Source organism: Podarcis muralis, chromosome 7 (genome assembly GCF_964188315.1).
Source record: "Podarcis muralis chromosome 7, rPodMur119.hap1.1, whole genome shotgun sequence".
Lineage (NCBI taxonomy): Eukaryota > Metazoa > Chordata > Lepidosauria > Squamata > Lacertidae > Podarcis > Podarcis muralis.
Genome location: NC_135661.1, coordinates 29,741,179 through 29,856,228, shown reverse-complemented (window position 1 = coordinate 29,856,228; position 115,050 = coordinate 29,741,179). Strand labels below are relative to the sequence as shown.

Sequence of the window (115,050 nt, the reverse complement as noted above, 5' to 3'; positions counted from 1 at the left end):
GATGGCTTGGGGGGTCAGGTAATGCCATACCCTCCAACATTTCCCCAAAGAAAATAGGGACATCCTAAGGAAAAGCAGGACATTCCGGGATCAAATCAGAATCTGAGACAGCTTCTGTAAATCTGGGACTGTCCCTGGAAGATAGGGACACTTGGAGAGTCTGAAACCCCTTCTTTCCCTACAGACTCTCTTTGGTGTTGTTACAGGAAAAATCCGAGGGCTCCCTTGGACAAAACAAAGACACCAACCAGGATAACTTGGAGCAAAACAGCAGCCTGTAGGCTTGGCCTTTATTGAACTGATGCATCAGGGTGTTCCCCTCACTTGCAGGAGAGAGGAAAGACCCAGAAAAATAGTGTGCAAGGTCTTATAAAAACTTTTCAAATTCCCTCCTCTAGGTCAAGCCCACCCCCAGAAACATCATGCATATATTACAGAAAGGAGGGGTTGAGGGAGGAGTTGGTGGTAACCTGAGTATCTTGTCACCTGGCTGGTTCCTCCTCTCCCCCCTCCCCATGAGTCACTTCCAGGAGACAAAGGGGAGTTTGCAGTTTCCTGCCCCCTGAGGGAAGATCTGATCATTGTCCTTTGTTTCAGTCCATGCTGAATCCACTCCCATATGCAAGTTCTTTGTGATTTTGATTGTCTTCTGTCTGGGATCATCTGGGCAGGGCTCCTGCAGATGTGCTGGGATGTGCTGAGATGGTGGAGGGATTATGGCTGACCAGGAATAAGTCACCCCCCTTTGTTAGTTCTTGTCATATGGAGTAAAATAAAAATGGAACAGTGCAAATCCGATGTATGGTTGATTTTCTATGAATTTATAACAGAGATGTGGCGTATGTAGTGTGTGAGTGTGTGTGTGTGTGTGAAGTTTGTACAAGCAGAATGATTGGGGTGGGGGGGTTCCTGCTACAGTGTCAAGATTAGCAGAGGGGGCTTTCCTGGTAATTCCTCCTCAAGGGTTGGCAGCCTGGGAGAGAGCCTTCTCTGTGGTAGCCCCCAAGTTGTGGAGCTTCTTTCCTGCAGAGCTGAGTCTGGTGCCTTCACCACACAGAATGCTGAAGACATTACCCTGGCTTTCGACACTGGAGGTATGTGTTTTTAGGACCCATCCTTCTAGATTCAGGTAGGTAGCCGACACAGTCAAAATAAATAAAAAAATTGTCCAGTAGCACCTTAGAGACCAACTAAGTTTGTTCTGGGTACTGTATACGCTTTCATGTATCTGAAGAGGTGTGCATGCAAATGAAAGCTTATTAGGATCCATCCTGTTTGTTCTAACTGTTTCTGAATTTTAAATAGTTGGAACCCATCCTGGCACATGCTGCTGAAGGGCAGGTAATGAATTTAATACTAATAATACTGTCCCAGCTGGATACTGTAAGAATGATATAGCAATAAGAAGCTGGTGTTCGAGTTTGCTTGTTTTCCTCTTCCCTCCTTGTCCCTTTTCCTTTTGTGTTGTGTCTCTTCAGATTGTAACCCTGAGGGCAGAGAAGGTGCTATTTTTTGTTATGTAAGTCACTCTGGGAGCCTTTCTGGCTGAAGAGCAGCATATAAATCCTTTGAATAAATACACATTCACTGGGTGGGGTTTTTTGGGTGGTGGTGGTGAGTCAATTACTCTTGGTGCAAGATGCCAATGTGCCCTACTTTCTGAAGGACAGTCCTCTATTTGAAATGCTGTCAGTGGGCCACCCTCTGCCTATAGAGCGAGATGCGCGTTGCAACCCCAGAGTCGTCTGCGACTGGACCTAACGGTCAGGGGTCCCTTTACCCTTTACCTTTTTATGTCCTCTTTTAACGATGCATTCCTCCTTAGGAGCAAGCAGCCAGCCTACCTCACAGGGCTGTTGTGAGGACAGGATGCAAAACCAGGAGAACTCCCTCCCCCCCACCATCTCCTTGGCGGAAAGGAAACTGTAATAATGAGTATTAAATGTGGGTAGCGGATTTGAATTTCCAGTGTGCCAGGAGCAATTAACGAAAACAATGGATAGCTTGGAATTTCAAGGCATGTGCCAATAATTAGGACCACTCGTCTGCTTTGAAAGCTAGGGCAACTGTATTCTATACCCAATCCTAAATCTTCAGCCACCTCCAAACTAGACATCCCGCCCCTCTTCTTTCCCTTTTTTTAACCCAGACATCACATCTTGTGATTGCTGCATGCGTGCGTTTTAAATATATTTGCATTTCAAATACTGGCTAAATAGAGGAGGGTGGGCTGACTGCATCATCCCCCCCCCCATTTACTCTCTCCACCAAGAGGTGGAAATTGGGGGGGGGGGGGAATCCAAGGCCACGTGATCCACAGGGTGGGGTTTCCCCTCCCCAGTTGCTATGGCAACTGTCTGGGACATGCATTCCCCCCCCCCCGCTTCGCTGGGTTTCATGGTGTGAGTCCAGGGAGGGGCGGGGACAAAAAGGCCCGGAGCTACCATTGGCGGGGGCGCGCACGTGACGCATGCAGGAATGCTAATGAATCCTGTCCCCCCCCTCCCATCTTGCGCGCGCTGTCTGGGTTTTTTTTTTTTTTTGCATTCGCGGCTCGTGGCGCGCGCGCGGAGGGGGGCCAGGCTGGCTGGTCGCTGCGCATGCACGTGGAGGTCAGGTAAGGGGGCAGGGCAGCCTGTCAGGGTGCTGGTGGGGGACGTTGGGTGCGGAGGGGGTGTCTCCCCTTCCTCCTGCTGCTTATTTTCCAAGGCCTGAGCATTGCAATGGTGTTTTTTCTCCCTTTTTGGTGGTGGTCGGGAATGTGTCATTTGCGATGCTCTGTTGCAATAGGAACATGGCAAGCTGCATTCTTCCCGAGGCAGGTCATCGGTCCAGCTAGCTCAATACTGTCCGCACTGGCCGGCAGCGGCTCTCCAGGGTTTCACACTCGGGACATTCGCAACCCCTACCTGGAGATGCCATTGGGGTTTGAACCTTTGACCAAGGCAGCTGCTCCACCTCTGAGCTGTTGTCTTTCACCTAAATGCAAAGCGAGGTTCTGAATTAAACTGGAACACGGGAACCTGCCTTGTGCTGAAATCATTGGCCTATCCATCCCAGTATTGTCTACACCAGGCATGTCCAACAGGTAGATCGTGATCTACCGGTAGATCACTGGACGTCTGTGGTACATCACTGGTAGATCATTGGCTCCCCCCAAAGAAGCTGAACAACTGTGGCTCCCCTAAAAAAAGCTCAACATTTTACCTCCTTCCTAAAAAAAGCTTTGACCTGAACCCCAAAAAAGGGGGTAGATCACTGCCAGTTTTTAACTCTGAGAAGATCACAGTCTCTTGGGAGTTGGCCACCCCTGGTCTACACTGACTGGCAGCAGCAGGGTGTCTCTCCTTACCTGGAGACGCCATTGGGGATTGAACCTGCATGCAAGGCAGATGCTCTACCCATTTGAGCTACAGCCCAATGCAGCCCATGCAACACTGCATAGGGAAGGGTGATGTGCTCAGCTGGACTCCTGGGTTCTTGGGAGAGGGGGACCGATGGTTTTCAGACTTTTCCAATATCTCTTATCAAGCATAGGTACGGCATGGTCATGGTGACACTCCTAACTCTTGAGTGCTTTTTTGGGGTATCTGTTTTAGATTGTAAGGCCCTCAGGGCAGAGAATGGAGCTTTTACTGACCTCTATGCAGAATTATGCATGGGGATGAGTCCTGTAGAAATAAATATTCAGAAACCGTGAGTGGCTTTTCTGGATCAGGCCACACGATTTAGGGATAGCCAAAGTAACACCCTGTCCCAGGGGTGGGCAACCTAAGGCCCAGGGGCCGGGTGCAGCCCAATCGCCTTCTCAATCCGGCCTGCGGACGGTCTGGGAATCAGCATGTTTTTACATGATTAGAATGTGTCCTTTTATTTAAAATGCATCTCTGGGTTATTTGTGGGGCCTGCCTGGTGTTTTTACATGAGTAGAATGTGTGCTTTTATTTAAAATGCATCTCTGGGTTATTTGTGGGGCATAGGAATTCGTTCATTCCCCCCCCCCCCAATATAGTCCGGCTCACCACATGGCCTGAGGGACGGTGGACCGGCCCATGGCTGAAAAAGGTTGCTGACCCCTGCCCTATCCAGATGTTACTGGACTGTAGCACTTAACCCCCGTGACCATTGGCTGCTGTAGCAGGGGCTGATGGTAAATGGAGTCCAGTAACATTGGGAGGGCAGGACATTGACTAGCGCTTTGTGGCAAACATGGCCAGATGGATGCCTTCAGGGTGCCCTTCAGACTGTTGCCTTACTACATCTGTTACCCTTATCTGTTAGTCATGAAGGCTATCTAATAGACAAGGCCATGGTCATCACCACATCTTACTTAGAAGCGGCTTAGTCATGCTGACCACATGACCCAGAAGCTGTACACTGGCTCCCTCGGCCAATAAAGCGAGATGAGCGCTGCAACCCCAGAGTCGGCCACGACTGGACCTAATGGTCAGGGGCCCCTTTACCTTTAGCTTTATTAAAGGGAGACCTGAGTTCACATCCTGTGCTTGGCTGCAAGGCTTCCTGGGCATTCCAGAAGAACAGCCCGTTCATTACCTCCAACCACCCTGTACCTTGCAGGATTACGGTATTGTGCGGATGGGAGGCAGGAGACACTGTGTACATTGTGGTGGGGGTTGAGCGGGGAACAGAAGGAAGGTCTGCTGTAATCGGCCTTGAAAAGCCGCTCTCTCTCTATTAAAGGCCTTATTACGGAATAGATCCAATGTCCCTTGTGGGAGGAATTGCCTTGAAATGGAGATGAGATGAGTAAGCTGCATTGGGGAGGGGGGGGGGTGTTGAGCGCAGGGGGAAGGTTGAATTCTTAATTTTTGCTTGATGTCTTTTTTCCTCCCTCCACTCCCCCCGCCCCCATATGGCAGGCTGATTAATTTGTGACTCCTTAATGGCAAACAATGAGCTGAAGGGTTTCTGACTCCTTGTCTGGAAGCGTCTGGTAGCTCCCAAGTCCAGGGTTTGTGAGGGTGGCATAATAGGGTTCCTGGTTTCCCATTCCTTATTTATTCGTTTACAAAAAAACATTTATATACCGCTGCAGTTTACGCCACTATCAAAGTGGTTTGCAGCAATAGAAGCATCATAATCATCATTAATATTCATTTCATTTCTATACTGCTTTATATTTTCAATAACCTTCCCCCCTACAATAAATCTATTCAAACGTTATAATCAGAATTTGGCTAAATGTTGCGGAAAGATGTATTTCTAATAGGAATAGGAAACTTTTCAGCAGGCATTTAAAAGTTGGCCCATAAGGTGCCCTTGTTTTACTCTGGTGTTCCACCCTAAACCAAATCCTGGGCTGCCATCCTGTACCCGACTAGGTGAGAGGAAGCCCCATGGCACACAAAGAGACTTACAGTGGTACCTCGGTTTACGAACTTAATCCGTTCCGGAAGTCCGTTTTTAAACCAAAGCCATTCTTAAACCGAGGTAAATTTCGCTAACCGGGACACTACTTCCAGTTTTGCGGAGTTCGTATACCAAATAGTTTGTAAACAGGGCTGTTCTTAAATTGAGGTACCACTGTACAGTGGTACCTCAGGTTAAGAACTTAATTCGTTCTGGAGGTCCGTTCTTAACCTGAAACTGTTCTTAACCTGAGGTACCACTTTAGCTAATGGGGCCTCCCACTGCCACTGTGTCAGCAGCACACGATTTCTGTTCTCATCCTGAGGTAAAGTTCTTAACCCGAGGTACTACTTCCGGGTTAGCGGAGTCTGTAACCTGAAGCATCTGTAATCTGAAGCGTCTGTAACCCAAGGTACCATTGTACTTCTGTGTGGACTCGTGTTAGGTAGTGTTAGGTAGCTCTATGGCCCATTCTTGACAAGCGCCTGGTCTTTAGCCCATGCACAACAGCAGGAGACTGTTCCTAAGCCTCTTTGCAAAGTTTCTCCCCTTGAGTTTTGCAGGGAGGACTCACACGCTTATTGTAAAGTAGTAATTGCAGAAAACGGCTTCTTGTGAGTACCAAAGTCCCGCAGGAAAGATGCATCCTGGCGGCTAGGAACAAAAGGAAGAGCAAACTAGAGAGATTTCAAGGACTATGAAAAAAATGAGATGGAGAGATGGAAAGGAAGAAAAGGAGATTCTTGCTACAGTCCCTAACTTCACCCACTGGCTAAAAAGACTGGGCAGCCAGGGTGGCTCACTTCACAACAATCACTTCAAGACTTGCATTTTATTTATTGTTTAATGAAAGCTCAGCGCTGGCTGGGACCCCTGGTCAGGGGCTCCAGTTAAGGCCTTCATGGGCACTGTGTTGGTGCCCCCGATTTCTATGGGGCCCAAGTTCCCTACTCCTGCCATAGAGGGATGCCCCATCCTCTCCAACCCACAGAGGAGGGGGATGTTAGCCTTGCTGTTGCTAACCAGCTGTTCAGAAGTGAACTTGTGGAAGGAACTTGAGAAAGCCTTGCCACCGTAGTTCATGCACAGGTTACTTCAAGATTGGATTGCTGCAATGCGCTTCATGTGGGGCTTCCCTTGCTGACAGGAGTGAGGCTTTGGCAGTGGGAAACTCCTATAGCTCAGAGATCTGCGCTGGTCGCTGATTTGCTACAGGGCCAAGTTCAATGTATTACTATTAGTATCTAAAGCTCTTAACAACTTGGGAGCAGTTTACCTATGAGATCACCTTACCTATAAGATGCACTCACTTGACCCCTTTGATCTGCAGAACTGTCCCTGCTCTAGGTATCACCCTGCCTTTGTAAGGCATGGATCTTTTACTGTGGTGGCATCTACACTGTGGAACTCCCTGCCTATTGATATCAGGCAGGCTCCTTCACTGTACTCCTTTCAGCGCCTGCCAAAAACATTTTTGTGTAGGCATGCAGACCCAAACATGTAGAATGTTGGTGTATGTTTTAATTTGTTTTTAGTTTATTATTGATTTTATCTTTCAAATGTTTTAACAAGTTGCTTTTTACATATATATATATATATATATATATATATATATATATGCAGGTTTTGGTGTCCTCGGGTGTCTTCCCGTGTAAAAGTTGGGGTGTCTAGGCGACGTTTCGACGAGGTCTCACTCGTCATCTTCAGGCTGGTGCTTTCGGCTTCTGACACCATCCAGTAGCCAAACCATGATGGCACCTCCGGATGCTGCACCCCCCTGCAATCCCTACACAGATCTGGCTGGCACAGGCCACAAAACCACAGCTCGCCCCTATACACGAAGCCAAGCCAGAGCACAACTACAGCCATCTTCTCAGAAAAACTCTTCACAAAGTTCAAGAGGTCAAGACACAAAGGCTTTAGCAACTAATCCACACCTAATGACCCACCTAAGTGGTACTCAGGATATCACTCAAGAAATCACTCAAGATATCCCTCAAGCAACTAAGGAACAAAAGAAGAAAAGGCACACTAGCCTGGGAACTTCCTCTCGGCCCAGAACATTGGAGGCTATACACCACACCCCTCAACAGTATTTATAGGAACTCAAACACTGAGATCCTGCTCTGTTCCAGTAACAAGAAGCCGAAAGCACCAGCCTGAAGATGACGAGTGAGACCTCGTCGAAACGTCGCCTAGACACCCCAACTTTTACACGGGAAGACACCCGAGGACACCAAAACCTGCATACCTATACCCGTGAAAATCTACGAAAGCATATATATATATATATATATATATATATATATATATATATATATATATAGTTTTGTTCTCTTTGTAAACCACTTGGAGGTTTTTTTGTTTTTGTTTTTTTTAAAGACCAATCAAGCTGTGTATAAATTTTATGAAATGAAGGAAGGAAGGAAGGAAGGAAGAAGGGGCCCTCTCCTCTTTTGATTTCTTTCCTTGCCTCCTTAGAACCTTGTGGCTGCAATGGCCTTCGGGTGGGTTTGATGGATGGCAGGCGTCAATCGACGGATTGCTCCAAAGATGTTTTACTGGAGAGCTGGGCTGACCTTGGGTGTGAGGGGAAATACATCAGCCCCCTCCAACCCCATGCACTCCCCTCTTATACCTCTCTGTGTTTCCTGCCGGAAATAGACGCTTCCGTAACCCTAATACATTTTTAAATGCTCCATGTTTATCAGACGGCGTCTTCCAGGCAATTAGTCCTGGTTGGAGGATAGGGAGAAGGCAAGGAGGCGAGTGGGCAGCCCTTAGCCTTTCATGCATGTGGAATTCTGTGAAGGTTTGGGGAGCGTTTAGCTGAAGGAACGGAAAGCTGAGCTTCTTTGGGATTCAATTAAGACAAAGGGCCAAGGGTCTAGCCCTCATGGGTACACAGAACAGTGATCAATATTCAGTGGATGTGTGTTGTGTAGGCCTTGGAAGAGTTCTGGATAAATCCTTCATGATCTGGAGTAATATTTCCTTTCTCTTCCCATCACCCATGCCCCAATTTCTGCTTTTCTACTTTCTCTACCCATACTTTGTTCTTGCTATTTTTTTTTTGAACGGTCCTCATCTCTTTATTTGCAGTCCACAAAAATGCCCATTGCTACAACTGGAAAACAAATAATCACAGATCACTTTCAAAAGCTCTCTTGTTTGTTCTGCTACTTATTAAGCTTCCCCTAATCAAGCCTGTCTTTTTCATCATATTTTGGTGATTTTCAGATATAACTGGACTAAGGAAACAACAATAACCGTTGAAGTTCTGAGGCATGGCTAACATGTTCATTTATTTCAATGGGTCTCATTCTAAATAGGGCTAGCATTGGGTGTAGCCCATGGTCTGGAATACAGCAGATCTCTACACACCTAAAATGTGGCTAAAAGAATCCTAGAAATTGCAGTTTCTCAGAAACTAGCTAGACTATAACAGTAAGGATTGGCTGTCTTCTAAGGAACCCATACACAACCTGTTTTTAATTATTTGTTTTGAATTGCTGTTCTGGGTGTGCTTCCAGACTGGAAAGAGGCAAGCCCAGAATTGCATCTCTGCATGAGTTGCTGAAAGAAGCCCCCTTTTTCCCCTTCAAAGAAGGGCTTTGTACCTGCAGCAGGAGTGATCTAATCGTACTTGATGGGAAGGAAGTGTTTAGCAGCATTTGAGCTCAGCAGAGGCTGCTTGAAGGAGACAGGGTGGCAGTGATTCATACAGAGATACAGCAGGAAGCCTCCACCTTTGGGGATTTTCTGCACTTAAGTTGCATTAAGCAGTTCGTGCACTGTGGGAGTGTATCAGCAAGTTAAGCCAACATTACAGCCTTTTCTGAGCATGCTGAATGTGAAACAGAGCCTCTGTTTGGTTATTTTTAAATAGTGTCTTCCAGTCAGTCCCTTCCTACCAAACAGAGTGCATTGCAGTTAGCTGAACCACAGCAATGTGTGCTGAAGGGCATTGCAACACCATTACGTTTGCTGGCGGCAGATGGCCTCACGGCTTTGCTTCCAGAGAGAGGAAGGAGTTGCTGCTCTTGTGAGAGTAAAGGGCAAGTGTAATTGTGGAGAAGAGAGGCAGTTACTTCTGCTGGCCCTGCTAACTGTGCACCTTGTTTAAAGTCCCATATGACATAATGCCAGCCAAGGAAAGTCAAGAGCAGCCGTTGGCCTGCCAGGTCTTTTTGTAAAAGATAAAATAAATGGCAGCCAGCTCAGATCAGGGAGCAGCCATAAATTTCCGTGTTTTTAATCATCATTAAGTTGCAAACGTTGCAGCAGCAGCAGCTGGGAATGCCTAAATGGGAGGGGGACCCCGGCTGCGGATGCACCAGGCTGAGTGGGCTGCCACGATTCCGGCACTATTTCCGGAAGATTTACAGCTACGGAGCTTGTAAGCAGACAGAGGCCATTTGTGACGGCTAATGGAAAGCTCCATAATAGCACTTTATAGAAGCTTATATATATTTGACTCCTAAATTTTTATATATATAGAGAGAGAGAGAATGAGTAAGCTTCCGGTCCATATGGAGGCAAAGGTAAAAATGTGGAAGGGTTAATGGGGGCATCATTGCCTGGTAAAAGCTCACAAGGTGCAGAGGGTCAAGTCATCTCAGGAGGCAGGAATAAGGGGAGGAGGCAGGCGAGCGAAAGGGAAGACGCCTGCTCCATTTAGCTCAATATCATCCGCACTGACTGGCAGCAGCTCACCAGAGCTTCAGACGGGGTCTTTCCCATCCATACCTGGAGACGCTGACGGCTGGACTTGGGAGCTTCGAAGTGCAAAGCCAAGTGGAGAGCGGTGGTCCTCCTTCCAAAGTTTAGCTAAGGTTCTAGTCATCATGGTTCTGAACCAAAGCTGGTTTTAAAGAGGAAGTTGCCTTGTAGTGAGCCAGACCATTGGTCCTGCCAGTTCAGCTTTGTCTACACTGACTGGCCAGGACTAGTCAGGGTTTTGGGAGGGCATCTCTCCGCCCTACCTGGAGTTGCTGGGGATTGTATCGACACCTTCTGCATATAAAGGAGGGGCTCAGCACTGAGCTGGGTGAGTAAGAGGTGCCATGATAGAATTGTACAAAACAATGCATGGACATCCAATGAAACTGGATGTTGGGAGATTCAGGGCAGATATAAGAAATCCCTTCTTCGTGCAGTACATAGTTTAACTGTGGAACTCCCTCCCACTGGAGGTAGTGAGGCCGATCAACCTGGGTGGCTTTAAAAGAGGATGGGGGCAAATTTGTGGAGGATAATGCTATTGATGGCTACTAGCCAGGGTGGCTGTGCTCTGCCCTGAAGGATAGCTTAGTTGGTAGTGCATGAGACTCTTAATCTCAGGGTCGTGGGTTTGAGTCCCAGGTTGGGTGAAAAATTCCTGCATTGCAGGGGGTTGGACTAGATGACCCCGACACTGGTCCCTTCCAACTCTACAAGGTTGCGATTCCGCCTTTGCGGTGCAGAGGCAGTTATGCTTCTGAATACTTGTTACTGGAAGCTGCAGGGGGGGAGAGGGCTCTTGCAATGGGTGTCTGGTTGGTCAGTGTGAGAACAGGATGCTGAACTAGATGGGTCCCCTTAGGCCTGGTCTTCTGGAGGTCCTGCCCACCACTTAGCCTTGGTGGTCCTCTTACTTCAGTGAGGAAAGGTAGAAGTGCTGGTTTGTTAAACTAGTGAGAAAGCGGAGGAAGATCTATTAAGAGCTGATCAGGTGTATTTTCCTGGGAGTGAAGGGAGTGAAACCCTTTCCTCCCTCACTCTGGATAACCAGAACTCCAGCACACCATGCAAGCAATAGATTCAGGGCAGACTTCTTCGCATGGCAGGAAATTAACCTGTGGAACTCACTGTCCTAAGCCGTGGTGATGTCAGGTTTCTAAAGATGACATGAAAATGGGATCTAGCTACTTTATAGGAGATGGGCTTTTCCACGGCTACCAGCCCACACTTTGTTGTTGTTGTTTAGTCGTTTAGTCGTGTCCGACTCTTCGTGACCCCATGGACCAGAGCACGCCAGGCACTCCTGTCTTCCACTGCCTCCCACAGTTTGGTCAAACTCATGCTGGTAGCTTCGAGAACACTGTCCAACCATCTCGTCCTCTGTCGTCCCCTTCTCCTTGTGCTCTCCATCTTTCCCAGCATCAGGGTCTTTTCCAGGAAGTCTTCTCTTCTCACGAGGTGGCCAAAGTATTGGAGCCTCAGCTTCAGGATCTGTCCTTCCAGTGAGCACTCAGGGCTGATTTCCTTAAGAATGGATCGGTTTGATCTTCTTGCAGTCCATGGGACTCTCAAAAGTCTCCTCCAGCACCATAATTCAAAAGCATCGATTCTTTGGCGATCAGTCTTCTTTATGGTCCAGTTCTCACTTCCATACATCACTACTCCAGCCCACACTAGCTAAGCTGAACTTCCAGGTTTCTGACCATTCTGCTCTTGGGGTACCAGTGGTTGGAGGGCAGAGAGTTCTCATAGAATCATAGAGTGGGAATTATCTAGTTGCAAGGCGAGAATATGCCCTCGTCCCTTACGGGGATCGAACCTGCAACCTTGACATTGTCAGCACCATGCTCTAGCCCAGTGAGCTCTTGCTTTCGTGCTGTGTTTGTGAGCTTCTCAGGACAGGAACGTTCGGTTGGAAACACAGTGGGACTTGGGATATTGGACTAGATGGGCCTTGGATCTGACCCCGAAAGGTGGGGAATCTCTAGCCCTCCAGGTGCCATTGGACTATAGTTCCCATTATCCCTGACTTCCTCCCCACCACATGTGTTTTATGATGCTTTTGCAGATGGGCTTCGTTTTTATTTTTTTTAAGGGCTACCAAACTCAAATTAATTTGTGCTGAATACTTTCTTCTCGCCCGTCCCCGCCCTCACAGAAATGGCTAATTTATATGCTAAGTAGCCTGATGGAAATCGATGGCGCCTGCCGATCAATAGGGGATCCTACGGGCACCATTGACCAGGGCCGGCTAATGGAAGTCCTTTCGAGGCGGCGCCAGCAATGAAAACGGAACAATTAGGGGACGATAAATGGGCCCACTGGAGGGGGGCAGGGGGAACGCTTGAGTGCCTCATATTTGAGTGATATGAGTTCATTGCCCCTTCCCCTCCCCTTGTGTAGGAGGGTTCCTCCTCCTCCGTGGTGATTGCCTTTATTTTCTCCTGGGGGTTTCAAGAAGGCACGACCAAGTGTGTGGTTTGGAGAAACCTCCCCAGTAGCCAAGGCTTGGGTGGCTTCAGAAGAAGATCAGACAAATTCATGGAGGAGAGAGCAACCAAGGGCTCCTTGATAGCTATGCTCTGCCTCAGTGGCGTAGCGTGGGGGGTGCAGGGGACGCCGGCTGCACCGGGCGCAACATCTGGGGTTAGGGCAAATCCACAGGTTAGGGGGCGCAAATTACTTGCCTTGTCCCGGGTGCTGACAACCCATGCTACGCCACTGCTCTGCCTCCATGGTCAGAGGCAGCCATGCTTCTCTTGTTGGAAACCACAGGAGGGGAGAGCGGTCTTGTGTTCGGGTCCTGCTTCCAGGTTTCCCCCTGGAGCATCTGGTTGGCCACTGTGAGAACGATCTGGATTAGATGGGCCAATGGCCTATTCCATCAGACTCTTCTTACTTTCTTAAGGCTGCAGTGCGGACACACAAACACTAAATATAGTGGCAAGCACAGAATTCAGTTTTCTGATAGGTAGTATTTTTTCCACTTTTTTAAAAGAGCCACTCAAGTTTCTAGACCTTAAGGTTCTACTCAAGGCAGTCTGGGTTCAGGACCCAGTGAAAACTCCAATGCAAAAGAGGTTGCTGAATGAGACTTGTTTTCAGTGTCCAGAGAGTTTGGGGTTCAGTTTGATCAAGCTGCTGCTTATTTTTGCGAAATCAAATACAGGTTGCAGAATTTCGTAGAATCATAGAATGTAGAGTGGGTCACCTAGTCCAACCCTCCGCAATGCAGGAATCACAGCTCAATAATCCTGGACAGGTGGCCATCAAACCTCTGATTAAAACCTCTACCTTCCAACACAGTCCATTGGTCAGCTCTTACCCTCAGAAAGTTCTTCCTAACATCTAGTCGGAATCTCCTCTCTCGTAATCTGAATCGACTCACTCGGGTCCTGTCCTTTGTGAGCAGCAGAAAAGAAGCTTCCTCCATCTTCCATGGGACAGCCCTTTAGATATCGGAAGACGGCTATCTCCCAACTCCCTCCGCTGTTCCTCATAAAGCTTGGCTTCATTTTTTCTGAGTTATGGTTTTAGTTTGCATTGGCAAAGCCTGTGTGTATGAATACTTTAACATCTTAATTTCTTGCTCAGGGAGGCTCTTGGAACTTGGAAAGGTCCCTTCCCTTTATTGGCAGAGGTGGGTTTCTGCGCCCATTCCCCAAGATGCCAGCTGGACCAGGATAGATTGCGGCCTCTGCGGGGACATCCCTTTCCTTTCCACCTTTCCACGGTGCGGTTGTGCCTACCTTGAGCTTGGTCCTTGGTCCTCCCTTGCGCTGGGAAGCTCCTGGGCGAGGTGGGCACTCTGTCTTTCCGCGCACACCCCAGGCTCGTATCAGTCTCTTAACGTGTCCCTTGGGAGTCGTGCTAAGCCGCTTGGCTGACCCTTTGAGATTAAAAGGAACGTGCGCATGCCACCAGCCCCCAGAAACTATTTGCATGAAATACTGCAGGCAAAACGGCAAGGCCCTGATTGGTGGTTGCTAAGCGACATCATAATCATCAGGAAATTAGGCTCTCTTCTTTATCTCTCCCCCCCCCCCTTCTCTCCCAACCCTGGAGTATCTGTGGGATTGCTGGGCTGTGCAAAGGGGGGGGGGGGAGGTAGCGGAACAAAGGCAGATCGGCAGGAGGAGATCTCAGGCACTCGGTTCCCCAAAATGACATCCACTGACAGCAGAGCGGGTGGCGCTTCTCCTGCCACCAGGAGCTGCGCATTGATTTGCGCCTCTTAGCTTCAGGCTGTGCCCCACTACCAGGGCGCCTAAAACGGTCCTTTTCCAAGCCTGCTCTGGAGGTTCAGATCTGTGGAGAGGATGCTCTTGTCTGTTTCAGGGGATGTGGAGGATTGAAGGAGCAGAGCGTGGAGCTGAGGCTGGGGACTCCTGCGCAGGGGTCCTGCCGTCCCTTTGAAGACTGTGCATGCCTTCCGACTTGCGCCACAAATCCCGGTAGCCTGGAGGTAGGTGCAGAGCGTCTGTGGAGGTGGGCTGTGAACTGGGGGAAGAGGTTGTGCTGTTGGCTTTGAAGGCTTTTTTTTGGTGCGCATGACAGCAAGCTGTTGTGGACCAGAACTGTGCTTACGGTACTTGGTGCGCTCGCCCTGAAACAGTTAGCTTCCTGGTGGGTTTCCTCATTGGGCAGTGCAAGTTTCTAGACCTCAAGGTCGCAGAGTAGAATTTTGCAGGCAGCGGGATTCCAGTGGTCTCCTAGGCTTTCACGTGCTAGATAATTGTGTTATTTCCACCCACGTGGATATCTGGGATGGAGTAAAGTGATCGCAGGAGGTCTTAAACAAGGCTTGTGGATGGCAAGTCAAGAGGCTTGGAGATGGAGATTTGCAACGACTAGATTTAGAAGTAAAGGCAGGGGGAGGGAGAGAATTAAGAAGTGTAATAAACTTGTGGAACTCACTGCTGCTAGAAGTAGCTGTGGCAGCTGTGAAAGGAAAGGCTAGACCAGGCATAGGCAAACTCGCCCCTCCAGATGTTTTTTTGGGACTACAACTCCCATGATCCCTAGCTAACAGGACCAGTGGTCAGGGATGATGGGAATTGTAGTCCCAAAGATATCTGGAGGGCCGAGTTTGCCTATGCCTGGGATAGACTCACAGAGGAGGCATCTGTCAGTGACTGAGAGCAATGATGCGTAAGCAAGACCCTCCCCCCCATGTTCACCTGCAGTCTACCTCAGAGTAACAGATGCTGAAGATAAATAACAGGGTCTTATTTTTTCATTTACAATTTCACTACATTTATATCCCACCCCAAGGAGCTCTAGGATTCCTCATAGAATCCCAGAATAGTAGAGTTGGAAGGGACCCCAAGGGCCATGCAGTCCAGCCCCCTGCAATGCAGGGAACTCAGCTCTTCTCCCTCACCTCACATTTTCTCTTCACAACAGTCCTGTGAGGTAGGGCTTCCATATGTCCGGAATTTTCCAGACATAGCCGGAATATGGCAATCGGAAAAAATGTCCAGGCATATGGCAACCCATGTTGGAGGTTTGGGTAAATTTCCTTAAAAATAGCTCAAAACCTTTTTTCTTTTTCTTTTTTGAGATTTTGCAAAACAACTTTGCAAAAAAGAAAAAAGAGCTCAACTTTTGGGTCCGGATTTTCACATTTTGAAATATGGCAACCCTAGTGAGGTAGCTTAAGCTGAGAGCGAATGATTGGCCCAAGGACACCCACTGAGTGTGGATTTGAAGCCTGGCCTCCCAGGTCCTAGTCCAACCCTCTCACCACTATGCAACACTGCCTCAAAGCTTTTGGAGGGCACGAGGCTGGGGAAGGCTAGAACAGCTAGGTCGGCTGAAGGGACGATGAGGCAGCTTCTTGTGCATCATATCTTACAGTTTGCCAGAGTTTTCCTGCTCCACTATATCTTCACTCCAGTTTCGGGCAAAGACCTTATTAATCTCTGCTTTTTCTTCCTTATAAAAGACTTTTAAAAAAACAAAAAAACTTCCAGGTGTTAAAGGTCATAGCTAAGCCCTCCCCACAAGGGGCAGGTGAGATTATACCATTTCATTCATTTTTTCCTACAATTGTTTCTTCGATTGCCTTCCTCATTGTCATATTCCATTGGTCTGTGCTGTGCTTTGTGTGAATCTTAAGGTCTAACTAACAGGCTTTTAGGGACGTTTTGACTCTAAGTAAAAAGTGAAGCAAAGCAAAGCAAACGCAAGCATTGGACAGATTAAGATGAGTTTCTGAATTCTGCATTTTGCTGCTGGATTCATTTTGCTGTTTATTGGGTCTTTTTTTTGGATTTTGGTTTTTTATTATTTTTAAATGTCATGTGTTTTTCTTTTTTCTTTTGGTTTTATGCTTTTTTAAAGTTTTTTTTATTGCTTAGGGACATTTTACTTGTGCCCAGAATATTAGATGTGTCAGGCTGCGATCCTAAACAGACTTACTATTAAACAGATATTGTATGTGTTAGGGTTGCCATATTTCAAAAAGTGAAAACCTGGACACAGTTTTTTTTGCCCCAAATTTGAAGTTTTTGAGCTGCTTTTAAGAAAATTCACCAAAATTTACACTTCTGACATGTGTTGCCATATGTCCGGAGCCTAGTGTGTGTGCATGCCGAAGGCTTCAGTGATACAGTTTATTTTTAAAAAAATATTTATTATTATGAAGCACTTCCGGATGCATACACTAATGGCTCACCTAGCACCAAGAGCCTTCCCACCCCCCGCAACTTTTTAAAGAAACTACCTAGCCTGATAAAGAATTCTTCCTGCTCTATTTCACAGCATTTTATTTGGCCTGACAAAGATTTTGTCCTAATTTGGGTGCTAAAACATGTATTATTTAAATATTTTGAAAATTTCGAAACTCTGTACATATATTAAGAAATAAGGCAGTCCCTGTCTGCAGGCTCATAGTCGAGTACCAGAGGGGTTGGGGCAAGATGCATGATGAAAAAGAAAAAAGGAATTATGGAGTAGCCTGTTTTTCGTTGGCAGATGGATTTGCCATGATGGTCTTCCTGGCAGCCCTAGGGCAGCTGGCAGTTGGAGCAGAGTCTTTTTGCGGAAAGAAAATCGGTTACCTCATTGCAAACCCTTTCCCCACCTTACCTGTTTTCCAAACTACTGTTGCATCTGTGTATTTTCTAAAGTATTTTACCACTGGAAGCGCATCAAAACCCAAAGCCTTATGAGAAACAGTTGAGGGAGTTGAAGAAGAAGAGGGGACTGAGATGTGATATGATAGGTAAAGGGACCCCTGACCATTAGGTCCAGTCGTGGCCGACTGTGGGGTTGCGGCGCTCATCTCGCTGCATTGGCCAAGGGAGCCGGCGTACAGCTTCCGGGTCATGGGGCCAGCATGACTAAGCTGCTTCCCGCGAACATCATTTACCTTCCTGCTGGAGCGGTACCTATTTATCTACTTGCACTTCGTGCTTTCGAACTGCTAGGTTGGCAGGAGCTGGGACCGAGCAATGGGAGCTCACCCCGTGGTGGGGATTCAAACTGCTGACCTTCTGATCGGCAAGCCCTAGGCTCTGTGGTTTAACCCACAGGATATGATAGCCATCTTCAAATATCTGAAGGGCTGTCTCATGGAAGGAGGAGCAAGCTGGTTTTCTGCTTCTCCCAAAGGGCAGGACCCAAACAAGTCAGTTCAAATTGCAGGAAATTAAACACTCGGAAGAACTTTCTGAGGGTAAAAGCTGTTCAATGGTGGAACGGACTCCCTCAGAAGGCGGTGGTTGGAGGTATTAAAACAGAGGCTGGATGGCCACCTGTCAGGAATTCTTTAGCTGGGATTGCAGTGAGTTGGACTGGATAACCTTTGGGGGATCCCTTCCAACTCTATGATTCTATGAATTTATCCATCGTCCTTCCGGAGCCTCCCTTATGGCTGTGTGCCCTACACTGCTCAACCAGCTTCGTAAATGGTTGGGACCAGAAGCTCCCTTCTTTAGTCCAGTGGTGCGGGGAAACTCTGTAGCCTGAGGGCCGGATTGCCTTCTGGTCAGCCTTCCAGGGTCCACGTGCCGGGGAACGGGGGGCAGAGGCAAAAATAGGCAGAGCAGCAAGTGTGAATTTTTACCTTTGTGTAGCCGGCTAGTTCTCAGGACTCCCACATCTGTGTCCCATCCAGGCAAGCAAGAAGAATTTGTCTAAGTGCAAGGACATATTCCAGTCAGGCAAAACAACTCCAGGAGGGTGCAAGGCTTGGCTATGGAGGGGTTTGGGGAGAGCTCTGAGGGGCAAGCCAGGAGCTCTGGAGGGCTGGTCCGTGACTGCTGTGCCTTGGAGAACAAATCTTCTGTCAATACCATCGCTGAGGTAGTAGATAGCCCAGCGAATATGTTGGCCTACTGTGTGGCTGCCGGGGAAAAGGCTAATTCCATGCTAGGGCTTATCAGGAAAGGAATTGAAAACTGAAGTGCCAATATCACAACGCCATTACACAAATCTACAGTGAGACCGTATTTGGAATAATACTGTGTACGGTTCTGGCTGCCTCACCTCAGAATTATTGTAGAGTTGGAAAAGGTTCAGAAAAGGGCCATGGACTTTTCAAGTGGATGGAGAGTGACTCCCCTATGAGGAAAGGTTGTGGCATTTGGGGCTTTTTAGTTTAGAGAAAAGGCGGCACCATCGCAAAGCTTTAAAAATGATACATGGCATGGAGCAAACAGACAGGCAAACATTTATTTCCCTCACTCATAACACTAAAATTCAGATATCCAACGAAGGTGAATGTTGGAAGATTTGGGACTGATAATGGAAAGGACTTCGTCACTCGGCACATAAGCTGTGGAACTCACTGCCACAAGGACAGTCACCAACCTCTTTAAAAGAGGATTGGGCAAATGCATAGAGGGAGAGGGCTGTCGATGGCTATTAGCCATAATGCCCTTCACAGTCAAAGGCATCCATGCTTCTGAATCCCAGTTGCTCCTCTGACGTTCTTATGAGGTGAGCTTTGCTCTCAGGGTGGATCCTCTGGTAACCTGCTTTTTCATCTCCTCACAGCTGTAGCCGGCTGGCCACACGCACCCCGCCATCTTGGCCTCCGCCCGTCCTCTGCCGCCTCTCGGGTGCCCTGGATGGTTACCATGGAGAACGAGCAGCTGCCAGCCCCCCCTCCGACCAGCAGCGCCACGGCAGCCACGGCCACCAGCAATGGACGCCAGGCAGGGCCACAAATCTCTGTGTACGGAGGGATCCCTGATCGCCAGACCGTTCAGGTAAGTGGAAGAGGGCGGAAAGGCCCTCCTGTTCGGAGGAGCTAAGGCAGACGGGGAGAAGACGCCCCAGGCTTGAACCAGGATAATCCACTCCCTGCTTGCCTTTGTGTCTGATCCAGCTGAGGAGTTGTGCATATTGTATTGTTGTTTTATTACATTGACAGTATACCCCACCTTTTCTCCGCCGTCTCCGTTTTGTCCTTGGCATACAAGGCGCTCCCTTTCTTCATTCAATCCTCACAACAACCCTGTGAGGTAGGTTAGCCTGAGAGGTCAGCAACTGGCCCCCGAGGTTGCACCCAGGGAGATTCACAGCCTATGAGTGGGGATTTGAACCCTTCTCTCCCTGGTCCAACTCACTAGCCACAACATTGACTCTCACTTATAGTAGATTAATACGCTGCCTTTCCCCCCATGTATCTCAAGGCAAAGTACTTGGTTGTCCTGCCCCTTGTTAATTTCTTTTCATCTTGACAACAGCCCTATGAGGTAGGTTAGACTGAGAGATAGTAACTTACCCAAGGTCCCCCAGCGAACCTTGTGGATGAGAAGGGATCTGAACCCCGGTCTCTCCTGGGTCCTAGCCCAGTGCTCTAACCACTACAACCATGCTGCCTCTTGCAGAAGTGGGAGTGTGTGCAAGCATAGGCAGCCTGGGCCATTTGGGGATACTCGAATGCAAGAATATCCCTGATGGGTCAGGCCAATGGAGTCCTTGCAGCATGGCAACCTGACTCCCATTCGGGAGGCCTATGCAATGCCTACTTACTTTCCCAAGCACACACACAATATCAAGGAAAATCTGGACTATTGACTCCTGTTGTTGTTCTTGTCCTCCGTATTATTCTATTTATTAAATCATTTTCTAAACCACTGTCTCAAGGCAATTTACCTATAAGATATTTAAGAACAGTTAGAGACACACAAAAACAACATAATCCATTTAAAACAAGACTGGTGGTAAAGACCCCGTTTTTCTAGCTGGGAAAGCCGGTCAGAACAAAAACTGCTTCAGCTGTTTCCAGAAAGTGGAGCTAGTGGGCGCCTAGGGATGCTATTCCACAGGGCAGGGGCAGCCACACTAAAAGCCCTGCTCTGAGTTACTGCAGAGCGGACTGCGGAGATCTTTGGAACTTGCAGGAGAAACTCTCCCGCAGACTGCAGAGAGCTACTGGGTGTCTAAGGAATAATAAGGCGAGTTTGAACTCATCGAGCCTTTCTACAAATGAACCAACAAGAACTGCAGAATTGGCTGCGCTGTAATGTATGGAATCTGAACTGAATATTTTATTTAAAAAATATTGTGCATATTGGTGTGTTCTCTCTGGTCCTCTCGCATCAATTTTATCTGGTATCGGTGAGGCAGCATCGCCCCCTAGTGGGTCTCGGAGAGCAGTTGCATGTAACCTCTTTAGTGTGTGTGTGTGTGTGTGTGTGTGTGTGTTTGTCTCTGACTTGAGAGAACAGCTGATGCTCCATGCAAAATTAATGACCAAAGGGGACTTGTGCCTTGATGACTGTCAAATGTTGGACATTTGGGAGATAACCCATCCTAAGAGGAGCCTGCTGTGGTTTTCTCCTTCATGAGCTGCTGATCTTAGCATGCCTCCTGGCTGGGAGATGGCCACCTTGGAGCAGGGACTTGTTCAGGAGTGTAATGAGCAGCCTCCTCTGAGGGCAAGTCGTTCTGCCATGTCTCTGGCTGAACCATCTAAAAACCAGCCGATGGGCCAAACCATTCTGCCCTGGAAGGAGGGTCACCTGCTGCCTCTCTCTCTCTCTCTCTCTCTCTCTCTCTCTCTCTCTCTCTCTCTCTCTTGTTTGCTTTGTTCTCCCAGTTTTAATTTAGTTATTTGGAAGTTTTGGTTGGTTGGCAACAGCTGTGGATTTTATTTGTTTTATTTATTTTTTATTTGCCAACTGGAGGGATGCGAGTGGCGCTGTGGTCTAAACCACAGAGCCTAGGGCTTGCCAATCAGAAGGTCGGTGGTTCGAATCCCTGTGACGGGGTGAGCTCGGTCCCTGCTCCTGCCCACCTAGCAGTTCAAAAGCACATCAAAGTGCAAGTACAGTGGTACCTTGGGTTACTACGCTTCAGGTTACAGACTCTGCTAACCCAGAAATAGTACCTCGGGTTAAGAACTTTGCTTCAGGATGAGAACAGAAATCGTGTGGCGGCGGCGCAACAGCAGTGGGAGGTCCCATTAGTTAAAGTGGTACCTCAGGTTAAGAACAGTTTCAGGTTAAGAACAGACCTCTGGAACGAATTAAGTATTAACCCGAGGTACCACTGTTGATAAATAGGTACCGCTCTGGCGGGAAGGTAAACAGCGTTTCCGTGAGCTGCTCTGGTTCGCCAGAAGTGGTTTAGTCATGCTGGCCACATAACCTGGAATCTGTACGCCGGCTCCCTCGGCCAATAAAGCGAGATGAGTGTCGCAACCCCATAGTCGGCCACGACTGGACCTAATGGTCAGGGGTCCCTTTACCTTTACCTAAAGCACTTCCTAGCCCAAATCTACCAAGGCAGTTTGCAGTAAGATGCAATAGTAGAATCATAGACTTGGAAGGTACCCACTAGGGTCATCTAGTCCAACCCCCTGCAATGCAGGAGTCACAGCTAAAGAATCCCTGACAGATGGCCACCCAAACTCTGCTTAAAAACCTCCAGTGAAGTAGAGTTGGTCACCTTCCAAGGCTTTTAAGTCCTCCACCCCTTTTTAAAATAACAATAGTGGGGGTTTTTTCTTCATTTTCCGATACACAACGAGAGCCTGCTTTTTCCTTAGCTTTGAAGTTTTGGATTAAAAATCCGTTTGAGATGGTTCGTTTACAAATGAAACAACTTGGTCTTCCTGTGTGCAGCTGGGAGCAAGCAATGCCTGTCTCTCAGCCAGGATGCTGGGGAAAAGGCTTTGGTTCTATGTTTAATAATGAGATTGGCCTGTAGGTGTCCATTTGTTCAACATCTTTGTTTGGGTTGGGTAGAACCATAATGATAGGGGGTCCCTCCAAGAACCCAGGGTGGGTCCATCTTGCCTAATACCGTTAAACAAAATACCTGGAAAAGGGTAGAAACTCGGCATAGATAGATAGATAGATAGATAGATATAGATATATAGAGATTATATATATGAGAGACAGCTATAAAGAAGTGTGTGTGTGTGTGTGTGTAAATAAATAAACAAACCTTCTATATAGCTGTCCCAGCCAGGAGCCTTCCTAGGTTTCAAACTATTTATTTCTCTGGTGTTTTTTTTTTTTGTGTGTGTAAAGGATCTGATTAAATACTGTATACAATTTCATCCTTCTCCAGTTTGTGCAGTCCCAGTTTGTCTAGATACACACCTGTGTTGTTAAAGGAAAACAAATTGCAGTCTCTCTTTAAAATGCCCCCGTTTTTTTGCTCCTGAGCAGAGATCTTCTTTGTTTCCATGCTGTGTGGGTCTGATTTCCCCCCCCCTTGTTTTTGCTTTCATCTAAAAATGGGAATTTCCTTTGGGCAAGGCTGCTTCTGAAGGTGGGTGGGAAGAGAGCTGCGCTTCGGATTCTCCTGCATCCTTGCGAGGAGGTGCTGAATGGAAACTTTATCCTGGGCCGCCTCTCCAGCTCCCCGCCCCCCTTGCTCGTGGGGATAAGAGGCCAAAGGCCAAGGGTCACCTTTGTCTTCATCCAGGGAGGCGGGGATTTCCTGGAGACAGCCTCTGGAAAGCGGGGAAAATCTGGGGCCAGAGGAATTGGGGGCGTGGATGGCAGCAAGGGGGCTGGGCAGGAGAACTCCCTTCGTCCTTTTGAGTATCATGTCCCCCAAAGCTGTGTGTTAGGATCTCCTTGTGCAAAGAGGCTCTTAGCTTTTGCTGCTGGGTCTGCCTGCCTCTTCACCCTCCTGGGCCACCCATCGTCCGAGGCCTCTCATCCCGGAGTCCTTGAAGAGGCCCAGCTGTCCTGGGTCTTCCCCGCGGGGCGTAAGTACCCTCATTTTCTGCAAGAGCTTTCGACAGCTTCTCTGCCCAGAAGACTGCATTATTCTGGGGGTGGAAAGGGTGGAATGGGGTCCCCTCCCTTGGCTTGGAAACTGCCAGAGTCCTCCATCTCCCAGTTTGGGAGTGGCGAGCTTTGGAAGCACAAATGTGATTCCCTGCCTGCTCCAAGAGAGTTCGTTTATTTCTTTTATTGCATTTATAGGCCATTTGTTTTTGCTCAAGGTGGCATATGTGGTGGTTTTTGCTGAAAGAGGCGGTGACTGGCACCTGAGTGAGCTTCATGGCAAAGTGGGGATTTGAACCTTGGTCTCTTTGCTCCAAATTCTCAATTAAACCCCACAACAATGTTGTGAGGTAGGTTAGGCTAAGAGCGAGTGATTGGCCCAAGGTCATCCAGTGAGCTTCATGACCAAGTGGAGATTTGAACCCTAGTCTCTCCCAGGTCCTAGGAACAAAAGGAGTGTGTGTGTGTGTGTGTGTGTGTGTGTGTTGTGTGTTTCTATGCCAGGCCACACCATCCTATGGAACTCTCTGCCACAAGATGGTGGAGATGCTGGGAAAAGGTTCTCCCCTCAACCCTTTCCTTGCTTTTGTTGCCTTCCCAGGCTTGCAACTGGTGCAGGGAAGTACCGGTAGCTCTGTGCCCTAAGATTGAGGGCGGGGGGGAATTGGCCTTCCTATTTTAAGCTCCATGGTATCTTGCAAATGGGGAAGGGATGGAGCCCAGTGATTGAGCCTCTACTTTGCATGCAGAAGGTCCCAGGTTCCATCCCCAGCAGCATCTCCAGGTAAAGGTGGGAAAGGTTCCCTACCTGAAATCCCGGACAGCCTCTGCCAGTCCGTGTAGACAGTACTGAGCTAGATGGACCCAACAGTTTGGCTCAGTGGAAGGCAGTGTTGTAAACAAAATCTGCCCTTTTTCCCTTATGGGGTATCCAAGAGCCCAGTAGGTTCCCTATTGGTAGGAGAAAATAACAGAGGCCAACCAGAGAATATTGAGAAGCAAAGCGGCTAGTAAGCCTGATCTTTATTGATCTGTTGCAACAGGGTGCTCCCCTCACACGCAGGAAAGGAGGAGGAACTCAGAACAATGGCGTGCAAGGCCTTATAAAGGCATTTTAAATTCCCTGCCCTGGAGCTCAAGAACACCCCTCCATACATCATACATACATCACAGAAGGGGTGTAACCCAAGACCACCCCCCACATACCTACATCAAAGAAAAGGTGGTCTTAAATAGAAATCTGAGTGACTTGTTTATCTCGTCTTACAGGTTACCTGTTTAATGGTCACTTGATTGGATTGCCTGCTTACTTGATTGGATACCCTGGGGAGCCTGGCCAGACTTTTGTAATGATAAATACTTAGTTCCTGAGTCAGGTCACAGGCTCACACAGTTCAAACACAGAGATATCCTTAAGACAGGATTTGTGAAGGAAAAGACCATGGGGAGGCTTTTCCATTTTCATTTGACCTTGCAGAAAAAACATTTGGTCAGTTTGGGACAGTTTGGGAATCAAAAATGGTTCCAGGTCAGTCTTCTTGTGCTGATCTATGTACGTGCTTGGTTGGTACACTTATGAACATTTAACATATATCTTAAGACCTCAAAATTCCTATCACAGCAGTTTCCTATGTACTCTGCCCACCAAATCATTGTTGTATCTTGTCAGGAGAGATTGTGTTTGTGGGAATTGTAGCATTGTAGAGTTGGAAGGGACCCAAAGGGGTGACCCCAGTGTGATTCTTTCCTTGATGGGGGGGTTATAAGGGTGGGAAAAGATCATGGTCCCCCAAGCCATTTATGTTGATGCTTCCAGTGGAGGAAGGTTTATTACTGTTATTGTTGCAGAGCTAAAGATCCAGGTTGTTTGTGTAGCTGTGTCTACGGCTTTCTTGCCTGCTTGCTTGTGCCTGTGTTTTGTGGGGGGGGGGTCATTTGTGAAGTATATCACACCCCCCGGGGTAGGGTGGGGGTGGGAGGAGGCTGGGAAAGTCTGTCCTCAGCTTTGGCTGTGTTTCTGGGTTGAAGTATGTCCCATTCGCACCTTTGGCTCTCTAGTTAAGTTGCTGCTTGGTGCTTGTATTTTGCATTGAAAAAGCACAGAGACTGCTGCTTGGCTCAGAATTCAGCATAGCGGGGGTCTTTGTTTTCGTTCTGGTTTAATTTTTGAGGCAAGTTTCTAGTCCTCTTTATGTCTGCAAAGGCTGGTTTGTAGGCAGCAGCTGCAGATATGGAGTTGAAATTGCAAAAAGCCGGAAAGAGGTTTGCGATGGGATGAAGTAGCCTGTTTTATTTGCTTAGTTCTGCGCCTCCTCTTATCCCAGGGGTCTGCAACCTTTAAGACAAAAAGAGCCACTTGGACCCGTTTCCGAAGAAAAAACAACAACCTGGGAGCCGCAAAACCATTGCGACATTTAAAACAAATATATCTCTGGAGCTGCGATCTGACAGCGGGCGGGAAGGTGACGTCGGGACGGTGCGTGACTAACGCACGCACCGCCCCCATGCGACGTCACAGCAAGTACAGCGCCCACCACAGTGGGGAGTGTCGGGGCGCACAATGCACCTCCTCCCCTCGCTAGTATCCGCCCCGGAGCCACGGCAAAGGTGTAAAAGAGCCACATGTGGCTCCGGAGCCGCGGGTTGCAGACCCCTGCCTTATCCCATAGTGATGCCCCACCTCAGGCAGCCTCTGTAAATAGATGGAGAAGCATCCTGTTATCACAGTGGCCAGCCAGATGCCCCAATTGGGAAGCCCACAAACAGGACCTGAGTACAACAGTGCCCACCCCCCTCCTGTGATTCACAGCATCTGGGATTCAAAAGCATTGCTGCCTCTGACCGTGGAGGCAGAGCAGAGCCATCGTGGCTATAGCCAAGGACAACCTTCTCCATGAATTTATCTCATCCTCTCTTAAAGCCATCCAAGTTGGTGACCCTCACTGCCGCCAATGGGAGGGAGTTTCCTAGTTTAACTACATGCTGCATAGAGAAGTCCTGTCTTTTTACCTGTCCTGAAACTTCCGACATTCAGCTTCATTGGATGTCCACGAATTCTGGTGTGATGGGAGAGGAGAGGGAGAAAACCTTTTCCCTCTCCACTTTCTCGGTGCCCTGCATCCTTTTACACACCTCTAGCATGTCCCTTCTTCCTTGGCTTTAAAGGCAAAACCTCCAAATATTGTCACCCTTTAGGGCATTGCGCCCTGTGATAAGAATTTTAAGGTCTTAGATATATATTAAATGTTCATAAATGTACCAACCAAGCACATACATAGATCAGCACAGGAAGATCGACCGGAAACCATTTTTGATTCCCCAACTGACCAAATGTTTTCCCTGCGAGGAGGGAAGGGGGGTCAGGGAGCCTTCACATTGTCTCAGGAATTGAATAAGCAGCATTTTAATGGGTGACAGACTTTCAGGAAAGACAATCAGGAAAGGCAATCAGATAACATGGCAAAGAGGAAAAACAGCATTCAAATTTCTGTTTTAGACCACCTTTTCCGTGATGTAGGTATGTGGGGGTGGTCTTGGGTTACACCCCTTCTGTGATGTATGTATGATGTTTCTGGGGATGGTCTTGGACTCCAGGGCAGGCAATTTAAAATGTCTATGTAAGGACGGGCACACCTTGGTTCTGGGTTCCTCCTCTATACCTGCGTGTGAGGGGAGCACCCTGTTGCAACAGCTTTAATAGAGATCAGGCTTACTAGCTGCTTTGCATCTCAATATTCTCTGGTTGGCCTCTGTTATTTTCTCCTACCAATAGAGAACGTACGTAAGGACTCTGTATGGGCTCTTGGATACCCCATAAGGGGAAAAGGGCAGATTTATGTTTACAACAACTCCAGAACTGTCTGCCATGCCCCTAGGGCTCCTTGGGGTGCTTGTTTTGTTGTTGTTGTTGTTTAGTCGTTTAGTCGTGTCCGACTCTTCGTGACCCCATGGACCAGAGCACGCCAGGCACTCCTGTCTTCCACTGCCTCCCGCAGTTTGGTCAGACTCATGCTGGTAGCTTCGAGAACACTATCCAACCATCTCGTCCTCTGTCGTCCCCTTCTCCTCCTGCCCTCCATCTTTCCCAGCATCAGGGTCTTTTCCAGAGAGTCTTCTCTTCTCATGAGGTGGCCAAAGTACTGGAGCCTCAGCTTCACGATCTATCCTTCCAGTGAGCACTTAGGGCTGATTTCCTTAAGAATAGATACGTTTGATCTTCTTGCAGTCCATGGGACTCTCAAGAGTCTCCTCCAGCACCATAATTCAAAAGCATCAATTCTTCGGCGATCAGCCTTCTTTATGGACCAGCTCTCATTTCAATACATCACTACTGGGAAAACCATAGCTTTTACTATACGGACCTTTGTTGGTAAGGTGATGTCTCTACTTTTTAAAATGTTGTCTATATTTGCCATCGCCTTTCTCCCAAGGAGCAGGCGTCTTTTAATTTCGTGACTGCTGTCACCATGTGCTTGTTTTGGGTGCACTTAAGTCTTTCTTTTTAAAAAAGGAAGCTTCTGAGGAACTGTTTTTTTATTCTATTGCTTTAGCACTATAGACCCCCCCCCCCAGCAAGGAAGGGGCTATGGGGAGTGCCCAAAAGATTTGCTTAAGACTCCCTGGGGTATCCATGAATGCTGGCAGAGGGCAGAAGTGATGGATGGAGGATTTCGTTCCTTGCAGGCAGCTTGGAAATTCTCAGCAAGGTCAAAGTTCTCAAGACCCTTGCTGATGCCGGTTAACCTTTGACCCCCCCCCCCCCAAAAAAAAACTGCTCCTTTTGGTAGAAGCTTGGCAAGTACTATGAGGTATTTAAACTCCCATCCAAACCTTTATTCTGTCTTTCTCAAGATGATAGATTGATAGATAGATAGATAGATAGATGATAGATGAAAATATATTGGATCTGCATTATTATGACAAAATATAAACTGTTAAGAAGTATAAAAGGAAATAATAAAAATAATTAATAACGTGAGTCTTGCTTATACAGGTTCAAGCCATTCCTTATATAGATATCTATATACACAGTATATTGGCTTCATATTTTCATAGCTGTAACAAACTTTTCTTTAGGTTGGTGGTACTCTTAATTTTATTAACAGGAGGGAATATCCCACCCTTTCTATTTTATAGAGCAAGTGTGAGGAATCCAGTCTCTTTGCAAATTTTGTAGTTTCAAGTGTCTCGGTTTATTTATCAGCTCAGTAAATAGGTCTCCCTCCAGTGTGAATATCCATGTTTTTATATTCTGCATTGTGTGTCAGTGAGAAGGCTGCTGTTTTCTGTTGCACTCAAATCGTCGTTGATTACCCTTTAAATGTGAATTTCAAACATGCTTAGGTTTTGTTGTTGTTTTGCAGTTTTAATGTTTTGATGATTTGCATTTCTGGGTGAGATCCTACTGTGCTGTCTTGCATGTGGAGCAAACTTCCTGCTTGTGCAAACAGGGTGTGTCCTACTCCTTCTGCCCCCCCAACCCCCTGGAGGGTTTTGGAACCCATCAGATTTATGGGCTCAATGCTGGAGCTCACCTTAAATGTTCTAATGCCCTCCTGAATCAATGATCTTGGTGGTTTTTTAGTATGTGTGTGTGTAGTTTTTCATTAATGTAACATCAACATTGCAAAAAAAAAAACAAAACACCCCACCAAACCCCAAATGTTTCGAAACGTAATACAGGAGCAATACAGAGGTTGCGTTTTCCAAATAAAGGTAGAGCTGATAATGGAGATAGATAAAAGCAGAAAAACACACCAGGAAAGCCAAATTTCGCAATTTGGTTGTATTTGGCACCTAAGAAATGGAATTCCACAAAACAGTGCAGAGATTTCTGAGGTTTTCCTCACTCTTATAACTTGACAGTTCTTTTCTCTGCAGTAGTCTGAGTCCACATATTATTGGGCAGCAACTTGAGGTCTAAGTTTTCTTTCTGGGGCAAATTTTGTTTTCATACTTTTTGTTTTGTAGTTTTATACTGAATGAATGTCTGTGTGTGCATGCATAATAATTCTTAAACATCCTCCGCAGAAATCCTTTCTGAGCATAAAAGTGCCTCCAGCTTTTAGCTTGCAGGGCCCGGGGGTGGGATTTGTGCCCCCCCCAACCCAATGTGTGACAGTGAGAAGAGCCATGGAAAGATGGGATGCATCTCTCCTCTCCTTCCACCATGTGGCAAATTGCTTTGAATGTAGATTACATGCTGCTTTCACGCCTGGTGTGGTAATGCTTTCCCGGGGCTTGAATTTCCCAGACTCTATTCACCCCCCTTATTTTTTCTGTGGGGGTGGGAAACAGTGTTGCCCACAGCTGCGTTTGCACTTAACTCCCCCATCCCACATGGCTTGCACATAGCCTTTTGGGGAGGGTCCCTTAGCTCAGTGGAGTTGCACACTTTCCCCACCCTGGAGTCATTTCCAGTTCTGAAAGGATCTTGGGTTGCTAGGCTGGGAAAGGTTTCTGTCTGTCTCTCTGCCTGGGACCCTGGAGAGAGCAGCTGTCACTCAGGGTGGCCACAATGCTCAGATAGACCAATGGTGTGACTCAATATGCCATGGTTATTATGATATTTAGAACCCGCCTCTTGCCAGCTGCAGGAACCCCCTCCCAAACACATTTAAAAGGCTGTAGATCAGCATGCAGAACCAGCGAGATTAACAGCAAAAGATTATAGAGACCAAAATGAGGAAAAATTAATCGAGGACGGGAAACCTTTTATTGAATATTCAAAGAGTTACTACAGCAAGATGAAAACATGAGCAGGACTCGAAATACGAGTGACGGCATTCATTATTAAGATACATAGGTTAAAACGGATGTATGGAATAGCGTATGTGAAATATACAGCATTCAAGGGTGATATGAAAACAATGGAAGGGGAGGACAGGAAGTCAATGGATAAAGTAAATTTAGGTCCATGTTTAAAATTTGCAAAGCTTTTTTTTGGGTGAAAAATAAGATTATAAATAAATAAATATAAGGCCAAAATCAGCCAAAAATCCTTCTTCCTAGGGAACTCTGGGAATTGTAGCTGTGCAAGTGGGTTTCCTAACAACGCTCAGCACCCTTAACAAACTCCAGCTCCCAGAATCCTCTGGGGGAAGAAGCCGTGACTTTTGAAGTTTCTTCATAGTTCTTTAATCTTAAGGTGTGAATGTGACCTGTTTCCCCTCCACACACACCCAGAGGGGGCCGGGCGGTGGTTAACCCTTTCCCTTCTCAGCTGCAGCTCTGATAAAGAATTTCATTCTGCCCCGCTCCCCAGCTGCCTCTTGTTTGGGTCTTTGCCTCTCAGCCTGTTCACGGCCTGCTGTCCTTCTCCCTTCTCCCGGCAGGTGATCCAGCAGGCCTTGCACCGCCAGCCCAACACAGCCGCACAATACCTGCAGCAGATGTATGCCGCCCAGCAGCAGCACCTCATGCTCCAGACGGCAGCCCTGCAGCAGCAGCACCTCAGCAGCACCCAGCTCCAGAGCTTGGCTGCCGTCCAGCAGGTAGGCCTTTGGGGCCAGTGGGAGAGGGCTGGAGGGAGTCCTGCTCCAAGTGGAATCCTCTGGGCAAGGAAGGTGGTGGGTGTTTTTTTTTTAAGGGAGGTCTATGCCAGGATGTTGTTTATTGATTATAGCTCGGCTTTTAATGCCATCCTTCCAGACATCCTCATTAAAAAGCTGACATGAACCTTTCTCCTACCATCTGTGACTGGATTAAAGACTTTCTGATAGATCGGACACAAGCAGTGACGATTGGACATGTGACATCTAATTCCTTAAAAATCAGCACTGGGCACACCACAGGGATGTGTGCTAAGTCCCTAGCTGTATTCATTGTATACATACGATTGTGTATCATCTGACCCGTCTACTGCAGTTATTAAGTTTGCAGATGACACCACCATAACGGGTTTAATAACAGGTGGAGATGAATCAGCGTATACAGGGGAGGTCCAAAAAAATATCTACATGGTGCCTAGGGAACAACTTGCACCTAAATATCAGCAAGACAAAGGAGATGGTGTTGGACTTTCGGAGGAAGAGAGGAGAACTAGCCCCGCTGTACATCGGGGAGGGCTATGTGGAGAGAGTCTCTTCCTTTAAATTTCTAGGAGTTTATCTCAGTGAAGACCTTATTTGGAAAATCAATACAACCCAGGTGGTTAAGAAAGCCCAACAGAGAATCCATCTCCTCAGAGTATTGTGAAAGAATGATGTCAATCATCATTTGATGATCTCCTTCTACCAGTCCATAATAGAAAGTGACCTTTCATAATGCATCGCGGTGTGGTACGCTGGTTTGACATCAACTGATAGGCAGTGCCTACAGAGGGTGGTGAATACAGCACAAGATATTATGGGCTGTCCCGTGAATCCACTGGATGACATTGCGGAAGAATGTTGGCTCAGGAGAGTGAGGAAAATTCTCAGGGATGATTCACACCCCGCCGGCAATTTCTTGATCTCCTGCCCTCGGGCAGAAGATACAGTATAGAAGCATGATTAGTCACACCAACAGGGAAAGATAACAACAGAGCAACTGACTTTTGGGTTTGGTGGGTGTGCGTCAGTAAACGCGGGGAATTAAGACTAAGAAAGCTGAGTGGGGGGTGCTCGGGTAATCTCACTGTATACAAGTTGTACAAGTGACAATAAAGTATTTCACCTGTTAAATGCATAATAATTAAATTAACCAGGCGTTGGGCTAGATGACCCTTGGGGTCCAATTCCAACTCTACAATTCTATGATTAATTGCATAATAGCAAAGGGTCCCTCCAGACTGGCAAGTTGTTTTTCTTTCAGCATGGATTTGATGCATGTAATGGACATCAGGGCTGGGAAAGATGGAGGGCACAAGGAGAAGGGGGCGACAGAGGACAAGATGGTTGGATAGTGTTTTCGAGGTTACCAGCATGAGTTTGACCAAACTGCGGGAAGTAGTGGAGGACAGAGGTGCCTGGCGTGCTCTGGTCCATGGGGTCACGAAGAGTCGGACACGACTAAACGACTAAACAACAACAACAACAATGGACATCAGGAAGTCGCCTTTGTTTGTTTTTTTATCTTCATGAGATTTTTAAAAATTGTTATCTTATCAACTGGCACTGTTACAGGTGCCACATAGGGTTCTGCATTTGTAAGAAATCTATCTCTTAGTGTGTACATATCTGTGTGTACATAGTGTACATATCTGTTTTTGTTTATAATTTTATTGTTTCATACTTTCTGTGAACTGCTTTGTGGTTCTTACGGTTGAGCAGCATATATGAAATGGAAATAACTTTTTTAAATGCAAGAATAGTACATGAGCAGTGGATCATTTATACTGGGTCGTTCACACATCCGCATTGCCATTCTTATTAATATTATTAATTATAAGAATAGCAATTTCATTTGTCAGTTCCTTTGTGCAACAAAAGGTCTCAAGGTGCATTGGCAAAATAAGGTATAACATGTCATTTAGGTTCATTAAGATTTTTTTAAAATTTCCTTTTATAATGTCTCCAAAACGGACACAAACAGGAGGGGAGAGGGCTCTTGCACTTGTGGTCCTGCTTGCAGATTTCAGATTGGGGCGTCTGTTGGTTCAGGATCCTGGACTAGATGTGCCCCCTTTGGTCTGATCCAGCAAGCTCTCTTCTTACATTCTGACCCTGGGAAGATCCCGGGTTCAAGCCTTGGTATAGGACTGGGAACGCCCCACACCAGAAAGCCTGGAGAGCCTCTGACTACCGGTGAAGTCAATAGGCAAATGTTCTTATCATAGTCATCTAGTCCAACCCCCCAAATTACAGGATTCACAGCTATATGGATTCAGTATTTCTGATTTCTGCTTAATTCCCCCTCTGCTTGCCCTTCCAGGCAAGTCTGGCAGCCAACAGGCAGAATACCTCGTCCAGCAATAATGGGCCCACACAGACCCCGCCTCAGCAGTCCACGGTAAGCCTTGAATCTGCCCCTCTCTCTGCAGGGCTGCTGTGGGGTTTCCGTTGCCCCACAGAGCTGGGGCCTGATGCGCTCCACTTTTGCTGGTGCAGATGGGTCTGTCCCCATCTCCTCCTCCATGCCGTCATCCAGATTCACTGCACCACTTTCTGTCTTTCCTCTCCTCCTCCATCCCAGATAAACCTGGCGACGTCCCCAGCTGCCGCCCAGCTGATCAACCGGGCCCAGGGCGTGAACTCGGCGGCTGCCTCTGGCATAGCCCAGCAAGCCGTACTCCTGGGCAACGCCAGCAGCCCCACCCTGACCGCCAGCCAGGCCCAGATGTACCTGCGGGCTCAGATGGTAAGTTGGCAAAGCACCTTGAATCCCCTGTTTGTGCCAGCTGGGTACCTCCAGGGGAGCTGACAGCCTATTGGGAGATGGTGTGTGCCTTACTGGTACATCTGGGGAGGCTCTGTGAAGGGAACAGCATTCTGGTGGTGCTGAAACAAGCTTGCTATTTTGGGTACCACCCCGGCGGTTCTTCTGCCCATTCTACACCAGCCCGAGCATTTTATTTTTTTATTTAATAGAATTACACACCACCTGTCGGTTGAAAAAAAGAAATACCCTCAAAAGTGATTTACAATGAGAATTAAAAAGAAAAGAAAATGATCAATAGAAAACAGTTCTTTAAAACATTCAAAAGATAAAAGCAACAATAAACTAAAAACAGATTAAACCTCGCATCCACATTTCTGGGGAGGATTGCCGAAACAAAATTGTTTTTAGTAGACGCCAGATAGAGTACAACGAAGGTGCCTGGCTGACATCAATAGGCAGGGAGTTCCAGAGGGTAGGGTCTGCCTCTCTAAAATATGACTTCCTCACAAATGTGGGTATTACGGGGTACATGTACCAGTGCCAGCACCGCTGATTGAAGCAGGAGTAAGGCAACCTCACAGGTAAACTGGTCCCAGGTTAAGGGCTTTATATACTAATACAGTGGTACCTCGGGTTACAAACACCTCAGGTTACAAAAACTTCGGGTTACAGACACTGCTAACCTGGAAGTAGTACCTTGGGTTAAGAATTTACCTCAGGATGAGAACAGAAATCGTGCGCTGGTGGTGCGGCGGCAGTGGGAGGCCCCATTAGCTAAAGTGTTACCTCAGGTTAAGAACAGTTTCAGGTTAAGAACGGACCTCCGGAATGAATTAAGTTCATAACCAGAGGTACCACTGTAGTAATACCTTGAACTTTGCCTGGTAGCAAATTGGCAACCAGTGTAGATTTCTGAGTGTGGTTGTTATATGCTGAGAAGGCCTCACTCCTGTCAGCAACCGTGCTGCAGCATTCTGCGCTAAATGCCGCTTCTAGATCTAGCGCAACAGAAGGCCCACATGGTGTGCAATGCAGTAATTCAGGTTTTCCTGCGGTTTTGATGTGGTGGTGGTATGGAGAAGGTGGTGGAGGGTGCCGGAATTGGTTACGAGTCTCTCAAGAGCATGGTTTTGCAGTGAGGCCCATTCAGAAGTTTCCATGCACAGACTGTGGCTCCCTTCACGTGGCAGTTTATTCCATTTTCCCAACTTTCCCCTAACAGTTAATTTCTGTGATGCATAAGAGCTTTCACATAAGGGCAAGTTTAGCTCTTATTTCAGTGTAATTTGCTTCTTGGGGGGGGGGGGGGGACACAATTTGCAAATAACACAAAAATGAGTGCTAAGCTTGCATTGTATTCCACCATATTTCTTGAAGTGGTTCAGATATAACGCAGAAATTAACAGTTGGGAAAATGCTCTTAAAATGTAATAAACTGTGGTTTGAATTTGGACAGTGAGCCTCTATTTTTGGATGCGGAACATGCACACACTAGGGTTTTTTTGAACCTAGTGAGTACACTCCAATTCCGCCATTTTATATTTTAAAAAAATATGGTCACACTTTGGTAATGGACAAAACTGTGACCTCTCTAGTTACCCTTGCAAATGTGTTGCCTTGTGAACTGTTGCAGTATATGCTTTCCTCTTCCCCTTACAGTCTGCTCCAGGAGAAATTTCCCCCTCCTGTGTCTTACTGAAGCAGCTAATAGTCTTTTGCTGTTTTTGCTTCCTTTCCTGGGTGAGGTGGCATCTTGGTTTGTAAACTTAAGAAACACTGCGCATACCAAATGCACAACTAAGATGGTCCGTGAAAAATCTGTTTCTGATTTTAAATGGGCTCCAGTGCATCACCTTCCTGGAAAAATATAATAAATAAGCATATGCGTTTTGAATCCCTATTCTTCATTTCTGTTGATGCGTTTGGCGTAACTTTGGAAAGAGTGTTCCAAAGTTCAGAGGCAACCACTTTATTTATACAGAATATGAAAGTATATACAAAAAATATTACAGGAGTTTACAATAGTAGTACCTAAAAACCATACAGTAAGAGCCATATTAAAAAGTTTAAATCGGAAATCAGCTGTTATGGAAAGATGTATTCTTAACTGCCTGCATAGACCTGATGGAATAGAAAAGTATTCAGTAGGTGTTTACAAGTTGAAGCAGAAGGCGCTTGCTGAATCTCCAGTGGCAGGCAGTTCCATAGGACTGGGCTGGCGACACTAAAGGCTCGGTTTCTCATGGTTGTCAAACGAGCTTCGCGAAATCAGGAAATGGCCAACAATGCTCCAGCAGATGATCTCGGTGATCTAGCTGGGATAGAAGGTTTTGGGTGATCCCTGAAGTACCCTGGACCTTAAAGGCTTTGTAAATTAAGACAAGGACCTTGAACCTGGCTCAGAAGTGGACAGGCAGCCAGTGCAGATGCTTCAACAATGGTGCCATGTGTTGCTGGCTAGATGCCCCCATCAGCAATCTCCACCAGCTGGAGCTTCTGAACCCAAGCCCAAGGGCAGCCCCACATAGAGTGCATTGCAGTAATCCAGCCTCAAAGCCCCCAACGCATGGAGTCCTTGAGCATGCTCCTTGGTGCATCCCTCCCCTCCGTCCCGCATGGTTGTTGTTTCCTGGGGCTGCTCCACCCCCCCCCAGCCCCCCACGCTGTGATCTCTCTGCTGGGACGGCAACGGGTGATGTATAAGGGGACCCGTTTCCTGTGATTTCCAGGCTCAGCAGAGTAACCTTGTGCAAGTAGCTAGGAGCCTAGGCCGTGCTCTCCCTCTCTCCCCGCAGCTCATCTTCACGCCCACGGCCACGGTTGCTGCGGTGCAGCCCGAGGGGGCCACCACCACCCAGCCATCCACCACCACAGCTCAGGTAAGAACCAGGAGGGCGAGGGTCTGGGTGTGTCTCTGCGGTTTTAGCGGGGAGAAAGAAGGGCAGGGAAGCCACAGCTCACTGTTTTAAGGCGCATGATTTGCACGCACAAGGTCTCAGGTTCAACCCCCAGCTTCTGGGAGAGACCCCCTCCAGGTGTAAAACCTTGGGGCGCTGCTGCCAGTTGGTGTAGACAGTACTGTAGGCTCTGTGGGTGTACCAGCCTTCTGCAGCTGAGCTCTTTTCGTCTCCCATCTTGTTGCAGGTACAAAACTCATCTCTCCGCACCCAGCAGGCAGCCGCTCAGGGGCTGGCTCCCTCCCTGAGCCAGCAGCTCCCCACATTGGCCATGAAGCCCACCCCGAGCAACAGCAGCCACTCCACCTCCTCTCCGGCTTCTCAGGGCAAGACGGCTGGGCAGGCTCCCGGCGGCAAGGCGGGCGTCTCCGAACACGCCCCGGAGCATCTTCGGAAAGGAGAGGGGGGTGGCGGAGGTGGCAGCAGCAGCAGCGGGGGAGCTGGGAATCTGGACGGGCGGGGCGGCTCCACAAACCGGACGGTGACCTCCTCCACGACTCACCCGCTCATTGCCCCAGGTGAGGCACTGGCCCTGTCTCCGTTGGACTGGGCCACGGGGGGGGGGTGCAGAGCAAAGTTGGGGGTGTGGAGTAGCAGAAGGGGGTTGTCAGCTGCCCCCTTGCCCTGCTTCTGGGGCTGGGGGTTTCTTTTTGAGAACCACACCCGAATGAGGGGTGAGTGAGAAATCATCTAGAGTTGATTCTTTTTTTTAAAAAAAAGCAACAACAATTTCATAAATTCCAAAACATAGTAAATTTTTCTTTGTTTTTCCCCTGACTCCCCCTCCCATTTTCCATTGTGTTTTTAATTTCTCCTCCTTGCTGCAAGGTTATGTCATAATCACCATACAATAATCTCTTAATTCCTACTGTGGTTCATAGTTCGAATCCTGCTCACGAATTCATCATACAGTGGTACCTCGGGTTACATATGCTTCAGGTTACAGACTCCGCTAACCCAGAAATAGTACCTCAGGTTAAGAACAATTTCAGGTTAAGTATGGACCTCCGGAACGAATTAAGTACTTAACCCGAGGTACCACTGTACTGTAATATTTCTTAAGCCGACTCTTTAAGGCAGCCTTTGCCAGCCCGGATACCTTCCAGATGTTTTGGGTGGCAACGGATGGGAGTCGTCGCCCAGAACGCCTGGATGGGATGCGGGTTGCAAAGGCTGTTCCAAGGAACCTGGTGATTACTTCTTGCGCTTATTAGTAACTGGCTGGTGATTATATTACTATATTTTTCAGAATTCCATGTGAGATGGCTCAGTTGGTAGAGCATGAGACTCACAATGTCAGGGTCACACGTTTGAGCCCCATGTTGAACTAAGGATATCTGCATTTCAGGGGCTTGGACCAGGTGACCCTTGTCATCCCTTCCAACTCTATTAGTCTAAGAGGGATTGATTGTTAAACCGCTCCGGGAATTGTCACTTCTGTAGGGGTCCCCTAGCAGCTCTCGGCAACTCTGGGGCAAAGAGCTTCTCTCCACTTTTTCTGTTGTTTATGGGCAGCTCCTGACTCACTTTATAGCTCACTGATTTTGCTTTGCTTCCTCCTGGAGTGTTTTCTCCTGGCTGGGCTGCCTTTTTAAACTCTGATATAATGCTCCTTGCTCATCTAGATGCTAGCTAGAGAGGGGTCTATGAGGATGTATATCTGCAGGAATTTTCAGCTCTCGGGAACTCTAGGCATAGACACTGGCATGAACCTCAGTTGCCTCCACATGGAAAAGCTTACAGGGCTTGCAGCTTTCCCTTTAGCATACAAATTTGTGGAGTTTCGCATTTGCTGAACTCGCATGCTGCCAGAGACAGGAGGGACCTTGAAAACTTTTATGATGTTTGGTGGGATTTTATCTTGTATACCACAAATGCAGAAACACAGGACTCCCCTAACCACAGGACAATGAGAAATCAAGGTTTCCAAACAGTCTTAAGTACTTTACTAACTTAATATTAAGTGTATATATCACACTTTTTAAAATTCGGTTATTTTTATTAATTCATTTTTATCTCACAGAAGCAAATCAAACAGATTGATACTAATGTTTTTTTATACCAGTTTGTTTGATTTCCTCCAGGAAAAATAAAACTGATGGCTTGAGAAAATTGGGTCCACAGTAACTCTGACAAACCTATTAAAAAAACAACAACATATGGATCAGGTTTATGGGGAAACTGGCATTTTATTGTAATGACAAGTTCCGTTACAATGTCCAACCTTATGCTGCTTTCAACCTGCTGATACAGTATTTCTTTGTGTTATTTATCTTTGGCTTATTTTGATGATGATGATGATTTAAAGGGCATCTGGAGTGGCATTAGTTAACTGGCTCCTTTCTCCCCTCCAGCGTATTCCCAGCTACAGACCCACCAGCTGTTGCAACAGCAGAAGCCAATCCAGCACCAATTTGTGATCCAGCAGCAGCACCCGCATCAACCCCTCCAGCCCAGGCCTCCGCAGCTACAGGTCCCCCCTCCGCCGACCCCCAGCCTTGGGGCGCCCCCCAGCCTGCAAGCCCAAGGGCCCTCGCAGAACCAGGCCCCCGCTACCAGCCTGCCAGCCTGCCAGGCCCCCAGCCAGCACAAGCCCGCTGCCAGCCAGCCCTCGCAGCAGCATACCCCGCATCCCCCTGGGCCCCCAGCGCTGGGGGCCCAGAGGCTGGAAGCTGGCTCCCCAGCCAGACCCACCGGCTGCCCCAACCACGCCGGCCAGCGCAAGTTCCAGCACGCCTCGGCCGTCATCCTGCAACTGCAGCCAGCTGTTGGAACAGTGAGTTGGGCCTCTGGGGGGGGCATTCATTTTGGGGTGAGGACTGGGGGATAGGGGTGGAACTGGATCCTTTCCCCCCTCCCCCGGCCTATCCTCCCAAGGCAGGCTACCTTGGGCAGGTGGGCAGGGCCACGTACCTGTCCATCACCTATCTGTCACCCTTATGAAGCCAGGTGACGACTCAAAAGGGGCTTGTCTTTTGGGAACCCACTTGCAAGTGGTTTTGATATAAGCTGCTCGCAAACAGGCTTCGGAGCGATGGCGAGCTGCTTTGCATGTGGGACGGGTGGCCGGGGTTTGGGCAACGGCCCCATGGGCCAAATTCAGAACTCTTGTTGGGCCTGAGCAAGCCTCTGGGCTGGGAGTGCCCCACCCTCGCATCAGCGCATTGCAAATCCCACAAAAACATCCCAGAACAAGGGGAATGTCTTCGGTGTGTTGGGCAAACCCTGACTCCCTTTTTTGCTTTGGGTTTCCACCCTGACCTCAGAAAGCCTCAGGCTGCTCTTCCCCTGATCCAACAGAGCTCTTCTCATGGATGTTTGTTGTGATAGCGGAGCCTCCACATCTGCGGGCAGTCTACCTCTGAATAACAGATGATGGGGAACAACAACTGGAAGCTTGTGGGCTTCCCCCTTTAGGCATCTGGTTGGCCAGTGTGAAAACAGGATGCAGGACTTAGATAGGCCCTTTTTTTACATCTTAGGAAACCATGAGGCCATGAAAGCAGTGTGTAGCATACAAATACAATACAGTACCCCCCCAAAAAAAGCAAGTTGTAAAAACAATTAAAGCATTCCTACAGTTACAATTCTCATTTCATAAATGACTGGATCATGCCTCAGGGAAGGCTATGATGCTGAGACGCCTGTCTAATTTCAGCTGGGCATGGATTCCAGAGGGCTTGAGATGTGGCACTAAAAGCCCGGTTTTTAGTACAAATGAAGTGCACCTCTGTTCTGATGTCCTTGCTTTGATGACGTATGGGTCTTTGATCCTGCTCTGGGTGAGGCCACCCACTTGCTCAAGGAAACCAGCTATTTGGGGAGAGCTGCTTGCCCTGTTGCCTCTGAAGGAGTTGCTGCTTCCACAGGGGCTCCCCTCCACACCTGATGTTCTGCCTTTGGCAGGCTCGTGTGAACTCTGTCCCAGAAGCCAGGCAAGCTGGGGGGGGGGGTGCCCCCTGAGTTCCTCCCCACTTCAGATCTCCTGTCTGCTTGTCTCCCATTATGGTTAGGGAGTGACACTTCTCTGCAAAGTACTAAACACTCTGACGGGCAAAATGCCTGCAAAACAACAGTGCATCTAAGCCTGCAGTTTCAGGGGGTTGAGGTTGTGCTCTGCCCGTGGCAGGTCCCGGGTTCAGTTCCCATCAACTCCAGCAGATAGATCTCTGCAGCAGGGCAAGCAGGGGCCTCTTATTTCCCCCTGCTGTTGATGTTTTCCTCCCTCGCTTCTCTCGTCCTTCCTATGCAGCCGCCACTCAGCAACCAGGAGAATTCCAGGAAAGACCCGTTTCCTGCAGAGAAGCCCCCGGCAGAGTCACGGGTCGCCCAGCCCCTACTCCCACCCCAGGGCGCCTTGACGACGCCACCCCTGGCAGCCCCTCCTGAGCAGCAGGCCTCTGAAGGCACTGGGACCACCCCGCCTCACGGTAAGGGGTCTTTTTTGGGGGAGGAAAATGTGCTGCCTGTGTGTGTGTGTGTGTGTGTGTGTATCTTTGCAGCCCTTCCTCTGCTGCAGGGTTGCTTTAAAAGGAACCGGAGAGGTGTGTTTTTCTTATTTCAATCTGCAGTGGGAGGAAGGAGAAGGTTGTCAAACTCTACTTGCCTCTGCCTGCAGCAATGCTTCTGAATCCCAAAGAGAGCTTCTGCATAGGCACTCAGGGGCAGTGTGGCGCTGTACGTTCCTATCTGTTGTTGTGGGGTTATGAGTGCTGCCCCAAATCATGGGCAGTTTGCGATGATGGCTCCAAGGGAGCCTCTGTGTTCAGGAGCAGTCTATCTCTGAGTACCAGTTGCAGAGAATCAAGCAGTGGGGGAGCACGCTATTTGTTGACTGCTGTAGAAAGTGGTATCCTGGATGAGACAAAGCCCTCTTTGTCGGATCTTCTTGTTTTAAAAGACAGGTGAATTCTACAAGCTGAATTCATTGATATGTATTCTGTATGTGGTTTGGCTTAACGTCGTTCTTATGATTTCGTTGGTTGGGAAAGGGGCACAGTGCTAGAGAGCACCCCAAACCCTCGTATCTTCTCCCTGTGCCAGAAAGTGTTGGAAACCCTACTTGCCCCCAGCTACTAAATTTCCCCCCTCTGAGTTTTATCATTGCTGATCTCAGGGACTAGAAACTTGCCTCTTGATGAACGTAAAAGATAATCAGAGTATTCTTTGAGATTAACCCCCCCCCCCCATAAAAAAAATCTGGAAGTGCACGGAATGGATGTTGATCCTGGACTGTATGGAATCCTTAGGGAGATGCCACCTAGTTCAGAAACATCTATGCCTTCTTCCCTGTGGATGATGGCAGCTGTGGTCCAAAACACCAGGAAGGCAACAGGTTGATTTACACAGAGATGGCTGGAGCTCTTTTCTCAGACGATCTTGAAATTCAGCTTCCCTCTTGAAAGATCAAGTTTCTAGTCCCCTGGCTATGGAAATGTGCGGGTGGCATTTTGTGCATTCTTGGAAGATGGTTGTTGTTGTTGAGGAAAGAGGAGCTGAGCTGATGATCCAGGGGCTGTTTTTTTAGTGTTCTGAGAGACACGTTTCCCATTCCCCCACCCCACCCGAACAGGCACATTCATGAAAAATAAGCCGTAAAAACTGAAATTTCCTTAGCTTGCCCCACCTGGTTCTACCAGGAGAACTGGTTTAGGCTTCCCGAGGGGACCTGGAGACCCAAGTCTCATGAGAAGTTGAGTGTGTTTAGCCTGGAGAAGAGAACTTTGAAATGTGACATGATGGAGCCATATTTAAATATCTGAAGGGCCACCTGTCAGGGTGTGATTCCTGCATTGCAGGGGGTTGCACTAGATGACCCTTGGGATTCCTTCCTACTCTGAGATTCTAAGGCTATTGTCTTCCAACCCTGGCAGGGCTGCTTTTATGTCCCCCTCCGCATGGGCTTGTTTTGGAGAAGGGAAAATGTTTGTTCCCTCCCCGCCTCCCTCCATCATCTTTGCATAGTAGTACTTGATCCCGCCTGCTTTTTGTCCCAGTTCCATGGGGTGGGGAGGGTTCGATCGCCCCCTCCTTTTTTTGTTTGCACTCTTGGGAAGCTGGAGGGAGGCCCTTGCCGCCTGCCTGCTGCAGAGACAAAAGGCTCTGCAGCTGGATCTTTGACCTGGCTGCACATTCCCTTCAATCAAGTTAAATGGAGCAAACCTTTTCTCCTTTGGGGAAGGGGAGCCCCACATCTGCATTTGGGCCAAGGGAGAGGAGGGGGTGCTTGGATATTCGGGCCCCCCCCAGGGAACAATGGCCAGCTCCTGCTGCTCCCCTCTCCTCCGCAGACCCTTTGTGGGGTGGGGTGGGGGGCCACACAAGCACACACCTGCTTTCTCCCCCCCCCCAGCCGCTCAAAAATCACTCTCACTCTCAGTCCCTCTCACTGCTTCCTTTTTTGTGTGTCCAGTGCTGAAAAAATAATGGAAAGTGGAAACTATATATATATATATAGAGAGAGAGAGAGAGAGAGAGAGAGAGAGTTTCCACTTTCCATTATTTTTTCAACACTGGACAAAAAAAAGGGGGGGGGGAAGGAAGCAGTGAGTGACTGAGAGTGAGAGTGATTTTTGCATAAACAACAACAACAAAAAGCCAGCACGATGTCAGTGGCATCCTGTTAGTTGAATGAGGAGCTGAATTTTCATGGCTGCCGGGACTCCCCCTCCCCCAATATCTAGAGAGCAAGTGTAGTGGTTAGTGTGGTGGATTCTAAGACCAGGGAGAGCAAGGGTTTGGATCCCCACTCAGCCACAAGGCTCACCGAGTCACCTTGCGGCAACCAGTATATCAATCTTGCCTACCTTACAGGCTTGTTGTGAGGAGAAAAGGGGGAGGGAGCTGATATAATCAGATATCTAATATTCTTTGCTCAGACTTTGTTATTTTAACCCATGTGTGGCTGTACTCCTCCTCTGTGCCTACTTTATAGTTTTGTTGTTCATCTTTTAAATTTTCATTTGTTGTTATAACGGTTCCATGTTATACACATTATAAAATGGAAATTTCAAAAACGACATTTTTCCTTTACTAATATCACAATATCTGTGATCCCATAAAATGTATACACTGCTAGATTGCTGTTTTAAAAACAACAACCCAAAGTGGTATTCAAATACATTATGAAGAGAAATGAAATCTTTCCGCCCCCAAAAGAGGGCAAGTTGGCACACCACCTTGCAGGAAAAATGATCTATATATGTAATGAATAAAATTTTAAAATCTGGAGAGCCCCCCAGTCCCCGCTCTCTGGGGCATCTTGCCATCCGTTGCTGGGAACTGGAGACTGGGTTGCTCCTCCCGCGGTTGCCACTCAGCCCTCCTTTCCCCGCCCCCCACTCCGGAGGCTGCGGCCTCAGCCCTTCCCTGCCGCCGAGGCGCGCTCGGGGAGGCGGAGGCTCTTGGCGCAGCCAATCCTGGGAAACAGGAGGCGGCGGAGGAGAAGAAGGAGGCGGAGGCTGGCCGGCAGCTGCTGCCTCTGCTGCCCCCGCTCCCCCCTCTCCACCCTCGGCGGGCGGCATTGTTTGCGCTTCCCCTTCCCCGGCCAGCCCGGGCGCGGCGAGAGCGCGGCCCGAGCCAGCGAGCCAGGAAGGAAGGCCCGGCGGGCGCAGCGGCGCGCGTTTTGGCACGCGCCCAGGGCGCACGGAGCAGGGGACCCTTTTGGCACCGCCGCGCGCGCCTCCCTCTCCCGGGGCGAACAGGTGCTCAGCGCGGCCGAGGCGGAGCGCGACTCTGCCCGCTTTGTTCCGGCCTCTTCCCCCCCCCCCCCACTCCCGATGCTGCGTGGCGGGAGCCCGGAGGCTGCCTCGGCCTGCCGCCGTGCCCGGCTGCCCTCGCCACGGTAAGGGCTCCGGCGGGGACGCGGGGCCTTTGTTCCTTCGCCCTCCGATGGGACTTGGAGTTGCTGCTGTTGCGCTTGAGACTCAGGTTAGCGGCGGGCGGGTGGGGGTGGGGGTGGAGACTTCTCTGTTTGTTTGTTATTAACGATTTTTCTCCCATCCACGGTTGCCAAGTCCAAGAAAGTGGGACTGGTCCCCAAAGGGAAACACTGAGCGGGAGCGATTGGAGGTTTCCTTTTTTGGATAGGTGTTTGTGTGTGTCAAAAATAGATAATAGACCTTTGTGCCCGGGTTGGTGGTGGAGAGGGGCTGTTGTCAAAGTGACGGGTAAGTAGGGTGTTGTTTGGAATTGCTTGGCTGTGCACGGTTTAGAGGCAAAGAAAGAGGAGTTCCCCCAACTCCCTTCTAAATATTATGGGGGTAATTTTTATTTATCGTAAGAGTTGTTTTTCTGGAGTGTAAGGCTTGGGGGGTCAGCCCCATTGTTCAGTTGATAGCATTTATACCCGACCTTCTCCTCCAAAGAGTTCAAGGTGGCGTGCAGGGTGCTCCTTCTTCATTTTAACCTCACAACAACCCTATGAGGCAGGTTAGGCTGAGCGGCAGTGACTGGCCCAAGGCTATCCAGTCAGCTTCATGGCTGAGTGGGGATTTGAACCCTGGTCCAGGTCAGGTCCTAGTCTGACTCTCTGACCTCTGCCCCACGCTACTCATGGGCCTCCTAGTAAAGCTGTCTAGAATTGTGCAATTAACTGTTACAGCTCAGTAGAACCTCCATATCCAGGGGCAGTCTATTTGACAGCCCGTGGGGTGTGTGACCTTCTTCTCTTGTTGCCTTGGATGACTTCCAGGATCATCCAGTGTGGTTGAAAAGGTGAACTCAGGCCTCTATGAGCCTTGGATCCAGTGGGGCTCTTTCCTACCTTACTTTCCCCTTTAGGAGGGGCTGTTCTGGGATTACAGCTCTCCACCCCCCCTAGTAGGAGTCCCCCTGGGGTTGAGGTTGGGCACTGGAATAATCCAGAGGCAGGAAGGCATGGTAGAAAATAAAGCCTGATGCCATCATGTTGGGAAAGTACCGGTAAGTCTGGCCAAATCTTTTCTCCCCTTCTGAAATTCAGCTCTCAAATGATGGAAAATGAATTCAATCTATATTGCTTCGCCATCAACCTGTAAGTGTGTTGCACCTCTGTTTTTAAATAAAAGTGGGCTAAGCATGGGTTTAAGGAATCTTTGCAGCCGCCGCCACCCTGCCCTCCCCCAGGCTTGCAGCTTGCGGCATGATTACTCAGGGGTAAGCCCCACTGAACTTCTTGAATCAGATCTGGCTGTATGGCTAAGCCACGGGGTACTTAAACTGCACATTAATCCCACTGATTCCCAAGGGGACTGAGGGCTGGCCTGTCAAGTTAGAAGAAGCATGCATGAGCTCCTGTTTTGCGGTTGAGGGAGCTGATTTCAGCCAGTTGGGGATGGGTCCTGATTTTGGGGAGAGGTAGACTGAGGGCAGCAGCAGAGCCAAAGCTAGGCGCAAGCTGCCCAGGAAACATGTGCAGGGGGTGGGCTCTCAGCTCAGCTCTCCTGAGTTGTGGAGTCTAGCGCTACCTCCGCCAATCCACAAGACATTAACAGTGCAGTCCTTCCTGTGTTTTCTTGGAAGCAAGTACTGTAGAGCTTAGTGGGGTTTGCTCCCATGATTCCTGACTTGGAATGCCTTGTGGAGGGCACTCGGGGTCTCTCCTGTGTCTTACAATGAGTGTCGAGAGAGTTTAATCCCCTAAATTTAATTCTCCATTGCAGGGCTGGGAGACTTGTAGAAAACTGCCTTGGTCCATCTAGCTCAATATTGTCTGCCCTGATTGACAGCAGTGGCTCTCCATGGTTTCAGGCAGGAGTCTCTCCCAGTTCTACCTGGAGGTGCCATTGAATTGGGACCTTCTGCATACAAGGCAATGTTCTACCACTAAGCTACATGCATTTACTTGTGCTGGACACACACCCAACCCCCACCATCCCTGACTATTGAGCATGCTGGTCAGGAGCCTAGAGGCAACATCTGCTGGGCCACAGGTTCCCTTCCCTTGCTGGGCTGAATGTTTAATGCGATATTAGCTGCTTTGGAGTACAAGTAGGCCTTTGGTGGTTCATTGTTTGTTTGTTTGTTTTGAAGAAGCTCAAAGCGGTTTGCAAAGAGAAAAAGTTTCGGTCAGTTGACTTGTTAAATGCTACCAAACAACAGTTGCGTTCTCTGAAGCACAGTTGGATCGCAAAAAAGAATATTGCTTTATAAATATTTCAGTCGAACTATTCTTTCTCTCACTGCAGCCATAAAATTGATTAGCTGCTGTTGTGAAACCAAGCAACTTTTTTAAAAATAAAAAAATGAAATGAATTATTGCACTTTCCAGAAATGTTTGATTACGTAGATTTATGTAATTTGGCTGAATAGCTCTTCCCATTGACTTCTATCAACAGTCATTTAGCTGTTTGTTTGTCTTTTAAAAAGCAGAAGTAAGGCAGAGAGGTGGCAAATCTTTGAAAACAAAAGGCGCTTTTGCTGACAAGGCAGCAAGCTGATTGGGAAGGGCGCAGTTGCTCAATGGTTAGAGCACCTGCTCTCCATGCAGAAGGTCCCAGGTTCAGTCCCCAATGGCGATGTCTTCAGTTAGGACTGGGAAAGATTTAATGCCTGAAATCCCAGAGAGCTGCTGTTAGTCCATGCCTGCAATACTGAGCTAGATGGACCGGTGGTCTGGCTCAGTTTCCTAAGTCCAGTTATCATTTGCACCAGTGTTTTGCGGAAACTTTTGCAGTAGCTGACCTCATTCATTCTGGAGCGGATTGTTGGCCTTGCCGCTGTTGCTTTAGGGGACTTGTAGGTCTAAATGCATATTGAAAAAATAAGAAGGCCGTTAATAATAAAGTTGGTCCAATCACAGGTCCCTCTAGCCCACAAGTGAATGATGTGCAGTCCTCCAGAGGTTGTTTTTGTTAAGCTTCCAGCCAGCTTGCCCACACCTGATTCTATAGCCTGTGGGGTTTTAGTTTCATTTTAAATGTATTGTTTTTATATTCTTAACTCTCTTTGGCTATTTTATGCATAAACTTCCTTGAGATAGAGGTTTGGAAGGCGATTTATAAATTAATGGTATTAATGATGAGCCTTGACTTTTTTGCCTTGCTGGGCAAGCCTGATAGGAGTCAGCCCAACATGTGGTGGAAGACCACAGGTTAGGCAGAAGAAACCTGGCTGCCTAATGATGTTTGCACCTCTGTTTTGTTTTTGTTTTTAAATAATGTTTTAATAGGCACAGCTTGGCTCACTTCCTTGAGCCATACAAGTGGGCTATGTGTACAATGGGGCCACAGAGAAACCAGGGGCGGGGATATGGCATGCCCTCCATCATCCTAAAGTACAAAAATAAACGAAACTTGCTTACTCCTCTGCAAAAGCCCAGTTGTGACCGAACATGCTCAGTAGCTGCAGAATGTTGGGAAAGAAAGGCAGGAGTGGGATTCTCGGATTCTGCGGGGAGGAATGGCTGGCTGGGACCCAGAAATGGAGCACTCCTGTTCAGAAAGGGTTGGTTACGCTGCCGTACTCCCACTGCAAATGAGCTGTGCTTTCTAAACAAAGCAGCTGCCTAAAGAGCTTGTGATAGCAGCACTTCAGCTGGGTACCATCTCCAAGGACACTTCCCTGGAGTGACTGGCGCATGACTCATTTCTTATGCAGCAGGTTGGCAACCAGATGCCCCTTGGCTGAAAGAGGACCCTAAGTTGCCAACCTCGGCTGAGAACAGGCAAAGGGTTTTAAAACATTCTGTCCTTGCCATCACCCAAACTTGGGAGGCTGCCTTTTATTATGAGTCAGGCCACTGGTTCGCCCAGCTCAGTATTGCCTGCGCTGACTGGCAGGGTTTTGCTGGCAAGAGTCCTACATGGAGACACTAGGAACTGAACCTGAGACCTTCGGTGTGCAAAGCAGGTGCTCCGCCACTGAGCTACAGACCTTCCCTTAAAACCAAGCCAAGATTCTAGTCCTCATGGTTCTGATTTAAATAGGAACAGAAAGAGCTTCCTTGTAGCAGGTTATATCATTGGTCCATCCAGCTCACGACTGTCTACAGTACACAGTGACTGGCAGCAGTGCTCTTACCTGGAGGGGTCTGTTCCAGCCCTACCTGGAGAAGCTGGGGATTGAACCCAGGACTCAGCATTAAAATCAAGTGCCTCCTTAACCACTGAGCTGTGCCCTGGTCTCTGTTATTCCCCTGCTTCTGTTTTATCTCCAGTACAAAGGATATTTGAATATAGCCCTTTTATGGGTGATGCAGGGTAATGAATGCGTTTCAGTACAAAGATAGGGGTTTTGCTTTAATCTTTGGGATTACAGGCATTTGACAGGATATTGATTTTTGTTTTTGGTAAATATTTTTAAGTTTCATTTTATAATGTGCATATAAAGCAGAGCATTGATAACAACAGGTGAAAATTGGAAGATTGAAAAAAAAAAGCTGTCAAAGAGTCACACAGAATGAGTACAGTTGCACATGGTTTAAAATAACAAGTAAGGAGTATTGGTGTTATTTAATTACCAAGTGCGGTTCCAGATTGGCCAGGATTGTGACGAGGGTTGTTTCGAAAACAATGGTTCTGCTGTAATAAAAGAATGCTAAATTATATGACACGAGTCCAGAGGATTCTATCCAACAGGCTGCAATAAAGGAATGCCAGATCACCTAGAAAGCGAACGGAGGTTCTAGTCCTTGCCGAAATCTCAAATTACGTGCAGTTTTCTGCATTATACCTGTAATTGTTTGTGTTCGTGGTGTGCATAAGTGGAAAGAGGAAAAGAAATGTCAGATCGCAGAAGGAACATGTGAAAATAAGCTGTTTTCTGTTTTTGCATGGCGAAAGGGGAGGGGCAAGGAGATTATTTGGCACATGAGTAGGACGGCCTGAGTTTCCAAAGCCTGGGCTGACTTGAGGAGGTTTTAAAATAGCCACTTGGAATTCTCCTTCTGGTGGCCTGGATGGTGCTGGCAGCTCCCTTCCGTGCGGGGAGAATTCCAGCCAGGGTTTCTGTGCCACCCTTTTCCTGTGGCAGAAGGAGAGAGCTCATCTCAGCACTGAAGCTGTGCCTGATGCATCTCTCCCCCCCCCACGCCTTCCCTCCCCTACGAGGGAGGAGCAGCTTTCTGGGCGGACTGGCTGGCCTTCCAGCAAGCTGGCTGGCTCAGAGAGAGAGCTTTCTTGAGGTCAGGCCATCCTACTGGCTGCCCCCTTGTTGCAGATCCTGTGGGGGGTGAGCCAGGCAAGAAGACCTGATGCCATTGCTCAGGGGGTTGGGAGAAACCCAACTTTGAGCCCCTTGTTTGATGCCTTGGAGCCTGGCTGCTCTCTCCTGAGCTTCTCCTCTTCCTCCAGCAGCTGCTGTCTTCCCTGCCTGCCCCTCTTGTGTGTTCATGCGCCCCCTGCGCGCCATGTGCCTGCTCTGCGCTGTTTTCCCGATCCTGCTTGCGCAGCTGGGGAAGAGGCGTTTGGGCGCTCTCTGGAGAGGTGCTCCAGTTTCACACTGCAGTCATGCACTGTCAGGTGGTTCCCATGCCTGTTCCCATTATGAAATGGGGGGAGAGGAAGAGCGGACTGTTGCTCCTCTCTCTCCCCACCCCCTTCCTCTAACCCTTGTAAGGATCAGTCGCGTGTCCTTTGTGATTGATTGGCAGGAGCTCCGGAATGGACAGCAGGTGGCGCTCTTCCATGCTGTGCATTGTTCACTTGTGGGATGTAGGAAGCTGCCATATGTGAGAGTCAGACCGTTATGACCCATTTATCTCAGCATTGTCTACACTGCCTTCGCTGGCAGTGGCTCTTTGGGTTTTCAGGAGATTCCCAGTCGTACTTGGAGATTCCGTTTGGGGATTGAACTTGGGAAAAGCAGCTGCTCCTTCCCCTACCAAAAAATGGCCAGGGTCTAATTTGCACAGTTCCGAATAAATGGCTCATTTAAACTTGGAAACCGCAGTATATCAAGCTCAGTCCATTGCGGTCCATCTAGCTCAGTATTTACTACACTGACTGGTAGCAGCTCTCCAGGATTTCAGGCAGGGAAAATTTGTCTGCCCAAACCGGAGGTTGCAAGGAATGACCCTGGGACCTTCTTTATGCAACATGTCTACTCGACCACTGAGCAGAGACCCTTCCCTTAAAAATAAAGCAAGTTTCCAGTCCTCATTTTTCTGACTAAAGGACTGTTCTAAGTGGGAAAAGGCCTCCTACTGAGTCACACCTTTGGTCATTCTAGATCAGGGTTTCCAAAACTTGGGTCTCCAGCTGTTTTTGGATTACAGTTCCCATCATCTCTGATGACTGGACCTGCTAGCTAGGGATGGTGGGAGTTGTAGTCCAAAAAAAGTTGGAGACTCAAGTTTGGGAAACCCTGATCTAGATCAGTGTTGCCTGCATGGATTAGCAGCAGCTCTCCATGCATTCAGGCAAGGGTCTCTTCCAGATATAGCTGGAGACACCTCTAGTATCTTCTGCAGGCAAAAGATCTACAGTACAGGCAAAACAGGTGTCACAGCCTTTTCTAAAAGGGGCACCAGGCCAGTTCTTTGAAGCCTGCAACCAACTGCAACCCAGGTGTGACCTGTGTTCATTAATATGAATGGGTTGGCTCCAACCCTGAATTTTGTTTGCACTGCTTGCTGCTGGGGGGGGGGGGGCATAAGCCACTCGCCTTCCCCAGCAAATGACACTGCAAGGGAATATTCAGAAGCTGAGCTGCCAACTTGAAATACACCGCAGTGGCCTTGGATTCCCCCAAATATTTGTCCTGTTCAAATGAGAAGCAATCAGTTGACCTCTCGCTTGACAGTGCGAGTTGACCTGAGACTTGGCAGTTTTGCCCTCTGTCTGGAATACTTGACCAGGTCATCTGGGATAGCTGCTCAATCATGTGAGCATCTCCTCCTCAGCTATTTCCTTTCCATAGGAAAGGACCCCTTTGTTTCTTAAGGCTCCCTTCTCATAGAGAAATCGTGTGTGGAGGGGGAAGTTCTCTCTCTGTCATAATACTAAAACGTGGGGCAATCCAACGAAGCTGAATGCTGGTGGGTTCAGGGCAGAGTTAAACTGTGGAACTTATCGCCCATGGATTTGTCTACCAGTGGCCAGTGTTAGAAACTCAGATATATAAGCCAATCACCATAGGGTACCTTAAACCTATGTTGCATTCACCACAATGGAATGCCTCGGCGCCGTTTTGTTTTTACAGTGGAGTTTCGTTGTCGTTGTTACTCATTTATGTGCCACTTTATATTTTAAAGAACAAATCTCAAAGCGGATTGCAATGCCTTCAAACATCAAACAATCCAGGATAGAACAAACTTGAGCTTCAAGGAGAATATTTCAGATCCTTCTCTAAGTGACATTTTGCTTTCCCCAGTCACCAGCCAGGCATCCAGAGTTCTCCAGTTAGGCCTGTGCCAGTCTCAAAACGCGCCTGGAGTCTGGCTAATTTCTAACATGGCCAGTGGCCGCTCTGCCTCCACTCTTGGAGGAGGCAACCTGCCTCTGAATACCAGTTTCTTGGAATCGCAAGCAGGGAGAGCCCTTTTATATGCAGAAGTATGTTCTGTCCCACTGAACATACCGTTACCCTAAGTCAGCTTCTAGTCCTTCTCATTCATTCAGCTCAGCGTTGTCTGCACAGACTGGCAGCAGTAGGTCTCCAGGGTTTCAGGCAGGCTTCTCTCCCAGTGCTACCTGGGAGATGCTGCCATTGGGGAATGACCACGGGACCTTTTGCTCTTGTCAATGAGTTATGGTCCTTTTCTTTCAACATAATGCAGGGTGATAGCTGTCAACATCTCCCTTTTTTAAAGGGAAATTCCCTTATTCCGAATAGGAATCCTCGCAAGAAAAGGGAAAAGTTGACAGCTATGCGCAGGGTTCTAGTCCTCATGGTGTTGAATAAATAGCTGATTTAAACAGGAGCATAGGAAGCATGCCTTGTGCCGAGTCAGAATACTGGCTCCTGCCAACCAAATCTCTTATCAGAAGCTAACAAAGCATTTTGGACCTCGGGCAGAACCCCCAAATTAAAATGAGGCTGGTTTGAGTTTTGCCACTGTAGTACCATTTGACAGCCCTGCTCATCTGCCAGCAGCTGGATTGTATGCCGTCAGAAGCGGCTGCGTTCCCCCTTTGTTGGGTCTCGGCGCGGCAACTCCCAGCATGCCTTGCTTTGAATCCTTGGCGCCGCGTGCGAAGCACATCCTCCAGGGTGGTTAATATTTAATGCAGTGCTGGCTGGGCGAACGGACCGCAGTCTAGGAAATCAAGAGAGAGCGCAAATCCCAGAGTCTCTGAGGAGGTGGCATTGAAAGGGGTCTGGAGAGGGAGGTGGGGAAGAAATGGTTTTGTCTCTCGGCTGCGCCTCAGCAGCCAAGGATTATGGACCCTCTTGTGTGGGGGTGCTGGCGGGGGGTGGGTGGGGTCGGCAGCTGTGGTGTGCAGAGTGCTTTGGCACTCCAAATGATGTCATCCGGGCAAAGCTGCGACTCTGGTCATCCCTCAAAATCGAAGTTGACACGCAGATTAAAAACGGGGGCCCGGATTCTGCTTCAAGAGAGAGCGAGAGAGAGCATAAAACTGAGCGTTCCTTGTTCATTTTATGGCTCGGTTTCGTGTATTCTGCTCTTGCCCTTCTTGGGAGGGGCAGCAAGTTACGTGGGACGGTTTCCAGCAGCCGTTAGGATCTTTTGAAAAGGAAAAATATATAAAGTGCTGGAGAGGTGGAGCTGGCTTTTGTTCATTGTTCCACCTTCTGTATTTCTCACGTAAAAAGCCTTGGCTTATGGGTGGTCGCGGTTAGGATTCCGGTAGCATATTTGGACATGAAAAAGGAGATTTGGAGAAGATTGGGGTGGAGAAGCAAAGTGATACAAGAGGGGAATAACCACAGGGAAACATTTTTTTTCTTTGGCACAACATGAGGCCTAGAAACATAAGGATTCTCAAAGCATTCAGGAGTCCAGGCTCCGTGTGCTTCCAGTGTGTAAAGTAGCCCTGGGTTGCGTAAGCTCTTTGCCAGTTGCCTGTTGGTTGTTTGAGAGCAGCATGCGCTCGTGCCGGAGTTTGCAGATCATACAATCATAGGATTGTAGAGTCGGAAGGGACTCCAAGGCTCTTCTAGTCCAGCCCCCTGCAATGATGTGTTGTTCAGGCACATTGGCTGGAGCAGTTTGTGGGTTGCTAGTTCTGTCCACACAGTCCCTGGGATTCAGCCGCTTCCTGCCACGTTCAGCCACTTCAAAACTTTAATGTGGCTTTCCCGAGCCTCCTCTCTCTCCCACACCATGTTTTGGACTACAACTCCCATCATCCTGTCCTGGCTGAGGCTGATGGGAGTTATAGTCCAAAGCAGGGGTCGGCAAGCTTTTTCAGCGGGGGGGGGGGGTCCACTGTCCCTCAGACTTTGTGGGGGGCCGGACTAGATTTTGAAAAATAAATAAAAAATGAACGAATTTCTATGCCCCACAAATAACCCAGAGATGCATTTTAAATAAAAGGACACATTCTACTCATGTAAAAACACGCTGATTCCCGGACTGTCTACGGGCCGGATTTAGAAGGCGATTGGGCCTCAGTTTGCCTACCTATGGTCCAAATCATCTGGAGGGCTGGGATTTCAGTTGTGGGGGCGGCGGGCTGCTCTGTACCTTTGACAAGGAGCCCTTCTCAGATGGACTTACCTGCCAAAGAATTTCTCTGTGTTACAGAAGATTCTGGGGCTTGCAGTTTGTGCAAGGCATCAGTCTGGTCCGGGCAACATTGTCATTAACTGTGATTCCTGTGTTGCGGGAAGTTGGGTAGATGGCTCCTGGGGTCCCTTCCAACTTGATCATGCTGTCGGTAATAGCATCACGTCTCTGATTTTCATTTCTTGAGCAGACTGTGTGTGAGTCGTAAGGGGTTCTTGGAAACCCGTCCAGATTTGCAGACATTCTTTGCTGAAAGGTTATTTAGTTACCGAGGGTTTTTTTTGCCGTTCCCTTAGTGGAGGAGGGTGGGATGTTGATCTTTAATTTGGTACAATGTGGCAAAGTGACTTGTACATCCCTCCCCAAAAAAATTCTCAATGCAAAGCTTAAATGGCAAAGGTCCAAGGATTCGTACGTAATTAAAAATAAACAAATCACCAAGTTTCACCTTTCAAACTTTGCAACTCTTTCTTTTTTGGGTGAGGAGTGATGGGAGCATTTAGGCGACCAGAGTGATACATAAATGGAAACCTTTTAGCTACAAATTAAAACTAGCATAATATCCCAGTTGGAGAAAAGCGTCTTCACCTTTCTAAACTTGTTTTAAATGTATTTTTGGGGTGGGGGGGTGGGGAAGCAGGTGTTAAAACTTTTAAAAATTATCTTAAGTGTAAATTGGCTTGAGATGGTGGATTAGAAGGCAATTGATAAATTAATTGTAAAGTGATCCTTCCTTCCTAGTATCTGATTGCAGTCAGTCCGGGCTAGACCCCCACCCACTGAATCCTATCTACAGTCGCAGAATTATTGCATTTTGATGGGGTGCAGTTGTAATGTCCCATTCTCAGGCCCCCCACCCCCAGTGCTTAGACTCCGAAGTGGTTTCAGAGTCCAGGAAGGGCTGTACCACCTGGCACCTGTTGACAGAATGAGGAAAGCAGAGTGGGCACCTATGCCAGGCAGGGTCCTTGTCTTAGCCCCACCCCCTGCAGTTGTTAGCAGTTTTGGGGGGTATTGGAGGAGAGCGTGAATCCCCCCCAAACCCCCCACTCCACAAATCATTTTGCAAATTGCAGAGGAATAATTTAAAAAGGGGCAATAGCATATTTCTCCTCCTATCATAGTTGCTAGGGGATGTATGTGGGCTTTTTGGGGTATATTGTTATATTCTCTGTTGTGTTGCTGTTTTGTCACGTTGTTATGAAATCACTTTTGCCCTTAGCACCCTCGTTTCCTTTCTCTGCGAGATGCTTTGAGTGCGGCTCCCCCCCCCCCACAGAAAAGCACCATGTGCATAAAATTGTGACCGCAGCAGCTCTCTGGTGCATCCCCCTCCAGAATCTGGTGTTTGGGACTGGAGGTGGCAAACTCCCTTGGGAAGCATTTGTAGAAGCCTGGGACGGAAAGTATAGGAATCATGGCCGAGAGTGGATTGTATGTAGTCTGGCCGCTCGCCTCCCACATGCAACACACAAGTCTTTCCCAGGCTCCTGTGCCGGTTGGAAAGAGGAGGGCATGGATTTAAAGCCAGGGGTCTGCGAGCGTCAGAGTTGGCGTCCCCGTGCCTGGGGCATGCTTGGTCCTCTGTGCCAGTTCTTCTGCTCCAAACTGCCTGGCACTCTTTCTCTCTCTCTGTGTGTGTGCTCCTCCTTCCTTCCACAACCCTCTCTGTGTGTGCTCCACGCAGAGGTTGGAAGGGGGGGGCAGGCGTCCCATGCGGCTTGGAGCAGGAGCAAGTCAGCTGTATGGTAATGGGCAGAGCGGGCGGTTGGGGAGGGCGTCGGAGGGGCAGGGCCGGTGGTCCAGCCTCCTTGGTGCCTCTGCCTTTGTCTCGGCTTGCCTGTCACGCTCGGCTTCCCTCCTCTCCCTCCTTCTCCCATGCAGAGGCCGGCCGGGACAGCCTCCGCCGCACGCCTCCGGACGCCCCCGGCAGCCCCGGCATGACATCGGGGAACAACGGCAGCTCTGCCTCCACCGTCGCCGGCGCCCCTCAGAACGGTGAGAACAAGCCGCCCCAAGCCATCGTGAAGCCGCAGATCCTGACCCACGTCATCGAGGGGTTTGTGATCCAGGAGGGGGCTGAGCCGTTCCCGGTAGGTAGCCAACAAACTGGGGGCGGGGGAGCCCGAGGGCAGCGCATGGGTAGGTGTTGGTGGGCTGCCTTTGTTGTGGGGCTTTGGGAAGGGTGGGCATTAAAATCCCATTGCAAGAAAACTTGAGGGTTGTGCTTGGGCACATGCAGAAGGCAAAGGGTTTCACCCACCCACACCCTGGTGTTTCTGTTTTCACAAAGGCTGGGGGGGGAGTGAACTTGGCTGGGACTGGAGGGGGGCAGAGAAACTGGTCGGAGCACAGAGCGGGGTGGGGGAGCTGGTTTACATGGTTGGGGTGATGCAAGGGAGCCCAGGGTCCCTCCTCGCAATATAAAAACTTACCAAGTCCCAAGCACGTTTCAAGTGCTGTGATGCCACTTTAAGCAGCTGTGGCTTCCCCCAAATAATTAGAGGAGCCGTAGTTTGTTACAGGTGCTGCAAGTTGTAGGGGAGACTCCCTTATTCTCCCTTCCTAGCTACAGTTCCCAGAGTTCCCTGGGAAGAGCAATTAAACCACTCCAGGAATTGTAGCTCTGGGAGGGAAATACGGGGTCTCCGAACAATTCTTAACAAACGGCACATCCCAGGATTCTTGGGGGGGGGGTTCAAGGTGTCACCGTAGTGCTTTAAATGTGTCACGTGGAATGTGGCCTCCGAATGCGCTGTTCAGAGATTCCTGCCCAGCCAGGCCCAAGCCACCCACCCACAGCCCTGCGCTCCCATTTCTGGCGCTCTTGTTTCCAAGGTGCATATAGCCAAGCGTTTCTCCCGCTGCAGCTGTCAGTCCAGCGTCCGCCCTCCCCTCGTCCTGCGGGGCCAAGGCCACCCGGGTCTCCCTGGAAGAAGAGAAGGGGGAGGGGGCTGCCTTCCAAGCTGCCTTTCGCCGACTCCCTTGTCGAAGCACCTCCCTCGCCCATCTCTCCTTCGCTGGAGGTTTGTAGAACAGAGGTTTGGATGGCCGTCCGGCAGTGGCGATTCCAGGGGGTTGGACTAGATGACGCTCGGGGGGTCCCCTTCCTGCTCGACATGACTATGGTTCTTTGCCAGGTGGGGCGCTCTTCGCTGCTGGTGGGGAGCCTCAAGCAGAAGTATGCCCAGGACCTCCTGGCCGAGAAACCCCAGCACCAGGACAACAACACAACCACCACCACCGACTCCGAAATGGAGGACCCCTATCTACAAGGTAGGCCCAGCGGAAAGCCTAGGTAAGCAGAGAGAGAGAGAGGGACCTGGAGCATGTGCAGAGTGCCTTTCACGTGCTCCCTCAAGGAATGTTAGGGATTGATGGGACACCAGCAGAGAGGTGTCGTATCAAAACGTGCAGAAAAGCAGAACAAATATTTGGCACAAACCTCTTCTGCAAAGGTGGAGAACCTGTGGATGTTTCTGGGCTCATAAGATCACCAGCAGAGGCTGCTGGATGAGGCCAGTGGCCCCTCTTGTCCAGCAGCCTGTTCTCACAGTGGCCGACCAGATGCCCCAGGGGGAAGCCAGACTGGGAGAGTCCCTTGTCTAAAGCCCTTGAGAAATGCTGCCAGTCTGTGCAGGCAATAGTTAGCTGGAGGGAGAAAGGGTCTGCAGTTCCTGACGTTCCTGTGATGGGAGCCACATCTGGTGGCTGCAGGTTCCGCAGGTACCTGGCTGGAAAGGCAACAATGGATTGGAGGGGGTTGGGCTAGATGACCCCTGGGGTCCCCATCCGGTTCTGCCATTCTGTGGTTAAGAGGTGCCTGATCCAGCAGGGCTTCTTAAACGTGGGTGCAAGGGTTTGGGGGGCTTTGCTGCCTTTTGTTGCTTTGAGGTGTGGGGTCCTAAAAAACTCTGCTCTCCTTCCCCAGAATCCAAAGACGATGGATCACCCCCAAAGCTGAAATGCGAGCTCTGCGGCCGCCTTGACTTTGCCTACAAGTTCAAGCGGTCAAAGCGGTTCTGCTCCATGGCCTGCGCAAAGAGGTACCTCCCTGGCAGAAACGTCTGCCTGCCCTTCTCCTTGAAGGGGCCATAGCTGCCTTGCTTGTGGAAGGTCCTGATTGCATCTCCAGGCTGGCAGCGCTTGGAATCTCCCCTGCCTGAAAACCCAGAGAGCCACTGCCAGCCAGAGTAGGCAGTGTTGAGCTAGATGTACCCAGGGCTTGACTCCATTATAAGGCGTATTCCCACGTTCCATAAATTCTGTGCTGGGTAGCAGCGGAGAAGCTTTTATAGAGCTGATTACTCCACACACACACTGGGCTGCACTGCTTTTAGAGTCTGTATTTTAACATGGTTGCTTTTTATAGTGTTGTGGTGCTGTTTGGGTCTGATTACTTTCTAGAAATTATTATTATTATTAATTGGATTTATATACCACCCTATACCCGGAGGTCTCAGAGCGGTTCACAGAACAAAATAAAAACATAAAACCACAAAATATACCATCAAAATAAAAACAACAACCCAATAAAATACCTTGTATGTTTTTAAGCTTTTTGTATTTAGCCCGGTGTTGTTTTAATTTGCGAGTTGGCGGGGTGGGAGAAGGAGGGGTAGAAATAAAAACAATCATAATTAATAATACAACGTTGGAACGTTGGCCACACACAGGCTTTGACCTTCTCTCTCTCTCTCTCGCAGGTACAACGTGGGTTGCACAAAGCGTGTGGGACTCTTCCACCCAGACCGCAGCAAGCTTCAGAAGCCCAACACGCCTCCACACGGCCGGCGTCGGACCTGCAAGGGCTCCCTTCCCCCTCTCAGCAAAGAGAACAAGAAGCAGGTAAGAGCCTGCTGGAGTTATCCAGGGGCAAGGAACTTTTTCGCACAGCGGAGGAGAAACTTGGGAGCATCGGGTATCTCTTTGTGCCTCCCTCCAGTGCACCTGCCACAGGCCCAAGAGGAGTATAGTGCATAGTTTTCTCTTTCTTCTTCTTCCCCAGAGTCCTCAGTTTCCGACCTCTAAAATGGGCCCAATTGGGGTCCTGCATGGAGGAACTGTCACATTTAATCCCCTCCTCAAAACCCTGTGAAGTAGGTTAGGCTGAGAGAAGGCAGTGGCTAAGTGCCCAAGGCCACACCCAGGAAGCTTTACCCATGACCAAGTGGGGATTTGAACCCAGGTCTCATGGGCCACTTTCCCCCCATGTTATCCTCACAGCAAGTGACTGGCTAAGAGGTGAGGCCAAGAGGCAGTGACTGTCCCAATGAGCTTCATGACCAATGAGTAGGGGACTTAAACCCAGTTCTTTCCCAGGTCCTAGACCTGCACCCTAACCACTACATCGCACTGTCTCCCCTGGAACACGATAACAAATTGGTTGCTACACATGCTTGGAAGAAGAGTTATCAGCTGCAGAGTGGGCATTTGCTTTCAGGCAGTGCCAGGTTCAGTTATAATAATTTCTTAACTAAATTTGTATAGTTGAAAGATCTCAAGAGTCAACTTCAGGGGAAAGGTATTATTCGCTGCATGTTAATCTGCCCATAATTTATGCAGAGATCCAAGGGAAAGATTTCCTTGCTGATGTGTGGGAACAGGAATGCCCAGTTCAGTTTCTTCTGAGCTGTCTCGTGACAAACGAAGAAGCTCTCTTCGCACAGTCTGCAAAAAAAGATTACAAAAGGGAGACAATATTGCTAGAGCTGAGTTAGCCGATGGTTCCTCTCCTTTTTTTCTTCATCTAATGTTGCTGATGTTCGTTAATATTATTACTGCATTCGCATTTTGGTAGTTTAATTTCAAAAAGTTTCTCAGTTTTGTTGAATTAAGTAAATAATTCCCGTTGGGTTCTGAATAAACGCACAACGAATCGTTCCTGTTCTGTATTTTATTGTGTGGTTACCTTCCTCTAATAAGCTGTGCAGACTGCTATTCTGTGAGCTTGTGGAACCAAAGGGGGCAGTGACTCCAAAGAAATTGAGGAGCCCAGGGAGTTAGCGCAGTAAACAGACAGATGTTGTGACTGAGCCCTCCAGACAGCAGCTGCCGGCCAGAGGAGGCAGCACTGGGCCGGATGGGGCGATAGCACAGCCTCCTAAAGTGGGGTGCTCCTCTGTGTTTGCAGGCACCGGTATCGCTGCCCCCTGGCTCGGGACCCATTTCCGTCTCCGGGTCTCTGCAGCTGGCTCACGCGCAGGAGGACTCCAGCCGCTGCTCGGACAACTCCAGCTACGAAGAGCCCCTCTCGCCCCTCTCAGCCAGCTCTTCCGCCTCCCGCCGGCGCCAGGGCGAGCGCGACATGGAGCTGCCCGATGTGCACGTCCGAGACCTGGTGGGCATTGGGCACCACTTCCTGCCCAGCGAGCCCACCAAGTGGAACGTGGAGGACGTCTACGAGTTCATTCGGTCCTTGCCTGGTAAGGATTGGGGCCTTCCGCCTGCCTGCTTAGGAAGGGAACCTTGGAGTGGTCCAAGTTGGGCAGAAATGAGCCTGCCCCCCTCTCTCCCAATTCTCTGGTCTGGTGGGAAGCCCAATATTTTCCAGTGTTGCTACTTTGAGGAGTTAAGTTTATGGATGGATTTGATTTGGTTACGGAAATATCCCAGGGGTCATTTATCCCTAACTTCCCTGCATTGTGGGAACCACAGCTGAAGCATCCTTGGCAGATGGCCACCCAACTTCGGCTTAGAAATCTCCAACCAAGGAGAGCTCACCAGCTTTTGAGGGTGGCGCTGTGGGTTAAACCACAGAGCCTAGGGCTTGCCGATCAGAAGGTCAGCGGTTTGATTCCCCGCGACGGGTTGAGCTCCCGTTGCTCAGTCCCTGCTCCTGCCAACCTAGCAGTTCGAAAGCACGTCAAAGTGCAAGTAGATCAATAGGTACCACTCCAGCGGGAAGGTAAATGGCATTTCCGTGCGCTGCTCTGGTTCACCAGAAGCGGCTTAGTCATGCTGGCCACATGACCCGGAAGCTGTACGCCGGCTCCCTCGGCCAATAAAGCGAGATGAGCGCCGCAACCCCAGAGTCGGTCACGACTGGACCTAATGGTCAGGGGTCCCTTTACCTTTATCCCACTGTTGGAACAGCTCTTATGAGACGTTCTGACCATTTTCTGGTGATGATTGAAAACATAATAAAACATTGAACATGGAAAACTGTATTTCAGAACTCCTCTAAATGTTGTGTCATTCTTAATCTGCTTGACGTCCGACGAGAGGGCATTCCAAAGGGAGGGCGCCACTGCTGAGAAGGCCCTCTGCCTGGTTCCCTGTATTCTCACTTTCTTGCAGTGATGGGGCTTTTCCTCTCCCCCTGCCGCAGGTTGCCAGGAGATTGCGGAGGAGTTCCGGGCGCAAGAGATCGACGGCCAGGCCCTGCTTCTCCTGAAGGAGGACCACCTCATGAGCGCCATGAACATCAAACTGGGCCCAGCCCTCAAAATCTACGCCCGCATCTGTATGCTGAAAGACTCCTAGAGGCCTTCAGGCCGGGGCGGGTGGGAGGCCCTGCTGGCAAACGGATGCTTTCTTCCTCGGAGGCTGGGAGGGGCTGGGAACAAAATGGACTCTGCTTTCTTCTGCCTCCCACTCTTCACAAAGCAACTCGAGCACAGAGGCAACACCCCCAGCCTGCCTCGACGACGGGAGGGGCGTGGAGGCACCCCGACTCGGGTGGGATGTCCATAAGCTAAAGCCGTTGCGGGGCTGTACATAAATATGTAGCATTAGCTTCCCCCCTGCAGCAATGGAGAGAGTCGTGCAACCTTGTTTTTTTAGTGGTGGGGGCAAGGACCCTCTTCCTCACCCTGGAAGCTGCTTCTCCTGCGTCCCAGAGACCCCCCCCCCCAAGAATCGGACACACCTACTTGAAACCTCAAAAGCCAAACAGGACCATTGCCTTAAATTTTTTTGTAGGCGTGTGCGTGCGTGCGTGTGTGTGGTGCCGGGTAGTGCCCTCTGTTTACTCCTCCCTCCCTGCACCCTTTCCTCTTCTGCTATATCTCTTCCCAAGGCACAGCAGGGGAAGCAAGCAGCTGCCCTGAGTGATCTCCTGATTCCCGTGGGGGATCATGCAGGAGCAGAAGGGATCTCCGTCCAGTCTCGCGGGGGTGTATTGCTCCCCTCACACTGTTTTGCTTTGGTTTTTTTAAAACAATTTTTTTTAAAAGGGGATGAATAAGTAGCCAAGCACAAGTCGTGCGAACTGGCTGGCTGACGTCCAGGACTACTGGGGAGGCCTCTTTTCTGATTTGGGACCAGGTCTGCAGCTGCCTTAAAAATTTAAATAAAAGGCCCTTTTGGCCCCTGCCACAAACACCTCACCCCCCCCCCCATTCTCCCCCTCCCATAATATCAAGGCAGGGCAGGAGGAGCCGGCTCTCTCCCTGGAAGATGGGGCTGGCCTCAGGATTGTCGAGAGTGGACGGGCTTTTTCCTCGGGTGATCAGGAACTGCGGGGAGTGGGATTGCAGCTGAGCTGCACCCCCCCTGCCCCTTTTGACGGTTTGTGTGTGGTGCCCCCCTTCTTCGTGCTGGCCACTGTCCACAGCCTCTGGGCTGCAAGCAAAAGGACTTTCTACTGTTGCCCCCCTCCTGTTTTTAATAAACACCTTTTGGAATTAAAAAAAAAAAAAGATGCCATGTATTTAAAAGGCTTCCTTGCTATGGTGCTGGGTGGCTGGGGGCAGGTCCCGGGATGTTTTAGCTTCCAGGGGCGGAGAACATTCAGCTGGATTCTCCAGATGACTCATAACATCAAAACCACAGAGAAATATGTTTCCTCGCTCTCTCCCAAGACGAGAACTTGCAAGGCGAAAAGAAAGGACTTCTTCATGCAGCACGGAGTTCAACGGTGGAACTCACTGCCACAGGAAGTGGTGATGGCTTCAAGAGAAGATTGGAAAATTGCAGTTGGAGGCAGCCGTGCTTCTGAATAGCTGTTGCTGGAAGCCACAGATGGGGCGAGTGCTCTTGTTCACGATCCTGCTTGCAAGTTTGCCCACTGTTGAGAGCGGGATGCTGGCCTGATCCAGTTGGACTCACCTTGTGTTGGCAAGACAGCATCCTCCTCACCTTGGGGCAGCAGTCTCTCTTAAGGAGCACTGGGGGGTGTGATGTCTAACTGCCCTCCAGTGCCTGCTCCCTCAGCGTTAAGGAGTCTCATTGGCTTTTAATGCAATTGGGATGAGAGGTGGTTCCTAAACTGCAATCTGAATCTTTTTTCCCTTCATATTTTTCATTTCCATCCCTTTTTCTCTCTGCAAGAAGCTCAAGGTTATGTACATGTTTTTCTGCCCTCACAAACAACCCTGTGAGGTAGGAGAGGCTGAGATGGGGCGAGTGGTTCAATGTCACCCGTGAGCTTCATGGCAGAGCCAGGAAACTATGGTTTCCAGGCACATGGCTGACATGAGTTCTTCCTAGAGCAGAGGTTTTCGGCTTGGTATTCTGACATTTGCAAAATGCATCTCATTCCCCCTCACTTCTCCAGAATGACTTTCCTTCCATCTGCCACCACCTCTGGCACACACAAGGCTTTTCCTCAGTTGCTCAAGCGTAATTTCTGTCACCTCAGGATGCTGAGAAGTTCTTAAAAGACGCTTGTTTCAGCAGTGGCTGGCAGGCAGGATGGCTACTTTTTCTACCTTCAGAGGCAGTTCCTGGGAATCACATGGGGAGAATTGCCTGTGGGAAATCTTCAAGCAGGACCTGAACGCATCTAGCTGACCACAGGGAGCTGGATTAAGTGGGCTTTCTGTAAATCTTTAGCAAAACCGAAGTACTTCACATTACATGTCCGGTGTCCCAAATGCTCACCAAGTATCCCTGTTCCATCTCATTTTTTATTTAAAAAACCCTTAGTCAGAAGACTGGTACGCTTTCCAATCCAGCCCAAGGTTGCAAAGACGCTTTTATTATCTTTTTTCCACAACAGAGAAATACAAAGCAATTTTTTATTTATTTTTCCTTCTTTTCCCCATTTCATTTCAAAACAATGCAAATGGCGTTTGGCAGCGAGGCAGAAGTTGCCTCCTCTCACCAGTCCCGGATTCCACAATGCAAGACTTTTCTTTGAAGGGAAGGGGTGGGAGGGAGAGACCCTTTAAAAAAACTTTTAAAAATTCCTTTTTCAGTTATAAGGTAATGATAATAACTAAGGATCTAGCTAGATGTGGCCTGGGCTTCTTTTTTTTAATATAGAAAAAAGTTGTTAACATTATGCATAAGAGTCCTATTTACACAGTTATTAACATGCGGATCAAAAAAAGAGAGGCTACAATATTGAATATCATACAACAATTCAAAACCGACTGAAAAGGGAACAAGGTTTTGTTTTTTTAAAAAAGGAAAAGATCAAATCAAATACAAACAGTAAAAGAAACAACTGATAAAAAACAAAATTATATATTTTTAAGGCTTAAAAAGTTTATCAAAAAAAAGTAGTTCGCTTTTATTTTTTAACGCAACTGAAGGGTACATAATATAGAGGTGGTTTTTAAGTCTTGTTGTTTGGGGAAGTTTTGTGGGCCCTTTTCCTTCCACTTTGAGAGAAACTGCCAAGAGACACTTGGTTTGAGGGAGGTGCACCACCACCTCAGAAAGCTACTTTTTCTTTTGGTGATGGGTTCCTGGGGCGAGAGCAGTTGGCATCATGCCACAGTCCCTTCACAGCTATCCAAGGAGCCACAGAAGACTTTAAGAGCCAGAGAGGGTGCCATCCTGTTGGCGCTTTGAGCTGTTCTTCTTCACAGCACCCAGGAGGCCATGGCCTCTCCTCAGCCACTGGGGTGGCCACACAGAGATGACCGGTTGACTCATGGCAGTGGGGGTGGAGAGAGAGCTGGAGCTGAAGCAGTCGGGGACACATGTAGCATCTGGGAAAACTGGAAATGGCCAAAACATAGCAAGTGAAAAAGAAGTCCCATTTGACAGGCTCTCCCCCCCCTCCCCAATCAAGGGAAACTGCAATGTTGTCCTCTGCTTCTGATCTTGGGTAGCAAATCTAGTGTAGCAATAAAGCTTTAAAAGGCGTTTTTCCCATTTGACAGGAATTGGAGGAAAACAGCCTTGCAGGAGATGAGTCGCAGAGGATCACACCACACTTTCTGTGTTTCTGTGGTTTGCAGATTTTCTGAACCCCATGGACCCTTCCCCACAATCAATGGGGCTTCCAGATACTACTTGCTTAGGGGAGGTTTTTGTTTTTTTGGGGGGGGGCATTCTAGGAGGTGCTCAGTCCTCTGGGGTCACTAGGAAGCTGAACCCTCTCAAGGCAATGGAATGTGGCTTTGCAAGCAAATGAGCCCTCGGGAATCCCAGAATTCTCTGGAATACTGGTGTGTGGGTATTTTTTTTTAAAAAAACCTCCAATCCCCCTAGATCTTGGTGCAAGGGAATCAAACCCCCTCAAACGACAGCAACTGGAGAAGGATGACAATTCCACCTATTCTGCAAATATGTGCCTGCTATGGCCATGTTCAAATGGAAATTGGAATAAGCAACTTGCTTATGTTTCTATTCTGGGGCTAGGGAGGAACCTGTGCCCCCCACCCACCAATGCTGTGGGCACGCCCCGGGAGAACCATAGGTTCTTCCAGCCCTGCGAACCAGTACTGGAGACCTCCTTGGAGAGGTTGGAAGGTGGTGCCTTGAGTGGTCTTGAACGGTAGGGCAGCCAGGATCAAGAACCACCACCCCAACCTGTCTTCTGCCCCAAAACACCCTTAGGGCTTCGCTTCTGCCAGCTGACAGCCCTCTGCAAAGATGGGAGAAATGGACTGGCACATCTTACTGTGGGTGAGCCGAATGGCAGCATTACCCAGGAGCAGGTCAATGCCCACCTTTACTCCCTGCAGAAGAGACCCAGCCCTCCCCTCCATCCCCTCTCCTCCTTTTCCATACAAGGAGAGAGCAGGGCTGGAGGCTACTCATACACAAAGATGGCGCTGCAGGTGGGCAAACTTTCACACGGTGCCTCAAGATTAAGGTGATGGGCAGACAAAGCCTCATGTACTTCTGAATGGGCATAACACTGCCAGTCTCTTGCCATCTCTCCCCCCCCTACTGCAGTGTGTCTCCCAACCATATTCCGAAGGTGCCCCCCCTCATCTATTTCTAGGACAACACCCCACTCCCTTCCACCTCCTAGCCGAAGGTGCAGCAAACCCCATAGCCTCTGAGCATTGATGTAATCCTTTGCACCAACACTGGTGCAATGGGCCCTGACCGTGTGATGTTGCAGCATCTGAGACTCCTCACCTCCCACTGTGCCCACCCTAGCCAAAGGCCACTCCTGGGGTGCCTGCCCCCCCACCCCACAGCAATAACCTCACACTGCCCCATTTTTGGCCAAGGCGGTCCTGTAGCGGCTCCAGAGAAGAGTCCAGAAGGGGGGCGGCTTCCCATTATCTGCATTGCAAATTCCTGGCCCGTTGGGTGACAATTTTCCTATGCGAAATTAAAGTGGAACAGGGATTTTGGAGAGGAGAGAAGTGGGGATCCAAAATGAAAGAAGGGGGGGCCTGTGGCTGAGGCAGAGGCTCTGTTACAGGGAAGGGAGAGGTGTGGACGTCTTCAAAGTGCTCTGGGATTGTCTTTGGCTGCCACCAACTTGGAACGGAAAATCTCTTTCCCCTCCCCAGTCTCCCTGGCTGCCAACAGGGCTCCATCCAGTCTCTCTCTCTCTGTCCTGACTGGTGGCGGATGAGGATCACCCCATGGCAGGAGGGACGCTGCGGAGCAGGGACCGTGGGTTGTTTGACCGTGATGCCAAGGTGTCCTTGTCTTTTGCTCCCCGCTTCTGGGATTCAAGAGAGGGTGGCTGCACGGGAGCAGGGCCAGGCCAGGGGGTGGAGGCTGCTCCCCGAGATTCAGATGAGCGAGATTCGGACAGGGATACTGGGAGACTCCGTCCTTTGAGGAGAGTGTTGACTCACTAGATGTTCAACCACCGTGTGTTTTGACATGTGCTTCATCAAATAGGTCTCCTGGAGAGGGAGAAAGGGAAGGTCAGTTTCGGGGAAGCAGGAAGCGGCTGCCCCCCCCCCCCCCATCTACGGTGACGTAGATTCATTTCGGCATGTCTGGGTCCTCCCTTCACCTCCACCCTGACCTGCTCCCACAGCATGATTTGGGGGAGATTGGGGAGCGGCCTGATCTACAGAGGGGATCTCCTGGCCCGCCACAGTTTCCCACAGGGCAGCTAGGGGAGAAACACCTCCACCCGACAATCACCAAGCAGAAAACTAAAGTAAGCTGTGCACCCACACCCACCCCACAATATCTGGACTCAAGTATTGTCCTGACAACTATGGAACTCGGATGGCTTTCAAAGGGGATTGGACAAATTCAAGGAGGACATAAAGCTACTCTTGACGCATTTTCCTCCTCACAACAACTCTGTGAACTGGATTAGGCCTAGAGCGGCCAACTGACCCCCCCCCCCCCAAGGCCACCCCCAGTAGACTTCATGCCCAGTGCGTGAGGGGATTTGAACTCGTGTCTCTCTTGCACTCCCCACCTGCCTTGCTTCCTGCCCAGCCAACAGCCCCTGCTACTCACTGAAGTGTAGGCCCGCCCACACATGCTGCAGCAGTAGGCCTTGGCGTGCTTGATTGCGTGTGCCGAGAGGTGGATCTGGAGCGAGGCAGAGTCCGAGTAGGCCCGGTAGCAGTTCGGACACTTGTAGGGCTTGTCCTTATTGTGTTGCCGTTGGTGAGACTGGGTGAGAAAGGGGAAGGAACAGGGGATTGACATGGCAGCCCTGGGTGGGGTGGGGAAGACCCTTAAAGAAAAAGCCACCTCGCCACCAACCAAGGTACCCCCTTGCAACTCTGAAGACCCAAGTCCTCCTACACTGCTCCTTTCACTGAGATCTCTGCAAAATCTTTTATCAAGCCCTCCTTGCTAAATCTGCAGCAGGGCAGTCAGATGAGACTTGCACCCTTTCACCCAGCTCAGATCAAGATGCCAACCTTGCAAAGTTGCTTAGGCTGAGAGATACCAGCTGGCCCCCAAGGTCACACCCAGTGAGTTTCATGGCTGAGTGGGGGGAGGGATTTGAACCTGAGTCCGGCACTCTAACCACTACACCACATGGGTTCTGTGCTGCAGCGAACAAAAAAATCACCAGGAACTGACCCTGGGCATTTTGTCATTTTCCTCTGGAGTTTGTGACATGACTGCAACTTTTAAAATGTCGATGCCAATTTCATTTTACTCTGTGCTACATACATACATAAAGCTATTACCTGCCTTTCACCCAAAGGTCCCAAAGCAGGTAATAATGTTCACTTGCTATTATCTTCAGCAATTAAGTGGAACCTCTGTCTTTAGAGGCAATATACCTTTGACCCTCATAAGCCGCAGGACAGACAAGAGGGCTCCCCCACTCGCTGGGCCAAGCATTTGAGCCCCCAAAGGTATCTGGCTGTCTGCTGTTGGAAGAAGGACTAGGCTAGATCAGCAGACCATCAAGACAAATTGTTTTGGTGCTTGCAGCATGAGATACATAAATAAATATTCCGTATAGGAAAACCTCAGTCCCGTCTTGCCACACAGGGCACCCTATAAATGCACCCCAATTATCTCTAACCCTCAAATGCTTTGACCCACTCTGGGACTTCCAATTCACTTCCCTGGCACATACCACCCAAATTCCCAACCGACTGACCTGGAGGTTCGAGAGCTGTGTGAATGCCTTTTCACATCCGGCGTGAGGGCACTTGTAGGGTCTGTCTCCGGTGTGAATTCTGAAAGGCAGCAAGAGAGTACGCTGAGGTGTTTTCCGCCTCTCCTCCATTGCTTCACTTACCTGACTCAGTTCACAAACCGCCTCCCGCAAAATATCTCACAGCAATTTCACATTAGGAAATGGTGAAATTAGTGGTTGCAAATCAGGATGGTTTTGAAAGGTATGGGCCACCATCTTGATTCAAAATGGCGCCGAACTGTACCCAAACATGCACAGAACCTCGATCCTAGGGTCCTGTCCTGTCCTAACGCATAGCAAAGAGACAACTTTCCAAAATATGTAGTAGATACATAAAACAATTCCATGTCTACAGGCATATTTAAAACCGTTTCGTATATGTTAAAATCCCACCCTAACCAAGTTTGAGAACTGCTGGTTTAATCTATCAAGTAGGAAACAAATCTTGAAAAATGTGCACCGTTATGCGTCAATTTATTCTGACGTTGCTGGTCAAAGAAGTGGGGTGTGTGTGTGTGCCATTTGACACACAGTCACTCAAGCCATGAGGACTAAAGGCTTGCTTTTTTACTTAACCTTGTTCTTGTTAACGAAAAGGAAGATTTCCAGTTTCTGGTGGCCATCTTTGCTTCCCATGCTCACCCAAAATGGCAACCCAGTCGACTGATCCCAGCGAGCATAAGCAGGTCCCTTACCTGGTGTGTTGCTGGAGGTGGGAAAGTTGGCGGAAGGATTTCTCACAGTAGGAGCAGTGATAGGGCTTGACGCCCAGGTGAATGCGCAAATGCTGCGCCAGGTAGGAGGCGTTGGCGAAGGACTTGGAGCAGTGGGGGCACTTGTGGGGCTTGGCCTCTGTGTGGGACTTGGAGTGGATCTGCATCTCCGACTTGGTGAAGAAAGTGAGGGGGCAGACTTTACACCTGGAGACGGTCAAGGACAAGAAGGGGGGGGGGGAGCGTTTCAAAGACACAATTCTGCATCAAAACATAGTCACTATCATCATTTATTTCTTAACGATGTATTTAATGTCCTGCAGTGAGAGGCTCGGACAGGATAACCCTTGGTGTCCTCTCCAATTCTGCCATTCCACGATATTCTCTCTCTCTCTCTATATATATATATACAGTGGTACCTCGGGTTAAGTACTTAATTCGTTCTAGAGGTCCGTTCTTAACCTGAAACTGTTCTTAACCTGAAGCACCACTTTAGCTAATGGGGCCTCCCGCTGCCGCCGCACTGCCGGAGCACGATTTCTGTTCTTATCCTGAAGCGAAGTTCTTAAGCTGAAGCACTATTTCTGGATTAGCAGTGTCTGTAACCTGAAGCATATGTAACCTGAAGCGAATGTAACCCGAGGTACCACTGTATATATATCAATATCGATAGATATATATATCTTCTCCCAAGTTGGGATTCTAGCGTCAGAAAACATCATTATAAAATAGAAAGTATTTTTTTAAAAACCCAGTTAAAACACATCCATTAAAATACGCCAAAACACATTTAGAACCAGCAATAAAAATGTAAGCTGCCCTGACACAGCAGCCTAGTGGCCAGCATCACCTGCTCCTTGGTTTCTAAAGGTCTGTCTGAGCAGGGAAGTCTTGGCTCATTACTTCACTGTAGCCTACTCTGACTGGCAGCAGCTCCCTAGCAAGCACATCCAACAAGTTGCCACTTTTGTGTACAGCTTTTGGGCTTCTCTGGGGCATTTCCTCTCCACACCATGGGTGGGAAGCTATTTCCGGCTCCATGGGTCAGACCATCGTCAGGATTGGTTAAATTTGAGAGGTCAGCCGCCCATCTGTCAATGATGCAGCATGTTACTGCATCACATGACTGAAAAGTGGCTGGCCCCACCCCCCCATCAAAAGCCCATTGGTGGGAGTGTCTCCTCCTGCTCACTGATTGGTCCATAGAGCATTGGTGGGAGTGTCTCCTCCTGCTCACTGATTGGTCCATATCGACTCTGACTGAAAGCAGCTCTCCAGGCTTCTTTTCAGGCAGGGGACATTCCCAGCCCTCCCTGGAGATGCCATTGCGGATTGAACCCGGGGCCTTGTGCTCCGCCGTTGAGCTGTACCCATTCTCCTATCTCGAGTTTAAACTGGCACAGTCCAAGAACAGTGACCCTATTCCTGACATATTTTTTATTTGATTTCACAAGTATAAAATTGTAAAAAATAACCTAACACATACCCACAATTTATAGAGATTCCTCTGAATCTCTGACTTCCCACCTTCCCCTCCCCTCCAGGGGTTCTGTTATTAAAACTTTTCCACTGCATCTTTTTCTGCACTCCATTTTTTAAAATAACTTCATCATCTCCACAATACCTGCTACATTACAAGTGTTATTGCAATCCTGCTAATGTTTTCATCTGTTTACAGTGGTCTCCAAGATAAATCATACATTTTCCCCATTCCTTATTAAAGTTTTGGTCTTCTTGGTTCCTGAGCTTCATCCTTTGTATGCCATTCCAACATCAATCTATACATTTTCAACAGTAATTTTATATTGTTTGCTAACAGATCGTGTTGAAACCTTGAGATTTCATAACTGAAAACCCCTATTTTATCCATTTTGAAGATATCATTGACCCTATTTCTGTACACAGAATCATAGAGTTGAAAGGGACCTCCATGAGCAATCTAGTCCAGCTCCCCGCCATGCTAAGGGGCCTGAGGTCTCCCCACCCCACTCCCCCACCCACGCTGGCGGCAGAGTGTTAACCCCTTCCCTCCCACACACCTGTACGTCTTCCCCTCTTTGCCGATGTCGCCCGAAGCCAAGATGGGGTAGGGCACCACCAGGACGGGAGGCCCCGTGGGGTTCTCCGCCTTGATCTTCTTGCGGCCGCGCTCCGCCTTGGGCGCCCCCCCCAGCAGGCTGTGACCCTGAATGGTCTTGATGGAGTCCAAGAGCGGGGGGCTGGTGATCCCTGAGATGAGGGTGGGCGAAGAGGCAATGAGACGGCTCTGCGTGGTGGAGGTGGGGGTGGAGGGGGTGCTGGTGCCCGTCCCGGCGCTGGATTCCGAGGTGCTGACGGCCGTGGCGCGGGACCCCAGACCCAAACCTGGAAGACAGAAGCCAGGGGTGGAGGGAGAGGACAGCTTAAGAGAAGCCCCAGAACATGCCAGGAAGGCTGAGGGGGGTGGTCTTTGGCAACAGCTCAGAGCAGCAGTGGTTCCTAAGCATTTGCCAGCATGTGGAGGCAGAGCGTAGCAATCGTGACTGGCAGCCACCCATGGCCCTCTCCTCCATGGATTTGTCTCTTTTGAAACCGTCCAGGTTAGTGGCCATCGCTCCCTCCTGTGGGAGGGAGTTCCGCAGTTCAACTACGCCCTGTGTGGACAAAGTCCTTTCTTTTCTCTGTTCTGAATCTTCCAACATTCAGATTCACCGGATGTTCACATATTCTGGCTTTAGGAGAGAGCCGTCTCCTCTCACCGGTAAGGCACAAGCTTGAGCTTCTGAATACAGCATGATTGCATCTTACCCAAACCATTGGAGCAGCCCCCCATGGCTAGCGGGTGGCAGGGAGGGAGAGAAAGAGAACATCCAGCACTCCCAGAACCAGTGCCCCCAGCTTGAAGCTCTTTTTTTTTTTTTTTTTTTTAGAATGAAGAATACACACAGACACATACACAATTTTCAAATTTACAAACAATCATCAAGGAAGCTGTGGCGTTTGCCCTCCTAGGTGTGTGACACCATACTGGGTTCATAGGGAAAGGGTTAACTAATTATAAAATGACAAACCAATGGGAACCCAGGGGGCAGAGTTAACTGGGTATAAGGTTTAAGCACAGAGGTTTTTTTTTTGGGGGGGGGGAGTTAGAGTTAGGGTGGAGAAGACAGTCTGGAGTTAGAAGAGACAGATAAGATAAGTCTGTGGGTTGGGCTAGTCTGTGTGTGAGAGGGAGAGAATTTGTTAAGATGAGTCAGTCAAACAGTTGAGATAATCAGTCAGAAGGTATTAGGAAGGTATAGGCCGGTAAAGAAACTAAAGTTAAGATAGTGACAAGAATATTATCGGAGAAACCATAAACTTGTTAATGTCTCTAAAATAAACTTGGTTTTTTTGGTTCACTTTTAACAACTAGCTGGACTCAGTGTTTCACCAGAGAGTAACGGGTTGGTGGCAGCGGGGAAGCGAGCACAGTGGTGGCACAGGGATCAATAGACCGTCAAACATCCGGGGACCCTGTGTGATCGCCACAGAAGCAAATCAACAAACATAAATTCCCATGGACTCCCCCCCCCCCCGCTTTGTGGGTCCTTATATTAACTTTTTTCCCTCCTGCATCTTCTCTGTTAATCCAGTTCAATTAAATCTCCATTACAACCACAGTCCAACGTTTAACAAGTGTCATTCCAATCCTACTAATTATTTTAATTGTTTACAGTGATTTTTAAGGTAAATTTTATATATTTTCCATTCCTGATTAAAATGTTGGTCTTCCTGATTCCAGCTTAAAGCTAATAATAATAATAATAGACGAGGTGCGGGCCCCCCTGGGGGATATCATCAATCTGTCCCTTGGCACCGGGACATTCCCAGGGGAACTGAAGGAGGCGGTGGTGCGTCCGCTCTTAAAGAAAACATCATTAGATCCCTTAGATCTATCCAATTACTGCCCGGTCTCGAATCTTCCATTCCTGGGTAAGGTGATTGAGAGAGCGGTTGCTGAACAGCTTGGTAGGTTTCTGGATGAAACATCTGCTCTGGATCCATTCCAGTCCGGCTTCCGCGCTGGTCATGGGACCGAGACGGCTCTGGTCGCCCTAACAGATGATCTCCGCAGGCAGCTGGATCGAGGTGGGTCGGGGCTGCTGATTCTTCTAGATCTGTCAGCAGCCTTTGACATGGTCGATCATGAACTCCTGGACCACCGCCTTGCCGACGTGGGGATCCAGGGCACAGTCCTTCAATGGCTGCGCTCGTTTCTCTCTGGTCGGGGACAGAGGGTGGCGCTTGGGGGGGAATTGTCATCGCGCCACTCCTTGGTGTGTGGAGTGCCTCAGGGTGCGATTCTCTCCCCGATGCTTTTTAACATCTTTATGCGCCCCCTCGCCCAGCTTGTCCGGAGTTTTGGGCTGGGTTGCCATCAGTATGCTGATGACACCCAACTCTATCTGTTGATGGATGGCCATCCTGACTCGGCCCCAGACACACTGACCAGATGTCTGGAAGCTGTGGCTGGATGGTTACGTGGGAGCTGGTTGAAGTTAAATCCTGCGAAGACAGAGGTCCTCTGGCTGGGGCGGGACGATATGGGATCGAGGGGGCAACTCCCATCTCTTGCGGGGGTGCAATTGGTGCCAGCACCGTCCGTTAAGAGTCTGGGTGTAATCTTCGATACCTCCCTCTCTATGGAGGCGCAGATTACAGCTATAACAAAGGCGGCATTTTTTCATCTCCACCAAGCTAAGCAGTTGGCCCCTTATCTCTCTCGCCCTGACCTAGCCACTGTGATCCATGCGACGGTCACCTCCAGACTGGATTATTGTAACTCGCTCTACGTGGGGCTGCCCTTGAGACTGACCCAGAAACTCCAGCGGGTACAGAATGCCGCAGCGAGACTCCTTACGGGGTCCTCGCTGCGAGATCACATTCACCCGGTGCTATACCACCTGCACTGGCTCCCGGTGGAGTATAGGATCAGGTTTAAGGTGCTGGTTTTAAAGCCCTATACGGCCTAGGACCCTCGTACCTACGGGACCGCCTCTCCTGGTATGCCCCACAGAGAAACCTACGGTCTGTAAATAAAAACATCCTCAAGGTCCCAGGCCTCAGAGAGGTTAGGCTGGCCTCAACTAGAGCCAGGGCCTTCTCGGCTGCGGCTCCAATCTGGTGGAATGCTCTGTCACAAGAGACTAGGGCCCTGCGGGACTTGACATCTTTCCGCAGGGCCTGCAAGACAGAGTTGTTCCACCAGGCCTTTGGTCAGGGCGCAGCCTGACTCCCTCCTCTGGCAACCTGCACAGTATTTTGGTTGCCATCAATTTGATTTTAATTAATTTTTATAATGAAATATTTTAGAATGTGTGATTATTCAACTATTTGGTTATTTGATTGTTGTTAGCCGCCCTGAGCCCAGCTTCGGCTGGGGAGGGCGGGATATAAATAAAATTTATTATTATTATTATTATTATTATTATTTATACTCCACCCATCTGGCTGGGTTTCCCCAGCCACTCTGGGCGACTCCTAACAGAATATGAAAAACATGATAAAACATCAAACATTAAAAACCTCCCTGAACAGGGCTGCCTTCAGATGTCTTTTAAAAACCAGATAGTTTTTATTTCCTTGACAACTGATGGGAGGGCGTTCCACAGGGCGGGCGCCACTACCGAGAAGGCCCTCTGCCTTTGAAGCTCTCTGCCTTGCTTGCATTCAACTTGCAGGATTTCAACCAGCTGGCCTTCAACCATGTATGGTTGAAATTGCGCAAGTTAAATGAGAATAAGATGCGGTTGTGCCGTGTGTGTGTGTGTGTGTACACATAATATCACAAGCTGCTCAAAAAGCACACACTTGTTCTGGGCTTGCAGAAAATTCATTGCATGTGCACAAAGAGGCCTGGACATAGCTTCCCCCCAGTGCCTGCTTGCCCCCAGCTTACCTGTGACGGTGCTGGTGGCTGGGCGAGCGTGCAGGGCCACGTCGGGCTGGGGGACCGCCTGAGGGTGCAACCCGGGGACCTGCTGCAGCTTGGGGATAGACATGATGGACTGGCTCCCCTCGGCAGGTGAGGGGGGCACCAGCAGAGGCTGCTGGGAAGACACGGAAGTCGGGGGCAGGTGTGGGGGCCGGATCTTCTCTGCCATGAGCTGCTCCTTGATCTTGTTGATGAGAACTAGATTGTCCAGCTGAAGGGGGAAGAAGAACAAAAAGTTATTAACCAGCAAAGGGAGGAGTGTGCGCTTTTCTTGTGGACAAAGGTGTGGGCAAGCAGGTTAGGGCAAGTATGGAGAAGGGCTGCAGCTCAGTGGTTAGAGCACCGGCTTTGCATGCAAAAGGCCTCAAGTTCAATCTTGGCATCTCGAACCACAAGGAGTAAGCGTAGACAATAGGGATGAGGAAGAAATTCAGTTTGGGTTTTAATGCAGATCTACCTAATTTGCACTTCTTCTTTTTTAAACATCTTTACTGAAAGTTCAAAAAGTACATAATTATATGTGCACTAAACATGGTGAGACGCAAATAAAAGAGAGAGAAAGAAAGAGAACCCGTGTACCCAATTTAAACTTCTTGAAACAACATGTGGGCTGTAATGCAGGGACTTCTTTGAAATTCCCATTCCTCCAAATTTTGTTCTCCAACAAAAAACATGTACAAAAATTGTATATATTAGTGAACAGACCACACAAAAATTCATTATATTGGAGAAAACTGCTTGCAAAAACGAGCAACATTAAAATGCTGGTGGATTTTCAGGAAAACTTCTTAAAAATAAATTTTCAGATGGATGCATGAATGATGTGAACTGAAGACTTGAAAAATGAAAAAATAGAAACCAATAAATCTGTTTCTTCTTCCCAGACAATACTGAGCTAGACCAACCGAGGGGTCTGACACAGCGTGCTCCTCTGAAGATTTGGGGGTATGTGTGGACTAGAAACTTTAGAAGACCTTGCATGTTTGGAGAACAGGTCCTTACCTGGCTGGGCATCGTGGGAGGGGGTGGCCAGAAGTAGGGGTTGTTAAAGCGCGGCTCCGCCATCCTGCGGGGAAAGCAAAAGAAGAGGGAGAGAGGTGGTTATGGTGGGTTAGGACTGGCCGTGGTGGCAAAAGACATCCTCACACCTCTGGGAAGGAAAAGCACATTCCCACTCCCGGCTCCCCAAATGACAGGGAACTCAGCTCTAGCCTCAGGCGAGAGCCAAAGAGGGCGATGATCCAATCACAGAGGAGGAGTAATAAAATAAGAAAGGATTAAGTCATTCTTAACACTTTCATCACTTCACTAACTTGATTTGGGGGTCAAATACTCTCCAGTTTAGTCACAATTAAAAAAACAACAGAGATTAATTTAACCATGATTCCCGGTTCATGTAATAAACACACACACACACACACACACACACAGCCAAGCCCCTGCTCCTATTCCCCTCACATTAACCCCTCCCCAGCTTCCCTTTCCAACCCTATGTAGCTACTAAGCTCGCTTTTCACTTTCCCAATCCCATTTTTTTGGTGTGGAAATCCCGGATTGTGATGCAGCACTACAAATCTGCAAGTGGTGGCTGCATGACCACAGCCTTACACTTTTATGCATATAGGAAGATAATGACATTGTATTCAGCATGATTGTTTATGGAACACAACTAGACAGGGATGGTATTTGGGGTCCATAATGACCTTAGTCTTGGTCCCATTCACAGACCCCTAATCCCTTCCTCATACACCTTCCCCTTCAGATCAAAAACTGCTAGGGTATGGTCTGAAGACACACTTCTTTCTGACCACTTTGCCTGGGTCAGGTCAGTGCCTAAATGGATGACCAGGTCCTCCCTTTCAGCCCATGATGGAAGAAAGGTGGGATGTAAAGGTGAGAAACTGATGATTTAATGGTTAAGGTCTCTTTACCTAATTGTTTCAACATAATTCTAGTCGGTGTCAAAAAGGCTGGGGCCATTTCAACCTCCAACGCCTTGAACCTGCAGTCAATTCCCCCACCTCACCCCAAATTCGTTTTAATCAGCCTTTGTCCTGGGTGGCCTTTTAGGGTAACCATCAATTTTTTATTATATTAACAAAAAAAGGGAGGCAGTACCAAACAATTAACCCCTTTACTGTAGGGAAAATATAGTGTTATGAAGCAGCACAGGCTAGGAGAAATTGCTTTGCCGCTTATTATATGACAGAATAATAGAATCTTAGGTTTGGAAGGGACCCAGGGGTCATCTAGTCCAACCCCCTGCAATGCGGGAATCTCAGCTAAAGCATCCTTAGCAGAGGATTGTTTTTAAGCTATTTATAAACCCACATTATGTGGGAGGACAAAACTATGGTCTGGAGACTGTCTGTGGTCCAGGTGGTTCCCAGAGTCAGATTAAAAAAAATGGCAAGGAAGGGCAGACATCTAAAGTTGAATCAACAGAAGCTTTAGGCTGCATTCCTATTCACACTTACCTGGGTGTAAGTCCCACCGGTCTCAATGGGGCTTACTTTTGAGTAGACATGTACAGGCTTGCCCTGCCAGTTAAATACCGGTAAATGGTGGGAAACAATTCATTTTAATGGGGGAGAACAATTTTAAATCAGCAGGGTTAATAATTAAGGACGCACTTGCCTATTTATTCAAATTTTTGAGACTCTTCTGGACTGTGAATTACTCCCACAATAGTGAATTGATAAGTACAGACAAAAGAGTTGGTCTTTGCTTCTACAATGGATGGCAGCTTAAAAAATGTATTATTTAATTGTTTTTGTCCCAGGGTCTGTTTGAAGGCCCACAAGGCCACCACTTTGCTAAGGCTAATGGCTGGATGAGTGCCCCACCTAGGAACCGCCTGGGATTTCATGAGGGAAGAAAGGTTGGATATCAATGTAAGAAAATAGCTGGCTATATGTAATTATCTTGCAGTTCCTTCAATAAATATTGTTCTTTACTATTTATATATACACAGCTTGATAGTAAAAATAATAATCCACAAACCTCAAAGCGGCTTAAAAATATAAAACAATAAAATTGTCTCCAAACAACTGAACAACAATAATTGAAAACTTTTAAAGAGTTAAACAATAGACTAAACAACCAATTAAAACTCACACGAACTTTATACAGCATCTAGACAGGCTTGTCTAAACACAAATGTTTTTAGTAGCTGCCTGCTTGATCTCAACAGGCAGGGAGTTCCAAAGTGCAGGTGCTGCCACACTAAAAGACCGAGTTATTGCAAATGCAGAATAGATGTTATGCAGCACTTGTAACAGTGCCAGTTCCACCAATCGAAGCCGCTGAGTGGGTTCAAATGGGGGAAGGTGCTCTCCCCCCACCCCAAAAATGTCACCTGCACTGAAATTTGATAAGAAGCAGCATTCTTATTTAACAAGTGTATTGTCTGGAATTAAACCTTTTAAAAATGCTTTAGTTGGATGATTCTCTAATTAAGCCCCGCCATTTCCAAATTGTGCTAATCGTGCTCGGGGAGGGGGTAACTTAGGAGAGGAAAGTGAGGTCAGGAGTTGTGGGGGTCCTCAGGAATGGGGTGGGAATACTGGCTAATGGCTCCTTGGTTCCCTAACCCTCCTAGTAAGTTCCAAGTCAGCAAACGCAGACTGAAATCCCATATACTTCACCTCTGTATTCTTATAACAGCCATGAAGATACGCAACAGAAACCACATACAAGTTTAAAATGTGAGATATCGGCTAACTATTACAGAAATATGTTTTCTTAAATTGCTCGCATAAGCCTGGCTGCACCAAACAGTTTTCAGCAAACGTTGAAAGGTTAAAACAGACCACACACGCTAAATCTTGTCGTTCCACAGGCCTAGGCAGATGACACTAAAGGCTCAGTTTTGTGGCACTGTCAAATGTGCCCAATGAATCCAGGGAATGACCTAGGATCCTCCTGCAGATGATTGAAGTGATCAAGTTGGGATATAAGGGTTCAGGCGATCCCTAGGTGCCCTGGACCCAAGTTGTTCAGGACTTTGTAAATAGCAAACACAACCCCAATTTCCCAGCATTTGACTCCCTTCCAAATAAATAAAACAAGTGCTTCCAGGAGCTGAATTATGCACCCAATCGCCACATCCCACCCTTGCGGGACAACGGTATGTCGGGAAAAAACAAAACACACCTTTCTCTAAAGTGGGATACAATTATACTGCAATGTGTGAACATGACAATCTAGTACCACACAGACACGCTTCCGAAGCTGGCCTGGAGATCCCTGTTGCATGCCTATGTCATCATCTACCATGGAAGCCTGTTGCTAGGCAGACTCAAACTTTTAAAATAAAATAAGTTAACCATGGCTGAAGGATGCTACTAGTCTTGGGGGCCAAACGCTGTAAATGTGTGGAGAGCTTACAAAATGCTTAAAATAATAGGGTTGCCCACCCCTCCGAAAAAATGCAACCATGCCAACAAGGTCTATTTTTGTCCCTGCTCAACAGTACAATTTTCGACGACACCCCTTTAACGCAAAAATGCTGCCTCTACTGTTCCAATCCATGTTTAAAACAGAGGTTGAAAGCATCTAGATGAGTCCTGTGTTCTTCAGATGCTTTGACTACAACTCCCATCAGCCCCCAAAGTATCGGGGGGGGGGGGGGGTAAACCAGGCTGAGAAAGACAGGTTTGGGGGGGTGTGCGTCAAAGGAGAGTAGTAGGGGATGAAGCTGACTGGGGAAAAACAAGAGATGTGTTCATAGCCAGAGAGGCAAAATGGAAGATGCCACACTGCAGGAAAGCAACTCAAAAAGAAATTACGGGGTATCAGGAGCCATTTGGGACATATCCCACGCAGCACGGCAATCAAAGTTAGCAATGGGTCTGGGGTTTCATGGCCCCTGTCCAACCTTGCCAACTGCAGAGCCACCACAGATGCCAGTCTGAAAATAAATTCTTAGAAAAGGTAGCACATGTTCATTGTATGCATACATATGTATATGTGACTATATATATATACAGAGACAGAGAGAGAGAGATGCAAATTTAGGCCAACTTTCGAAGAGAGTGGGGACATCCCAAATTCTGTCTCTTGCTGCAATGGCTTACTGTGAAGTGCCAACAGGAATTGTGGGCCCTGACTTTAATTTGTTCTGGAAAACTAAGAAAACTCCTGCTGCCCTTTAAACAAAGATTTTTTTAAAGCTTTAAAAAAAATTAAATGGGGGAAGGGCAGCAGATTCAGGGGGCCCAGGTCACCCCGTCAAACTGCCTTCCCAGAGACCATCAATTTAGTCCTTTTATAGCTAGCAAAATACGGTAACTCTTCCAGGACAGAGGTTGTGGGCAGGCTACAGGCTTGCAGACTCTGATTTGTTCTTTGCTAAAATCTTGAGGGCTAGCGACCAGGTAGAAAATAATAATAAACTGCTGCCATATTTTGAAGAGCAAAAAAGAGGACACATTTGTCAACTTCTACTTTTAACTATGGATCGCTATGATGACTCTTAATTTTACACGCCCATGAAAAAAAGGCTGCGTCCCAGAAAAGGAAGACATAGGGCAACCCTATATAGCCTAAAACGTAAGGAATAAAGGTGCCTCTGAGCATGTGTCCAGCACAGGAATTTGTGATCCAAGCTCACAAGTCCTTTCATCAAGGGATGTGAAGTGGAAAAGTTCCCTAAACAGAACATTTATGTGTTTATTTATTTAGCCGGATTTATATACCGCTTGGTCATCGAAACTTCTACACTGTTTACATTAAAATTCCAATTTCTAAGCTCAGTTAGGAGCAATTGCAAATATAATATTAGACAAGCATGTCAGTTTCAACACATTTAGCTTTGTTTACTAAACACAAGCAAACCAGACCTGCTAAATTCAATCCTTGCCTAAGGCTGCGCATCAAAACATTTCCGCTGCAAAGTTATCTATGGATTCTACTATTCTATCCAAGGCAAAGCAAATAAATAAGAAATAAAATACTCTCCTTTGCACAGGAAAACTTTCCAATTCCAAATTCTCCACAGCAAAATGGAAAGAATAATAATAATAAAATGGAAATAATAACCCAATGCAAGTTACTGTCATTCGCATAAAAAGCATTTCCGGAAATGTTTTCCCAGTTCAAAACCTTCCAAGAAAGTCTCACCTTCTACACTAAACCCGCTATTTTTCAGTAGCCTAATTTAGGGGGTAGATAGCATATGACCTGGCAGACCGACGGAGCGTGATGGGGGCAGGGGGAAAGATCTACAGCATCCTCTGACCAGAAGCAAGCAAGACCTAGCCATCATGTGGTTAAGTCCTGCCTTGAGGACACTCACGGCCAAGGGGCCTCACAGTCAGGTCAGCAGATATATACGCACATAAAGACGCAACACAAACCCATTTTAGCTCAGGCACTATGACCAGGCCTGGCACCAAAGCCCAGCACCCTTGGGCAGCTACTATGCCCCTCCTGCTCTCATAGGGCTGATTGCTCTCGCCCACTTTGTGCTGCAGGAATTTTTTTATCGGGGCAAAGGAATTCAGCACTGAGTTTGGGAGTTTCCCACTCCAAAAATGAAAAGTATCCGTACGACAATTTTATTACTGATCATTTACGTAAATCATTTCTGTCCATCTCTTCAGCCCCCAAAAGCTCTGAGAGTGACTTCACAAATGCAAAGCAATGTGTGCTCCATGCTTAGAGCACCTGCATTGCATGCAAGAGCCCCCAGCTTCAATCCCTGGTATTGGCAACCCCAGATCTACTATATTAATCCAAATTTTTTACTGCCGTGTAGTGGCAGACTGAAAGCAGACCTGTTTGAGATCTTGACCTCCCAACTCTAAGGCTTAATACTGATGGACAAACCGGCAATCTATGTCCGAAAGAGTCGATCAGGTGGGGAAGCCACTACTTTTCAATAAACCTTGCATGCTTTTATTTTATATGCAATGTCGATAAAACGTGGTTACAGGCCTCCGAGGACACATGGCAACTTGTGGAACGATACCTTTGTTTAAAAATGGAAATGACCTATAAGTGAAATGTAATTCAACAGACATTTGGTGCTTCTGTGCAAGGTGGGTAGTATTGTTGAATTTCAATAAGTGAGAACAGCTGGGAAAATAATCCACAATTTAAATTATTTATTTTTAAAAAGTGGGAGGGCTCAAACTGGGGACGAGATTGCCACTCACCCAGGTTCTAATCTTCCATGCTAACATCTACTAGCCACAATAACTGCACATAACCTCTAATTTGCGGAAATGTCCTTTAGAGGAAGGGCAGTAGTTGACTGATGGAACATCTGCAAAGGGCCCCAGGTCCCGTCCCCAAGAGCATCTCCAGGTAAGGTCTGAGAATGCCCCCTGCCTAACACCTTGGAGAGCTACTTGCCAAGTCAGTGTGGACCATATTGAGCTAGGATGGACCGGTGATCTGACTTCCACCTAAGACATCTTCCTATGTTCTACATTCCAATGCAGTTATACCTCTCGAATACCAAGATACTTTGGGAAGAAAATATCCCCTTCCTACTCTGCTTGAGATGTCCTAGAAAGGCACCTCGCTTTGCCACCACGGGAAACAGAATCCCGGTGGATTCCCAATCTCGGTTCCCCTTTCAGGAGTCCTGCATCCTAGCTCCCATCAGCCTCTTGTCAGTGTGGCCACCACTGAGGAACAATGGGAGCTGCAGACCCAAATGATCTGCAGGGTAGCGGAAATGCTGTGAGCTCCTGGTCTCAGCTGGCAATGCAACAGCATATCTGCCAGGACTAAGGCCCACAAGGGCAATCTTCCAGGCCAGGGGCCACATGCCAGGGTGGGCAGAGGCAAAAGCAGGCCAGACAACACGTGCAATGCTTACATTTTAGCCATGCAAAAAGCTGCAAGTTTCTTCGTAGCCCATCTCTCTGTCCAGGCAAGCACAGAGGCCGTTAGCAGAGTCCCTGCCAGGCAAAAGAACTTTGGAAGGGCATGAAGCAGGGCACAGGGAGAGTCCTGGGGGGCAGATCAAGAGGTGTTGAGGGCCACATTTGGCCCATGGGCTGGACTGAGAGGAAGGACTGCTTTTGGGGGCCTGTTATACCAGGGAGAGGAGTCGTTTTCAAGGTTCACGCAGCCAGGGCAGGTCAGGGCCCTGCTGCAGCCCTGCAAAAAGGGAAGACATTAGCAGCGCCGTGGTTCGTACTCACAGGCTGGCCTCGGAAGCCCGGTGGCCGCAGCTGCCCGAGGAGACGTGAAGATGGTGCTCCAGGCTGGCGGGCGGCAGACAGTCCCCCGCTGGTGCAGGCAGGTACGAGCACCAGTGCCCAGGGCTGGCCTGGGGGTTTCACAGGCCTTCGCCAGCTCCTACCCAACTGTTGTTAAAACAAGCTAGGGCCCCATGTGGGACTGCTCTGCTTTTGAGGCCCCCTCTGTCTCGCCTTGCTGAAATAAAGAGAAATAAGTAAGATGTTTTGTTTTCCCCCCACGCAGAAATGGCAGGTTCGCCGATGGGAAGGGATGCACTGGCAAACACTGCCCAACCCCTGGAGAGAGAACCAAGCTGAGCTTTTGAGCTGCGGCTGGTCCTGAAAGCCCCACATAGCTCAATGGAACCCCCAAGTCCAGAGGCCTCTCAAGCCCTGGGGAGCAGCAAATCGTGGAGGGAAATGCCAGTCGGGACCACTCAGTACGGGCTATTTGCACCACCTTTCTCTAGTTTTGCAACTGAGTTGTTTTGACTGCAGGAAAAGACTTGATTCAAAATAGCGCTTGTGTGTATAGAACTGATGAAGAAAAAATGAATGGCGAAGGAGCCCACAGTGTTGGGTAGTGCCAATTTGAAAGGCAATGTGGTGTAGTGGTTAGAGGTCTGAGTGATGGACTACGACCTGGGACAGAGCAGGGTTCAAATTCCTCCACTCAGCCATGAAGCTCAACTTGGGGTCCTGTCACTGTCTCTCAGCCCAAGTTACCTCACAGGGTTGTGGGGTAAAGGCAAATAATTTTTTTTGTGGGGGAGGGAGAACCGTGTATGCCAGTTCAAGCTGCTTAGAGAAACAGTGAGATATAAACGCAATACAGTGGTACCTTGGGTTACATATGCTTCAGGTTACAGACTCCGCTAACCCGGAAATATTACCTCGGGTTAAGAACTTTGCTTCAGGATGAGAACAAAAATTGTGCAGCAACGGCAGTGGAGGCCCCATTAGCTAAAGTGGTGCTTCAGGTTAAGAACAGTTTCAGGTTAAGAACGGACCTCCGGAACGAATTAAGTATGTAACCAGAGGTACCACTGTATATAAATAAAACTTGGAGCTGGCACCTGGAATGGCAGGGCATCAGAAAAAATTATTGCTCAAAAATTTAAAAGACTAAGCACAAGATTGGAGAGCAACTGGAGAGGAAAAGCGGAGTGGGGGTGGCGCTTCTAAAAGGATTAAGTAACAAATTAAGCTCTCCTGTCACCTCTCTTGTAAAAGGGAGCCAATCCCTAGAGATTGAGCCTTGGCCTGGAACTACAAATGCTGCCAAACTTAGCTGTGGACGGCAGCCCTGGGCTGTATCCAACCAAATCCTACTTAGAAGGATTTCAATGAACCTAGGGCAGGAATGTCCATTCATTTCAGCGTGTCTACTCTGAGTAGGACTATCACTGGCTCTCCCACGTTCCAGCGTGCTATATCATGTGTATTCATCAGGCTGTCAGTCTCAGAGCCCCCCCCCCCCCGCAATACAATGTCAGAATAGGGTAACCAAAAGCATCAAAGGGAGATGGAGCGACTCCCCCATGAAGAAATGCTGTAGCACTTGGGACTTTTTAGGTTACAGAAAAGGCGAGTGAGTGGCAGCACGATATTGTATTTCAGTGTTCTGTTGGAAGCTGCCCAGAGTGGCTGGGTAAACCCAGTCACATGGGCGGGGAATTAATAATAATAATAATAATAATAATAATACACGTTTATAAAATTAAATGTGGCATGGAGAGAGTGGATAGGGATTGGCCTGATCTGGCTGGCTCTTCTTAAGTTTGGATAATGCCAAAGCTGGCGCAACAGAGAATGTGCGTCCTCAAAACATGTCAGAATTTTTTCTGCAACAAACAGGTGCTGCAGTTGCACACAAATCTAGCCAACAGGTGCCCCAACAGGAAACCTGGAAGCAGGACCCAAGCACAAGAGCGCTCTTCCCTCCTGTATTTCGTGAACCTGCTCGATCAGGCCAATGGCCCATCTAGTCCAGCATCCTGTTCTTACAGGTGGCCCATTGGGAAGCTGGACATGAGTGAAACAGCACTCTGTCCCTCTGTGATTTCTAGAAACTGGTATTCAGAGGCATGCTGCCTCCAACTATGAATGCACAGCTTAGCCTTTCTGGCTAATAGGGTTGTTACTAATGAAATTGAACCCTAAACATTCAAGCAGGGGGGGAAACACACACAGGGCTACAGTCCCAAGCTAGTGAAGCCCAGATTCTGGACTCTGCTTCTGGATCACTTGCACTGCATCAGGCATTCAAATAGCCACTGGCCTGGTAAAAATCAGCTCCATTTGGAGGAAACTTACAAAAACTGTTTTCTACTATCTCCTTTCCTTTCTTCTTAAAATTATATTGAATATACAACTCAAAGAGAGAATAAGCATAATGCAAACACAAGAAAATCTACCATTCGAGATCTGAAGTTGCATGAATCTATTTTCACCAATTCGATGAACAGTTTGTCAAGGTTATGGAAACTGCCGAATCGTAAACCCTGCAAAATAAATTATTTCTAAGGGTAGAAAGCTTTTCCCTCTCTTCCAGCAAAAGCAAAGCTTTACTTTACCAGCGCCATATCATCCTAGTCCACAAGGAGTTCCCTAGAACCTAATGCAACACCTGGAATGTTCAACCAGCTAGCAGGTCTTTTCCTTCTAGCTACAAATCACTGAGATAGATAGGTCTGGGCACGTGCGTGAGTAATTTTTAAGGTCTCAAACGGCACAGCTGCCTTCGGTTCCAGATGTTGGCACAGATCCAACCTGCCTGTAATAACGTCTCCATCCATCAGCATCTTCCTATTCTTTGAGATCTGCTGGTGTCCCCGCTTTGCATGATTTAAAACCAGGTGGGGTTCAAGCAGAGCTCTCTTGGTGGTGGCACCACAGCTGCGGAGGCCACACACAGCTTCCACCGCATCTGAGGCTGCACCTTTGTAACTCCCTCCCAGTAGAGCTGTGCTGGGAGGCAACTCTCCAAGCTTTATGGAAGCTCCTTCATTGGCTTTCCCCTGAAAGATATTACGGTATGTCCCACTGACTGGTTGGAGGCTGGAATATGGTGGTGCTATTTGTGTTCTGAGTCTGTTCTTATTTTCCTTCTGTTTTATTCTTAGGTTTCCTTCCTGGTTTCAGTCACGCTAATTTTTCTTTTTACTTGTCTTTATTGAGATGAGATGCTTCAGGTGGTCTTCCCCCAGAGAAGGAACATATATTTAAAAATAAATAAATGCAAATAAATAAAGCAAGCATTCTAAGCTGCGCTGGGCTTTAAATTTTAGCGCACACACCTTGAGTTTGGTGGCCTATTGGCAGCCAGGTGGAACTCCTTTAGAACTGGTGTGACACGTCCCTGGCAAGCCGGCCTGCTTAACAACCTATCTGCCGATTTTTGCCCTGGCTGCAGCTTCCGAGCCAAGCAGACAGCATTGCAAAAGTCCAACCTTGCAGTTCCCAGCGAACTGATCAAGTAGTTAAACAATGGCATTTGCTGCCTGAGCTTCGTCGCCAATTTAGGCGGCTTCAAAGGCGTGGAGGTAGGTTTTAGAGAAATTAAGGGAGGGGGGGAAAGGCTGTCAATGGCTATTGTCCATGGTGACTGTAAACTTCCAGCAGGAGCAGTCCACCAGAATTAGGCAGAATTACTCTGAAAGGCCCACAAACCACTTCAGTTTACCCTGCTGAGGAACAGGTGGGCGAGCCTGGCGTAAAAATAGCTGCTGAGGCACTAGGTGGCAAAATGTATGTTTGCAGGGAATGCCAAAAGGCAGCCTATGGGTTGTTCCCCAGAGACTTCCTGTGCTCTCTCCTGAACCCTTCCAGTGACTTGGGCTTGATAGGGAAGCCCATCAGTCGGTTGCTAAGCAACCACTCCGTCTGTTAACTCACCCTAGGCCAAAGATGAGGAACCGGAAGCACTCCAGCTCCCATCACCTCCAGCCGTTGGTCCTGCTTTCTGGGGCTGATGGCAGCTGGAGGCCTACCACATCTGGGAGAAGCCCTCACAGGCTCCCCACCTCTGTGTCAGGCCGCTGAGGTGGCCGCCTCAGGCAAATCGGCTGGGATGTCAAGTAGTTAGCCCTTTGATTAATTAATTGCTGCCAGAGACGGGATTTCTGGGATTTTTCTGCCAGGTGTCTAAATAAACTCAAAGCACTTTGGGTGATGCCATAACTCAGAGTTGGCCCACTGCAATCGGGGAACTTTAGGTCACATCCACACCATTCCTTTAAAGCATAAGGATGCCACCTTGAACAATTCCTGGAGTTCCCTGGGAAGGACTGATTGTTAAACCACAACCACGAAATAACTTGCAACCATAAAACTAAGATGGGTCCTAAAAATATTTGGTTTGCTTGAACAATGACTTATGGTCATTACAGAAGAGATGTGAAAGGCCCTCTCTCTTTTCCTTCCTACTATATGGCACCACAAATATCCTCATGTCACCCCATCTATTTCTTCATCCTTCCAATTAAATGTCACTTTGCTGCATGATGCACTGAAGAGGCCAACTTCTTTTCATTCCAAGCCTTGAAATGAACCCTGAAAAACAGCTTGCCTCTTCAGCACGTGCCAGGAAAATCGCAATAGGACCCATGCTTTCTAGGAAGGCCTTAGAGCCTACCAGAAACTGCACAGTGGGCCACTTTTAGCCCCAAACCCAACATTTTAAGAGAAACTACCCATTAGCACAGAAACAACAGGGTTCCCAAACTTAAATCCCCCCCAAAAAAATTTTAATTAATGGGTAGGCAAGATTTACTGAATGGGAGATGGGTAGGCAAGATTTACTGAATGGGAGATGGGTGTTGAGAAAGTTGATGCAAGTCTTAAATCTGCTTTTAGTCTTGTTATTTCAACTTTCTGAATATCTTCAATTCTTGCCACCAGTTTTTTTTTTTTAGTGATAATTCTATTCTTTCATCTTTTCTGTAAACTGCTTTGAGGTTTTTCTAAAAAAAATATTGAGCAGCTGAATATCAAATACTAGAGACTAGTAACATTTAACTATTCTTCCCTGGTCTGTATGATTTATGCCGGAATAACTTGCAGCTAACTAAATGTTTGAGCTGGAAATATGACCCTGCAATTATTATTATTATTCAATTATTGTTTTGTTTATTGTTTATTAATTTATTGTTTGTTTATTATTTATTAATTGAATTGAGTTGATTATTTATTTATTGAGTTGCCAAGGGCAACTCAAAGCAACTTCCAACCAAATAAACAAACAAAACCCCACAGATACATTAAAACCAAAACAAATAAAAAAACAAATCAATTAAACTAATACATTAAAAATACATTTAAAAACATTCTCCCACACTCTAAAAGGCCAGAGAAGACCGAAGGCCTGGCTAAAGAGGAAAGTTTTTGCCTGATGCCTACAGATATATAACAAGAGCCTCCCCAGGGAGAGTATTCCTCAAATGAGGAGCCACCACTGAAAAGGCCCCTTCTCGTGTTGCCACTCCCCCGATCTCCCATGGAAGAGCCACACAAAACAGGGTTCAAGACCTGGTTTGGTTCATATGGAAAGAGGTTGTCCTTAAACTTCTTAACTGCTCCCAATCCTGCTCCTTAATTCTACAACTGAGAATTAGCTGCTTTTGAATCTGTACACCAGGGATGGGGAGCCTGAATGCCCTCTGCATGTGCCTCCCTGGACTCCCAACTCCAATCAGTCCCAGTCAGCAATGGCCAGTGAGCCGCAGAAGAGGCAGCCTACAGCAAGCCAACATATAAGCCTCAGCCCCAAACGCAATACAGAGAGGATAATACCAACCAGCCTTACAGGGCATTCATGTACCTAAAACTCCAGTATGCTGCAAACCCTTCTAAGCATCATCACCACAATATTATCTCTATATATTGGGAGAGGGGCTCAAGCTTCAAACTTCACGAAAAGCAACAAAGTGGTTCGTTTTGAAACCAGCCCATAGCTATGCTCCCAAGGAGAGTGTATCAACACAGACGGCTGTGTGGACCTGCGACATAGAATATTAGATGGGCGACAGGTGAGCCTGTTGGAATTTGGCTGCAGCAAGGCGGGCGAACAGACGTGGACCTGGGATCACAACCTTGATCAGCCAGGCAGCACAATTGCAATGCTACACAGAGTTACCCGAGAAACTTCCGTGAACTCAGAGGAGCTCACTTCTGACCACGTTGCTCTAACTTGTAGGAGGACACATTTGAGCACAAGCCCACCGGAAGCTGGAACTGCATCGCTGGAAGGAACCACAAAGGTCATCTAGGCCAAACTCCTGCAATGCAGGAATCACAGCTGAAGAATCCCTGACTGAAGATCACCCAACTTTGGCTTAAGAACTTCAAATGAAGGTGAGTCCACCACTTTCCGAGGGAGTCTGTTCTGCTGTTGAACACACCAGAAAGTTCTTCCTCATGTTTAGTCAGAATCTCCTTTCTCGTCATTTGAATCCACTGGTTTGGTTCCCACCCTCTGGAGCAGCAGAAAACAATACTGCTCCATTTTCGATGTGACAGCCCTTCAGAGATTTGAAGATGACCATCATATCACCTGTCGGTCTTCTCCAGGCTAAATATGCATTCTTTAATGTCTAAACAGAAATGCAAACCATCTCCCAAGGTCTTGCCATTTAAACTGCAACCATGAATTAGGAGCACAGGAACCGGCGTATATACGGAGCCAGACAACTGGTTCACTTGGCTTAGTGTCTACACCAATTTCCAGTCGCTCTCCAGGATTTGAGGCAGGCGACAATCACAGCCCAACTTAGGGATGCCATTTGGGGACTGAACCCAGGGGCTTCTGCATAAAAAGCAGATGCTCTACCTTTTGAGCATCTCCTCCATTATTTTCCTTATTCTTCCAACTGCTCTACACCAGCCTCCTCCAATCTGCTGCCCACCATATATTGTTGAACTCTTGCCACCACCAGCCAGCATGGCCAAATGGTCAGGGATGACAGGCACTGTGGCCCCAGATTTTTCAAAGGCTGGCACAGACTGGTCTATACTAACTGGTAGTAAAACTTGAAAGCCTCATTATCATCTCATCTATCTGCCAGAACCAGGAGGGTTCATCTGTTAACCCTGGCACTCCAGCAGACATCAGCGCTTTGAGGGAAAAAAAGCCCTGAGCTAAGTTCTTCCCACTATTCCTGCTCCACTAAATATATGATCAAAGGGAGATCATCCGCTGATCCACCTTGTATGAGCAGCAAGGGAACCATGCAACTGTCACATGCAGCTTCAGAAACTCAAGATATAGTATCTAATTGCCAAAATGCACCTTAAACCTAGGTTACGGTCATCACAACAGAATGTCCAGGCACCATTTTCCTCCACTGATGTTTGCGGGGGTTGTTAATTTCATTTCTATATCGCTTTATATTTTAATGAACAGCTCTCAAAAACACCTTCAAATCAAACGATGCCGAGTAAAACAAATCCAAGCTTCAAGGAAAACATTCAGATCCTTCTCTAAGTGACCTTTTGCTTTCCTCAGTCACCAACCTGCCCCCCCCCCCCAGATCTCCACATGGTTGCAACTGGACCTGCGCCAGAAGCAAAACGCGCCTGGCTAATTTCGAACACTGGTTGCTCCCCTCCCCAACCAAGATCCCCAACGAGGTTCTGGTCAGCCAAGATGTGGGCGAAGGGCCCTAAACCATGACCACCACCCCTCCTCCAGAGGGTGAAATGGCTGCTAGCCACAACAGCTATCTTCATGGCTGGAGGCAGTAATGCTTCTGACTACCAGTTGCTGGAAGCCACAGGAGGGGAGAGTGCGCTTGTGCATGGGACCTGCTTGTGGGTTTCTGCACCTGAGTGGCCACTGTTTGAAGTGGATGTTGGACTAGATGGGCCACTGGCCTGATCCACTAGAGCTCACCTCATGTTCTTATGTTTAAATGAAAGGAACAAACGTCTCCAGCTGGCCCACATGCGCTTGGTCAACAACAACCGTCCTGTACAAGAATGATGCCGGAGCTGTTTCCTCAACTGGGAGCAAGAACCTCTTGCTCTCAAGCGCAACCCAGTCGCCCTTTCCCACAAGCCTGTCTCCCGTGAGTTTGGTTTAACGGCCGTATTCGGCGTGGCAATGCGCTGCCGTTTACTCCATTTGCCCTCATCGACTGGCGGTTTTAGTTCACATCATCAACCATCCTAAGCATCTCCCACCAGGAAGGGGAACGCACAAGAAGCATTTCCCTCAAAATAAGTTGCTTTGCCAAGGCCTCTCTGCTGGAGGAGGGGAACCAAGTGCCCTTTCCCACAGAATCTTCCAGCAAAAGGCAAGACAAAAGGCTCCATCGAAGCCTTGGTTGCTGGTCACTCTGTGGAGGGGAGAGGGTGTGTTTGGCCCCGTGGACCATTTTTGTGAGGGAAAAGAGGATGGGCGGGGGGTTGGGGGTTCTCCATGAGGGAGCCCATCTGGGTCAAGTTGGGAACAAGAGAAATAACAGCAAGCACACAGCATGCAAACCAAACATTTCTTGGCTTTTCTACCAGTGTTATACCGGTAAATGGTGGAAAAATTCAGCGTTGCACTGAACATCAGGTCCTTCATTCATCTCCCTACAAATATACCCACGACCAGGATTAGGCCCAATTTGTTCACGAAGGCATCGATTGATACATAAGGCCCTCATTCTTCCCGCACCCCAAAACCAGTTTTTCTAAGAATTACGAACCCAGGAGTCTACTTCTGTGCTTCTGCATGAGTCACTGTTTGGGATGCGACTCCTCACTGGAAGCCTGAGGTGGTTACCAATGCAGAGATGCAACAGCCAGACTCCTTTAGAGTGTTGGTGATTTTGGTTTCCAGTATACACTGGGAATGATCCCCTCACACCAAATTATGAGACTTTGTAGAGTTGCCCATCCCCAGGAAGCAAGGCCTGAGTTGTAAATAATGTAGAGACACAACGAGCAACCTCCTCCCTGGAGATTCTCATTCTTAGCAGCACATTACCGGTTCTCCTGCAGTAGACACTTTGGGAATTACTGGGGTATTCTTTTGGCTTCTCCCCATAATCACATAACTTTAAGCATCAGGTCTGTATTTGTTCCTGAATACGTGGTCTGAAACCACAGCTCCTAAACATGAAGGAGGGCCCAGTTCTCAGAGATGGAGCCCCCTTCCCCAAAATACAACAGCAACATGAACACAGCCAAATGAACACATAACAGGAAATACCAAGCCAATTCCTCTTGGGGTAAGGAGTCCAGTATTATCGAGAAGAGCTCTGTGTGACCCGAAAGCTTGCAAACTCATACAGCAAGGTTAGTCGGCCTTGCTTGAGGAAGAGCCAAAACCACACCATCTCTATCACCGAGTCTTACCTGACCTTCTAAGTTCCTATTCTCTGCCACCGACAAAAGCAACAAATGTCTTAAGATGCCAAATGGATCAACTACATGCACACACCAGGGTTGTCTGAACCCCTCTCTCAGCAATGTCCAGTTCAGCTCAGCCCCAGGATGGCCCAAAAACTTGTGTGCTGCCTCTCAAGAATGTCTCCACCTCTTCTAAGGCCTCTCTGCCAGCCCGCTTCAAGAACAGCCACCCAATCCAACCTAACCCAAGCAGGCATTTTTTTTTGGGGGGGGGGGGTCAAATTGTGGCATTTTGGGTAGAAAGTCTCCAAAAGGCAAAATGCAAAAATTATAACTGAACAAAAGGACGTGGAGTTATGCCTCACAGATCCATGCACAGTGCACCATTCCACTGGAGGAGCAATAAATAAAATTTTAAAAACCAGCACATTTCCCAACCACTGTAGCCACCTCCCCACTACCGTCCAAAAATAAATCCATGCTTGTCTTAGGACACATTACTTCTTCTTTTTTAAGTCCAATGGCAAATGAGCCCACACAAGATTCGGCCACCAAACATCTTAAAATTTAAGTCTAGACCAAACACCACATATACAGGGAGACAAATGCACATGGAGACATTAAATATAAATATACGCACATACATATAAAAGCTTATGTTTCTCTGAAACTGTACAGACCTTTCTCTACCGAACTGCAAAAGTGGGGTAGGGGGGTGGGGAGAGAGAGACAGGATCTCCAACATTTTTTTTTAAGCTGCAGATTCCACACCAGGAGAAAATACCACATTCCAATTCAAACAGCTAATTTCCAAACTATTCCTCAGCAAACGTGGCATTTGCAAAAGCTGTTTTAAGAAAGCGAGCACAATACCCCATTAAAAGAAAAGGCATGTAGAAAAAAGAAAAGAACCAACAAATTCAGTTACAACCCACCCCCCACTCCTTAAATATTCCAAAAGGGGAAAAAAGGAAAGAAAACTGTACAACTCCGAGTCACTTGGGAGAGAGGGGGTGTCCTTTTTTATGCAATATTTTCATAGCCAACTTTCGCATAAGTTAACTTCAGATCTAAAAAAAAATAAACAAACAGCCATTTCTTTTTTCCCCCTCTCCCCTTAAATAAAAGTGCAATCGACACGCAATTCACAGTGCAAGAAGCAAAAACAGTGCAACATCCCAGACTCACACACACAAAAGCAAAGCAAGATTGCAACAACGCCAACCCCCCTCCCCAAAAAGCATAAAACCCCAGAACAAAGCAAAACACCCCTTTTCAGGTGCCCCCGGTTCCCCCCTGGGCTGCCTCTCCAACACTCTCAAGACAGTTTTTTTATTATTATTATTAAAATTTGCAGACAAAAGGGGAAACAAAAATGGCAGCCTCGCTTATTTTTAAAACAGAAACGGGGACGCCATATTCTGCAGATCTGCAAAAAAGGGAGAAATCGGAAGCTTCGCCTGGACTCCGAGAGGGGAAGAAGAGAGGAGGAAAAAAAAAATTCAGGCAGCCGCAAAACTAGAAAGTCGGAGGGGGGAAAAACGGGAGGAAAAAAAAAATTAAGCTCCTTTTTGCCCTCGCCTTTATTTGCATTAAATCATTGTTGGCCGGAGGTCTTTTTGCACCAAAAGGGGTGTTTTGTTTTATTTATTTTTTTAACGTATTATTCTTAATAATCTTTCCCTCTTTTGAATAGCCCGGCTTTTATTTATTTTTTAAAAAAAAAGACACTTCCTATACCAATACACATGCTCCGCTTGCAAATTGCAACCCAAGCCAGAGATCCGTCTGCAAAGGAAGAAAATGGGCACCCCCGTTTCGCTTCCTCTTCCTCGCCTCCTCCTCCTCCTCCTCCATCTCCACCCGCCCAACCTCTAGTTACGTCGGGGGGGGGGGGAATAAGGAGGAGGAGGAGACGACCGGGGAAAGGGAAGACAGTGCCCCCCCCCGCACGATCTCCGGTGCAGACCTGCTGCAAATGCGCGCATCGAATTTGCAAACGCACCCTCTCCCCCCCCCCAATTCTTTCCCCCCCTTTGCAATCTTAGCCTGAAACTGACATGCATTTGCAGAAAGCCACGGAAGGAGAGGGAAAAAAACATGCAGCGTTGCTACTGAGCTGCAACATTTGCAATCTAGCCCCTTCTCTCCCCCCCACTCCACAAGTTTAACCCCACCACCCTCCAACCTCTCCAATCCTTGCTTGGAGCTGGCCTGGGAGAGCGCGTCCGCCTCTCTGCCCTTTCCTCCATAATAACAGAACACAGTAATCGGAAGAATACACACCTTCGATTGCAGAGGTTTTGGCAAACGTGGGGCGCTTTTAATGCAAATAGACATGAGGCGAGAGTATAGATATCTAGAGATAAAGACGGGTAATAATAGAGCCACTCAAGTCTTATCAGGAGGGGGGGCAAAAAGGAGTGGGGTTTTTTTAACACTTCCCCCCCCTCAAAAAAAAAAAAAAAAAAAGGACAACACTCCCTACCAGGGCGATCTTGGGAAGTTCAGTCTCTATAGCTTGGGTATTTTTTTTTCCTCCCCCCCCCCTCCCCGCCGAGTGCTTATAAAGCTCAGTTCAAATCTTCCGGGTCGGCCTGGAGTTCACTTCTGGTTTTTGCAACAACCCAAGCCAGCCAGCCGGAGGGTTGCTTTCAATGAGGTCCGAACGAGCAGCAGAAGGGTTTTTCCTCTTGCGACCGATTCTTCCTTCCGCCTCCAAAAATGAAGCAAGTTTTCTTTAAAAAAGCATTTCTTTTAAAAAAACACACAGAAAACCTCCGTATTCTTTTTGATCGTGTTATTTTCTTTTCCCCTTTTTCCTGCAATCTTTTTTTTCTTTCTTCCTTGGTAGTTGTGTGCGAAAAGATTCACTTCTTGCGAGTTTCCAAAAGGGGCAGATCCAGGAGAGGCGAGGGAAATGGGGGAGGGAGTTTTGGAAAAGAAAACATTGGGGTGGGGTGCAGAGGGGGTTTGGTGGGTGGCGGAGGGGGGGGGTGTCTTGTGGGTTTGGCTGGCTGCAGAATGTGCCCAGACATTGCTTGCTAGGCACAGAACAAGAGATGGGCTGGCTTACGAGCCTGTTCCCTCCACCCACTGATTTTTATTTTATTTAAAAAGCAGATTCCTAATCATCTCTCCCCCCCCCCCAAACACAACCCCCAGCCCCAAAGTTGCCTTAGGCAACCTTGAATTTCCAATATAAATTCATAGGCACCTCCCTCGCAGGGGGGGAAATAAAATAAAGGGTGTGCTGGTTAATTCAGGAAGGCCCGTGGCCCTGGAATCCCTCTTTATCTGCGAGCAAGCACCACCGCAAAATCAGAAGCACGGAACTGTAGAGTTGAAAGGAGTCCCCAGGGGTCATCTAGTCCAACCCGCTGCAAATGCAGGAATCACACCTTTAAAGCAAAAGCAGAAACAGTAACCCCTGTCCCACAAACACATTTTTAAATAATGTAGAATATTTAATTGGCCTTACAAAAACACACACAACAGAAATACAAAATATAAATTAACATATAACACTTAAGAACAATTTAAAACAACCTCAGCCTTCCCAAAGAATTCAGTTTTTTCTGCCAGATGTTCTTGCTGTCAGCTGAGACTTAAGAATAAAATTGCCAGGCTGTTAATTTTGGAAATAATACGTCCCCTCTTGCCCCCCCCATGCTATGCCCCTGTTGGGAAGACTGTTCCATAGAGAGGGAGCCACCACTAACAAGGCCCTTTTGTTAAAACTCCAGCTGCCATCAGCCTCAGCCAGCATGGCCAATGGACAAGGATGATAGGAGATTTAGTCCAAGACCTGGGGGACACCAAATTGGGGTTATACACAACCTCCATCAGCTGTATTTCACCTCTTCCTGCTTGTATGGGTCATTTCAAAATGGCAACAAGTGTCACTGGCTTCTATGAGTGGGATCCTCTCACCTCTCTGGGTCCAGAAGTGGAATTGGGTGGGGTGGGGGACACCCAATGAGGACTGGCCCATTTAATTATTAGGTGTCGTGGTTAGCGTGTTGGACTAGGACCTGGGAGACGAGGTTCAAGTCCCTACTCAGCAATGAAGTTCACCAGGTGACCCTGGGACAATCACTGCCTGTCAGCCTAACCTACTGCACAGGGTTGTTGAGTTCCTTGAGCTCCTTACAGGAAAGACAGGACATAAGCAAGCAAGCAAATAATAAGAGAGCTCAATGAATGCCTTGAGCTGGCACCCAATTCATGCTCTACGTTCTCAACCACCCTGCAAGGTAGGCCAGCATAATCATCCCCATGTAGTTGACGAGAGATCAATGTCTTGCACAGGAGTGCCTTGCAGATGTCATTGGGCTCCAGCTCTCATCAGCCCCAGAGTTGACTAACCCTGGTTCTTACCTCAAGGCTTCCCTAATCAGTTTGGAGCTGGGCCGAGTTTTGAACCCAGGACTTCAGTTCTTAGCTGCCGCTGCTACCTCACCAAGGAAGACTGCTGCTTCATTTGCCCCACACGCAGATGTGGAAGAGAAAACATCTCAGCACGTGCTTCTGCTCTGCCAGATGTGCTGCCCGTAATTACGCATCAGCACACTCTATTTGTGCTGATAAATTGCCCTATGACTACAGTAATGCACCATAAATTAATCCCAGGACAGGGAGTGAGAGAGAGTGACCAGACAAGCTTTACAAGCTCATCCCAGAGACCTCTGCCAAAAGAACAAGAAGGGACCAGGCTGGGAATGGGTGGTATCTCTCCGCCTGTCTCTCACCTAGGCTCAGAGTCAGACCAGTTGCAGGCGACAGCAGCCTTGCTGGATAGATCATTGGCTTCGTACCAATCAGCTCATTCTCCATAATGGAGAAACCCATGTTCAGGTTTGAAAACAATGTCTATCTCACTGTAGTCTCCATCTTCTTACAGCTTCAGCTCACTCTAGCAGCAACCTCAGGTGATAAAGCAACAATAGGGCTGCTGCTAAAATGGACCCCCCTGAGAAGCAAGAGGGAACGATCCACACACACACAAACAGCCCAATGAGCACTGGGCGTTCTCAGTACCCAGAGAGTGCTAGCTGTCAGCTGGAAAAGGAAAACACAATCGGAAGGCAGAACGGAACGGTATCCGGGAAATGGGCATGGCCAGCCGGCCGGCTGACTCCCTGGAGTATTATTGTCAGGAGGTGAAAATATACTGCAGCAATTCATCATGCCTTGGGGCACATCCACATCACATATTTATAGCAGCACCATGGCATTTTAACCAGTCGTGGCTCCCCCCAAAGAATTCTAGGAACTGTAGTTTTGTTAAGGGTGCTGAGAGTTGCTGGGAGAAATCTCATTTCCCTCCGAGAGCTACAATTCTCAGAGAGGTTTAACTATGGTTGCCATATTTCAATAAGTAAGAACCAGGACACCCCAAAAATTGTGTCCGGGTGGGAATTCTAGCACTGTGAGGTGAATAAGGGTTTCCCAACAACTCTCAATAAATCCCCTTGACTGTTAAAGAGGTATAAGAGTGTTACAAATGAACGATGCAGATGTGGCCAGTTTTCTCTTCCCTTTGTCCTTCATTTGGTTTTGGAAAAGCTTTGTCCCAACATTTTGCTGAAAGCTTTTTCCTACTTAGCTGGGTGCTTTGTTCCTCATTCCCCCTCTGCAATAGTCTGGCTTGTGCCGAGTCAAAAGTCAGGAGGATAGCTGTTCTTTGGATTTTAGATAGACTCTCTCTGTATGTGATTGTCCCATAACCTGGTAGCGGCCGTTCAAAAGCAGCTGGGCAAGTTCTAGCTTAGCATTGGAAAAGAGCTACTAATTTAATAATGGATGCTTGGTTGGAATGAGTCCTCATGGAAAACTGTCAAAGCAATTTGAAGTTTTCTTTTCATTTTTTTTTAACCCACAAAGGTCAAGGATGTTTTTGAGAAAACATGGCCTGTGTTTATTCAATACACTAGAAAGGACAATACAACCATGCAACCACCAGCAGCTCATGGTAGCCTCTCAAACCATCTATTCAGATGAGAAAAACAATCTTCTGCAACCATTTAACACCCCAACATGTAAACTATATTACTACTGACTCTATATGCATCTAATCTGAACGCATGGACGGAGGGGGGGCGGGCCTTAGGGAAGCAATCTTACATGCACTTGTTCACTTGTACCTTTGCAACGATTATGAAAAACACAAAAACAAAAACTATTTTAGTATTTATAAAAAAGAAAGACACCTCGGCAATCTATGTTGTACAAAGCAGCGGACGGTACATTGCAAGGGGATTTCTCATTTCTGCACATGAAAATAGGCACCTGCACACAAGAGACAGGGTGAACATAAGACCACCAGAAGAGCCTGCTGGATCAGGCCAGGGGCCCATCTAGTCCAGCCTCCTGTTCTCACAGTGGCTGACCGGATGCGTCCTGTGGGTGTGAGTTCCATAGTTTAACAATGTACCCTCTTTAGAGATGTAAATGTTTAGGGAGGCAGCTGAACCTTGATGTATGGGGCCAGCTCTCACGGAGAGCATTCTAACAAGGGATGGACAAAAAGGCCCAAATGAGGACCATGATCTACCAGGGACAAGGGTCCCCAGAATAGGGACAGCGTGTAGGATTGTGAAAGGTGTGGAATAATAATAGGCAAACAAGTCAGCTGTATTCTGCACACACATGCAGTGTACCTTAAAACCACAAGAGGGAGCCAAAGCATAAGAAAATAAATCTGGGGAATATTAGTCTGTAAGTAGATTTGTAAGATCACATCTTTGTTTTGTGTGGGTTGATGTGCCGTTCTCTGTGTGTGTTCCCTACGTGCACATCTTTCTGAAGGTTTGGGAGGAAAATTCAGCTGGTTTGAAGCCCCTCCCAACACTGCAAGGGTGGCAGTGATGATGGGGGAGCTCTGCATTTCCCCGTGCCTAAAGGAACACGGCAGAGGGGCCTGACTGATGTCACTAGGCAGGGAATGTCAAAGTGTAACACAGGCTTCCTCAAACTTGGCCCTCCAGATGTTTTTGGCCTACAACTCCCATGATCCCTAGCTAGCAGGACCAGTGGTCAGGGATGATGGGAACTGTAGTCTCAAAAACATCTGGAGGGCCGAGTTTGAGGAAGCCTGGTGTAATGCCTGAGTCCTGAGGGCCAGGTAGAGAAGTCTGGAGGGCCACATTCAGCCTGTGTGCCCAAGTTTTCTCCACTTCTGTCCAAGAGGGTGTCCCCCCCCCCCCCACAACCCCACTTTGGTTTCAAGAGAGACCCGACAAACAATTGTCCTGCCTTCTCATCAAAATACAACTCAGCTGCAGGGCAAATTTATTTATTTATTCATTTGGAGAGGGGTTTTTTGTGGTAAATCTGCTCTTTAGCTCCACCCCCAAAAGTTCCCATACAATAAATTAAAAACAAGATGGTCCCTGCCCACAGGCTCATAGTCTAAAGGACACGACAGAAAAGGAAAGAAGGAAGGAGGAGAGCAGAGGAAAAGCGAAGCAAACAGGGGCACCAATTCTTAAAATTGGTTTCTTAGAATGGCCAGCTGTTATGGAAAGAGTTTGAGGACAACAGGAGCCCAGTGGAGATGATTTTAGTGGCTTTCTATGAGGTACTGTGGCCCTGCATCTAAAAAGTGATCTCTGTTACTAGAGAAAAAGCTGCCTCTATTCCTATCACTGAAATGTACCTGCTTGGAAAGCTGCAGTCTCCAGGAACTCTGCAGAACACAAGAAGAGTCTGCTGGATCGGACCAATGGCCCAACAGATCCAGCAGCCTGCTCTCACAGCGGCACCCAGATACCCCAATGGGAAGCCCGGAAGCAGGACCCAAATACAAGAGCCCCCTCCCCTCCTGTGGTTTGCAGAAACTAGTATTCAGAGGCATGGCTGCTTCCGACTGTAGAGGCAGAGCAGAGCCATCATGGCTAGTAGCCATCGACAGCCTTTTCCTCCTCCAAGAATTTGTCCAATCCTCTTTTAAAGCCATCCAAGGAGGTGGCCATCCTTGCCTCTTGTGGGAGGGAGTTCCACAGTTTAACTGCGCACTGTGTGGAAATTTACTTTCTTTTCTCTGCCCTGAATCATCTGCCATCATTCAGTTTATAAGAACGTAAGACTGCGGACCAGACTGATGGCCCATTTACCTCAGCCTCCTCTTCTCACAATGGCAGACCAAATACCTCCCCCAAGCAGGACTAAGCACAAGAGCAACTCTCCCCTCCACGACACAGTATTAACAGACCCTCCAAGTGTCCCTGTTTTTCCCTGGATTTACAGAAGTCACCCTGGTTTCTAATTTGATCCCGGAATGTCCTCCTTTTCCTTTGGACGTCTCTATTTTCAACAGAGAAATGCTGGAGAGTATGGAGTCGAGGCAAGGAGATAAGTAACTATACAACCTTTAGTAGACATCCAAAGGTAGCCCTGTAGAGGGAGGTTTTTTTTTAATGTTTAATGTTTTTATGTATGTTGGAAGCCGCTCAGAGTGGCTGGGGCAACCCAGTCCGGTAGGCGGGGTACAAATAATAAAATTAGTATTAGTATGGAATAGGGTGTTCCTGTTTTCATTGCAGAAATGTAGGAGGGTATGTACTAATAGCTGCTGCTCCCCAGGAAAAGGTAAAAACTGGGGCACATTAACCAGGATCTGCTGAAGCATTGCTTCTGCCTCCTTCCCTGACTGCTTCCTCCAGAGGTGCAGCTGAAGAGATTGGGAATGGAAAAGAAAGAGGCGGTGTGTGTGTGTGTAAACGCTCCTGCCTTCAACCAGCTTCCAAAGAGGAGCGAATTCTGTGTGTTTCTGATAGGAGGGCCCCAGCCCTGCCAAAATAAACAGGAGGGGAGAGCTTGGCCGCAGTCCAAGAGTAGCAAGAGGCCCTCCGAACTGCCGAGCCTCGGATGTCGTGCGGGCAGAGCGCGAGAGGAGTCCTCTGGGCAAAGCTTTGAAAACCGGCCCAGGAATGCGCCTGCCACAGGGCTCCCGCAGCACAGCTGCATGGCGTGTTTAGATAGCATCCTTCTTCGCGCCACTGGAATGTCGGGGCAGGGAGCTAGCAGGGTGGGTCACTGCCCTCTGCGAGGGGAGCACAGAGCTCCCCCCACCAAAAGCACAGAAAGTGAGAGGTGGCCTTCTTTCGAAAGCTGGATGCAAACTTTTGAGTTACACTGGATTCTGCAGGCAGAGGTGTACAACATAGGGAGTTGCCTTATCCTGATCTGGCCCTGGAGTGTTCAACCTGACAGATTTAGGCTAGAAAGCTTTTCTGATCTCCGATACTATTTTAACTGGAGCTGCCATAAATTCCACCTAGGTCCTTCTGCACTTCAGAGTTTTCTGGTTTTTTTGAACCACCTCTTTAGAGACATAGGTTCCCAGGTTCACCTTGGTGCAGCAGATCCTGACTTTTAAACGCAAGTTGCTGTCTGTATCACCTTTGGTCACAGAATCTTAGCTGGAAGGGGTTCCCAAGGGTCATCCAAGGGTCAAATCACAGCTAAAGAATAGCCACCCAAACTTTAAAAACCTCAAACAGAGGAGAGTCCACCACCTTCTCAGGCAGTCCATTCCACTGTCAAACTGCTCTTACTGTCAGGCAGTTCTTCCTAATGTTTTGGGGTTATTTTATAATATTGTTTTATAAAATCCTTAAATATTTTAAAAGCCAGTCCCACCCATACAGGGCAAAGAGCTCTCTCTTTCTCTCTGACTCTCCCTCTCCCCCCCCCCTGAGATATTGTTTCCAAGAGAAATCCCTCTGTTCGTTCTACAAATTGATGTCAACAATCAAATTGATAATCAATCACTGTTCAGCTGAGCATGATCAGCAGGCGCAAAGAGTTGTTTGGAAAAAAAGTTACAGCCAGTCAATGGAAGGAGGAGACTTACAGTATGTTACAGTGTAAATTCTGTCATTCAGGGCTTTCAAACATTTCACATACACCATAACTTCCTGCAATCCTTACAATGACCCTGAAAGGTAGGTCACTATTATTCCCATACTGTACATGTAGCGTGGGGGAACTGAAGCTGAGAGGAAGTGACATGTGTTGCCAGCAGAGGCAAATTTCAAACGAGGGGGTTATCCATACACATCTCAGCCTAGACAATGCTAAAATAAAGAGAAACCTAACCAAACAACAACAACAACCCCAAAACTCGTCCAGCTGCATTTGAAGCAGTGAGGGTGTGAGGCGACGGAACAGGACTTCTGGAGCAAACTGAGTGAGAGAAAAAGTTTAAGCATGCCTCCAAAGTCAGTTTGCTGCTTGGAGGCCAAGTCTGGCCCCGGGGGATCAAGGTGGAGAACAGTGCCTCTCCCCAGCTTCAGTCCCCCTGGTAGATGATTTTGATGGAGGTGTCCGCCTCTGCTTCCTGCTTGACGCTGTAGCTCAGCGTTGAGAAGAGACAGTGGTTCACTTCTTCCAGCCAGTCCAAGATGCGCTGCTCAGTCTCAGGGTCAAGCTGAGGAGGCCTCTCCCGAGAAGAGAGACAGCCCGGCTCTTCTGCCTCCGACGCCCGATCTCTCCGAGGCTCTTGTGGGACGCGTGCCGTGTGGGGCGGCCCGGTTCCTCTGCGTCCGAGGCCTTCCCCAAGCAGGAGCAGCTGCCCTCCCCACACATAGGGTGCAGAGTGCCGCCCACTGGGCAACGGAGGCAAGAGGAGGCTCTGAGAGAGAGTGCCATGTCCGGGGACTCTTCTCACATGATGGGAAGGAGCAGAAGAACCATTCCGTGCTCCTGGACTCAGCCTGGCGGGCCTGCTGCTGTGGCTTTTCCTTTGCTCTGCCCAGGCCTGGAAGGGCAGCGGTGGCTGTCGAGAAGGCCCTGGTGCCAGCAGCCCGCGGGCAAGGGGGGCACGCAGGCCCCGGCGCGATCCAGAGGCCAAAGACCTCCCTGCGATGGAGGCCGAGAGGCGATGGTCTCCTCCTCCTTGTGGCTTTGCCATCCACCTCCTGGCGCCTCTGCTCTCACCTTCTCTTTTGTTACAGAGCCTTGGAAATGGAGAGAATGAACTCCACAAAAAGGCTCGCCCCGTCGTTCAGCTAAGGCTTCTCTTTTTCTCTCCGGATCACCCCAAGTGGGAAGATGTATCCCCTGGAAGTCCCAAGCTCCAATAAACCGAGGAGGTGGACTTTCCCCGGCAATGCACACACTCCGCAGGACCTCGTCGAGTTACAGGACTCTTGTGTGGTCTACGGCTGAAAAACGACACTGGCAACTGACAAGGCTGAGTCTTTCATTATGCAGAGATCGGCTGCATGGTTTTCTCGGTAACAAAAGTCCCCGTTCGCTCCAGGGAGGAGGAGGAAAATGCCTCGTTGCCAGCAGATCACACTTGAGTATTCCAGCAATGAGGACGGCAACGTGTACAGGACGGTCACCCTCCAAATTTGGCTGCCTGATTTGCAGCCGTACATCAAGTAGAAAAAACAAACAACAAACCAAGCTAGCACAAGGAAAATTGCTGGATTAGGTGGGGCAATCAGATTCTTATTTTAATGATGTGAAAGTCTGCCCTGGTCAAACCCCACCTGGAGTCCTGTGTCTAGTTCTGGGCACCACAGTTTAAGGATACTGACAAGCTAAATGTGTGCAGATGTGGGTTGACCAAGGTCATAAAGGTGTCTAGAAACCAAGCCTTATGAGGAATGCTTGAGGGAGTTGGGTATGTTTAGCCTGGAAAAGAAAAGACTGAGAGGTGATGTGAAAACCATCTTCAAATATCTGAAGGGCTGCCCCATGGTAGCTTGTTTCCTGCTGCTTCAGAGGGGATGGCCCAAACCAATGGGTTCAAATGACAAGAGATTCCCACGAAACCTTAGGGAGAACTTTCTGCCAGTAAAAAGTGCTCTACGGTGGAACGAATGACTTTGGCAGGTGGTGACTCTTCTTCACTGGAGGTTCCTTAACTGAGGCTGGATGGCCATTTGTCAAGGATTCTTTAGCTGTGATTTCCACATGGGAGGGAGCAGGACTTGATGCTCATTGGGCTCCCTTGCATCCTTAGTCATTGATTCAGGGATCTCTAGTATTCTTAAGCAAAAACTTCAAAACAATCCTATTAAGCCTGCCCTTATTTAGAGATCCTGAACCTTTGACTCTTGAATGTTATTGACCATAGGCTTTCAGGAGGCAGGGGGCGTTGGTGGAGAGAAGAAAGACCACACAAGATCCTGTATATACATGCATCAGGGTGGGCCGGCTTCAGGAGAGGCTGGAAACTGCTCTCTGTTAATATTAGGCTAATTTCTTTCCTCTCCCCCCTGACCCTCAAGGGGCCCGTGAAAAATCTTTTGAAGGTCCTTTGGAAATCTCACTTACATAAACATTCGCTGGGAACACGTTAAATGCTCTACTTTAATGGACCTCTCATTCTCCCACCCACCCCAACACAAATCCTGGTTTTATTTTTAAATGGATCAAATTGCCATTCTGATGCCCTCCCTCAAACTACCAGCTATGCAGAAATCACGACCTTAAGAATAGCCGAACGCCTTAAGAGAGTGATGGGGAGCCTGTGCCCATGCACAAAACTTTGTTGAACTTCACTGAACCCCGCTGGGGTTGATGGCAGTTAAGGGTTTCCCATCACTCTTGAAAATATGGGAGCACCCTCCATTGCTAAACCAATTTCTGATTACAGCAGTCCTTCAGCTTAATTTGGAGCTGAGTTCATCTCAACCCAGCGTAAGAAAGCTTGACACAGGGTCCAATGTGGAACGCCACACTTTTTTCTCTGGCTCTTGGGTCTCTCCCTAGAGACACACCTATACAGGCTCTGCTTTGCACCCTCTGTGAGCGTTTTTGCCTTGCTGAAATGCCCTTAAATTCTGGGGATGATGATTAATTACATTTGCACCTCACCTTTTTCTCCAAGGAGCTCAAGGCGGCTTACATAGTTCTCCCCATACTCTTCTCACAACCACCCTGTGAGGTAGGTAGGGCTGAGTGCAAATGGCTGGACCAAGATCACCCAGCGAGCTTCATGTCTGAGTGGGGATTTTAACCCCAGTCTTCCAGGCCCTTGTCTGATACTCTAACCACCATGCCGCACTGGCTCAAAGCTTCTTACTTGCCTGGAGGATAGAGAGGGGCATAGAAACAAGCTTACTGTGCAAAGTCATGCCTGTTGCTCCACCCACTTTTGACCGTGGCCCTGGCCACCGCTGGCAATGTGGCCCCCAGAAGGCTGCTTGAATAACAATGTGGCCCTCAAGAGTGAGAAAGATTCATGGCCCCAAAGTAGCACGGACAGGCACTTCTTCTGGCAGGGCTCAGGTTACTCTCCTGAGGTTGTGGACTCTCCTTCCTTGGAGGTTTTTAAGCAGAGGTTGGATGGCCACCTGACATGCATTCTTTAGCTGAGATGCCTGCATTGCAGGGGGTTGGATTAGATGGCCCTTGGGGTCCCTTCCAACTCTACAATTCTAAGATTCTACGAAGACAGCCAGCCCAGAAGGAAAGTTTAAGGGGGCTGGGTCAGAAATTAACAGCCACTGCTGCCTCTATCCCCACTCTTATTATGATTCTGAATAAGAGGATGGCTCCCAATGAAAAGGAGCACAACTACAGTCAGCTTGATTACAGATCCATGATAAATATGCCGGGAAGGGCAGCATAAGCAGAACTAGCGCCGCAGAGTGGGTATGCAATATTACTGTGAAAACTGTTACTGTGTGACATGAAAAAAAATCTGATCAGACCCCTTTGGAGGAAATGTTCATCATAAACTGAAATAATGAATGGAAATTTGCACACTTGTCATTTTCTCCTTTATTTGTACTCTCCCCCCCCCCCCCGCATCACTGGCTGTTACATTTCCCAGTTCGTCCATGCAATCAATGAGGGCTAGAAACTTGGACCATGATACAGGCCTTTTAGGCGCGAACAGAGAGGTGGTGTACATGGTCCAGTGTCGTTACTGACTTTTTGTTGCCCCTGTGGAGAGCAGCTCGTGGCTCTTCCCAATGGCAAACCATTGATTTTGAAAGAAGCGTCAGTTTCAAAAACTGAGTTTTCTACGTGGCACGAGGGAGGAAGGGTGGGGTAGATGCTCCCCAAGACACACAAGTCTGCAGGCCTGTTTGTATGGCTTCATGCTACTCTGCTGGCAAGATGTGAAGAAAAGCCAGCGTGGCATAAACTGAGAAAAACAGTTTGGGTGTCAGTGCAACCTCTCACATACTCTGCAAGACACCTGAGTGTCATGGGGAGAAGAGGACTTCAGAGAGCAGCAGCAGCAGCACCCAGGTCAAGGTTACAAAGCAGGCTTCAGAGTCTGAAGCAATAGCAGGCCACATCTGTATTGCTAGAAAGCACAACACCTGATTAACAGTGGTGGTGGCAGGTGAGGGTGGGTGTGTCTCTCACACCCACAAAGCTTCCTACCTGGCCCCGATGCCCAATTATGCAGAGATTATAGAGTACCATTATGCCACGTGGATATTAGTGTGTCTCATTAAAATAAATATGATCCCGCACCTTTACTCAAGAGATCCGTGTGGATCCCTGGCTTGGGTAGAAGGTCTTCGAGTCTCTCTCGAGATCACAAAAACCCTGCTTTTAGCTGTCAACCAAGCCCTCTCCAAAGCACAGCATTGGATTTCTGGCTGACGAGTTAAAGAAACAATAAAATCCTGCAAGGGGAGGCTGCTCACAAATGCTGTCTAGCGTGCCCCACAACAGGGAAAGGAAACCAAAGGCGCTTAATGAATCACCGTCATGAGGGACGAGACCATACTGAAATCAGTTTTTGATGGATAAAGGACTTTTAAGTTCCCGTCCTTGTCCACGACCCGAACCTGTTCCAAAACGAGAGGGAGGGTCTTGGAAATGCCTTCAAGCCTTGAATTCTCATGCCCGGCAGTGTCGTTCGATTCGTGATCTGAATCCAGGTCTTCGCCTGTATTCTCTGAAGTGGATCTGTTCAGCTCCGCCATTTTCTGTGGTGAAGGAATGGAGATTGCAACATATAGAGTGAGTTACTCAAGAGATATGGCAATGTTTTCCCCAGCTCAGAACCTGAGGTTTCCCTTCAGTTATTATGGGACTGGAGGCCCAGGAGACAACATGACGCTGCTATGAATCCAGAATACAGCATTTTAGGGTAAAGGCGGGCAGAAGATGCTAAAATGGAAAGTGGAGGGATATGAAAAGGAAGACTTCAAAACACAAGGAGGGGTGTGTGTGTGTCCTGCATGGACAACTAGGTACAGGTCCTGGGTGCAAGAGCTGCATATGTAAAGGCCACAGACCTGATGGACAGTGGCTGAAGAGAACCACAAAGAGGTGATTTGATTTTGCACACTGGGCTTTGCTTTTAAACCACAAATCCCGTAACTGCCTCCAATAGATAAATCAGGACCCTGCAAGTGTGAAGTGTGGGTGCAAAATGAGGAGGAGAGGGCAGAAGCAGAGTGACTCCTTACTAAAATGAGGGTGTCCATCACATCCTTGCATGTCTGCAGGCTTGTGGCACTAGTCACTTCCAGAAGCACATCAGAGGTGGTTTTCCCAAGCTTAAAAAGAAGAAGAAAGGGAAATGCCAGATGGAACTGAGCTACGAAGGACAGCATTATGGAGTATCATTTTAGGTCAGTAACATTCACAGACACACAGTCAAAATAATTACAGGCACCAGTTTTCTCTCTTTTGGTGGTTACTAACACCCCTCCCTGGCAAATGTAGGTAAAAGTGATTTTTTGAAAGGCATGCTGTAGATTGAGAACCTTCTTGAAATTCAGCTTGGGGGGGGGGGCTACTTTGTGAGAAAACAACTTTTGCAGAGTTAAGCCTGTGTTAATCCCCAAATTACAGAATATGCCACTTTATGGAGGATGAGGCTGTCACAGGCTACCAACCACACTGACTAAGCTCTCCTTCCACTGTCAAGAGGCAGGATGCCTCTGAATACCAGGTGCTAGGAATTGCAGCACTTAAGTCCTGCTTGTGGGCTTCCCAGAGGCATCCGGCTGGCCAATGTGAGAAAAGGATGCTGCTGGACTAGATAAACCACTGGCTTGATTCTGTAGGCATCTTCTTAGGTTCAGAAAAGCATACACCACTATAACATGGGCACCTAATTCTTTTTAGGGTGGAACAGTGTCTGGAAGCCGATCTGCATTTGAAATTCCAGGGGTGAGATTGGCAGTGGAGAAGCAGTAGGTGGGAGCGTCTGACCACCACTTTTCCTCCCGCAACAGCCCCTGCTCCTTCCCTCCGTGGCACAACAAGCACTTCACCCGAAACCTCAACTGGGAAGTATGAAGAGGGGGGAAGCAAACCCATCCCACCTCCCCAATTTATGTAGATCACAGAACAGACTTTTCCCTAGAAAATGTACAGCCTGGCCTGCAATCAAGTCACAGCATCTGTACCTTTGTCTTCTCGCTGTTTGTGATTGGCGGGAAAGAAATCACAGCACCTTCGATGTCAATCAGGCAGGGGTAATTCTCTTTCCCATCCAGTAACTGGAGGTACCTGATCAAGGGTGGAATAAGAAAATGGAAGCTACTTAGGGGATGGGGAGAGGAAGTGCAAATACACATGTGAGTTTTAAAAATAAGAATTGCTTCTGCTCAATATATTTCTTTTTTTAAAAAACACACACCACAACTCTATGAAGACACAGACAAGAAACCTCTGAAGATCAGTTGCTGGGAATCGCAAGTGGGGAGAGTGTCATGGAATTCTACTCACTATTGATCCATAGCAGAACTCTGACGTAGAGTTAGCAAAGAAAAAAACTTAAACACATTGCAGGATTAAAAAATAGACCAGAGGCAATTAATATTTCATCCAGCAGAGCTTTACTGCTACTGAAGGCAAATGAGCATAATGGTCACAAATCCAAAACATTCAGGACTGGCACTGTCCAGTTGCAGCCTAGTAACACTATAGCATACAATGTACAGAACACCACATCAGAAGGAAAAGAAAGAAAAAACAGAACCAATTTAAGCCAGCTGTACTCAGCTTCTCTGAAGGTATAAGCCAAATGTCATGAACCTTCTGCTTGTTTCTTTCACACAAAGAAGCTTCCAGAACACTCTTGAATTAATAGGAAAGATCTCTACACATCAGATCAATACTTTCTGTAGTAAGAAATGCAAAATGAGAGTGCCGCTTACTGGCTTCTCAAAGGAATTTGGCTGGATGCTGTGAGAAGAGGACGCTGGACCAGATGAGATTTTGGGAGCCCTTTCAGCTATAGCATAGGACATTAGTGATTTAAATAAAATGAAGAATGAAAAGAAAGGACTTTTCGGGGAGCCTTCTTGGGGGAGGGAGTTCCAAAGACACAGACCTCCTGCTCCCGCTCCAAACCATCCTGATTGTTCTGAGGACGCTTCCTGCTTCCCTTCCCCATGGACCCCTCCTGGCTTTTGCCTGCCCTCTGTGCAAGATTTCAAGGGCTGTGCTCTGCTTTAAGGTGCAGACTTACTTGTGCAGTCCGGATATATTCTGCCTCCTCTTCTGCTTCCGCTGCTCCTCGGCCTCCGACTGCAGCTGACGGAGGAGGTCCTTGGCCTTGATTTCCTTCCGGCCCAAGGGGATAATCTGCAACATGAATGCAAGGCCAGAAGTGTCTTGGAGTCAGTTGTTGTTGTTATTATTATTAATGATATATATCCCACCTTTTTCCCAGACTGGGACTCAATGCACCTTACAGGTAATAATTCAAAAACACAGATTAAAAACATAGTCATTAAATGCTAAAAGAATTACAACAGTATAAAAGCAGATCTATTAAAATACAGATAGTAAAAAGAGCACAGCACTATTTAAAAGTTATTTCGTTAAAAAATACACTCAGTTCCCAAATGGTTGGAATAAGAAAGTCTTCAATAGCTGGTGGGAGGATGCCAAGGAGGGAGCCAGTTTAGCTACTCTTGGATGAGAGTTCCAAACCCTGGGAGCAGCCACCAAGAAGGCACTCTCCCGTGCCCCAATAAGCCTGCTCATGAGGGAGGCAGGACTGAGAGAACATCTCCCCTGAAGATCTCAGAGGCTGGGCAGGTTCGTCTTTCAGATAACCATCATGCACAACAGCACCAGCTGCCTTCTGCTGTCTCTTTGTGGGGTATCATTCTGAACGGCTTTCTAATCTTGGTGTTGTAAGCCTACCTTCAATTCATCTGGCGGCCGAACGTCGTAGAGAAGAGGACCTTTCACAAGCTGCAGGTCATGTGTGGCAATGGTGGCTGCTGTCCGCTTCTCGCAGATGTCCTCGTGGAGTTTGGTCTGAAGTGTAAGATGTGTCATTAAAACAAGGCTGTGCTGAAGAGTCACAACAACAGGCTTAACTTTAAGGAGTGTGCTAACAACAATTTTATCATCAGTACTCTGCCCATCTGACTGGGTTGCCCCAGCCACTCTAGACAGCTTCCAACATATAAAAGCAAATAGAACATTACACATTAAAAAGCTTCCCTAGACAGGGCTGCCTTCAGGTGTCTTCTAAAGGTTATATAGTTACTCAAATCCTTGACATCTGATGGAAAGGCATTCCACAGAGTGTAACAATCTGGCCCTTTCTCCTCTACCACACTGAGGGCAGACAAGGACCCCCAGGATCTACTTCTTTCTGATCAGGGGAGCCATACATCCTTAACTCTCCTGTGCTAGTGGGAGGCAAAGTTACCACCCGCATGCCTGGGCTTGGAGATGCCCCTTTTGCTTTCCCTTCCACCGTGCTCAAAGTAGGGCTACCCCCATTTCAGTTCTGAAAGGGAGGTTTATCTTTACTTGGGGCAACCTAATCTACAACTAACTGAATCAAAGGACATCCCCCTCTGAAGCTGGGCCATGCCCAGAAGCAAGTGGTATCGTCTTTCGAACCTTACCTGAACTGAAAGAAACCTCTTCAAAGCATTGCCGGGCTTGAAGTTCATGCCTTTCACTACACAGCACACAATATAGGGGCGGACGTCTTTGACACCAGGGCTGGCTTTCACAACCAATGGAGCTGGATTCTCAGAGATGTGGAGAACTTTCACCAGCAGCTTCTGGGTTTCTTCCACCTCATCCTCTGCATCACTTCCTTTTTTCTTGTTTTTATCTCTCTTTTTCTTCCTCATCTCCTCCTTCTCAGCACCATCCTGCTTGCCTTTTCCTTTGCCGCCCCCTCGACCCCCGACACGCAAATATTCCAGGATAGATTTTGTTTGGCAACCATTTACCATCTTCTCAAGCCGTTTGTCTTTGAGGGCATTTCCTTTTAAATTGACTTCCTTCAGCTTAGGGCAGTCAGCCAACTCCACAGGGATTTCCGATAATTTGTTGTTGGAAACATCCAAAGTCTAGGGGGGGAAAGTATATTAAGTAGTTGTCTTCTAATTCAGACACTGGAAGAGTTATCTCAAGTTCTGTCTACTGACGGACAACAATGAAAAACATTTTGTGTATCAATAAAAACTCCCAAGCCAATGTGAGTACAGAAGCTGCCATACCAAATCAGACCATTGGTCCATCGAGCTCAGCACTGTCTACACTGGCTGGCAGCAGCTCTCTGGTTTCAGACCTGAGACCTTTCGCGTGCAAAGTAGATCTGCCAATGAGCCCATTCCCTGCTCTGATCATTTGCTTTTCCGTATATTGCAGAAACCTCAGCGCTATTCATGCATTCATAATAGGGCTCCACACCCATTCCTGATAACCTCTAGATTTTTATGTGTGAATGGCAGCAGCAAAACAAGCAGTGCTCTGGGATGGACAATTTTCATCATCAGCATCTCAAGAAACATTGATGTCTTGAACAGTCATCATTTTTCATGCATGCTGAATTATGTCTTGCATTGTTACTGTATATTAAGAGTTGCTTTTGCTTTATTTGTAAAACTTTTTTTTTTTTTTGCTTTCCATCATTATTCCTAGTGTTTAATTACAAAAGCAGAAACTGGGAAGCACCGAGGGCTTTTACCTTGAGGCAGGCCAGGCGGGAGATGTTGGGGCTCAGCTCCTCCAGCTCGTTGCCCGCCGCCTCCAGGGTGCCCAGCAAGGCTAAAGGGGCGGCGCGGCGGGAGTCACCTCCGTCGTCCGTGGGAAGCAGCCCCCCGGGTAGGGAGCGCAGGCGGTTCCCGCCCAGGAGCAGCTCCTGGAGGGCCGGAGCGGAGCGACCCAGGCCGGGCCCCATTTCGCGAAGGCGGTTGCGGCGGAGGTTGAGGAGGCGTAGCTCAGGCAGGGCGGCAGGGGAGCCCTTCTTGCCCGCCGCCGCCACCACCACCTGGGGCTCCCCGGTCCCGCCGAGCTCCGCCGGCAGCTCCTCCAGGCCGTTGCCGGAGAGGTCGAGGGTGCGCAGCGTGGCTGGCAAGAGGCGCCCGGCCTGGGTCAGCCCCGACGGGCCCAGCGCGCAGCCGGGAAGCGCCAGCGTCTGCAGCCCCGTCAGGAGCCCCAGGACCGGCCCCGGCTCACGCAGCGCCGCGCAGCCGCCCCCGCGCACCTCCAGCGACCGCAGCGCCGCCCCCAGGGAGCCCAGAGCCCGCGGGAAGCGGCCCCCGGCGGCCTGCACACGCCGCTCCAGGGCGGCGCCCGACTCCAGGCTCAGCTCCCGCCGGCCGGACTCTGTCACCTCCGGCCAGTCCTCGTCTTCCTCTCCCGCCACTGCTACCGCCGCCGCCGCCATCTTTCTCTCGGCTGGGCACAGCCGCTTCTGCTTCCGGCGTCAACCGCGCTTCCGATCCAGGACGCGCTTCCGCTTCCTGTGCCGTCAATAGCGGAAAAAATGAGAAATGGCGAGATGTCCTATACTGTGTAGTCTTATGAAGTGGGCTCAGAAAAGCGGGCGGTCGTGTGTGTGGCGAATATGGGTGATATCCTTGAAAAAGATTTAATGGTAGTTTTAAATTTATTTCTTGCCCTTCAGCAGGTCCCAGCGCGTTACATTTTCAAATGTAGAATTTAGAAGTAAAAATATTACATGAAAACATGTAGATATGCGACATCCAGTTGCCGCTTCTGTTTCTCATTTGCACGGTAATAAAATGAAGAGGCCGCTCTAGCCCAATATCCAACTTCCATGGTATCTTTATGGTTGTCTGCATAGGTTGCCCGTCAGCGGATGTAAACCGCCCTATACTAAAAACTCTATGGCTGTCAATTAAACGGAAACGGTGCGCCTAAAAGGGTAGCTGGCAATCACAGGCTTCCCGCTTTTCCTTTTGTTTGATTGGTATTAACCCAGGAGCTGATTTGCAATTGCCATAACAATCAATTTAAATCAACCCTGTTTGTTATTAAAGTTCAATTTTTTTTTGGGGGGGGGGGGAATCACTCATTTAAAAGTGCCAAAAGCACATTCTACGATTCTCCGTATGGTGGTTTGTCCATATAGATATGGTCCGAATGGTCTGCATACTCCGAAGAAATGTCTGACGAATGGTGGCTATCTGAACTGCCTCCCTGATGCATGCAGGGCCCAATTCAAAGTGCAGGTGATGAAACACAGGGGCTCAATAAGCCTGGATGTATCTTTAAAAAAGCCTTCAGGCCCATGTCCCACTATGTCAGGGATTGGGCAGCTATGGCCATCCAGATGTCGCTCCATTCCAACTCCCTCCAGCCTGATCACAGAGATACCAGTGATCGGAGTTGTAGTCCAATCTCTGGAAGACCACAGTTTGTCCCTTGCACATAGTTTTTACTCTGACTGGCAGAGGTTCTCTGGGATCTCCAGACAAGGATCTCTGGTTGCCAAACCTTTTGTCCCACCCATCCAGTCCGTCTTTTGAAAGTTGATGGGTGTTTCATCCGACCACTTAGCAAACTTTTGCTGTTGTAGTACACATCAAAGCACATGCATACATGTTATAAAGTTACACCCAACTAATATTTTAATAACTAGTCTTGCCTTTCTAATGGAACAGATGCACCCCCTTTTTAATGGATGAGAAACTCTGTTCTATAATGTACTATATGGGAGCAGATATTACCTTTCAGTTAACTCCATCCTGTGAAACCCTTACCAGCACATAGCTATCTGTGGCCAATA

General features: G+C 48.2%; 3 protein-coding genes across 15 annotated transcripts; 1 reads left to right on the top strand and 2 right to left on the bottom strand.

The window, feature by feature from the left end:
* The first annotated feature begins 2,534 nt into the window (after nt 1-2,534).
* PHC2 (polyhomeotic homolog 2) lies at nt 2,535-62,504 on the top strand. Of its 5 annotated transcripts, none has more exons than XM_077931467.1 (16): nt 2,535-2,617; nt 19,096-19,310; nt 30,632-30,790; nt 33,150-33,227; nt 33,411-33,575; nt 36,326-36,475; nt 36,741-37,071; nt 38,908-39,329; nt 40,806-40,983; nt 56,049-56,257; nt 57,035-57,190; nt 57,305-57,440; nt 58,096-58,214; nt 58,875-59,012; nt 60,298-60,589; nt 61,495-62,504. In XM_077931467.1, exons 2-16 carry the CDS (start codon nt 19,170-19,172, stop codon nt 61,647-61,649), a joined length of 2,829 nt encoding a protein of 942 aa, XP_077787593.1. In that variant the 5' UTR covers nt 2,535-2,617; nt 19,096-19,169; the 3' UTR covers nt 61,650-62,504. The 5 variants fall into 5 exon arrangements, with proteins under 5 accessions (XP_077787593.1, XP_077787595.1, XP_077787594.1 ...); XM_077931468.1 differs by having other exon boundaries at nt 2,536-2,617; nt 36,392-36,475; XM_077931470.1 differs by lacking the exon at nt 2,535-2,617 and adding an exon at nt 14,253-14,557.
* A 1,562-nt stretch (nt 62,505-64,066) lies between these two features.
* On the bottom strand, nt 64,067-95,993 carry ZNF362 (zinc finger protein 362). 9 transcript variants are annotated; one of them, XM_028740425.2, is made up of 9 exons: nt 95,578-95,993; nt 83,712-83,946; nt 76,555-76,618; nt 75,517-75,763; nt 71,636-71,960; nt 69,579-69,803; nt 68,845-68,923; nt 67,734-67,892; nt 64,067-67,159 (listed from the first exon to the last, which is right to left on the bottom strand). In XM_028740425.2, the coding sequence occupies exons 3-9, from the start codon at nt 76,615-76,617 to the stop codon at nt 67,043-67,045; spliced, it is 1,215 nt and encodes a 404-aa protein (XP_028596258.1). In that variant the 5' UTR covers nt 76,618; nt 83,712-83,946; nt 95,578-95,993; the 3' UTR covers nt 64,067-67,042. The 9 variants fall into 9 exon arrangements, with proteins under 9 accessions (XP_028596258.1, XP_028596255.1, XP_028596257.1 ...); XM_028740422.2 differs by lacking the exon at nt 95,578-95,993 and adding an exon at nt 95,376-95,536; XM_028740424.2 differs by lacking the exon at nt 95,578-95,993 and adding an exon at nt 95,278-95,337.
* Nucleotides 95,994-106,817: 10,824 nt separating this feature from the next.
* Nucleotides 106,818-113,700, bottom strand: LRRC47 (leucine rich repeat containing 47). Its single transcript, XM_028740435.2, has 7 exons — nt 112,984-113,700; nt 111,908-112,363; nt 111,189-111,305; nt 110,506-110,621; nt 109,439-109,541; nt 108,491-108,580; nt 106,818-108,004 (listed from the first exon to the last, which is right to left on the bottom strand). Exons 1-7 carry the CDS (start codon nt 113,683-113,685, stop codon nt 107,768-107,770), a joined length of 1,821 nt encoding a protein of 606 aa, XP_028596268.2. The 5' UTR covers nt 113,686-113,700; the 3' UTR covers nt 106,818-107,767.
* Nucleotides 113,701-115,050: the final 1,350 nt, after the last annotated feature.

Coding starts and splice junctions, on each gene's coding strand:
- ZNF362 (XM_077931472.1), bottom strand. CDS start 95,217: ATGTTGCAGCTCAGTAGCAACGCTGCATGTTTTTTTCCCTCTCCTTCC. Junction 76,619..95,149: donor GTGGCTTTCTGCAAATGCAT/GTCAGTTTCAGG, acceptor CTTTCCCCGCAG/GATGGCGGAGCCGCGCTTTA. Junction 71,961..75,516: donor AGCCACCAGCACCGTCACAG/GTAAGCTGGGGG, acceptor TCTGTCTTCCAG/GTTTGGGTCTGGGGTCCCGC.
- PHC2 (XM_077931467.1), top strand. CDS start 19,170: ATGGTTACCATGGAGAACGAGCAGCTGCCAGCCCCCCCTCCGACCAGC. Junction 36,476..36,740: donor CATCCACCACCACAGCTCAG/GTAAGAACCAGG, acceptor ATCTTGTTGCAG/GTACAAAACTCATCTCTCCG. Junction 37,072..38,907: donor TCACCCGCTCATTGCCCCAG/GTGAGGCACTGG, acceptor TCTCCCCTCCAG/CGTATTCCCAGCTACAGACC.
- LRRC47 (XM_028740435.2), bottom strand. CDS start 113,685: ATGGCGGCGGCGGCGGTAGCAGTGGCGGGAGAGGAAGACGAGGACTGG. Junction 110,622..111,188: donor GGCCGCCAGATGAATTGAAG/GTAGGCTTACAA, acceptor TTCATGTTGCAG/ATTATCCCCTTGGGCCGGAA. Junction 108,581..109,438: donor CAAACAGCGAGAAGACAAAG/GTACAGATGCTG, acceptor CTTCTTTTTAAG/CTTGGGAAAACCACCTCTGA.